This window comes from Quercus lobata, chromosome 4 (genome assembly GCF_001633185.2).
Source record: "Quercus lobata isolate SW786 chromosome 4, ValleyOak3.0 Primary Assembly, whole genome shotgun sequence".
Lineage (NCBI taxonomy): Eukaryota > Viridiplantae > Streptophyta > Magnoliopsida > Fagales > Fagaceae > Quercus > Quercus lobata.
In genome coordinates, this window is record NC_044907.1 from 9922204 (window position 1) to 10066382 (window position 144179).

General features: G+C 35.0%; 9 protein-coding genes and 1 long non-coding RNA gene across 38 annotated transcripts; 6 read left to right on the forward strand and 4 right to left on the reverse strand.

Annotated features, from left to right (window-relative positions):
• The first annotated feature begins 6903 nt into the window (after positions 1-6903).
• Positions 6904-8001, forward strand: LOC115984559 (putative F-box protein At3g25750). The gene has a single exon (XM_031107589.1). The coding sequence runs from the start codon at positions 6904-6906 to the stop codon at positions 7999-8001; it is 1098 nt and encodes a 365-aa protein (XP_030963449.1).
• Positions 8002-16136: 8135 nt separating this feature from the next.
• LOC115987585 (F-box protein At2g17690) lies at positions 16137-17039 on the forward strand. The gene has a single exon (XM_031111166.1). It carries the CDS (start codon positions 16390-16392, stop codon positions 16993-16995), a length of 606 nt encoding a protein of 201 aa, XP_030967026.1. The 5' UTR covers positions 16137-16389; the 3' UTR covers positions 16996-17039.
• Positions 17040-19636: 2597 nt separating this feature from the next.
• On the reverse strand, positions 19637-31012 carry LOC115983370 (putative disease resistance RPP13-like protein 1). Of its 28 annotated transcripts, none has more exons than XM_031106020.1 (16): positions 27447-31012; positions 27278-27313; positions 26849-26997; positions 25617-26105; positions 24713-25160; positions 24555-24614; positions 24268-24451; positions 24015-24138; positions 23310-23423; positions 23063-23158; positions 22414-22566; positions 22276-22337; positions 22020-22128; positions 21488-21624; positions 20810-20902; positions 19646-20384 (listed from the first exon to the last, which is right to left on the reverse strand). In XM_031106020.1, exon 1 carries the CDS (start codon positions 30834-30836, stop codon positions 28347-28349), a length of 2490 nt encoding a protein of 829 aa, XP_030961880.1. In that variant the 5' UTR covers positions 30837-31012; the 3' UTR covers positions 19646-20384; positions 20810-20902; positions 21488-21624; positions 22020-22128; positions 22276-22337; positions 22414-22566; positions 23063-23158; positions 23310-23423; positions 24015-24138; positions 24268-24451; positions 24555-24614; positions 24713-25160; positions 25617-26105; positions 26849-26997; positions 27278-27313; positions 27447-28346. The 28 variants fall into 28 exon arrangements, with proteins under 28 accessions (XP_030961895.1, XP_030961894.1, XP_030961896.1 ...); XM_031106015.1 differs by having other exon boundaries at positions 22020-22143; XM_031106019.1 differs by lacking the exon at positions 22276-22337 and adding an exon at positions 22674-22718 and having other exon boundaries at positions 22020-22143.
• Positions 27477-28343, reverse strand: LOC115984560 (probable disease resistance protein RPP1). The gene has a single exon (XM_031107590.1). The coding sequence runs from the start codon at positions 28341-28343 to the stop codon at positions 27477-27479; it is 867 nt and encodes a 288-aa protein (XP_030963450.1).
• A 34966-nt stretch (positions 31013-65978) lies between the features above and the next one.
• Positions 65979-70337, forward strand: LOC115984184. Of its 2 annotated transcripts, XR_004090420.1 has the most exons (4): positions 65979-66174; positions 68252-68394; positions 68823-68936; positions 69684-70337. It is a non-coding gene; the product is annotated as an uncharacterized LOC115984184 (long non-coding RNA). The 2 variants fall into 2 exon arrangements; XR_004090421.1 differs by lacking the exon at positions 68823-68936.
• An 18386-nt stretch (positions 70338-88723) lies between these two features.
• LOC115988079 lies at positions 88724-91709 on the forward strand. The gene is made up of 3 exons (XM_031111719.1): positions 88724-88895; positions 88990-89042; positions 91286-91709. Exons 1-3 carry the CDS (start codon positions 88805-88807, stop codon positions 91406-91408), a joined length of 267 nt encoding a protein of 88 aa, XP_030967579.1. The 5' UTR covers positions 88724-88804; the 3' UTR covers positions 91409-91709.
• Positions 91710-101621: 9912 nt separating this feature from the next.
• LOC115984562 lies at positions 101622-102122 on the forward strand. Its single transcript, XM_031107591.1, has one exon. The coding sequence runs from the start codon at positions 101622-101624 to the stop codon at positions 102120-102122; it is 501 nt and encodes a 166-aa protein (XP_030963451.1).
• A 1112-nt stretch (positions 102123-103234) lies between these two features.
• On the forward strand, positions 103235-106993 carry LOC115985402 (protein PNS1). Its single transcript, XM_031108344.1, has 5 exons — positions 103235-103464; positions 103576-103896; positions 104401-105315; positions 106041-106274; positions 106416-106993. Exons 1-5 carry the CDS (start codon positions 103447-103449, stop codon positions 106593-106595), a joined length of 1668 nt encoding a protein of 555 aa, XP_030964204.1. The 5' UTR covers positions 103235-103446; the 3' UTR covers positions 106596-106993.
• A 19268-nt stretch (positions 106994-126261) lies between these two features.
• On the reverse strand, positions 126262-127268 carry LOC115985404 (N-terminal acetyltransferase A complex catalytic subunit NAA10). Its single transcript, XM_031108346.1, has one exon. It carries the CDS (start codon positions 127053-127055, stop codon positions 126471-126473), a length of 585 nt encoding a protein of 194 aa, XP_030964206.1. The 5' UTR covers positions 127056-127268; the 3' UTR covers positions 126262-126470.
• A 3397-nt stretch (positions 127269-130665) lies between these two features.
• On the reverse strand, positions 130666-132407 carry LOC115985403 (putative F-box protein At5g55150). Its single transcript, XM_031108345.1, has 2 exons — positions 132220-132407; positions 130666-131907 (listed from the first exon to the last, which is right to left on the reverse strand). Exon 2 carries the CDS (start codon positions 131879-131881, stop codon positions 130742-130744), a length of 1140 nt encoding a protein of 379 aa, XP_030964205.1. The 5' UTR covers positions 131882-131907; positions 132220-132407; the 3' UTR covers positions 130666-130741.
• Positions 132408-144179: the final 11772 nt, after the last annotated feature.

The following is a 144179-nucleotide window of genomic DNA, read 5'->3' on the forward strand; positions in this document are numbered from 1 at the left end:
TAATGTTTTTAATTCTTTAACTAACCTGAATCTATAATGTCTTTATTATCCAATTGTTATTAAAAAAAAACCTAATTAGATGTCGCAATTATATATTATTCAATCCAATTTGGTTAAACCCTAACCGGATTGGAAAAATCTAATTTTCACAATAATCCAAATTATAACAAAATGAAAGATCATGTGTACTGTCTACTAATCATTACTTTCTTGAAGATGTAAAAATCAAAATAGTGCATAAAGGACTTTTGTTAACTTTTTCCCTCTTAAAATAAACCTTCTCCTAGTCCTAGCCGAACGCTGAATCTTTTATTAAAAAAAACTTTAACAAAGATGAATAAGGATTCCTCATAATAAGCGCCTCTCTCTCTCTCTAGCTAAATTTCATATATATATATATATGAAAAAAATATCTGCATATTCAGCAAGAGATAGTTTCAGCTTCCCATGTAGCGTAATTCAATTGATGTGTCTTCCTCATCAATCAACTTTTGTATTTCAGCTGACCTTCTAAGTGAACAATGATAGGAAATAGTAATCATCATATACTTGAATAATAAAAGTTATGTGCAATGTGAATAGTATCAATGTAAATTTACATAGTTACTATAACAACTTTGCAAATTTACATTTTTTTTAACTTGAATAATGTGGGTGATTTTGGAGATTGAACGTGCAAAATTGAAACATTTTTCTATTTTGTATTGATTAATGCAAATGCTCTAGAGAGTAGAATAGGAGGGAAAAAAAAAAAACAGATTATGGCTCTCTCTCTTTCTCACCGCAGTCAACACTCAACACAGGACCTGACCCAATGACAGCCCATATAACTGGTCTCAACCTTTGACCTAACCCAGTTAAAAAAACCTTAATCAGGCCCAATTGTTCCAATCCATTCAAACTACCAAACTCCAGTAACTGAAAAACCAAGCCTAGACCCGCACGGTCAGCCCACTTTACATTTATACATTGGTTTTTCTATCGTTGTTTGCAATGTGTAAAGGTTTTATGGTCCCCTAGGGGTATCTTACAGTCAACTGAACCTTATTTGCATATGCACCCAAACACACATTTAGTTGTAAAATAATTTCTCAATTCTATTTACACCCGAAACAAATGCACCCTTAGTGGGCCGCACTTAGCAAGTCAAGTAGGCAAAAAAAAATTTCTCAATGAACTGTTGTAATATCTGAAGTGCCTTATTGATGATTGCTTGATTGAGATTTGTTAATGTGACAAAGTAAAGGTGGTGGTGATGGTAACACAAACAACATTGGTGACCCCTCTCTCTCTCTCTTAAATCCAAGAAATACCCATGTTTTTTTAAAGGGCAAATGAGAATTAGAAAGCCAATCAAACTAGAGGCTCATTTCTATGAATAAAGTTGAACAACATCAAAAAGAAGGTTCCATTTCATGCGAACTATATTAAAGCTTTGTGTGCACAATATATTGACAGTGAGATTTCAACCCAGAGGTATGTACATGATTTTAACGAACTCAAGGATTTATGGTGCTCAAGTTTTATATTGATTGTGTACAAATTCTCACTTATTTAATAAATATGTTGTGTCTACTGAGAGAGTCTAACCATAGAATAAATCGTAAAATACTTAATTTGACTATTGCTTGATTGGGAGACACGATTGATAATATTCAGTAGCATATAATAATAACTTATATGTGTAATATTAATCATCTAGCTCAGCTCTATAGGACTGCAACATTGTCTTCTACGTAATAGAATACAGGCTATCAAAATGAGCGGAGCTTCATCTTTGACGAGCATGGGGCTAAACGGTTTGGGCCTAGAAAAACTTGACCTAAAGGTCTAAAGTTATAATGGGCTGGCGATCTGCCCAATTTTTTTCACACTCTCTAGTAGTCTACTGGCACTTCATTTATATGTAGAGGCATTTCTTCCAAAGAAATTGTTCTAACTTTTTGAGATGAAGCAAATTGAAGATGTATACATTGCAGTTGTTTCAACGGAAACGTTTATATTTGAAATAAATATTATTTAAGAAATAAAATATTGATAACCTAATTAATTTATTATATCTAAAATAAAATTCAATTGACCAATAAAAATACAATGTCCTTTCAAAATAAAAATAAAAATTTCTTTGTGATTCCCATGTTAGAAATATTTGATGGAACGAATAGTGAAAGAAGCAAGAATAAACATTATAATAGCTCCTTAAAGTATTAAGAATTTTGCCACTGAATAATTTGAAAACGGTGGGTCATGACTAATTGGGGAGAGTTTGTGCGCAATCTAGCGTCTTCTTGGCAAGGTGGGTTTTCTGGCAGCTGCCAAAGGTGTATGGGTTCTATGGGAAACTTACTTTATGGTTTTAATTTTCTAAAACAAAGAGTGATTTTGTGTATTACAGTTTAATCTTTTATGTGCAATTATATGAAAAAATTTGACATGACACGGTATTATTGGATGGTGTTAACATATGCTTTTACACAAAGTCCATATTGAATTTAATCTCTTGAAAGAAAAAAACTATTCCATCATATATGAAGCAAGTGAAGCAAGCTTAACAAGTTTTCTCATGATGATATATGCTTAAAAGGAGAGATATTACCATTTTACAAGTAGGTAAAGCTTGATAGTAGCTTATGACACTTTTGCTTCAAATAGATAAGATAAGACTATTATAGTAAAATTTTTTTTTTTTTTGGCTGAATAGACTATTATAGTAATTGCGCAGTGGCATGTATATACTTAACATGAAATGAAGACAAGAAAAATATTCTTGATTTTTTTGCTTGCAAAATCTGTTGAATTGCTTTGTCATTTCTATGTTCTTAATGGTTCAGAACATCCATATAATTGCTTAGCCTCCTTTTGGTCAAATGAGCAATGAAAAACTTGACAAATAAAAAAAAAATTCAGTGACATCTAAGACCTTGGATAATTTTTTGTTCTATACAGCCATGCGACATTTATGGAAATGAAGATTACCATAGCAAACACTAAATTAAAGACAATGTGTTGAAAATGGAAACACATTATCATCAAATATTTCTAGGAGTTTAACTCTAACTTGCTGGTTTTTTGAAAGATAAATGAAATCAAAGAATTTGAAGCCCAAAATATGTCTTTCCTCACTTTATGAGTTCATTAGAGATTGGCTCAAAAATGTCGAGCAGACCATAAAATGTGCAATAGAGAAGAACATAGAAAAACAATATGGAAGAGAAAAGAGAAAAGAGAAAATGAAAGCTTATACCATCAGAAAATTTCATATATTTTACATAAGCATTCTACCAGATTTATAAAATCAACAATAAAATTTTCTTTTAAAGATCATATAATAGTGGTGAAGGTTATTTCCATTGAAATACAATAAGGTGAAGCAAAATAAATAAGAATATTTATGCCATTTAGGGGTGAGAAAATTGGACTCGACCCGCGAATCCAATATGACACGGCATGAAATTAGCAGGTTATGGGTTGAGGCTTAATGGGTTAGTATCATATTCGGGTTGACAAGATTGACCCATTTAATAAATGGGTTGGGTTATTGTCCATCACATGAAACCTATTTAACCTGTCTGACCTGTTTAATTAAATGATATTTTACCAATATACCCTTCAAACCCTTAGTTGTTGTTTATTTTGTTTGACATATTATGATTGATTATTTGTGATATTGAAATATGATTTAGTTTTGAATAATTATTTGTGATGCAGCCACTCATTAGTTTTACATTTTATATTTAAAAATATGTATTTGTTTGGTTTTTCATAATCCATATCAATTTGGTTAATAATAATAATAATTTTTTTTTTTTGGATAAAATATGATAATTAAGTCAACTTGACTAGCCCGTTTAATAAATGAGTCTTGTTAAGGTTGAGAAATCTTGACCCGTTTAATAAATATGTCGGGTTAGTGTTGACCCATATAGCCAGACACTCATGAGTCTACACGACATGAACCCGACACGCAAACACGAATTGCCACCCCTAATGCCATTCCAACTTCCTATACTACTTGTAATATTTATTCCTATTACATTGTAATAATTATTATAGTGTACCAAACGTGCCCTAAGGGTATTTGAACTTGTCAAAATTGGACATAAAGATAGAGGGTCTTGTTAATGGGAAAAAAATTTAAGTACTCTTGAAGCATAGTGAAATTTAATAAGTAAACCCCACCATAAATTTAATAAGTGAACCCTACCATAAATATGAGAAGAGGAAACAATATTTACCAAATTCCGAGAGTACCTAAGAACTACTCCTCTTAAAAATGGTATATATTTATTATTGTCAAAATAATAGCCATGATATTTCTCAAAAAAGAAATTTGATAGCCATGATAATTTTTAATTGCACAAGGTAAAATTTTAAAATAACTGAAAATTTTTGGGTCGTCTCCAAATCCTATTTTTGCAATTGAAATGAATAAATAATTTAAAGAAAAGATTAACAAAAAAATTTGGATGAAGATAGTATCTAATTAAAAAAAAAAAAACCTGCATTAAGTATGGAGGCTGGGCCGTCCCCCTTGGTGAAGTTGTAGTAGCGCCAACCGTTGCAGCTCTATTAAGAGACCCAGACCCAATGTCAATTAGCGCTGTATTAGTTTGATATATCCTATGAAAATTAGTTTGTCCTTCAGTTGTGACATGGGGTTCATGTTCCCTACTTTTTGAGTTGAGATAATCTTATGCAATAGCTCTTGCTGAAATTAAAAGCGGTAAAAAAAACAATTTTTAGTCTCAATCTTTGAATAAAATAAATAAATAAATAAATAATGAAAATTAAAAAGTGAAAATTGTAAAATAAAAAAATTGTGAGTAAACTAAAGATGGTCCTACAAAATTCCTACTTTTTAACTAGATCCTACAAAATCTAACAAGTTATTTACACACAAAAAAAGAACTTAAATGTGAATACGTGTACTCCTACGTCTCTACCTAACCTAACAAAGAAAAACAAGAATCCTTATTCTTTTTTTTTTTCTTTTCTTTTTTTAGAATCCAAGAATCCTTATTCTACTAGAACAAGGTATATAGTAATGTCAGTATATAATATGGGCTATAGTCCTAGACTGAGTCAATAGTGTTTTGAACAAAACTCTAATTCTCTTAATAATTCTCTCTCTCTCTCTCAACAAATTATTTTTCTTCCAAGGTCTGCCTCCAAACCAAACAAAGTCCTACGTAAGTTTCTGTTTCTTCCCTCAGAAAATTACTTTTCTTTTTCTTTTGTTAATGTTGGTTAGTGAGTACTTATGTTAATATTCTTCAAATTGCTTTTATTTTTTTCAATAAAAATTAAATCTTCTTTTCTATTTAAGGTATATATATTATGTGTAAGGTAGCCACAACTCTTACTCTTAAGCACATGCGTAAATCACGAAGGTTTTGAAACTAGGAATTCTCTGTACAACTTTAATTCTTGTATGGTTTATTATTTAGTATATTACATTTTGCCACTAACGCTCTGTTTGTTTCGCTGGAAAACCTTCTGTAAAGATAGTTTTTCACATTTTCCAGTGTTTGGTAACACAAAAAAAACCTAGTCAATGGAAAACTATCTTTAGTCAATGAAAAACTCTAATAAATATAAGACTTAATTTCTATAAGCTGTTTTCCAAATTTTTTTTTTGGAAAACAATCTTTCTCTCATGTGTTGCATCTCCTATAAATATTATCTTCTTCTATAGCCATGGGAAACATAATTTTTTGGCGCCTTCTCTCTCTCATGGTAAGTTTTTTCACTTTTTCTCTCTTCTCTTTGCTTTTTCTCTCCTCACACCCTCACCGTCACTAACTCTGGTCTCTCCTCTTCCCATAGATCTCGCTCTTTAACTGTCTATCTTATCTCTTTTCTCCATGTTTCTCTTCCCCTCTGTAACACAATTCTCTGATTAGATTTTTCTTTACTTCACTAATCAATCAATAGCTCCGACTTGCAAAGGAGAACAAATTTTCAGCTGTAATTATTTCATTCCTCTCTACCAAAATCCCAATTCTTTGCTTTGAATTTCAAGCTCGATTTTCTTTTTTCTAAGAAGTTTTCAATTTGATAGATTACAGGCAGAAGTTACTTCTTTTTCGTACATAAAGGGCAAAAAAATAAAATAAAATAAAATAAATAGAAGAAGAAGAAGAAAGAATGAAAGAAGTAAAAGATGAAAATTTTAAACATAGTACCTATATTACTCTAAATTGCTTTTACATGGGACAATCTTTACCGTGGACTAATAATATTGTTATATAATGAATGATAATTGTTTAGGAGAATTGCATTTGTTGGCAAATACATTTTTTGTTGGCAGATACTATGTAGTGATGATATATTATGCAGTACATTATGTAAATACATAATTTAGAGTAATATTGAAGACTTGTGGTTGACCATAGTAGACAAAAGGTTGATATGTGTGTGTGTGCATGTGTACGTACGTTACTGTCTATATATATGAGGAAGATGAGTGGTAGAGATCATGAAATTTGACAACTAATTAATTTTGATTATATCTATTGTCAAAATTTTAGATTAATTAATATGAAAACCAAATTCATTCTTGGTTTTTTATTTATAATGATTATATTAGTTAGTTTACATAATATACATGTTTTAAATTATACAAGAAATATTTTTAAAAAATTGCATACCAAACACCAGAGAACATTCTTAAGCGCATTTTCAAAGTCGTTACCAAACACTGGAAAATAAGACAGTTTTCTAGAAAATGCTCTTTGGAAAATGAACTATTTTCCAGAAAATGTTAATGTTGAAACAAACAGAGCGTAATAATTTAAAAAAAAAAAAAATTTTGCTATGATTTACTAAAATTTTAGAGTGACAAATTCTAAAACCTTGTTTGTTTATTTATTATTGTTTTTGAGTCTCTTACAACATAACATCATGTCTAAGTCATGGCAGACTGTCTATTCAATGGAAAATACTCCGTTATCTCCTACGTGCCCTTGGCTTCTCCTTGCAGAAGAAAAGGAACAAAAAAGTCATACACGCGTCTTTTACAACTTATTTGACGATGAATTTTACAACTTCAAGTTGGCTGAGCTTGCTGGAAAAAAATGTATTGGAACATCTTTTGGATGGTTGCTCAGTGTAGGCACCGATTTCCAGATGAATCTCTTTCATCCATTGTCTAAACACCAGTTAAGTCTTCCGCCTCATCCATATGTTTGGGAAGGTTATAATCGCAATTTTGAACTCAATCCTATAGATTACAATGATATCTTTCTTTACAAGTGTGTTTTATCAAGGAATCCGTGGAACTCAGTAACTCATGAATATGATCGTGATTGCATAATCATGATTATCCATACTAATTATAAAACATTGGCCTTCACTAAACCGGGATATAAGGCTTGGATTGATATAAAATGTGATTCTCGAAATTTTTATGACATTACATTCTACAAGGACAAATTTTATGCCGTAAACAATCATGGCGACGTTTTTGTTTGTCACATTGAAGATGATATTGCATTCGCTGAACGTATTGCAATCTACAAGGAAACTGAGGATTATATCCATAAGTATCTTGTTGAATCATCGGGGGATCTTTTGTTGGTTTCACGCATACAAGGCGGCACTCATTATCAGGACAATGAATTCATTAATGATGACTCTGAAGATGAAGATGAGTCTATAGATGAAAATCCTTATGTGACACTTGGGTTCACAGTTCTAAAATTAGAATGTTCTACTGAAGTGAAAAACAAGAATGAATACGAGTGGGTGAATGTTGACAGCTTGGGTGATCAAGCATTGTTTGTGGGTGGCAATTCATCAGTTTCTTTGTCTGCATCAAGCTTTAATGGATGCAAAGCTAATTGTATCTATTTTATAGATGACAATTTTGACTTCTTTCTTGCTACCTTAAATGGTGGAGGGTATGGCATGGGTGCATTTAGCATGGAAGATGGAAACATTAAGCAGCATTACCGAGGGGAATCGCCCTCTTACTTTGCTCCTCCAGTCTGGTACATTTAACTTCCACATATGCACTACATATGTTGATTTAAATAATTGAAGCTAGTGAATGTGTGTAAAAGACTCGCCTTTGTTTTTCAGTCTCTTATTAATTGGTCTATTGAATAATACTGTTTTTTCTTTTTAATATTTAATTGCTATAATTTATAAGTTTTCTACGTTCATTTGTTTTCATGATATATATGATGCCACACTTATGTTTTTCACTGATATTGACGTAGAAGGCATTAGTCCTTAATTTTATTCACTACCTTACTCTAGGACTTAAATTGTGCATATTCCGGATGTCAAATGCATATGAAAGGCTTTTGATGTTATACAGAGAGACAACCAAATAAGTGAACGGTGAAAATAAAAATATCATGTGATTAGTAAAAATTAACATTATCAATTATTCAAAAAAAAAAATGTAGATGATCAAAAGAAACAAACTTTCAGTAATACATAACTAAAAAGACAAGTAAATAGCTGTGATGTGGGGAACAAAGTAACCATTTAATAGTTTGGAAAAATATATCTTCCTTGAGTAGTAAAAAGGTATGGATAAAAGGAAAGTAGTGTAGACTTCTAAAATTCTACCAGTAGCTTTCCTTTGTAAAATCATAACCATTGATCACCTCGGCCAATTAGATATTGAAGACCTATAATTACTAATCAGGTATCTTAATTTGATAAGTGCACCTTCAATTGACATAAAAAGATTAAGAACATCAAAACCCCTGATTTGGCTTAAGTCCTTAATTAAATGTTTATAATTATTTGATTAAGCCCAAATCTATAATGTCTTTACCCAATTGGTGTTAAAAAAAAAAACGAATTAGATGTCCTAATTATACATTATTCCATCCAATTTAGTTAAACCCTAACCAGATTGGGAAAACCTAATTTTCACAATAATCCAATTACTAAAAAAAACACCTATTTTATTGAATCACCTTGCTCTAGCCAAATTCTAGTTAAATTAAGAGTTTAAATCTTTAGTTGGTACCCTTAATTACATTTGTCAATAAAATTTAATAAATTGATAGCCAAAATACAAAAACCCCACTTTAGGCATAAAACCTAATCATAATATGCAAGATCTTTAATAATATGTCATCGAACCTTTTTTTTTTTTTTTTAATCAATGGGAGGTTGAAATGTTCAATTTGGGTTCCCAATTTCATGCTTTATTTGTTAATTGAGGGAAATTATAAATAGAATATAGAAATCCCAAAATCATGCCTTCAACCTATCCCTAAATTTAAGCTTTATGTAATTCTATCCAAATCAAAATGAAAGAATAGGCTTGATTATTTATTGGTGAGTGTTTGATTGAATGAAATATGCAAAGGATCCAAATTGGGTAAAAATAATAATAATAAATAAATAAATAATCTTTTTAGGTTTTTCGAAATTAATAAGCAGGAGAGCAAGGGAAGTCTAGGTTAAAGGCAAGGGAGGCCAACCAAACCACGCAAGTTGTCAATTTTGTTCTAAGAAGACCTCATTTTCATAGTATTTTGATTGTTAAATAATTTTTTCTAGTAAAAATTCACTTTTGTTTTTGTTGACTCTTCGACAATGACACTCTTAAGTGGTAGAAAGGATTTTAGAATTGCTTACAAGCAAGTAGGATTATGAGTTTATATATCTGTTAGGATATGCCTAGGGTTAGGTAGGGGAATATAATCAATATATTAAGAGATATAATTATATTACAATTGGAAATCTAAACTTAAAATTATTTATAACTTGTCTCACCCTCCCTTAAAAGTTACCATGACTTTTGAGTGGAATTGTGGTGTGTCTTTGTGTTAGAACAATTTTCCCTCTCCCTTGTGTGTGTTTGTTTTTCCAAAAAAAAAAAACTTAAAATTATTTATTTTGTTCTAGATCTTTTTTTATGTGTATATTAGCAAGTATCCAACTTTTATTCAAGTACAATTCTCTGTGGTAAAATTTTAAAATAACCCAAAAAAAGGTTTGAACTCAAATCCTAATTTTGTAATTAAAATTAATAAATACTCTAATGAAAGGGTTAACAAAAAATTTTAATGAAACTCATATTTAATTAGGAAAAAAAAAATAGGAATTGCATGAAGGATTGGTGTAGGCCCAAGCTTTGTAGCAATGTCAATGCTGGTGATCTTGCAACCACGTTTAATGTTGGGCTTAGAGCATCCACAACAGTGGAGCTAAAAATTTAGCAATTTAGCTCCATCAAAGTTACTTTATCTATTTTACCTACACATATACTGCAGCAATTGATCTATTTTAGCTTTGAACACAATAAAATAATATAAACATCACAATAAAATAATATATCTACTATAATAAAATAATCTACCTCACTACAATAAAAACTTCACAACACGATCCACCAACACGGCCAACCAAGAACAACTGCCCACAACCACCCAACAACAACCATTGCCAACCAAAAACAACTGCCCACAACCACCCAACAACAACTAGCAAGCCAAGAATAACCACCCACAACCACTGCCAAAAACTACCACACAAATCACCACCATCAGCATAATTCCCAAGCCACCACCACCATCAGAAACCCAACCCACTCCACTGCCCATCAAAACCCATTGCAAAACACACTGAAATCCACCGAAACCCATTGTGAAACAAACTGAAACCCACTACAAAACCCAACCCAACCCACCGATACCCATTGCCAAACCCACCGATACCCAACCCACAAACCCAAAATCAAATCACAAACTCAAACCCACTTTGAAATCAAACACAAATCCAAACTAAAATCCCTTATTTTGGCGAAACCTAAAGAAACCCACGAAATCTAACAACAACCACGAAATCCAACCACGAAATCCGTAGCGCTCTTAAGTTCGATGAAGGTGGTGCCAGTGGAGCTTAGATCAACGATGAAGCTTAGGTCAGCAATGGAGCTTGGATCAGCAATGAGATGGGGGACTAGGCTTGTTGGCATTGGGTGAGCAGTGAGATGGAGGACTGGGCGAGATGGGTCGGCAGCATAGGATGGCAACGTTGGCGATGACGATGAAGATCGATGATGAAGATCGGTGATGATGAAGATCCAAAATAGATCGATGAAGCAGAGAGTAGATAAGGGAGAGAAAAAAAAATGAGAAGGAAAGAGGAAGAAAGAAGAGAAGTCGGAGAGAGAGAGAGAGAAAAAGAAAGAAAGAGAAAATATTTTTTTAATGGAAGAGGAGAGAGAAATTCAATAAAATTATATTTATTTTAGCACTCATGAACAGTGCACATCTATTTAAAGATGTGCACTGTAGCAATGGAGCTAAAAATTATAGATTTACCTCCACTACTGTGAGTATGATTTTGGGGTTTGAGGAGCTAAAATATAGCAATATAACAATATAGCACCACTGCTGTGAGTGCTCTTAGTTTGTTAAATTTTAGAAAAATTATTAATAAAGTTTAGCTATAAAATTGGTTGTAGTTTTAGATTACAACTTTACTCAATATCTTTTATCGGAGGTGAATTTTGACAATTCTACCATTGAATTACATCTTCTTCTTATATCCTTCATACTTGCAAAATTTCAAAAAATTTAAAGATCAATAGTTAAATTGCAAGTTTTGTAATTTAAATTTCTGCATAAAATATAAACCTATAGATCATATAATAAATAATATTTAATAGATACAAAATTTGAGATGTTTTAAGAGCATAAAGAACATTCAATTCAACAGTTAAATTTTCGAAATATGTAATAATATTTATTTTATTAAGTGAGATTGTAGCCTTAAGCTACAATCAATTTTGTAACTAAACTTGATCCAAAAATTATTATGTACTTTTGGTAGCTTATATAATCTAATCTATATCTATGTATATGTTTATAGTCAAAATTGAAAGAAAATCTAATTTAAATTCTAAATTGGATAGCAAATTTTGCACCAAATGTCCTATTTAAAATTTTGTACATACATTAACACCTAACAAGAAAGTAAGAAAACCACAATAATCATGCTCATTCACCTAAGCAAGATCATTTAACCTGGGCACTACAAAATCCCATTCATTGTTTGTATAAACGTAAAGCATACAACCTTTAAGGAACATTTGGTATCATTAATAAAAAAATAATAAAAAATAAAAACCTTCTTACACCTTCACCCCTTAAAACTAACAAAATTTCGCCCTGGCATAGATCTTCACATTTTGCTTTCGTCTATCTCTCAAATGCATAATCTTTGCTTAACAAAACAAAGCGCATACTCTCAAGAAAAGGTGAGAAAGAGTTTTCCTTTCTTTTTGTGAAAATTTTGTTCTTGAATTTTATATTTATGTATTAGTTTTTCTATGATTACCGTTGCATTTATTTCTGGTCATATTGATAAGCGCTTAGAAAACTTGTGTTAGTAATCAGTTTGATTATTACTATCCGTAAATTTGTCATGAAAATTGATATCTGGTGTGTTATCTACTGTTGTTGCAGCTATAATTGGTGTTTTTGTTTGATATTTTAACTTATGAGCTAATATGTGCTATGCCTGCTACATTGTTTTATGAATTAAAGCAAAGAAATTTGATTTCATGCTTTTTTACAATGTATAGAGATCTGTGATTTCCACTAACCAAGCAAAAGGGTATGTTTTTTTTCTCAACATGTTTAATTATGTTTTTAATTTAGATTGTATATGTTTAAAAGAAACAAACTTTCTTGAAAGAGAGGCCAAACCTTCAGTAATACATACTCCACTAAAAAGACAAGTATAAATAACAGTAATGTAGGGAACAAAGTAATCGTTTAACAGTTAGGGAAAATATATCTTCCTTAAGTAGTAAAAAAGTATAGGTAAAGGGAATTGTAGTGTAGACTTCTAAAGTTCTAATTCTACCGGAAGCTTTCCTTTGTAAAATCATAACCATTGATCACCTCATCCAATTAGATATTGAAGGCCTATAAATTACAAATTAGGTATCTTAATTTGATAAGTGCACCTTCAATTGACATAAACAGATTAAGAATGTCAAAAATCCCAAATTTTGCATGAGTCCTAACTTTAATAATTCTTTGATTATCCCCAAATTTATAATGTTTTTACCCAGTTGATGTTTCATTTTTTATTTTTTTATTATAAAAAAAACCAAATTAGATGTCCTAATTATACATTATTCCATCCAATTTGGTTAAACCCTAACCGAATTGAAAAAAACCTAATTTTCACAACTCCAATTATTAAACCCCCCCCCCCCCTTCTTTTATTGAATCAATTTACTCTTGTCAATTTCTAACCAAATTAGGAGTTTAAATCTTTGGTTGGTACCCTTAATTACATTTGTGAGCAATAAATTTTAATAATTGATAGTCAAAATAAAGAATTCCTGATTTAGGTATAAAACCTAATCCTAATATGCAAGATCTTAATAAGATGTCAAGGAGCCATTTTTATTTATTTATTTTTGGGTAGTTCAAACGTTCAATTTGGGTCCTTAATTTCTTGATTTATTTGCTAATTGAGGGAAATTATATGCCTCAAACCTATCCCAAAATTTAGGGTTTGTATAATTCCATCCAAAGCAAAAGGAAAAAATAGGCTTGCTTATCTACGGGTGAGCGTTTGATTACATGAAATATGCAAAGGATCCAAACTATGTTTTTTAAATTAAGGAAAAAAAAAAAGAAAAAACCTTTTGATTTCTATTAAGGTTTTTCGCAATTAATACAAGTGATGGCAAACTAAACCATGCAAGTTATTGTTGATTTTTTTTTTTTTTTTTTTTGTGTGAGAAAACCGACCCAAAGGCCAGCGATTATTTCATAAAATAAAGAGAGAAAACATTACAAAGTGTCACGAGTGACTAAGGGAGCTATGTCAGCAGGTAAGGAGTCTGTCCAAACCTGTAGCTCATTGCCAGATACAGCTTTCCTGGCTAAGAAATGGGCAACTATATTGCCAATACGTTTTACATGAGAGAAATTACAAAATTGAAAACCTGCAGCTAGCGTGAGGACATCTTGAATTTCCTGACCATATTCCGATTCAAAACCTCTCGAGCAACAATAGAGTTGATAATCACCTCCGCATCACCTTCAACTGAGCAATCAACACAACCCTGCTCTTGTGCAAATAAAAGAGCCCTCCTACATGCCATAGCTTCAACAACTGCAGGGGATGAGGGAAGGTGCACCCGTTCTGTCATGGCACCCACCACACCACCCGAGCCGTCCTGAATGACAATCCCAAGTCCAGCAGAACCTTTTGAATTGAAGGTAGCTCCGTCAAAATTAACCTTGACTCGGGGATGGATGGGAGGAATCCATCGTATGGCTCTGTCAATCACCCTTGGGCAGACTCGTTTCGGATCCTGGGCTTCTAGGAAATCTTGAAGGAAAAGCCTCGCTTGTTGCCTTATATTCCTTATCTCGATAGCTGCCTCACCCAATCTCACTGAGTTCCGTCTACTCCAGATCATCCAGAAAATTATAGCAAGGAGATTAACGTCAAGGCAGTGTCTATTGTCCAAGACCATCATCCACAAATCAGCAAAAGAGCTAACATTGTACCTGAGCAGCTTTTTCAATACCCCATCAGGTTCCCATAACACAAACAGAGATGAGCACTTCCAGAGAGCGTGCACAGTATCTTCACTTTCAGACTTACAGCTCCAGCATCGAACACAGCTAACCACATTCCTCCTCCCCAAATTACAAAGGGTTGGCAGAGCATTATGAGTAGCTCTCCAAATCATGTGTTTGACTATATGAGGAACCTGGAGGTTCCAAATGCCATTCCAAATAGCTTGAATTTTCCCTTGAGTTGAACAACCTGGCATGGATTTCCTATCAGCATTGTACAGCAGCTTATAAGCACTTCTAGTTGAGTACACACCTTTAGCACTAGGTAACCACACCTCTTGTTGATTTTAATTAGTGATAAATTGTTACTAGTTTTAATTTAAATATAACATTTATTTAAGATTTAGTTAGTAGCAGTTTAATATTTAAAATTTGTTGTGAAAATATTGTAATAGCATTTCTCAATTTTAATTTCTTATTCTTCATTTAATTTTTCCCTTATCTCTTTATTTTTTAATTTTATTTTTTATCCAATACGTTTCTTCTTCTTTTTGTCTCCTCAATTTTAATTTCTTTTTTTTTTTTTTTTTTTTCCCTTATCTCTTTGTTCTTTATTTTATTTTATTTTTCATCCAATATGTTTCTTCTTTTCTTAATTTTTTTTCCCCTCTTTCTCTCTCGCTCTCACTCTCACACACACGCGGACACACAGACTCTGTTTTTGAGGGTTTTGAAATAAGCCCTAGTGCCGCGCTTTCTCTCTCTCTCTCAATAGTCGCTCGCTCTCTTCATCAATCAGCAAAAGGGTCTGCCCTCCAAACCAAAACAAAGTCCTAGATAAGTTTATGTGTTTTTCCATCAGCAAATTGCTTTTCTTTTCTCTGTTTTGTTGATTTTGGTTGGTGGGTACTTTACCTATACAATATTCTTCAAATTGCTTTTTATTTTTCTCTTTGGATCATATCAATGTTTATGTGCTAGTTGGTTTTTTTTTTTTTTTTTGGTTGTTCTCTGCCAGAGAAGTTGCTCTGTTTTTATAAGTGTGTGTAGACTTGGTATGAAATTAGTCAAATTACTAAATACAAACATGATTTATTATTTAGCATATTACATGTTGCCGTTTGGCACTAATAATAATATTATTTATGATCATTTTTTTTTTTTTGTGATGGCGCACTGAAATTTTAAATTGACTTGTTTTTTCAGTCTCACACCATAAGTATCATGTCTGAGTGGGCTGATCTTCCAGATCTCATTCTCTCTGAAATAACGCGTTGCATATCTGTCTATGATGATTTTGTCATCTTTGCTGCCGTCTGCAAGTCATGGCGACGTGTCTATTCAATGGAAAAGCCTCCATTATCTCCTAGGTGCCCTTGGCTTCTGCTTGCAGAAGAAAAGGAACAAAGAAATCATACACGTGTATTTTTCAATGTATTCGACAGTAAAGTTTACAACTTCAAGTTGCCTGAATTTGCTGGAAGAATATGCATTGGAACATCTTTTGGATGGTTTCTCAGTGTAGGCATTGATTTCCAGATGAATCTCTTTCATCCATTGTCTAAACACCAATTAAGTCTTCCCCCTCATCCATATGTTTGGGACCGTTATTGCAATTTTGAACTCATTCCTTTAGATTACCACGATGTCTTTCTTTACAAGTGTGTTTTGTCAAGGAATCCATGTAACTCTGTAACTCATGTATATGATCGTGATTGCATAATCATGGTTATCTATACTAATTTTAAAACATTGGCCTTCACTAGACCGGGATATAAAGATTGGATTGATATAAAATGTGATTCTCGATGTTTTTATGACATTGCACTCTACAAGGGAAAATTTTATGCTGTAAACAATCATGGTAACGTTTTTGTTTGTCACATTGATGGTGATATTGTGTTCACGGAATGTATTACATTCTGTTGAATCATCAGGAGATCTTTTGTTGGTTTCACGCATAAGAGTAGGTCCTCTTTATGATACCGATAATGACTTTGAAGATGATAATGAGGATGTGAACTTTCATGAAGATGAATCCGAAGAAGAAGAAGAAGATGATGATGATCAAGATCAAGACCAATTTAGAGAACTAGGACAAGAATGCATGTTTGAAATTCCATATGTGACAACTGGGTTCAAAATTTTAAAATTACAATGTTCAGCTGAAGTGAAAAGCAAAACTGAATATGAGTGGGTGAATGTTGACAGCTTGGGTGATCAAGCATTGTTTTTGGGTGGCAATTCGTCAGTGTCTTTGTCTGCATCAAGCTTCAATGGATGCAAAGCTAATTGTATCTATTTTACCGATGACAATTTTGACTACTCTACAGCATCCTTAAATGGTTTAGCCTACGATATGGGTGTATTTAGCATGGAAGATGGAACAAGTAAGCAGCATTACAAAGGCAAATACCTCTCTTCCTTTAACTTACATATGACATATGCACTGCATATGTTGATTTAAATAATTGAAGCTAGTGAATGTGTGTAAAAGACCTGCCTTTGTAATCGGTCTTTGATTAATTGGTTTATTGAATAATAATACAGTTTTTTTTTGGTTTTTAATATTTAATTGCTATAATTTATTAGTTTTTTTTTTTCCCATGATATGATGCCATACTTATGTTTTTCACTTATATGATGAACAATGGAACCTATTTTCCTTATTTTTGTCTATTTTTTGTCTATTGATGAAGAAGGCATTGGTCCTTAATTTTATTCATTAACTCACTCTACGACATAGAGTGTGCATATTCCAAATGTCAAGAGAAAAGCTTTTGATGTTATATAGAGACAACAAAATAAGTGTGGTGAAAATAAAAATATCATTTGATTAGTAAAAAGTAGCATTATCAATTATTTGCCAAGAGCTTTATAGTTGAATTGACACTTTCCCATACACAAAGTGCTTGGGGTCTAGGAGGGAAAGGGTTCTAGTTGCGGGATTAATAGTATATTGTAACTATTTAAAAAAAAAGCATTATTGATTATATAAAAAATAAAAAAAATAAAAAAAAAATGTAGATGAACAAAAGAAACAAACTTTCTTGAAAGAGAAGTCAAGCCTTTAATAATACATACTCCACTAAAATGCCGAGTAAATAAACGTGATGTAGGGAACAAAGTAATTGTTTAAATGTTTGGAAAAATATATCTTCCTTGAGTAAAAAAGTATGGGTATTTGGATTTAGGGGTAAAATCTAAACACCCCCAAATTTCAGGGGTAAAATTTTAACGCTCCTCAACTTTGGGAGTATAGTTTGCAATTTAGTCTTTAAAAATATATATATATCTTCCTTAAGTAATAAAAAAGTATGGGTATAGGGAAAGTAGTGTAGACTTCTAAATTCTACCAGTAGCTTTCCTTTGTAAAATCATAAGCATTGAATTGATCACCTCGCCCAATTAGATATTGAAGACCTATAATTACTAATTAGGTAGCTTAATTTGATAAGTGCACCTTCAATTGACATACAAAGATTAAGAACATCAAAACCCCCAAATTTAGCTTTAATGTTTATAACTCTTTGATTAACCCCACATATATAATGTCTTTACCCAATTGGTGTTTTTTTTTAAAAAAAAAACCTAATTAGATGTCCTAATAATACATCATTCCATCCAATTTGGTTAAACCCTAACTGGATTGGAAAAACCTAATTTTCACAATAATCCAATTATTGAAAAAAAAAAAAAAACCATCTTTTATTGAATTACCTCACTCTGGTCAAATTCTAGCCAAATTAGGAGTTTAAATCTTTAGTTGCGATCCTTAATTACATTTGTGAGCGATAAAATTTAATAAATTGATAGCCAAAATACAAAATCCCATATTTTGGCATAAAACCTAATCCTAATATGCAAGATCTTTAATTATAAGCCAATGAGCCTTTTTAAATAATTTTTTTAATCAATGGTGGTTCAAATGTTCAATTTGGGTTCTCAAGTTCATGCTTTATTTGTTAATTGAGGGAAATTATAAATAGAATATAGAAATCCCAAAAATATGCCCTAAACCTATCCCTAAATTTAGGGTTTGTATAATTCCATCCAAAGCAAAAGGAAAAAAATTTGGCTTGATTATTTATCAATGAGTGTGTGATTACATGAAATATGCAAATGATCCAAACTGGGTATAAAAAATAAAAATAAAAAACCATTTTAGATCTCTAGCAAGGTTTGTAGATGATCAAAAGAAACAAACTTTCTTGAAAGGGAGATCAAGGCTTCAGTAATACATACTCCACTAAAAAGACAAGGAAAAAGTTGTGATGTAGGGAACAATTTAATCATTTAATAGTTTGGAAAAATATATCTTCCTTAATTAGTAAAAATGTATGGGTATAGAGAAAGTAGTGTAGACTTCTAAATTCTACCCGTAGCTTTCCTTAGTAAATTCATAAGCATTGATCACCTCGTCCAAGTAGATATTGAAGACCTATAATTAATAAATAGGTAGCTTAATTTGGTAAGTGCACCTTCAATTGATATAAAAAAATTAAGAACATCAAAAGCCCCAAACTGGGCCTAAGTCCTAACTTTAATGATTATAATTCTTTGATTGACCCCAAATCTATAATGTCTTTACCCAATTGTGGTGTTTGAAAAATAATAATAATAATAATTAGACATCCCAATTATACATTATTCCATCCAATTTGGCTATATCCTTACCGGATTGGAAAAACCTAATTTTCACAATACTCTAATTACTATAAAAAAATAAAAAAATAAAAGTTCCCCTTTTTAGCTAAATTTCATATATATATATATATATATATATATATATATATAAATAACCAGAGTTTGTATTGAAAAAACCCTTGCATATTCGGCAAGAGATAATTTCAGGTTCCCAAGTGGCATAATTCAATCAGTGTCTCTTCCTCATCAATCAAAGTCAACAATGATAGGAAACCACGACAAAAGTTTTCATTACCTGATCCCGGAATTCAGCTAATGTGACCATATCGACAATAATGTAATAAATCAATGTAATGCAAGGTAATCAGCACACTTTACTTACAGCAGTCAAGCACAAAGGAGTTTAAATTTTGAATTGAAATTGAGTAGATACAACTAAATAGTTGAGGCGAAAATTAATGTGCTTTCACTGTCTAGAAATTTTTTGAAAATAATGATGATGGTCTTACTAAATATTCCAATAGTGAATTACAGTACCAATTAAAGTGGTAGCTCTTAAAGTTATAATTTCAAGCACAATGTCTGATGGAGTCCAAATAATTTTTAGGCCAAGATTATTTGATGGCTGAGACAAAATTTCAAAGAACAAATTTCAACACACTAGTCAAATTGGTTGCTAGTCAACTGCATCCTTAACTATATTTTGTAAACTGGTAATCTTGCTTCTTTTTAGACGAGCCAAAAAACAGCTTAAAGAAACCTCAATAGAACATATGATGTATAAGATAAAAGTCACATTACAAAGAGGACTAGGCTATAGCAAAGAAGAGGAAGATGTAGAATTGGCAAGCCGACGAGCATTAGTGAGCATTCAACCATGGACTTGACAAAACCATAGCTTAAAAATCGCAAATGCAGCAAAGCAATGTCTTCTTTAACAGCTTGTCTCTCCCACTTCCACAACAAAGGCTGCAAACCTCAGAGGCCACTGATAACTACAAATGCAGTGCACGCCTTTCATAAGTACATAGGATAAGGTTTCCAAATTGCTTGACAAAGTCTACACCTCAACGGCAACTCTTTATTTTGGTACTAACTTCCACTTGCTATGCCCAACAATCTACAAATCATATCCAATTGCAATCACAAAGGAGGTTCTCATTACAATGATACCCAACCATTGCTTCTTGATGAATCATGATCATGTGCCTGCAATAGTAAAGAGCTTGAGAAGCATGACAACCTTCCCTTCAAACGTGTCCCACATTCCAGCATTTTAAAATAGCATACAAAGTGGCTATAATAGCAAGAATAGCAGAAGAAAAAGGGATCATTGTCCGTAGAGATAAAACTTTAGATCGATAACTGGTTAGCCTCCATCAGGTCGAACTACCTATGAAAAACTTGCCTAAAAGTTTACAACAAAAATTCAGTGACAACTATGAGTCTTGGTTTTCTGTAGTATACTACTTTCTTATATTTATGGGAAAGAAGGTACTACAGCACACACTAAACTAAAGAAAGAAAACTTTGAAAATGAAAAAAATAATAGAATTCAACAAAAAATTCTGTAAGTTATCTCTAAGTTGATGGCGTTTCGAAAGATGAACAAGGTCAAAGAAAGGGGCACTGACCTTTTTATCTACATAAACACAGGTGGAAAAGTTGATTTCAGTTTCTGCTCTCCCAGGCCAGAATGCCTCCTTTCATCTCGCTCTTTATGTCCTCTGGAGATTGTGCCATGATGCCAACCAGTCCATAAAGTGGCCAGTGGAGAGGAACATCGAAAAATGAAACAGAAGAAATGGAAAAAGAAAAAAATTAAACAGTCAGCAAATAAGATATGCCTTGAGTATTCAAAAAGAGCTACCATCAACAATGAATTTTTACTTCTAAAGTTCATATAATAGCATGGAAGGTTCTTTCCACTGAAATATAATCAGGTGAATCATCAGCCATACCAAAATTAACTTAAATTTAAATCAAACAAGAAATATGGAGAAATTTTTCCATCTGTGTCTAAAACTCAAATCTGTCATATGATTAGTATTTGTTTCTGAAACTCTGCATATTCAGGTTCTTGAGTGTTGTTTTTCAATTTTATACATTGCTTTGGGAAACTAGGCCTTACTAAATGCATTTTTGTCTCATTTAATAGCTACAGAAAGCCTCCTTTTAGTATATGTTTACTAAATGGAGTTATTAAGCAGGTTATATTGATGGTAGTATGGTGGGAACATGTCTTCTGTGCCTGAAGAATTAACCAAGTAACGAAGGATTATAAATACAAATAAGTGATAGTAGTAAACAACCTGAAGTGGAATCAGCTACACATAGAGGGCAGGTACAAATTGAGAAGAATATTTGTGAATTACGGTCCAACCTCCCTTCTCCTTCTGGCCCTCCTTTCATATTTCCATTGTGAAATCCCAGAAAGTGGTCATGAGCTCTGAGAGGGAAAACACACACACACACACAATCAAAATTATACACTTATCACAAAGAGCATAACTCAATCAATGTGTCTTCCTTATTGATCAAGTTTAAAATTTATTATAAAAAGAAAAAACTTTAGTTCAAATACAAACTACAACCGCTATTGATGAGATAAAAAAGGAGAGATCCCCATGCCAAGGGACTTTCATTTACAACTTTCCATTAGCATACCACACCGGGAATCAACCAGTCATCTAATTTTAAAAAGTTCAGGATAATTGGCAAAAGTCAAGGAAGTGATTGATGGAGCAAAGAATTCATTCTCTATTGGAAAGCCTCCATATGTGACATCATTATCAGCAATTAAAGCAGCTAGCATTCCATTTCCAGAATATGAGCAAGTCTCACCTAAAATTATGAGTTGAAACAAATGGGGACTCCTAGGCTCAATAGGCAACTTATAAGCTTGTCCCTGTTGTTTGACAAGAAATGTAGTTTGCTCTCCACTTCCAAAAGTCTGAACATGTATCAGCTAAAATGAAAGAAATTTTGTAATTATAAATGCCCATAGTTCACAAAAGAAAGAAAATTATTATTTTTGAGAGCAAACGAAAGCAATGTGAAAAATGAGATTAAGAAGCATCAATCATCAAAAAACCAAGACCTCAGAATCCATTACGTCATAAAACAAGTGTTCTGCTTCCTTGTTCAGTATACAACAGCTATCTAAAAATATTAAGAAAAAACATCAGCATAAGTTAAGGAATGGTGGGGCTACAGTGCTTTGGAACAAATGAAATACCTGCCCATCTGTAACGCAGGTGACAATGCTTGAATATCCTTGCAAAGCATGATCTTTGGTTGAAATGACATTCTGCTCAGGCATCTTATTAAAAAGCTATCCTGTCATTTTGTGCGTTTCCACTAATCATCGTCTTACACTTTGATATGTAATCTGCAATCAATCAAATTCCAAGATAAAATGTCTCCTCTAGGCATTTCATCAAACAGCTACATGTCTTTAGGTATAAGAGGTTCACACAATTCAAATAATTCACAAACCATAAGAGATGTTGATGAGCTAAAAATTCAATGCCATAAGTTCAACTTTTAAGACGGAAAAAAGGAGAAGGAAAAAAATGAGTGTACATGACAAAATCCAAAATTTTACATACCTCCAAGTTTTGAAATTCAAGAAAAGCTTTTAGGAGTTCAGAAGCTAGCCTCTACTACCCCACAGCAAGAATTAGCTAATAAGAGGTTAAGGTTCAAAATTTAAAAGTCACATTGTCTAAATACACAGATGGAGGAAAAAAGAGGATTTTGTTCTTTCATTTTGGGTATGTTGTCGGATTTAGCAATCTACATCAACAAATTCTTTAACTGCAATATTGTGATAGCAAATAACGGTGGATTTAGCAATCTATTACAAGGGAGTTTACAATACGTACAACTAAGGTGGAGGGAATCCACAAAAAAATATAGAGAGCATTTATTGCCTTATGATGCTTTTGCTTCCAGATGTCTCTTATTGGAATTGCAGATGCCTGTGGACAAATTCAAGATCAAATCATTTAGCAAGGAAGTGGAAGCACTGTACTATTTACCAAGACCAAAAAGAAACAGGCAGAGCAAGCAGACAAAAGTATTTATATACTTAAACATGAAAAGAAGATAAAGAAAAATATTTGTAATTACCAGACTTGCAAACAGAGTTCAAATAGTTTGCTGCTTCCATGTTTTCAATAGTTTAGCACATATACAATTAACAGGTTGGCCTCCTTTAAATCGTACAACCAATGAAAAACTTTCCTGAAAGTTTTAAATGAAAAATTTAGTGACGACTATCATCTTGCTTTAGTAAAATTTACAGAAATCCAGATCAAACAAATAGAAATATGAAGCTAAAGTTTCTCAATTCTATCTGACACTTGTATCTATCATATAGTTATTCTTTGGGACAACTCTGAACATTCACCATGATATAAATTCAGGTTTTTTGTTTTTGTTTTTTTCAATATTATATCTCATGTTAGGAATGTACCCTTACTAATAGGCTGCCTTGTTTCATTCAAAAAATGCAGAAAAGTCCCTCCTAATAACGTAGTTTTACTCGATGGAACTAATAAATAAGTTAAAATTGATGGCTTAGGTAGTGTAGTGGAAGGGTATAATCTGTGCCTGAAAATTCATCAATATCAATCATAAGTGAAAAAAAAAGATGATACTATTTTATAACCTGAACATGGTAAGCCTGCAAACTGAGAGGAAAATTAAACCCTTTATCCCATGGAGAGAAATTCAATTTGTGTGTCTTCCTCATTGACCAAACTTTTATATTCCAGTTAGCCTTCTGAGTTAACAATGATGAGAAGCTATGACAAAAGTTTTTATTATTATTACTAGATCCCCAAATTCAGCTAATGTTACCATCTCAGCTAGAATCCAACAAATCAATGTACTGCTGGGTAATGACCAATTAGCCCGTTATGAATGCAACCATCCACCATCAAAGAGTAGTTGAAAACTTGAAATGAATTCGAGTTAGACACACAAATCAAAGGCTGAAATTTCTGTGCTAACACAATCAAGAAAATTTTAGAAGGGAAAGAAAATATATTGATGGTCTAACTATATAGCTAATTACCATGCTCACCATAGTGGTTGATCGAAAAGCTGTGATTTCAAGCACAATGTGTAATGCGGTCTGAACAATTTTTTAAGCCAAGATTGTTTGATTACTGAGCCTGAAAGTAAAGTTTCAAAAACAAATCTTCCAACACATTTGTCAAACTGGTTGCACGTCAACCGCATCCCTTACTATATAGTGTAAACTGGTACTTTTGATTAGGCAAAAAACAAAACATAAGTTAGATACAAAGGAGACAGGACACAAACACAACAAAAGGTTTGATACAGACAGGACCAAAATAGAGCCCCTACCTACCAGCAGAGGACCAAAAGATATTCATATAGTAGTTTGATGTCATCTTTGCATAGTGCCTGAATTGACAAAGAATTTTGGGATCAATACCATTAGAGCCGACACTTCTTATACTGGTTAATAGACTTTAAAGGTCACCAATATCACCTGCACTCACCCTGTCCTGAATTTGTCTGTTTTCAAAAAGGTTCTCAAGCTATTTGCCAGTTGAGAGCACAAAAAAACTTAGAATTCCCATACGTTTCAAAGCCAAAGAGCTTGTCTCAAAAGGAGGAGGAAGGCAGTGAATTTGGAATTTTTGTCCCAGCTAACACATCCAGCAGTAATAACATTACTCATTTCTTTCATTGCAAAACAAGCATGAACCTTTCCAACTTCATCTCTTATCACATCCTGCATAACCAGGAGTTGCCATCCCTGTCTGCCTCTAACATACCACGTCCAAAGTACTCCCCTCAACTTGATAACTTGGTCCTACTTTAACATGTAAGCCTCCCTACAACGCTGCTTCATTTTCTTAATATAATCGAGCATTGTCACAGCATTGACCTCACTCACTGCCTTTGGTGGTAGCTTTGTTTCTGAAAGCCTAAATCACCCACAGCCTGTAGCAGAAAAAGAGTAATTTATTATGTTGAATTGACAATTCTAATTTTTTTTCCCTTTTTAAGTAATTTTCATTAGCAAATGAACTAGTTCTGCTCCCAAGCCAATTACCCACAGAGTAAGGCTTCATATGGCTCTTTATAGCTACAGTTCATCACAGATGTGAAACACACAAAGGACCATAATTTATTTCACTAAGGTATATTTAAAATAGTCCCCCCAATGAAAACTACAGATGAAATTCCTTTTAAGTATATAAAACCTTTGACCAAAAATTAGAAGAAATGCTTGACAGTTTCATTGCCTCTTAAGGTATATTTGAAATAGTCCCCCCAATGAAAACTACAAATAAAATTCCTTTTCAGTAGATACAACTTTTGAGCAAAAATTAGAAAAGAAATGCTTGAAGGTTTCATTGCCTCTTAAAACTATACCTAATTTCTTATGTCCACTACCTTGAATATGCATCACACATGGGTGGTACCGATTGTGTAAATATGTTTTATACAATTATTGTTGCTGGTCCTCTAGGTGACGAGCATTAGTGGGAATTTGCCAATAGCTTGATGAAACCAGGGCTTAGAAGATTAGAAACACAGCACAACAATATGTTAACAGTCAATATGTTAACAGCATGTATCTCACAACTTCATGTTTTCAATCCACAACAATGGCTGTAAACCCCAGACATACTCGTAAGTACAAGTGCAGCTGCTGCACCTTTTGCAAGTACATAGGATAAGGCTTCACAAATTGTCTGACAAAGCTTGGACCTCACCTGCTCCAAACCCACCACTTCCACCAAAGATCAACACTTGCCATGCCTGACCATCACCAAATTGTATCCTACAGTAGGTTTATAGCTTCTTAGAGATTGATTCCCAGCCTTTTCTTCTTGAAAGATCAAGACCATATGGTCACATTCCTGAATTTACAAAGAGTGGCTGCAATAACAAGAATAACATGTGAAAAAAAAAAAGGCAAGCATCTGTGTAGGATCTCTCCATCCAAACTGAGACCCAATTATTAATGGAATTTGATTCAATAAATTCAACTCTGATAGTGAGATCTGATCCAAACTAAAAGGCTCTAGCATTTCTAATTAAATGGTGAAGATCAACATAACTTATTGGAATAGTCAAGTTCATTTATTTCATTCTAATCAGTTCACATTATAATGAACCTATGACATTTTATTTCACCCCAAAAGTGCTTTGGAACCAATGAAATACTTTGACACCATGTGGCAGTTATGATACCTACTTTCTTGGCTACCACATGTTCTTTTTCCATGTAGTAGTCCTTTTTTCTTTTCTTTTCTTTTTTCACGAAATTTTATCTTACCTATAAAAGAAAGGTTGGCATGGGGAAGCCAAGAGAAGTTACAGTAATACTTATCCTTGAAAATGTAATTATTGTTTATTTATGGACTTGGCCAAGAGAACTGTGTATTATAAGATGAAGATAGGACTATTAAAAAAAAAAAAGTCTGATTTATTGGAGGCTGTAATGGTATCAGGACAAGAGGGCTCTTTGAACTAACAGTAACTGTTGATTAAAAAAATATTTAGTTCTTCTTTTGTCCTGATTGGATGGTTTGTCAAATTCAATATTTTCTAATACTGGGAACTTCCTGAAAAGTTATTTTACAAATGACCTGGATTAGTTTTGGTTAATGTAGAAATACCTGCCATCTGTAGCAACAGGTGAGAATGATTTGATCATCTGTGCAAGGCATAATCTTTAATAGCTGCTCAGGCATCATATTGATAAAAAGCCATCCTGCCATTATGTGCGTATCTCCACTGATCATTGTTCCTCAACATGATATGTAACCTGCAATTATCACAATACATGGTACAATAATCATCCTGTCATTATGTGCAAATGGGGTCCTTAGTATTATTAGTACTATTTTTAAATGTTCTCAAATTCCACAATACAATATCTATTTCAGGCATTTCATCGAATAGCTAAATGACTCTAGGAATAAAGGGTTCATATGATTTAAATAACTTACAAGTATAAGAGACGTACGAAAAATTCAAGGTGCCAGAAGTTCAATTGTTAAAAGAAGTAAAAAAAATTGAACATATACGAACCAAAATTTACATACCTTCTCCAAGTTTTGAAGCTAGACTCTACTGCAACACTGCAAGAATTAGCTTGGGTTAGGGTTTGAATTTTTAAAATTATATTGTTTAAATACACAAACAGAGAGGATTTTATTGTATAATAGTAAAAATTCTTGAACTGAAATATTATGAAACGAAATAACGTTGTACCTGGAAGGAAGATCTCTCTGTTTTGCAAAATTATTTTTGCTGCTCCACGAAATCAATTTCAACCGAAGGGATATTGGCAATCTTTGACCACATTATCCCTTTGTCTTTCTCGCAGTTTTGTTTCAGCACAGGACATCTATAAATGTCAAGTCGCTGAAGCGAGGGAGGAAAACACTTCTCTGAGAGGGACGCGAGTTTAGGGCACTTACGGACAGAAATATGTTCAAGTGCAGAGAGGTTTTGAAAGAACTTCCAGGAGAGGAATTCCAAATTTGGAAAGTTAAAAAACCCCAGGATAGTGAGAGATGTAGGCAACATCAACATCGCCTTCCCATCTTCCTCTTCTGGAAACGAATCCATAATTCCAAACGCAATAAAGAGAGATGTAAGCGACGTGAGTCTGTGCAGTCCAAACTCAAATATTTGCTTACAGAGATTCGCCCCTGTCACCCCAAGCTCTCTAAGGTTGGTGTGGAAACCCTCTTCCGGAAAGGATATGCATTTTAGGGATGGACAATTAGAAATAAGACTATCACGCTCTTGTAAATAGATCTTTTTGAGGTGACAGAGTTCGTGTAGTCCTCTCGGTAAGCGCCTAAGCTTTTCACAATTACAAATTAGAAGATCTTCAAGTAACGTGTCCTTGTGTAACTCGTCTACTATTAACTCCAGCTCTGGACAATCTTGTACAGAAAGGGCTTTAAGGGTGGTAGGTAAGATGTCTTTTGATGATAAAGATGTTAGATTTGGGCAACCAGCAATATCAAGGCGTTTAAGCATGGCAGATAGGTCGACTATTGTTGATACGCATTTTAGGGATGGACAATTAGAAATTTCCAAGTGCTCAAGAAGAGATGCATTGTTGTTACCAATGCAGCTAGGATTCTCCTCATTCATCAATCAAGAAGAAGTTGAAGAAGCCCCTCCCTCATCTATCACAAATTCCAAGGACTCCAAAGCACTACAGTCATTGATTGTTAGTTTCCTTAAAGTAGACTTCAACTTGATGTTTACGGGAATTTGGCATGATCTGATTTCAATTTCTGGTGCTTCAAGGGACATATGCCCATCTTCACATAAAGATTTCAGCTCCTCACAATTTTTTATTATTAGCTTTTCTATCTTCACAGATCCATGCACATTAACCTCTTTACACCCCACAATTTCTAATACTTGAATCACTGAATGGCTTGGAATTGAAACAACCAATTGCTTACATGCACGAATGGAAAGTTTTTCCAATGACGGGAGATGATAGGAAAATTTTCCTAATTTGGGGCATATAGAGATAGAAAGCTCACGCAAACAAGGAAATTCTTCGCCCTCTCCGCAAGGAATCCAATCTTGACATTCATTCATATCCTCAAAGCAAAGTGTTTGTAAGCTCTTTAATTTTGCTATTCCCGTTGGCATCTCTCTAATTGAATTTGCATTTGAAATATTGAGATGCTGAAGATTAACCAAATTTTCAATTTTTTCTGGTAATTTTGTGAGAGAGTTACAACCTTTCAACATCAATGTTTGTAGGTTGTACAAAGAACTTGTTGATTCTGGTAGAGTTGCAATCTTAGTATAAGAAAGGTTGAGGTATCTTAGATGTTTCAAATCACCAATTGAACTTGGTAGCTCCAAGATATCATTTCCACTTAAAGATAATACCCTTAAGCATCTTAATTGTGGAAACGAACAATATTTAACATCAAAATTTGTTAAGCCATATCGGTTATATAATGGTAGCGACAGGAAGGTCCTTAAATGCACATCTTCATCAAACATTTGGATGCAATCATTTGAATGCTTAATATAAGAAAAATGACGCACCTTTGTAGAAATCTCAGATTGCTTACTACCACCCAATTGAACCTCCAACCTGTAGCACAAGTCTCCCGCTGCCCATTGAGCTAAATCATGCATGAGGTCATGCATGACAAAGAGTGATTTATCATAGCTTGATTGTTGAAAAAATGATCTCTTGTGTAGATCACGAAAATACTCTCCACCAAGATCTTCCATTGGCTTCTTTCTTTTTGTTTCTTGAACCAAACCTTCTGCCACCCACAACAAGACTAGCTCTTTCTCCTCAAATATATTGTCCTTTGGGAATAGGGAACAATAAGCAAAGCACCTCTTTAAATGAGAAGGGAGATAGTTGTAGCTCAATTTAAGACAGGAAAAAATAATGCTTTTATCTTCAGGAATATCCCAGATCTTGCTATTTAACACATCTTCCCACTCACAAGGATCGTGTTTACTGCGTAAAAGGCCGCCAAGTGCTTTTGCTGCCAAAGGTGCTCCCTTGCACCTATCTACAATTTCTTGACCATATTTTTTAAGTTCTGGATACTCACTAAAATCTGTTGCATCTAACGCGTGGTGGGTAAATACACGTAAACAAGCATCACGTGACAACTCTTTCAACTTGTACGGTGGACTAGTTCCCATTATTGATGAAACATCATCATTCCGAGTTGTGACAACAATCTTACTTCCTTGAGCCCCAAATTCGAAAGGCTTGCATAGTTCAGTCCACAATTCATAATTTTCATTCCAAACGTCATCCAAGATGAGCAAGAACTTCTTCCCTGATAATGTATTCTTCAGTTCGCCTTGAAGTGAATTTAAAGTACTATTATCTTCCCAAGATTTAGAAGTAAAAGAGTGTAGAATTTCTCTTGTCAAACGTAGATTGTCAAAATCTTCAGACACGCAAACCCATGCTTTCAACTCAAAATGACGGCTCACTTCATCGTCTTTGTAGACTAGCTGGGCAAGAGTCGTCTTCCCCAGCCCACCCATACCAACTATGGGAATCACAGAGAGTTGAGCATCACTTGATTCGAGCAACAACTTGACAATCTCCTTTTTATCTTCGTCTCTGCCATAAGTACGACTTTCATTCACCAGAGAAGTTGAGGGCGGCCTTGATGTTTTTGTTATAGTCCTTCTCCCAGTGTTTTCTCTCAACTCCAGATCTTTCTTCTCTTCCACTATTTCCTTCAGTCTTCTATCAATACCTTCAATCTTGGACCGCATCAGCTTAACAAAATCTCGATTCGAACCAACATAACCATCGAGTACCTTTTGCATCTTGCTTTTGGGTTCTGGGTTCAGCTCACGTCGTAGAGCTTCAGTAGCAAACTCGTCCAAGATGTCGTCCACATCATAAGCCAAGCCTTCCAGCTCATCCAGCCAGAACTTCACCGACGTGCTTGTCACCCGCTTCTCTTCTGCGTCATCCAGAACTGCCCGAATTTTCAGCAACATTCTCTTCCACTTCTTGAGATCAGCATCAAAATTCTCTTTCCGAAAGGTCTTCAACAAACCATCACTTAACTTGCCAAACAGCGCGTCAATGACAGCGGACAAAGCAGCCTCTCCAATAAACGACATGGTTCGCTTGTGGAAATGAGGGAAATATGGAAAATGAAATAACCAGAGAGACACCACAGAAAATTGAGTAGGGAATGAAGAGAGTTACTCTGTTCTGTGAAAGCTCAAGAAAACAATGAAAGTATTTCGGGGTTTTTCTCTTTTCTTCTTCTTTTGCTGTTACAGTTAATGCTCTGGCCGTATGATTTTATTTCACGCGGTTTCAAAAAAGTTACTGAAATGACATAAAGTCACAAATGGTACGAAGATATACCCAACAAAACACGCCAAGATTAACTGCTTAATTGGAATTTAATGTGTATTATTTTTTTTATTCAAATTCAAATTTTAGAATACTGAAGTAAAAGCTGATCACAAATTTTCCAATTAAACCCGTTTTTTTAACTATGAGGTCCCACAACGACCGGACATCCTTATTGCAATAGTCATCTTATAAATATAAATGTTTGTAAAATATGAAAAAAATATTGCAATAATCATCTTATAAATATAAATGTTTGTAAAATATGAAAAAAATGAAAGTTGAAATTCAAATTTTGAAAAAAAAAATTTATATATATATATATATATATATACTTAGATTAAATTATAGTAAAATTTATAGAATGTATTTAAAAAGATCAATGAGTCTAAAAAAAAAACTAAAAATGAAAAAAAAGAAACAAAACAAAAAATCTACTAATTTTTTTCAGACCAAATACCCTCTAATGTCGGTTGGAAGTTTCGAACATAATTTACATCGCGGTTTCAAAAGTCAGGTTGAAAGAAATGACATATTTTTACGAAGAAATTATACAAAAAGTGAGAAAGATACAAAACGAAAGTTACGAAACACGCCAAGATTGACAGCTTTTGGTTGCTTTATTCATTGGTGCCCTGCTCAAGATTTTTCCTTCCATTTCAATCAGTGAATAATGAATATACAGAATCTTAACAGCTATTTACCATAAATCTTTTTCTTTTTCTTTTTTTTTCTATACATAAAAGAGCGAATCATAAATGCGACAGTTTTCTATTGTTCATTGGCTTCTTCTTTTTTCGGCAATATTGCCTGTTGAACTCTTTTTTTTTTTTTTTTTAATATACATATAAGCTGTTTTTTTTTGAGAATCATATACATATAAGCTGTTAGTTACCTTGTTTAGATCAAAATAAAATAATATTATATTGGAACCAACTACAACTAAAAATAAAAGTATTATGAAAAAAAAGTTACATTTACAATATTTTTCACAATATTTTCATAATAAACTATATGTGATAAATTGTTACTAATTTTTATTTAAACTTGTCAATGAAATTATTTTTTTTTGCCTACCAATAATAACCTTCTACTTATGATTTTTTTGTGAAAATGTTATAGATATAACATTTATTTTGTGAAAATGTTAAGACATTTTGTTGTTGTCATAATATTTTCACAACTATTGAAGTGTCAATTCTTTATCAGTCAAAATAAAATATAACAAAATTATATATAAATGTATTATGAAAATGTTGTACCATTATGTTGAGTTTCTATAATTTTTTTTTTTATTTAGTCAACTTTGTTAAGTCAAAATTACTGTTTCACATATAATTTTCTTGGATTGAGTTTTTGCATTTTTTATTATATTTTTATTTTCACATACCATTTTAAGTAAAAACACATAGTTTTACACCCAAAAATAAATAATAAATAAAAACTTATGGTAAAAACATTTTTCATCCTTTATGTTTGGGGTAGTTCACAATTTCTCCTTACACTTTAAAATCAAGCAATTTTTCACTTAATATTTTGGAAAAGAGCAAATATGTCATATTGTTATTCTCTCAGTTAAACCGTAATTAAAGCTTATAATTCTTAAAATATTTTATTGTGTAATGTCTAAAATACTACCACTAAATTTTAACATCCCAAAAATTTTCTTCACCCAAGATGTTTTATTTATTGTGTAATGTCTAAAATTTTCATTGTATAATTCTTAAAATACGCATTTTGAGTTTTAGATAGTAGTAATGTTTAAAAAATTGGAATCTTTCACCCAAGATGTTTTATCTATTGCCTAGAGAACATTGATTCTTTAGGTTTAAATCTTTGAAACTTATAATTTATCTAATGGAAAATTCGATGACACATGCCTTTTATTATCTTTTTTTTTTTTTAGAAATGATATGTCTACAATATTTCTACAACATTTTTACAACAAATCCTAAGTGGCAAGTTGTTACTAGTTGTTATTGTTGGGGTAAAAAAGTAATCTTAGCGTTAGTTTGAAATTTGAACCAATAACAACTATCAACCTGTGATTTGTTGTAAAAATGTTGTAGACGTAGCATCTTTTTTTTTTCTTTTTCTTTTCTTGCTTAAAATGGGTGTTCATTAAAAACTTAGTAAGCTAAACATTGCACCTAAACTCATATAGATAAAGATGAAAGTACTAATGTCAAAATTTTCATTGTGTATGGTTGAAGGCATTTGATGAAAAGTTTCAATTTTAGCATATGACATCATTCATTACAAAAATTTAAATATTGTGACAATATCTTAGTAAAACCGAGTTTCTTATTATTGGAAGATAATGATATTTGTTATCATTCTTAATTTTTTTTTTTTTTTTGAGTGGATATTGTCTTTAGCAAATAAGTACTAAGAAACCTATAATAAAATAGATATTCATATGTTAAATAGCTACCCTAACTTTATGTGTGATCAAAATTTTTATACTAATGAGATTAATTTTGTATGACATACATTTTTTATGTATATAATTTCATACTTCTTCAAATAGAAATTTTATCTTAATTTTCTCACCCTCTTCTAAAGTGTCATATAAAATCAAGATTCAATTTCACCAATTTAATGGGATCCGCTTTCATAGAATTGATGAGGCTCGTATGGGAATATTAATTATCCAAGATAAGGAAGGGAAAATGATTGCCTTAACAAGCTTGATAATAGTGATGCCACCAACCATGCATTGATAAGCCATGGCTGCAAGAATGATAGTGCACTGTGTAAGGGACATGGTCATAAGGGAAGCAGTACTTGAAGGAGATTTAGCCACTGTCATCAAAGCTGGGACACATAGTCAAAGTCTTGAAGATAGGGTGTAAATGAACAAAATTGTTTATGTTAAATTAAACTCAAGCCTAAATTTAGACTCGACTTTAAATGCAATTTGTAGTCATGTTAAATTAATTAATATTTCGTGAATAAGCTCAAGCTTATTCAATAAGCAAATGAACCGAATTTAAACATACTTGTTTGGTGATAAGCTCTAACTTGGTTCATGCTCAAAATAAAATTAAATAATAAACAAATTTAAACTCTAAATATTTGGTTTCGCTTGGCTTGTTTACAACCCTATTAAAATATACATAAATTGATGTAAAGGCTCTAGACAAACACAACTTGGTCTTGGTACACGTTAAAAGAAAGAAAAAAAAATAGCAAGGCACATGCACTAGCAAGTTTAGCTAAAGATTTATAGAGGGGATGAAAACATGTATTGCTTCATTACTTGCACTAGTAGAGCATATTATGGCTTCTAATTTAGCCATGGTTTGAGAAATAAAATATCTACATTGATTCTTTCTTTTTCTGTATTTTTAAAGTGCTCTAATTTTATATCATTTTTTTAATATAATTTAAACCACTTCTTGATCAATTAAAACTACTTTAATCTCATTTAAAAGTGTTTTGAATCCATTTAAACCCTACAATCCATTTAAAATTATCTAAATTTTCACATCAAAATTTGATATTAACTCAAAGATAACTGTGGGGCCCGGCCCAGAAATAATGGGCTATTCCAAATTCAAGCCCGTCCGAGGAGCGTCCTGTCCGAAGGGAAACCACGTATGAAGCATTACTCAATCCCAATAAACGCCAAGGAAACCTGTCCGAGGAGTAACTCCTCCTCGGACCTCACGAAGCCCATACGAGGATCTCTTCCCAGCCACTTCAGTTCATCCTCCCAACATATAAAATGAATAAAATCCAAAATATCCCATGGAGAGCTACCACCACATTAATTGCGCCCCAACCACCCTCTTGGCCGCATTAATGAGGAAATGACCCCTGAACAGTACCGCCTTGGCCTCTGCAACTCACATGGGGAGAGATGAAGGCGTCTGATGGGACAGCCACTCAAGTAGGTGCTTAGATAGTCAACAAGTGTAGGGTTGAGATGAGAGAAGGGAACTATATAATGTAATGGAGTCCCTTAGAGAAGGGGACGAAAAATTCTGTATGAGGAACTAAAGAAATAAACTTATACGTGAGAGATCCATTTTCGTGTCTTTATTTTCTGCAACCATATTGCCCATGCATCAAACTAAATAGACTCGCTGAGGCCAAGTTCTTTGACCCATCCTCTACAAATATCTATTGTGGGTTGCGCTTTGGGCCAGGGCCTGATCAATCGAATTTGGACCAGGAAAATTGTGCAACTACAATAACCTTCAATGAATTTTTTTCTAAAAATGCAACAGTTCATTTTCAATATATTTTCATAATGAGTTTAAAATTTACAAACATTATTTTATTTCATAAAAAATAAAACCATTGTATCATAATAAAAAGAAGTCACGTTATAAAGTAAAAAATTAAATATATAAAAATAGGCTAACCATCTACCATCTTATTTTTTAAAATTAAAATGTATGTCAAAAGTATTGTGGCTCAATTAATTGGTGTCTCCTCATATTTCCAAGATATATAAGGTCAAAATTTCACCTCTCCAATATAACTATCAAATTATCAAAAAATAAAAAATTTATGAAGTAATCAAGAGTCATAATATACCAAATATTATGCTTGTATGTTTTTTCGAAGTTGAAAAAAAAAAAAACAAAAAACAAAACCAAACATGCTTCCAATTCAATTTTTTTTTTTTTTTTGTAGGTAATAATGATATTGTATGTTTTTTCGAAGTTGAAAAAAAAAAAAAACAAAACCAAACATGCTTCCAATTCAATTTTTTTTTTTTTTTTTTGTAGGTAATAATGATATTTTATTTTTAAAAAAATACAAAGAAAGAATATGAGGTGCTCATAATTTTTTTTTTTTAAAAAAAAGAATAAAAAAAATCTAAGGTGTATATTGGTTGACGTATACCATATGATTCTAGACATAATTACAGTCAATATTTTTTAAAACAAATTATGTAATGTATTATAAACCCGGTTTAAAATACTAATATTATTATTTTTGTATGTGTTCTAATAAGTATTATTGTTTATTAAAAAAAAAAGTTCTTAATAAAATCAAAGAGCAATCTATTTGGATCCCAAGACATCCAATGAAATAATATCCCTACAAAATGCTAAATTAAACATTTAATAGGAATGACTCTCTATAGTGAAACAACAAGGGCCGTTCGGTAAGAGATTTCTATTAATGTTATTTAAGTTTTGTGAAAATATGTGTAGGTAAAAAAATGTGTAAAAATACATGTTGTGGTATTTAAAAAACTTTTTTTTTAATATAAACATCATTGCCAAACGAGACCAAGTATGCAATTAGTTAAAAGCCCGCTATAATATAAACTAAATAAATGAAGTAACGAGAGAGACACCACAGAAAGTTGATGGCTTGTTTGGAAGTTAAAAAAAGGAGGGGGAGTAGAGTAGAGGGAGTGAGGGAGAGTAATTTAATTACCTTGTTTGAAAGTTTTTTAAGGAAGAAGGGAGAGGGGTTTGGAGGGGTTTCAAATACCTTTAACCCCTCATTTTTAATTCCCCCAAATTGGAGAGATTTGGAGGAAGAGTAGAGTAGATAAATTATTAACTAAATGAATTCCCTAATTTACCCTTTTTAAATTAACAAAATTACGAACTTATTCTATAAATAATCTTTCCTGAGAAAATTTAAGGTAAATGAAAAAAAAAAAAAATGAAACAATTTTCCATTTAGTTTTTTTTTTTTTTTTTTTTTTTTTTTAATTTTCCTTGAGCTTTCTCTACAAACAAACAGGATTTAGAAACGAACCTGGTTTGGTTTAGGAGGAGTTTTGTTGCGGCGGAGGATCTCGACGAGTGGGACCACGAAAAACGAAACAATTTTCCATTTAGTTTTTTTTTTTTTTTTTTTTTTAATTTTCCTTGAGCTTTCTTGGCAAACAAACAGGATTTAGAAACGAACCTGGTTTGGTTTAGGAGGGGTTTTGTTGCAGTGGAGGATCTTGACGAGTGGGACCACAAAGGCTAGGGTTTTACTAGAGCCGGTGGTGGCGTCGACGGCAACGTCTTTGTAGCTACAGAGTAAGGGGATTGTGGCAGCTTGGACCAACGTGTAGAACTCGAAGCCGGCTTGGGTTAGGGCTTCAAGAACCGGTTCGGAGAGTGAGGTTAAGATCGGAGAAGCACGTTTTGGTTAGTGCGTTGCTCTGGTTGGGGGAGACGGAATCCATGGATTCCGAGAGCTAATGTCGTTTCTATGAAATTCTGTTTTTTTTTTTTTTTTTTCCTCTACTTGTGCTCGTGTTTGGTTGCTTAGAAAATGTGGAAAAGAAATGAGAATTTGGATTTCAGTTGGAGTTTGAAAAAACCTACTAAATTAGGCACTGTTTAGTTTTTATTAATACTGTTATGAACACTTTGTTTTCAAAACAGTTGGATTTTGACTGATAATGATTTGATTTTACGAGATTAGGAAGCTAATCTGTATCAAGCTTTTTTTTTTTTTTTTTTTTTTGGGTATGATATGTAATAATAGAATTTTTAGATACGCGTTTGTATGTATGAACTGCACTAGTTGTTGAAAATCGTGGTTTCGTGTTTATATTCTAAGATTTGGATGAATTATAATCAGGTTCAAGACTTTATAAAACTGATAAATTAATCATAGACTAATGTTGTAAGTCCATTTTCAAATAGAGGTAAATTTGTCTATTTAAATCATTTCCTCTCTTCTCCATCCTAATTTTTAAAATATCTAAATAAGAGGAATGGCTAATTACTCCATTCCCCCTTACTAATTTTAAAACATCCAAATAAGGTAGAGGATAACCATTATCCTCTACTCTCCTCCCCACTACTCCCTTCTCCTCTACTCCCCTCTAAACTTCTAAACAGACCATGAGTTGAGACTTGGGACTGAAAAGAGTGGATTAGGATTCGGTACAATACTTCAATCATTTATAAATTTTTTTTACCTTTCACATTTTTAATTTTTACTTTTTACTTTTTTTAACTTTTTTGAATTAATAGTTAAAATTAAAATTTTTTTTTTTACGATTATTAATCTTAATTATTTATAAAAATTGCATAAGATATAACACCCTAAATGTTGCAACTGATCTCTGTCCGAAAAGAGTTACTCTGTTCTGTGAAAAGTTCAAGAAAACCGACGTGTTTCGTTTTTTCTTTTTTTTTTTCTTCTTTTGTTGTCACGTTACTTCACGCGGTGTCAAAAGTCAAGATTGACAGCTTTAATTGGTTGCTTTTTTTCCACATCATATGGAATCCAGCGCTCTGCTCATGACCAATAGAATGCAGCCAAAGGAACTCAAATGATTAATGTCGGTAGGAAGTTTCGAGCATAATTTGCATCAGTGGATATACGGATTTTTTTTTTTTTTTTTTTTGCTAATAGGATATACGGAACCTTAGTTCTTAAAAGCTATTTACCATAAATCTATTATATAATTCCATTGGATTCTAATTAGTAATTACAATATACCCTTGTGTAAAGTGGCATCTAAAATAAAGATTCAATTATTCAAATTCTTCAATTTAATGGGTCCTCTTTCGTGGAACTAATGAGGCTGGTATTGGAATAATTATCCGAGATAATAAAATGAAGAAAAAAATGGTTACCTTGACAAGCCTGCCATAACCATGATATCAAATTATTATTTGTAGTTTATTAACAATATAAACAATTTATTCGTAGTAAAAATTTATAAATTTGTGAATGATTAAACAATTTTTAATCATGGTTTTATTATATATTGAAAAATAATAGGTCAATTAAATAGGTCGTGAACAAGCTCGAGCTTGTTCAATAAGCAAGTGAACCAAACTTGAATATATAATCTTGTTTAGTGATAAAATACTAACTTGGATTATATTCAAAATAAAATTAAATAATGAAAAAATTTGAACTTTAAAAATTTAACTTAGCTCGGCTCGACTAATCATATTATATATAATAAAAGTTGGGCTTAGACGTTGTGGTTGCGCCACGTGGCTTCACCATATTGCAGAAATTTTATTAAATTTTTAGATTTTTAAAGAATTAAAAAGAAATAGTATACTATTAAGACTCTAATTCATTCTTATCATTAAAAAAAATTAGATTAACATTATTTTTTTATTTGTTAGGATATATTTCTTAAATTAAGCGATAATATTTAACATGCAAAAATTTAATTTGGATAATATATATCATCTAATTAACATTATTTTTTTATTTGTTAGGATATATTTATTAAATTAAGGGATAATATTTAACATACAAAAATTTAATTTAGATAATATTTATCATTTAAATTTTCAAAATTTTAATTCTACTCTAATTAAAAGTCTATTTTAAAAAATTTCTAAATTTAAATCTCATCCCACGTTTTTGTTTTTTCTATTTTCCTCAAGTTGATTATTAATGGATAAGTAAAATCCAAATTCTTTAAGAGGTAATTAATATAAATCTATCTCATAAAATAGTATATATCTTCATTAATTTGATAATCTTTATCTATGCCAAAAAAACAGTATATATCTCCATTAATTTGATAATTTTTATGTTGATGACATTTAAAAAAAAAAAAAAAACTATTAGAAGTCTGAGAAATTCGCTTTTTCTAGGGTATTATTTCTATTCGATTTGGATGTTTCTATTAATAATGTCGCTCACATTCTGTTCTATTTATAAAGCTTTTGTTACTCACATTACGTCGATTTATTGTAATTTTACTCAGAATATACTTCTTTTAATCTCTTCCTTTTACTTCAAAATCTGCCTAGCAATTAGCAATTTTGTTTATAGTGCTCTTAATTCATCATATTTGAGAAAATTTGCTCGCTTTAATGGTGTAATCGCTGGGATGATCATGAAAGTAATTAATTTGTTGAACCACAGTGGTTGAGATTTTTTTTTTTCTTTTACCGATTCATTTGATAGTATAGTTTTTCTTTTTATTAAATTTGTCATTTTTGCAGGTTGTCTTTCATCATCTAAATGTTTAACTAGATATCAATTTTTGCATCATTTATATATAAAAAATATATATATATATATATATATATATATATCAACCACGTTCTCTTTCTCTCTTTTTTATTTATTTATTTTTTATTAGTGTTACATTGATTCTTCATCTCAAAGATGAGGCTTTCATTGCTACTATGGACAGGTACGTATCTCATGCAAGCATATATGAACTTAAATTGTCTTTCAATGTTTTGAATGCTTTATTATTTTGCTACGTGTGATTAGGCTCAAAAGTATATGCTTCATTATTTTTCTAGATCATTTAAATACGCTAAAACTAAGTTAATAGGATTTATTTTATATAATTTATCAAACAAAATGAAATAAATTTTGTCAAGTATGATTTATTCATGTTGTTCCCTTTTTACTTTTTATTTGTATTTTGAATATCAGCATTTATTTATGTAAATTGTGCATAGAATTGTGTACCCTTTTGCAACATTAATTAATATTTTTTTTGCTAATTATTAGTATAATTTTCTTCATTAATCTTTTTATATTTTTGGTTTTAAATTGCAAATATTTGGTCCATCATTATAAAATAGGTTTTTTTTTTTTTTTCCTTGCAATTATGGAACTTATTTGACTAAAGTAGTAAAATCAAAGTGGAAATGATAGCTTTGTATAGAAAAAAATTTATTTTAAAGCCTGGTATTAAATGGTCATAGACTCATATGCGATTTTGCAATCTATAAGGTTCAATTTTTTTTTTTTTAAAACTCGGTTTAATTTGTTTCTTGATTTTGTTTTATAGGTTTGTCATAAAAGATTCCAAACATCCTAAGAAAGGTGTGTAATCTATATGTAGAGCTCTGCAATTTTTTTTTTTTTTTTCATTTACGCGTAGTGTCTCTCTTACAATTCAAACTATTTATTTTCTTTTTGTTTCTCAAATAAATTTTGTATTATATGAATTTATGTATAAAATTGTGCAACGTACACGAAGCAAAAATTATGATAGGTTCTATAGTTAGAACAAATTAAAGGTTATTATTCTTCGAATAGTTTTATCTCTTAAAAGTGGCCAATTTTTATAATACTAAGTCTAAAGATTTTAATAAAGAACAGTGACGAAGAAGAATAAGGATAGTCTAAAAACATAGTGTACAAATAAGTATTCAAAGGTTTTCCAAAGGAAAAAAAAATACTTCTAACATTTTTTAATCATTGATATTATTTTTAAAAATACTTCAAGTCAGTAACAAATTAGTACTTATTTTGTTATAATAATTATTAAAATATATGATTATTTATACATATATTTTATAAGATTTTTCATAAAACCGTGCAACGCACGGGCATATAACTAGTTTATAATAAAAGTTGCACAAATTGATGTTAAGGCTAGATATAAAACTTGATATACATTAAAAGAAGAGATAATAGCACAGGATATGTACAGATGTACTGGTAAGATTAGCTAAAGATTTATAAAGGGGATGAAAACATGGAATGCTTCATTACCTGCTCTAGCAGAGTGTATTATGGCTTCTTGATTTAGCCATGGTTTGAGTAATAATATATCTTCATTGATTCTTCTAAAATAATAAAAAATAATCTAATTTTATGTCATTTTTTTAATAATTTAAACCACTTCTTTGTCAATTGAAATTACTTTAAGCCCATTTAAAAGTGTTTTTAATCCATTAAAACCCTACAATTCATTTAAACTTTTCATAAGAGGTTCAAATTTCACCTCCTCAATATAACTATCAAATTATTGAAAAAAACAAATGAAAATTTATGAAGTAAACAAAAGTTATAATCTACCAAATATTATGCTTGTATGGTTTTTCCGAAGTTAAAGGGAAAAGAAAAATGCGGCCATGTCAAATTTTTTATTATTATTATATTTATATAATAATGACATCTTATCATAAAAATCCAAAGAAAGAATATATGGAGTTGGCTGGATGACGTATACGACAAATTTTATTTAGACGAATTACATAGCCAAGTTCTCAATAAAATCTAAGAGCGAAGTAGGTCTATTTGGATCCCAATACATCCAATGAAATAATAGCCTAACAAAAGTAGGTAGATTTCAAAATATTATTTTTTTTGCAAAATATTCTAAAATATTCTAGCATCATATACCTTTCCTTGTCCTAAGAGCATCCACATCCGGATCTCAAATCCTATCTTATTTTACCATCCCAAAAAACTACTTTATTACTTATACCATACCATTTTTCAATATACCCAACATCCCAACTTTTATTTTCCTATCCTACTCATTAAAATAATATTTTTACACAATAAAATAATATATCCTTAATCCCAAATAAAAACAAAAACCCAATACCCAAATAACCTCTGCAACCAACTGCTGCTACCACCACCACGAAGAACATATCCAAACTATTCGTTTTCTTGAAACCCCAGAAACACCAGCCACAAACTCATGGCCATCCAAACCCAGAAACCCATAGATTAACAAAATTAAAATCAAAATCAAACCCATAGATTAACCCAAAACTCCAAACCCGCCGATCCTCAGCCCCAGAGCCACCACAACCCACCACGACCCGCCACGATCCACACCGATTCAAAAAAATCGGACTCCATTTCCAAATCAATCGAGCCAACACACACACACACACAAACGATTCACAAACACCGAAACAAACCCAGCAAACAAACCCATCGGAAAAAGGTGGAGACCCACCCTCTGCCCAAACAAACCCAGCAAACACCGAAACCCACCATCAAACCCATCGGAACAAATCCCCCAACCCATCGAAAAAATTCACAACCACCGGACCTAAATCCAACCACCCAACGCCAACCCAAACACCACCCAAACGCCACCCAAATCCGACCCAAACCCAGCAAACCCATAGCAACTCAACCAACCAAACGCCGGCCACCAAACCCAGAAACCAGCCACCATGTCAACACCACCAAACGCCGGTCTCTATGCCGAGCTCCACATCGGTCTCCACGCCGATCTCCACCGCGCTGACTTCCAACCACCACGCCCATCGCAGCCGCGCCACCAGCCTCACCACCACGCCAATCTATAAATCCGATCAGGCGTGAGCTCCGATCTGGCTTGGTGATTTGGCGTGAGCTCCAAGAGAGAAGCTTCAAAATGGCGAGAGAGAGAGGGGATGAGAAACAGAGAAGGAAGAGAGAGAAAAGAAAGAGAAAAAATGAGAGAGGAGAGAGAAATTACCGGGTTTTAAAACGGTTTGAGAGTATTAAAAAATTATTTTTTTTATACCATTCAGCTACAGTACCATCTTACATTTGAGATGGTACTGTAGCTAAATCCCAAATTTGGCATTGGCATATTGCATATAGCCTTCCCATTGTTGAGTAGCTTTGGGGCTTAAATGTCAAATGTTTCTAACATTTGGCATATACAAGTCCCACTGCTGATGCTCTAAGCATGCTCCAGATAATTTCAAAAGCTAGATAAAGTTTCGTACCTCAATTATTGCCATAAGCTAGATAGTGAACAACAAGTATGCAATTAGTTGTTATGTGAAAGTTCAAGAACTCTAGTTAAGTGTTTCTTACTGTTTTGATTTCTTCTTTTGCTTTCTCAAATGGTGGTCTGGCTGTGTATTCTTTGCGATTGCAAAGATGATATTAAGAATAAAGTTACACAAAGAATATTGAAGGGTGCCAAGCTCCACGGCTTTATTGATAGAAAGAAATCATATAAATAAGAGTATTCACATTATAGTTTTCTTAAATATTTAGCTAAACTAATTTAAAAAACTCTATTTTTACTAGTTTAGCTATCTATTATATTCACATACATAAATCAAGCTCAATACTTTATCAACATTAAAATTTAATGTAATAAGAATAGAGGCTCATTATATGTAGAGGTGAATCTATCCTTTTTAAAAACTTTAGTTAATTTAATAAAACTGATGCATGTTTGTTTAAGTTGATTTTAGATAAATTTTTGTTAAAATATTAAATTGGTGAGGCTAAATGAGAACCCTTTTACCAAAAAAGTAAAAGTCCAAGAGCCAAATTCAGGACATGTTTGATTGCCAAGAAAATACATATCGAAATGATAAGATTTTAAGTTGTCCTATTGAATTTCTTAGAGACTAAACAAGAACTAAATACACTCCAATATAAAAATTAAAAAAACATTAGCACAATGCTTCCAAGTCCATTACGAATAAGAAAACTAAACCCCCAGATGCATCTGCTTGATTGGGAAACACAATTGATAATATCCAGTAGCATCCAATAATAACTTTGATGCGTAATAGTAATATAAAAATAAACTAATAATGCTACCAAATCAACTAGTTTTTTTAGTGCTGAGACTTGCTAAAAACTAAAAATGAAAACAAAATATACAATTTTTTTTTAAAAAATCTAAACCAAACAACCCCTAAGATTTGCACGATCTAAATCAATTTTACTTCACGTGGTTTCAAAAGTCAGGTTCCAAAAGTTAACAGAAATGAAAGCTTGACTGCTTTATTAAAGCTCACAAATAGTAGGAAGAATTGATACAAAGTGAGAAAAGATACAAAACGAAACACGCCAAGATTGACTGCATAATTGGTTTTGCTTTATTCATTGGGTGGGGCTCTGCTCATGACTTTTGCTTCCATTTCATATGGAATCCAGCCAAAGGAACTCAAATGATTAATGTCGGTAGGAAGTTTCGAACATAATTTATATCAGTGGATGTTAGGAAGTTTCAATTGGATTCTAATTGCAATATACTTTCGTGTAAAGTGACATCTAAAATAAAGATTCAAATGCTCCAATTTAATGGGACTCTCTTTCGTGTAACTGATGAGACTGGTCTTGGAATAATTATCCGAGATAATAAAAGGAAGTAAAAACGATTGCCTTGACAAGCCAGATAGTAGCAATACCACCTACCATTATATCAAATTATTATTTATAGTTTATTGGCAATATAAATAATTAATTCGTAATAAAAAATTTATAAACTTGTGAATGTTAAAACAAATTTTAGTTATGGTTTTTACTATGTATGGGAAAAGAATAAGTTACTTAAATAAGTTGTAAATAAGCTCAATCTTATTAATAAGCAAATAAACCAAACTTGAGCATATAATCTTATTTTGTGATAAGCTCTAATTCGGATTATGTTTGAAATAAAATTAAATAATGAAAAAAAAATTGAACTTTAATGGCTCATTTAGTACATGTGTTTAAATATATATTTTCGATTTTTAAACAACATTATACGTATTTCTACACACTTTTTCACCCACATATATTTTCAAAAAATACAAACAATATTACTAGAATAACATTATCAAACGGCCCTAAATATTCGGCTTAGCTCAACACGACTTGCTTATAATAGAAGTTGCACAAGCTGACAGTGAGGCTCTAGACAAATACAGCTTGGTATACATTAAAAGAAGAGAAAATATCATAACGCATATGCAGAGGTACTAGCAAGATTAGCTAAAGATTTTTAGAGGGAATGGAAACTTGGATTGCTTCATTAGTTGCTCTAGTAGAGCGGATTATGGCTTCTGATTTTGCCATGGTTTGAGTAATAATATATCTTCATAAAATCGTTTTAATAATAATAAAAAGTGATCTAATTTTATGTCACTTTTTTTTTTTTTTTTTTTAATTTAAACCACTTCTTTGTCAATAAAACTACTTTAAGCTTATTTAAAAGTGTTTTCAATCAATTTAAACCCTACAATTCATTTAAATTTATCTAAATTTTCTCAACAAAATTTATTATTAACTCAAATATAACTGTGGGGACCGGCCCAGAATAACAAGTTAGCTGGGCCTTGGGCCCGTCCGAGGACCATTCTGTCCGAGGAGACGTCGCGGCCCATAATCCATTCCCAAGCCAACTGGGGCGAAGAAAACACGTCCAAGGAGTAACTCCTCCTCGGACATTCCAAAGTCCAGGTCAATGATGCATCTCAGTTATTGTAGCCCCCACTCCAAACACGTAAAAAGAAACAAGGCTCAAAATATCCCAACAAAGGCTGTCACCACCACATTAAATGCACCATAACTACTCTCCTGGCCGCATTAATGAAGAGAAGACCCCTGAACAGTATTACCTTGGTCACTGCAACTCACAAAGAACTGGTAAGGGCGTCTGATGGGACAGGTGCTCAAGTGGGGGTTTGGATGATCAACAAGTGTAGGGCCCATATGATAAAAGAGGGCCTATATAATATGTAAGAGTCCCTCAAAAGAAAGGGACGAAAAAAGAGGGGAGAGAAGAGAGAAAAGTAAGGATTCATTGTATGAATGCATGGCCATGAATAAAATTTCCACTTTCACATCCATTTTCTTGATTCACGTTTCTACATCTGCTAAGAACATGCAACGAACCGTCTAAGTCAACTGGAACCGAGTTCTTCAGCCCATACTCTACAAAATTCATTGTGTGGGACTTCTTGGGCTAGGGCCTGACCGTCCAGGACCGGGTTAACCAAAATCATGTCCCTACAATTGGCGCCATCTGTGGGAAGAACTAAGGTATCAGCTAGCACAACGGTCGAGCATGGCAGAACTAGGTCCACTCTAGGAGAATCCTCACTAGGCTAACTCTCAACAGACACAACCCATTGAGTCCCAGAGGCAAAATAACCCTGCTAACCCAAGCGGCAGAGGGAATCGTGAGGGAAGCGTGCATACTATCCAGACGAGCCAGAGTCACACCCAGATAGGTAGTCACGTATCCTAGAGGCGAAATAGTCATCAGGCCATGCAGCGAGAGATAGATGACCTGAAGAGGAAATTACGACGTGTGCAGCGAAAACGATCTCCCTCTAGCTCAAGTGAGTCCTCTAATGGGAAGGATGCGAGTTACCGACGGAGGTCAAGGACCCCCCCAAGTGAAACATTTTCTTACGAAAGGGAACCACGCCCTATACGGAAGTATGAGAGCCCATCCAACAAGGGTTCGGGAAATGATGCTATGAAGAGGGCGCTAGACCAAATTTCAAGGTCACCCTTCATGTATAGAATCGAAGGGGCTAAGCTGTCTCGACGCTTCAACCAACCAGCGTTCGCCATCTATAATGGCCGAGCAGACTCGGTAGAGCACGTGAGTCAGTTTAACCAAAAAATGGCTATCTACTCGCAAAATGAAGCCCTGATGTGCAAAGTCTTCCTATCCAGCTTGGGACCAATGGCGATGAGGTGGTTCAATAGCCTGAAGACAAATTCCATGAGCTCGTACAAGCAGCTCACTCAGGCTTTCTGCTCTCACTTTATTACAAATACCAGAGTCCCTCGACCCCTCAGTTCGCTATTGTCCTTATCCATGCACGAGGGAGAAACCCTGAAAGCATATTCGGACAGATATTGGGAGGTATATAACGAATTAGATGACAACCATGATGATGTTGCTATCAGCACATTCAAAAGCGGTCTCCCCACCGAGTATGGCTTAAGGAAATCTCTCACTGGTAAACCAGTTGCCAACGTTCATCAGTTGATGGATAGGATTGACAAGTACAAAAGGGTGGAGGAAGATCAGCTGCAAGGAAGGGGAAAGGAGAAGATCATTCCCCCTAAAGCAAATGATTTTAGGTCGGAATGATATAACCATAACCAGCCGAGGAGAGATTTTTCGCAATAGGCTGGACAGAGTAACATGCAAACGGTGAATGCCGTGTTCAGGGAGCCAGTACAGCAGGTGCTGGAGAAAGTAAGGAACGAGCCCTACTTCAGATGGCCGGGAAAGATGGCTGGGGACCCTTCCAAACGTAACCAGAACCTATACTGCCACTATCATCAGGACCATGGGCATACCACTGAGGATTGCAGGAATCTATGGAATCACCTAGATCAGTTGGTTCGAGGAGGGAAGCTACGTCATCTTCTGCACCCCTCGAGTGGCCATCCCGGTCAAGCAATGCAAGAGTCTCGAAAGGATGTGTCATTAAGACCCCCCACCGGAACGATACATGTTATCCTTGCCGCACCATGAAGAACTGGACCACCCCCTTCCAGGGTACTGGCTGTTAGTCGGCTCCCCTCCGAGGACAGGCAAAAGGAACCTAAAAGGTCTAAAAAGGGAAGCTCTTTGATACTAGGATTCTCGGACGAGGATAAGAGAGGAACTATCCAACCTCACGACGATGCCTTAGTGGTTACGTTAAGAATCGGAGGCTTCGATGTGAAAAGGGTGTTAGTAGATTTAGGAAGTGCAGTAGAGATAATGTACCCTGATCTATACAAGGGGCTGAACCTGAAGCCGAAGGATTTGACAGCTTATGACTACCCCCTTATCAGCTTCGAAGGGAGGACTGTTACGCCAAAGGGGCAGATCAGACTACCCATACAGACTGGATCAGAGGTGGTGGAGGTAAATTTTATCGTGGTTAATGCATACTCACCCTACACAGCGATAGTTGCCAGGCCATGGATCTACGCCCTGGAAGCCGTATCCTCCACACTTCACCAAAAAGTAAAATACCCATCCAGAGGTCAAGTAGAAGAGATTTGTGGAGATCAGGCCATGGCCAGGCAGTGTATGGTGGCCGCCATCTTACGTCTGTCCCATGCCGAGTCCTCGGCCCCAGGGAACTTATAGCAACCAGCCGCCTCGACAGGGCAAGACAATGAGCTAGTCGAGGAGATAAGGTGTGAAAGTTTAGAGAAATTCACTGTCAACAACAACCCGGAGAAATTTTTCCAGGTCGGCTCCGAGTTGCCTTCTCAAGAAAAAGAGGAACTGGTCGGATTTCTCAGAAGAAATGTCGATGTGTTTGCATGGGACGCTTACGACGCCCCGGGAGTTGATCCTAGCCTTATTTGTCACCACCTGAACGTTAACCCGTCTTCCACTCCGAAGAAGCAACCACCCCGACGCCCCTCAAAGGAACATGCTAGTGCCGTAAGAGACGAAGTTGCAAAACTGAAAAGAGCAGGGGCTATTAAAGAGGTCTTTTACCCCGAATGGTTGGCAAACACGGTGGTGGTAAGGATGAAAACAAGGAAGTGGAGAGTCTGCGTGGACTTCACGGACCTAAACAAGGCGTGCCCGAAGAACCCATTTCCCTTACCTCGAATTGACCGATTGGTGGATGCAACCGTGGGCCACCCTCGAATGAGTTTCCTGGACGCCTTCCAGGGCTATCATCAGATACCCCTCGCGTTAGAAGATCAGGAGAAGACGGCTTTCATGACACCCATCGGAAATTATCACTATAAGGTGATGCCGTTCAGACTAAAGAACGCAGGGTCAACCTACCAAAGGATGATGACCAAGATGTTCGAGCCACAGCAGGGCAAAATCATTGAGGTTTACATAGACGATATGGTTGTAAAAAGTAAAATGGTGTCCGAGCACGTGAAAGACCTTGAGATCATCTTTGCTATCTTAAGGGAGCACAAGTTGCGACTCAATGCTTCCAAATGTTCATTCGGGGTTGGGTCCGGGAAATTCTTAGGGTATATGGTAACCCACAGGGGAATAGAAGTAAGCCCCGATCAGATCAAAGCAATTAACAGCCTACAGGCTCCTCGGAATCCGAAAGAAGTGCAGAAGCTCACTGGCATGATCGCAGCATTAAACAGGTTCATATCACAATCAGCGGATCGATGTCAACCTTTCTACCTCTTGATAAATAAGTGGAAAGGGTTTGAATGGTCAGAGGATTGTGTTCGGGCCTTCCAGCAACTTAAGGAATACCTGTCACGACCACCCATCATGTCCAACCCTGAGGCAAGTGAGATACTGTTTGCATACGTCGCTGTAGCTCCCCATGCTGTAAGCCTGATACTGATACGGGATGATAATGGGGTGCAGCGACCGGTTTACTATGTGAGCAAATCATTACATGAGGCCGAGGTGTGATACCTACCTTTGGAAAAAGCAATTCTGGCGATAGTACATGCCACACGGAAGCTCCCTCACTACTTTCAGGCGCATACGGTCATCGTTCTAACCCAGCTTCACCTTCGAGCGGTGCTTCGAAGCGCCGACTACACAGGAAGGATCGCCATGTGGAGTGCGCTTTTGGGGGCCTTTGATATTAAATATATGCCCAAATCCTCCCTCAAAGGTCAGGTCCTCGCAGACCTGGTCGCGGAGTTTGCTGAGCCCTCTGTAGAAACAATAACCGAGAAGAAAGACATGGATGGAAAATCGGTTGGTACAATTTCAGCAGGGGGGACCTTGCATTGGAAGGTCTACGTGGATGGCGATGCCAACCAGAGAGGATCTGGAGTTGGGATAGTTTTAATATCGCCGGACGGTGCTGCCATTGAAAAATCACTAAGACTCGGGTTCTCGGCTACAAACAACGAGGCCGAGTACGAAGCCTTACTTCAGGGGATGACGATGGTTCAAATATTGGGTGGAAGGGTAATAGAAGCATTCTCGGACTCTAAATTGGTCGTCGGCCAAGTGATGGGTGAGTTGGAAGCTAGAGATGCTAGGATGCAAGAGTATCTAGGACAAGTCAAACGCCTACAGTCGAGTTTTGAATCCTTCAATCTGACACACGTTTCCAGGAGCGTAAATACCCATGCAGACTCACTGGCCACTCTCGCCATGTCCTCGGCGCATAATCTGCCGCGAATGATCCTTGTCGAAGATCTAGTCCAAGCAAGTCCCATTAGAAGAGACCCGGCCCAGGTCCATCAGATCAGAAAGAATCCCAGCTAGATGGATCCCATAAAAAACTTCCTCCAAAATGACATCCTATCAGAGGGAAAATTGGAGGCCGAGAAGATACGGAGGAATGCTCCTAGGTTCTGGCTATCGGAGGACCACAAACTGTATCGGCGCTCCTACTCTGGGCCATACCTACTCTGCATACATCCAGAAGAATCCGAGTCTTTACTTGAAGAGTTACACGAGGGGATTTGTGGAAGTCACACCGGAGAGAGGTCGCTAGCACACAGGGCACTCACCCAAGGATACTGGTGGCCGAACATGCAAAGAGAGGCTCAAGAATACGCTAAGAAGTGTGATCAGTGCCAGAGATTCACCCCAAATATCCACTAGCCCGGAGGGGTCCTCAACCCCCTCTCCAGCCCCTGGCCGTTCGCACAATGGGGTCTTGATATTGTCGGTCCTTTCCCCAAAGCTGCGGGGAACAAGCGATACATAATAGTTGGAACCGATTACTTCACCAAATGGGTGGAGGCTGAACCTTTGGCCAACATTAGGGACGTGGATGCCCAGAAATTCATCTGGAAAAACATCATTACCCGCTTCGGAACTCCACACACACTCATTTCGGACAACGGTATCCAATTCGACAGCAAGAACTTTAGGGAGTATTGCCGCGAGTTTGGGATCATTAACCGATACTCCACTCCCGCCTACCCCCAAGGAAATGGGTAGGTCGAGGCCGTGAACAAGGTCATAGTGAATGGACTGAAGAAAAGACTGGATGAGGCAAAGGGGAGATGGGTAGAAGAGCTCCCACACGTCTTATGGACCTATCGGACAACGCCGCGACGGTCAACCGGTGAAACCCCCTTTTTGATGACTTATGGGGCTGAGGCCGTGCTCCCAATCGAGAACAACTTTCCCACACTGAGGTCTAACTCATTTACCCCAAATAGTAACGACGAGTTATTGGGAAGAAGTCTAGACTTAGCCGAGGAAAGAAGGGAAAAAGCAACGATCCATATGGCCTATTATCATCAGAAGCTGAGACAAGGATATGATGCCAATGTTAAACTGCGATCTTTAGGTCCGGGTGATCTCGTGATGAGAAAGATTCTCAGCAGCGCAAAAAACCCCTCTTGGGGCAAGCTAGGGCCCAATTGGGAAGGACCGTATCGCATCACATCCGTGGCCGGGATAGGCACTTATTATCTAGAAGATTTGGATGAAAAAACTGTACCTCGACCATGGAATGTAAATAACCTAAGAAGATACTATTATTAATGAAAATGGCTTTGCCCATGTTTTGTTTCGTGATTATCCTGTGCCCACTAGTCTATTTCCAACTGTTCAAAGTTTTAAACAGAACCTAAGTCCTGCATGGCTCCTCGGACCACAGACTTAGGGGAAATTATCACTTATGACAACTGTTCAAAGTTTTAAACAGAACCTAAGTCCTACATGGCTCCTCGGACCACAGACTTAGGGGAAATTATTACTTATGCAATTTATTCAAGTTTTAAACAGAACCTAAGTCCTGCATGGCTCCTCGGACACACAGACTTAGGGGAAATTATCACTTATGGCAATTTATTCAAGTTTTAAACAGAACCTAAGTCCTGCATGGCTCCTCGGACCACAGACTTAGGGGGAATTATCACTTATGGCAACTGTTTAAAGTTTTAAACCGAACCTAAGTCCTGTATGGCTCCTTGGACCATAGACTTAGGGGAAATTATTACTTATGCAATTTATTCAAGTTTTAAACAGAACCTAAGTCCTGCATTGCTCCTCGGACACATAGACTTAGGGGAAATTATCACTTATGGCAATTTATTCAAGTTTTAAACAGAACCTAAGTCCTGCATGGCTCCTCGGACCACAGACTTAGGGGAAATTATCACTTATGGCAACTATTCAAAGTTTTAAACAGAACCTAAGTCCTGCATGGCTCCTCGGACTACAGACTTAGGGGAAATTATTGCTTAAGGGAAATCATTTCAAGGTGCGCGCGCAGTCTAGCATCATTGCAACCCTTATTCAAATTCGCTGCACGACATCCTTTTTTCTCGACCGTTTATATTTATTTATATCATTGCAAACGTTAAATAAAGGGATGGTACCAGCATACATCCATAGAAAACAAAGAGAACATTCTATATTAATATTCCGAGGTCAATACAAAGAGAGGTCCTTACAAAAGAATACAAAAAACAGGACGACTCTCATTCAAAAAAAAAAAAAGAGGGAAGTACAAAAATTAAAAGCCTAAAAGCTAAGCCTTAGCAGGAGGATCTTTCTTCTGCTCTGATTGCAGAGGAGGAGCCTCGGAGCTAGAGTACATGGCAGGATCCTTCGCTTTATCAAACACAGGGATGGCATCAGGCACCACCAAGTCCTGCTCAGAAGCTGCTTGGGCGCCATCAGGGTTCTCTCGGATCTCTTGAGGATAGAAGACATTCTCAGGCAGTCTCAGCGCTGAATCCGCAGGAATTCCTGCAGCATCAAGGGCGTGAGCCCATGAGATGCTGCAGTAGTCCCTGCACACCTCGGGGATTTCCTCGGATAGCCTGGCCTCCGTTTCTTGAATCCCGAGCTGATGAGAAGCTTTCTTTTCAGCCTCTGCAACCTCCCGGATCAGCTGAGCCTCTTCTTTAACCCGCCGTATCTCGTCTTCAGCTTTCTGCAGAGCGGCCTTAAGTACATTCTGCTTCTCAATAGCAAGACTGGTTTCAGTTACGTACAATTTCTGGCGCTAATCCTCTGCTTGGGTTTCAGCACTCTTTAGGCCAGCCTTCGCGCTCTTGCGCTGTTTCTCTGACTCTTTGAACTTCTCCGTCAGTTCAAAAATTTCTTGCTAGAGGGACCCCACGGTCTTCTCCACCTCAGTCCGAGATTGAACCTCAGCTTCAGCCAAGCTGCGGTTGCTGCGGCAGAACTCCTCAGCCACAAACACCTGCTGGGTGATCTGCCAACAAAACAAAACCGAAGTTAGGATAGAATGCAACAATGTTGATGGCTTAATAAAAGGGTGCAAGAATGGCTTACCATCGTAAGGTCCCTCTTAAGGGACAGAAAAAGCTCGGGCTGGAAGAACCGCCTGTAGGCCTCCATATCCCGAGGAAGGAGCACTGGCTGCTCCAGGGCCTCAGCTATGTAACCCGCTCTGCCCCTGTTGTACTCTCGAACCGAGGCAGTGTAGGGGATAGCAACCCCGTCTAGCTCCATCTTCGGACTCCATGCGCGGGGATTAACGCGCACCTCAGCTCGATTCTCCTCATCTCGGCTCTCCGTGGAGTTAGCCCTTTTACTCCTCTGTCCCCGAGTGGCTTTCTGCTGCTTGGCCGGGCGGGGGGCCACTTCACCTTCCTCAGGAACGTCAACCGGCCTTTTCTTTTTTAGGTCAGGGTTAACCTTGAGGCCAGGGTCGGAAGGAACCTGAGGGGCGGTTGGGGGAGGGTCCTGGGCTTGTGACTTAGCAGGCGCCTTTGAAGACTGACCCTTTCCTCGGCTGGACATTAGTTCTCGTAAAGATTTTCCCTTGCCAGCCATATTGCCTACTTCCTCGTTTGAAGAGTCATCCGAGCAAGTTATAATGACTGGAGCGCCAACCACGGAGTTTCGATCCTGCTCTCCTTCAGGGTCCAAGAGCTCAACTACGAGGGCTTTGTCAACCTCCTCTTTAAAATAAAACTCGTTTATTTCCTCCTCAAGGGAAAGACGAGATGATTTGGCCTCTTCCTCGGCTGGCACGGCGACTTCAAGGTCGTTTGGAGGCGGTTGCATGACCGGTGGAGGATCCTGAACTCCAGGTAGCACGACTGGCTTAAGATCTACTCGGGCCAGAAACTTAGGCTTGGACACGTCGATCCTAGCCAACCGGGGGCTACCAGCTCTAATGGCGTGGCCAATGGCTTGGAAAGCACGGGTTAGTGGTCGATAGCCCAAAACCAAATGACACACACGCAGCTGCCCGTCCTTGTGGACGTAAATTTCTGACCTTAAAAGATAATTTAGGGCCGGAACGTTCACGTGGCTCAGCCTGGGAGCAACCAAAGCTCTATCTGCAATACAGCCGAGAAGGAAATTAGAATTAAACTACAAAATTTGTGACAAGCAAAAAAGATAGTAAGTCTGAGGAGCTAAGCCCCTTCCCTAAAAGGATCGGGCCTAAAGGCGCCGCACCTGGAATTCCTGCCCGAGTTGGACAATGAAGACCATCGCTCCATTCTCCTGAGGCAATGAGGAAGTCATCCTTCATAGTCTTATTGGATATGGGGAGACAGGAGATTAGCCTAACCACCTCGGATTGAGATTTAAGGTAATATCCTCCATTCTCGACCTAGTGGCACTCGTACATGTGTACCACATCATGCCAGGTCAGACCCAGACCCATTCGCTCGTTCAAGACATCTATGCAGCCTAATACCCTGAACATGTTTGGAGCGCACTGGTGTGGTGTCAACCTATGGTGGAACAAGTAGTCCCGAGTAATCCTACGCATGGGAAGTGTCATTCCCCCTTGTATAAAGGCAACCATGGGAATGACCACTTCACCCACGTCTCTATCTAACAGTACTCCTTCTGGGGGACAGTACCGCAGAACCACCCCCTGCGGGATATGGTATTTTGCCCTAAAAGCCTCCATGGCAGCCGGAGTGTCTACTAGGTTTTTGAATCTACCCATCTAAGCTGAACTGGAGGAATGGAAATAAAGATCGAGGAGAAAAGTAAAATCTGAGGAGAAAATCGAAGCGACGAAGTGAACGGAACTTACAGATATCTTCACAAATGACCGGTGAGGTGATCGAAAATCTCTTCTAGGAAGGGCGCTTTGCAGAAACGATTGTGGAGATTTGAAGAACGGAGGTGCTCAAGGATTTCTGGGAGTTGGAGTTCTCTGGAGCTCTCTGTTCTAATGTGCGAATAAAAAAGAAAAAATGAGCCTCTCAGGCGCTTTATATAGCAGGAGGGAGAGATAAAAAATCCCTCCCGCTCACAAATTCAAGGAGCAATGCTGGCCGTCAGATCCACATCTCGCCGTTGGATGAAGGAGACATAAAGCTGTCTGGAGTAAATGGCCGCGCCTCGTAAATTGTGGCGCGTCAAAAGTAACCGCCCACGCGTGCGGACCAAGATTTCATCCGTTCCATCCTTTATAAATGTCAAAAACCCTGCTTTTCTCCTTGGAGGGAGATGAAAACCGGAGTTTTGAGGGGCTATTGTGGGGACCGGCCCAGAATAACAAGTTGGGTGGGCCTTGGGCCCGTTCGAGGACCATTTTGTCCGAGGAGACGTCGCAGCCCATAATCCCTTCCCAAGCCAACTAGGGCGAAGAAAACACGTCCGAGGAGTAACTCCTCGTCGGACATTCCAAAGTCCAGGTCCATGATGTATCCCAGTTATTGTAGCCCCCACTCCAAACACGTAAAAAGAAACAAGACTCAAAATATCCCAGCAAAGGTTGTCACCACCACATTAAATGCACCACATTAAATGCACCACAACTACTCTCCTGACCGCATTAATGAAGAGAAGACCCCTGAATAGTGTTACCTTGGTCACTGCAACTCACAAAGAACTGGTAAGGGCGTCTGATGGGATAGGTACTCAAGTGGGGGTTTGGATGATCAACAAGTGTAGGGCCCAGATGATAAAAGAGGGCCTATATAATATGTAAGAGTCCCTTAGAAGAAGGGGACGAAAAAAGAGGGGAGAGAAGAGAGAAAAGCAAGGATTCATTGTATGAATGCATGGCCATGAATAAAACTTCCACTTTCACATCCATTTTCTTGATTCACGTTTCTACATCTGCTAAGAACATGCAACGAACCGTCTAAGTCAACTGGAACCGAGTTCTTCAGTCTATACTCTACAAAATTCATTGTGTGGGACTTCTTGGGCCAGAGCCTGACCGTCCAGGACCGGGTTAACCAAAATCATGTCCCTACAATAACCTTCAATGAAATTTCTTTTACTATATTCTAAAAATTTGACAGTTCATTTTGAATATATATTTTCATAATATGTTTAAAATGTAAATAAATTAAATAAATTCATTGTATTTCATAAAAAATAAAAAGAAAATTCAATTAAGTATATAAAAATAGGCTAATCATTTGCCTTCTTATTTTTTAAAACTACAATTTAAGCTAAAAATCTTAAGGCTCACTTGGTTGGCGCCTCCTCATGTTTCCAAAATATACAAGGTTCAAATTTTAGCTCTCCAATATAACTATCAAATTATTGAAGGAAAAGAAAAAACAAAAATTTAAGAAGTAATCAAGAGCCAAGTTCTCAATAAAATCAAAGATCGAAGGTGGTCTACTTGGATCCCAATACATCCAATGAAAAATATCCCAACAATTATAAAACGCTAAATTAAACATTCAGGAACGACATTCTATACTCTATTTCTAAAATATATTTTTTTGCAAAATATTTCTAAAATATTCTAGCATCCTTGCATCATATACCTTTCACTGTCCTAAGCATGCTCCAGTTAATTTCAAAAGCTAGAAATATAAATTTCCACACCTCAATTGCCACTAGCTAGATACTGAAGCAAACAAGTATGCGATTAGTTAAAAGCTAGTTGTTATGTGAAAGTTCAAGAACTCTAGTTAAGTGTTTCTTTATTGTTTTGATTACTTCTTTTGCTTTCTCAAATGGTGGTCTGGCTGTGTGTTCTTCGTGGTTGCAAAGATGATATTAAGAATAAAGTTACATAAAGAATGAAGGGTGCCAAGCTCCTCGGCTTTCTTTCTCAAAAAAAAAAAAAAAAAAGAAAGAAAGAAAGAAAGAAAGAAGAAGCTCCTCGGCTTTATTGATCGAAAGGAATTGTATAAATAAGAGCATTCACGTCAATTTTCTCAAATATTTAGTTAAATTAATCCAAAAAATTATATTTTTGTTAATTTAACTATCTGTTATTTTCATTCACATGTATCAGCCTTAATATTTTATCAACATTGAAATTTAATGTAGTGAGGATAGAGGTTCAATACATGTAGGGTTGAAACTATCCTCTTTAAAAACTTTAGTTAATTTAGTGAAACTGATACACACTTATTTTGATTGAACTTAGATAAATTTTTACAAAAATATTAAATTGATGAAACTAATGTGAATGCAAAGATAACAAAAGTGCAAAACAAAGCTCCCTTTAAAAATCAGAATGATTGCTTTATTGGTAGCTTTATTAGTGCTCAACACTTTGGAAAGCAACCATAAATAATAACATGGTGGTAGATTAATTGGTTTGCTTTATTCATTGGGTGGAACTCTGCTCAAGACTTTTGCTTCCATTTCATATGGAATCCACCGCTCTACCAAAGAAATTCAAATGATCAATGTCGGTACTCGGTAGGAAGTTTCGAGCATAATTTGCATCAGTGGATGTTAGGAAGTTTCAATTAATTGGACTCTAATTAAAATATACTCTCGTGTAAAGTGGCATCTAAAATGAAGATTCAAATGCTCCAATTTAATTAATGGTGCCTCTTACGTGGAATTGATGAGGCTAGTCTTAGAATAATTAACCGAGATAATATATAAAAGGAAGAAAAAATGGTTGCCTTGACAAGCTAGATAATAGTAATGTAACCAACCCTAATATCAAATTATTATTTTTAGTTTATTGACAATATAAACAATCTATTCGTACTAAAATTTATAGATTTGTGAATGATTAAACAATTTTTAATCATGGTTTTACTATTTATATTAAAAAAATAATAAGTTAATTAAACAAGTTGTGAAAAAGCTTGAGTTTGTTTAATAAGCAAGTGGACCAAACTTGAATATATATAATCTTGTTTTGTGATAAAGTTCTAGCTTGGCTCATGTTCAAAATAAAATTAAATAATGAACAAATTTGAACTTTAAATATTTGGCTTGATTCGACTCGTTTACAACCCTAATAGAAGATCACAAGTTAGCTTTAAAGCTCTAAACAGATATAGCTTGGTACACATTAAAAGAAGAAGAAATAGTAAGGCACACCGCACATGCACTAGCAAGATTAACTAAAGATTTATAGAGGGGATGAAAACATGGGCTGCTAGCTGCTCTAGTAAAGCGTATTATGGCTTCATTTAGCCATGGTTTGAGTAATAAAATATCTATATTGACTCTTTAAAAAAAAAAAAAAAGTGCTCAAATTTTATGTCCTTTTTTATTAAAAAAATTAAACCACTTTTTGGTCAATTAAAACTACTTTAAGCTCATTTAGAAGTGTCTCCAATCCATTTAAAATTAACTAAATTTCCTCAACAAAATTTATTATTAAGGCTTCGTTTGGGAGTTTATAAAGGAATGTAATGGAATTATTATAATAGAGTGGAAATGAATAGTGTAAGGACTCAATTTATAACGACCCTAAAATGATGTTGGGTTCGTATGGTAAAAGGCCCAAACAATATAATTTGTAGAGCGTGGGTTTGAAAGGTTAGGGCTTGGTCACCGGACGGTAGTTAATCAGGGTTTCCATAGCGATTTGCACAAGGATGAACCTGACGTGTTTAATAGTAATCTATTCCGATACGTCATGAGAGACTCCGGTCCTTCGACCTCGTCCAAGAAGCTTCATGTCCTTATTATTCTCCTTTTTTTTAGGACTCCATGGTCTGGAAGCCCCCCTTTTGGTGCATAAGTCTTCACATTATATAGCCCTTCTCGGTTGATCCTGACCCTCCACCTGTTGATCAGGCAGGTACCTATTCAAATACATGTCCCATCAGCCGCCTCCCCTGCTTTTTGTTAGTTGCAATGACTGAAGCCACACTGTTCAGGAGTTTTTTCCCATTAATACGGCCAGGACGTTTGTGGGCATATTCAGTGCGGATGTGACATATTTACCTTGAACCACCCCCACTCCGTACCCCCATGTGGGTCCCATTCTACTCGCCTCTTCTTCTGGGGGCATTTTGGAGGCAACCTTCGACAAGATGTCACTTTTCCCTTTGAAGTCTTGGGATGCCAAGGACAGGGTCATACTCAGCTGCGTCTCTAGGCTATTTGGTCTTTCACCACTTGTCCTTGGCAACTACTCTCCTCTGCATGGGCCCTAGGCCTTAGTGGAAAGTGGGCCGGATCATAAGTTCTCTAGCCCCACAATAGCCCCTCAAAATCCTGCTGTTCGGATCCTCGGCCGGATAAGAGGGTTTTGATGACATCATGCCTTTGTCAAAACTTGTCAATCCTTGTCACCTATCGATTCCCGAGACTCTTCGTCTGCCCGAGACAGGGATAGTGCCCTAGCGGGTTTAAAGGGCGCCCAAATGCAAGCCGAGGAACAGACAAAGCGCCTACTCGCTACCAAGGAGCAGCTGCAGATAGCTAAGGAGCAGATCAGTGACTTGAAGAAGAAACTGATCATGGCAGATAACGCTAAGGGCGTGGCGGAGTATGCCCGAGACGAAGCCGTGAGGGCCAAGCAGGAGGCTGAGTTTGCCAGAAACGAGGCCGAAGCTACTAGGGACAAGGCCGAGGAGGAGGGTTATGAGACGGGGGTGGCTGAAACCCAGGCCTCCCTTAAAGCTCAAATTCCTGCAATATGCAGACTATACTGCTCCAGGTTTGGGAAGAGGCCTTAAAACGAGCTGGGGTGGGTGCTTCGTCTGACTTGTGGAAGGCGGAGAGCATATTTTACCCTCCAGCCATCCGCGAGACTGCCTCCTCCAACTCCGAGGCTATGTGCGATCCACAGGAGGCCAATGCTGTTCAGTCAGAAGTTGCTCTGGTCATCGTCCCCTCCGGGGAGTCGACTGATAGAGGAGAGCCTCTTGATGCGACAGAAGCACCTAGAGGTCTGAATCCCGAGATGCCCAAGGAAGGTGCTGAGCCGACGGTCAGTGCTCAGATTCCTGGTGTCGAGGAGCCAGCCATCCTTGCCCAGCCCCTGCAGGCAATTCCCCTCGTTGAGGTCCCCAAGAGCACCGACACTGATCCTGCTCAGCCTTCCCCAGAAGGGGCTGTCCTCCAGAGCGTCGAAGCTAGTCCTGATCTGCCTTCCCAGGATGTGGTCGACACAAAATTGAAGAAGTAGAAGCCCCGGCCAGCCTCCGTATTTGTTTTTAGTTTAATTATTACCTAGTTTCCCTTTTATTTTGAAAACTTTATAGTTTGCTTGTAGTTGAACCTGTTGAACACATATATGAAATTCTTTTCTTCTTCTTTCCTTTGGATTACACGTTAGTTGCCCTCGTCGATACTTACCATTGTTACGGACCTTATGATTTTTGAACTAGTTATCTTAATATGTATGAATGGTTGTGCATATGATATATTTAGGATCATGTTTCGGAATGCTAGCTCACCTGCACCCATAAGGCATTGAACTCATGTTTGAACCTACTTCAGTGGAGATATAGGCATCATCCGAGATGTCATATGTGTTGTTAGGACCAACTTGGTATCCAGATTTCCTTTAAGTAGTTGGTTTCCTCATAGGTTTGAGTCCGAGGACCATACAATACCTTGGTTCTGACCAAAACTTAGATATTTCTTTAAGTAGTTGGTTTCCTCATAGGTTTGAGTCCGAGGACCATGCAATACCTTGGTTCTGTCCAAAACTTAGATATTTCTTTAAGTAGTTGGTTTCCCCATAGGTTTGAGTCCGAGGACCATGCAATACCTTGGTTCTGTCCAAAACTTAGCTTTTTAAGTAGTCGGTTTCCCTATAGGTTTGAGTCCGAGGACCGTGCAATACCTTGGTTCTGTCAAAAACTTAGCTTTTTAAGTAGTCGATTTCCCCATAGGTTTGAGTCCGAGGACCATACAATACCTTGGTTCTGTCCAAAACTTAGCTTTTTAAGTAGTCGGTTTCCCCATAAGTTTGAGTCCGAGGACCATACAATACCTTGGTTCTGTCCAAAACTTAGCTTTTTAAGTAGTTGGTTTCCCCATAGGTTTGAGTCCGAGGACCATACAATACCTTGGTTCTGTCCAAAACTTAGCTTTTTAAATAGTTGGGGGGATTAGCCCCTCGGCCAAAGTGTGGGACATTGGTTTGGGGGGATTAGCCCCTCGGCCAAGCCCCTAGAACCATCCGCGCTACTGACGCTTCGAAGCATAGCCCTTAATGGAAAAGCGTAGCCCCTAATGAAACTTTATGTTAGGGCACTACAACGGGCTGTTGGAAGTGATGGGGGGACTTTCTCGACCCACCGCCTGTGCCAACACACAAGCCTCCCCACAGACGGTGTCAATTGTAAGGACTCAATTTGTAACGACTCCAAAATGATGTTGGGTTCGTATGGTAAAATGCCCAAACAATATAATTTGTAGAGCGTGGGTTTGAAAGGCTAGGCCTTAATCACCAGACGGTTGTTAATTAGGGTTTCCATAGCGATTTGCACAAGGATGAACCTGACTTGTTTAATAGTAATCTATTCTGGTACGTCATGAGAGACTCCGGTCCTTCGACCACGTCCAAGGAGCTTCATGTCCTTATTATTCTCCTTTTTTTTTAGGACTCCATGGTCTGGAAGCCCCCCTTTTGGTGCATAAGTCTTCACATTATATAGCCCTTCTCGGTTGATCCTGACCCTCCACCTGTTGATCAGGCAGGTACCTATTCAAATACATGTCCCATCAGCCGCCTCCCCTGCTTTTTGTTAGTTGCAATGACCGAAGCCACACTGTTCAGGAGTCTTTTCCCATTAATACGGCCAGGACATTTGTGGACGCATTCAGTGCGGAGGTGACGTATTTACCTTGAACCACCTCCACTTCGTACCCCCATGTGGGTCCCATTCTACTCACCTCTTCTTCTAGGAGCATTTTGGAGGCAACCTTCGACGAGATGTCACTCTTCCCTTTGAAGTCTTGGGATGCCGAGGACAGGGTCATCCTCGGCTGCGTCTCTAGGCTATTTGGTCTTTCATCACTTGTCCTCGGCAACTACTCTCCTCGGCACGGGCCCTAGGCCCTAGTGGAAAGTGGGTCGGGTCATAAGTTCTCTGGACCCACAAATAGAATGGAATGTATTGAATGTATTTTTTTTTTTTTTTTTTTTTTTGAGAATCATGTATTGAATGTATTTAAGCAAGGGAAATGAATGGAAAATAAATTAATGAAATTAAATTAAATAACATTTTTTGGGAGTAACATTGAAGGAAATGAATTGAATTATTTTATGATAATATTACTATTAGAGGCACAATAAACACCAAAAAATCTCTCACATGAGATGTTCCAAAAATAAAAAAATTTGGCATTGATAAACAGTACCGTATAGACACAAATGCTATAAAAAAATTATTCTAGTTTTTTTTATCTCCTCCCACCTACTTTTCACTCTTCTCTCGCATTTGCTTTTTCTCAATCAAACTTTCTTCCTCTCTTCTTCTCACTCTCACCCAACATCTCCTCTCTTCCTCTCTCACTCACACTCTCAGCCTTACCACGCCTCCACCTTGCCACGCCAGCCACTTAGCCACACCACGCCACAAGAGTTTCAAATGGTTCAAGATGACACATTAATTTTGTGATTCCAAAAGAGTTTGATGTGGTGGAATGCAAGGTTTTTTTTTTTTTTTTTTTTTTTTCCCCCTAGGGTGGTTTCAAACTTAAAGCAAATGTTACCAGTCAATCTTCTAATCCTTCAACACTTTAAAACTTGAGTTCAAGTTTTCTCCAACTAAAGCTTATGAAATTTCGCCTTAATAAAAATGAGTGATAAGGTTCAAACCAAGGGTTAGGTGAGAAAATAATTATTTTAGATTTACAGGGAGGTTTGCTTAAAATCTAAAGACTGATCAGCATGGAAGGCTAGGTTAAATTCAAGGAAGGCCAACCAAACTAGGCAAGTTCTTGATATTGTTCTAAAAAGGATTCATTTTCATGGTATATTCATTTTCATTTTCATGGTAACCAAACTAGTGGTACTCTTTCTCATTGGTTCATGCCTTATAAGGTAGAATGAGGGAAGTCATCCTTCCAATGTGGGACAAAAAGAATTCAAGACCAAACTAGTGGTACTCTTTCTCGTTGGTTTATGCCTTATAAGGTAGAAGGAGGGAAGTCATCCTTCCAATGTGGGACAAAAAGAATTCAAGGCAAGGCAATCAAGCCACAAAGCCAAAGCCAAAGCCAAAGCCAAGAATTCTTAAGTACCTACAACAATTTTTTTTTTCTAATTTTATCCAAAAAAATAACCAACCTAGTGGTACTCTTTCTCATTTGTTCATGCCTTATAAGGTAGAAGGAAGGAAGTCATCCTTCCAATGTGGGACAAAAAGAATTCAAGGCAAAGGCAAGACAAGGCAATCAAGCCACAAAGCCAAAGCCAAAGTCAAGAATTCTTAAGTACCTACAACAATTTTTTTTTCTAATTTTATCCAAAAATTTTTTTGGTAAATCTGTGTAAACAATAATTATCTAAAAAGAAGTCACGTGTGAAGAGAAAGATTTTGCTATTGAATACATTTTTTTTTTTTTTACGTGTAGTATTTTTTTTTTCTTTTTACACAAAGTAATATAATTTAATTTTTTTTAAAAAATGAATAGATGAAGATTGTCGTTTGTTGTTGTTGTTGTTGTTGTTGTTGTTGTTTTTTTTTTTTTTTTTTTTTTACGTGTACTGTGTTTTTTTTACAAGTAATAATATAATTTAAATAAAAAAATGATTAGATAAAGAGTTTGAGTTGTGATCAAATTAAAATTTTTTATCAACTTATAAATTATAATAATATAAGAATTAGATGAAGAGTTTGGATTGTAATCAAATTAAGATTTTTATGAATTTAGAAATTATAGGAAAAGAAGATAAGTACAAAAAAAAATTATATTTATTTTTTTAAAATTCTAAAAAAATTTCTGCAATTTAGTGCAGCCACTTGGCGCAACCACGACTTCTAAACTCAACTTTTATTATATAGTATATGATATAATTATATCAGTATGTTACATTTGGAAATCTAAACCTAAAAATATATTTATTTTATTTTAGATTTTTTTGATAGTGATATCTAATCTAATCTAATCTAATACTATATATAATAGCAGAAGCCTTTAACCATGTGCTGACACGTATGTAAAAATATCTATCTGAAAAACTGACACGTATAAAGTTAAAACTTAAAAAAATCTAGACGGTGTGTTTGGAGTGCCTCATCTTCAGACAGTAACCCGCTTATTTTAAAAAAAAAAAAAAAAACGCACGTATAGAGTTTAAGAAAGTACTGACACGTTAGGAAAAAATGCCACTTAAAATGCTGCCACGTTTACAATTTTTCCAAATACTGTACGGTGCGATAAGTTATATTCTTTCACAATTTTAACCCCGTTTGATAGTTTGTTAGTATATAAAACAAAACAAAAAAACCGGTTAAAATACAATTAGCCTTGCGATATAGAGATAGAGAAGGAAAAAGGAAAAATGAAAAAAAGATTGCTACGCGGAGATGAGAAGGAGACAGAGTTCGTACAGCCGGCCGGCTATCACCATCATTTTCCCACCACCGTCCGTCCCGTGTCAGACTTAGACCACCGGAACCGGCACCGATAACCTAAAGGTGCACGCAGGATTTGAGATACGGACATAGAGAGACATGAAAAACTGACACGTATAAAGTTAAAACTTAAAAAAATCTAGACGGTGTGTTTGGAGTGCCTCATCTTCAGACAGTAACCCGCTTATTTTAAAAAAAAAAAAAAAAACGCACGTATAGAGTTTAAGAAAGTACTGACACGTTAGGAAAAAATGCCACTTAAAATGCTGCCACGTTTACAATTTTTCCAAATACTGTACGGTGCGATAAGTTATATTCTTTCACAATTTTAACCCCGTTTGATAGTTTGTTAGTATATAAAACAAAACAAAAAAACCGGTTAAAATACAATTAGCCTTGCGATATAGAGATAGAGAAGGAAAAAGGAAAAATGAAAAAAAGATTGCTACGCGGAGATGAGAAGGAGACAGAGTTCGTACAGCCGGCCGGCTATCACCATCATTTTCCCACCACCGTCCGTCCCGTGTCAGACTTAGACCACCGGAACCGGCACCGATAACCTAAAGGTGCACGCAGGATTTGAGATACGGACATAGAGAGACATGAAAAACTGACACGTATAAAGTTAAAACTTAAAAAAATCTAGACGGTGTGTTTGGAGTGCCTCATCTTCAGACAGTAACCCGCTTATTTAAAAAAAAAAAAAAACGCACGTATAGAGTTTAAGAAAGTACTGACACGTTAGGAAAAAATGTCACTTAAAATGCTGCCACGTTTACAATTTTTCAAAATACTGTACGGTGCGATAAGTTATATTCTTTCACAATTTTAACCCCGTTTGATAGTTTGTCAGTATATAAAACAAAACAAAAAAACCGGTTAAAATACAATTAGCCTTGCGATATAGAGACAGAGAAGGAAAAAGGAAAAATGAAAAAAAGATTGCTACACGGAGATGAGAAGGAGACAGAGTTCGTACAGCCGGCCGGCTATCACCATCATTTTCCCACCACCGTCCGTCCCGTGTCAGACTTAGACCACCGGAACCGGCACCGATAACCTAAAGGTGCACGCAGGATTTGAGATACGGACATAGAGAGAGAACCACCACTGGTAAGTTTTTTTTTTTTTTTTTTTGGTTCTTTCTTATTAGATCTGGGTATGAAATATGAATTGGTTTTGAGAAATTTGGTTGGATTGATTTGTATTTAGGTATTTGGGTTTCATTAGGTTTTGATTTGATTTAGTTTCTCAGAATACTAAAAACTTTTGGGAGTATTTGGATTCAATTAATTTTGTGTTTGATTTTGGTTTAGTTTTAGCGTATTTACAATTGGCTTTGGATAATCAAGGTTTAGAGGCCAAAAGTCCGAGAACGGTAGAGAGAGAGTCGGTTAGTCACAGAGTTCAGAGAGATCGACGGATTGGATTTTTTTTTGGAAGAAGAGGAAGAATAATAATTAGACTGTTAAGTTAATGCACCATGGATGGAGAAAGGGGCACCACCACAAGTTCTGTCATCACCGTAAGCCTCCACCCACTATCAGACTACCGGAGTCGCTTCCTGTAAAGTTTTGCTTTAAACTAAAAAATTAAGGGTTTTTGGTTTTTATTTGGAGAATCAATTGGGGGTTAATTATGATTTAGATTAGTATTTTGGGTAAGGTTTGGTTTTGATTAAGGGATTTTGGTTAGAAGAAGTTTTGTTTTTAGGGTATTTGGCTTGGCTCAATGTTTTGGGTATTTAGAATCGATTTTGACTATTTGGGTTGCTTTGATTTTGAGTTCACATAAAATGAAGATTTGCTTTGTTACTCAAAGAACAAACCTTTGAGTAACCAAAACTACACTAAAGTTTTATTTTAAATTTTAAAGCTTTTGAATTTGTTGTTTCTGAATGGTCCCTTTTTTAAAGCCATTGGAACTATGCAGATTAATCTTGAACCACTGTAAGTATTGTTAAGAATGTACCTTCATTTGAAATTGAAATTGAAAAGAGAGAAATAAATTAGAGAAGAAGATAACTATTTGAAGTGGTAATTCTGGATCTAACTCTATCCAAGTTGCATTGGCAAGTGTATCTGCTGTATAGATATAGTTGTATTCCTATCTTATTGTAGAGAAACTTAGTACAAATTATATTTACTATGATTGATTGCACCAGTTTCATTTAACAGCTCCTTATGGTGATTGTTAGGAAACATTATCTAGGACATTAGGTGAACTTCCCTGTTCATTATATGCATGTACATTTTAAAAGCGAAAGGCTACACCAGGTTTGGGAATCTTAATACACCGTTAAGACCAATGTAAAATAAAGCAGAAGGGGTACCTTGACCGTTAGTTTTCACACCAACGCCAACCTTAGACTGCCAGAACCATAGGCAAACACACCATTAGATCTTCGAAACCTCCACCAGGAAAGTTTTTTATTTTTACCCTTTTTAGATTTGGGTTAAAATATGACTTAGTTTTGGACATATTGATGGATTTGTATAGGTTTAGGTATTTGTGTTAGATTCAGTTTTGTTCTGGATTTTGGTCTTCTTGGTTGGTACTGTTATGGTTTCATGGTGAGATTTGATAATTTGGGCAAATCTTAATTCTCAAATGATGGCCTTATTGGAATTTTGTATTTTGATATGATACTATGATGTGGGAATTCTATTTTGAATGACAATGAGCTTAATAATCTCATATTGAATTCGTTATATCATTTTTTATTTTATTTTATAGGCTGAGCTGGTAGCTATTCTTTGATGATAACTTGATATTATCCTACCAACTGATGTGAATGCTTAGGGTGTGTATGTGTGTATGTATCTATATCTATCACACACACATTGAATCCCTATTTTTACTAGAAATTAAAAGTTACTGTTTGTCTCATGTATGCAACACTATTCATTCTAAATAAAGAGTTTAGATTTATAAAGAATATGATTATTATACATAAAAAGGGAATTTTATAAGGCACCATTGCATCATTGTTTTGCCCTATATATATGAATAACTATGACAGGGTGTTGCACTAATAAATGATAATCTTAGTTGGCCCTCACCATTCTTTTACTATATATACATATGTTCTTCTGTTTTTGTTTTTTTTGTTTTTTTTTTTTTTTCCCAGTTGGTTGATGAGGAAGGGGATGAAATCTTGATTTTGATCTGAATTTGGTTTATTGTCCAGATGATGGCACTTACACTATGAAAAAAGTTATGATTCAGAATACTAAACAATTGGAGTTGGTAAGGGAGGAGATCCGTGTTTCCTCATTGTTCAGTCATCCCAATCTGTTTCCACTTCTTGGTCATGCTATCATTTCTGTTAAGGTAATCAGTCAAAGTGGTTATTCCTATCTAATTTACAATTGTTATTCATATATTTTTCTTAATATAAAACTTGACACTTACAGAATTGTTACATGACTGTTGCTTTGGTTGGACTACTTTAGTATAAAATTGATGGTATCAAACCATAGTTTTGGCTTTGACTTTGGTCACTAAGCCACAAGAAGTTGAAACATTCCATTTAAACACAAGGAAATGTGGTAAACACATTGGCAGTTATTATTGTTGGGGTTGCAATGTTGCGTACCTTGAAGTTCAAGAGCATGAAGTCTTGCCATGTGTGCAACTTAGCTGTCATTTCTCCTTCTGCTTGGTATTCTTCATAAAATGGTTGTTCTTTCTTCTTACGTTCCAATTTTCTTTCCCATTAATACCTCTCTCTCTCTCTCTCTCTCTCTCGCCCCTTACAGATAATCACTACTAAAGAAGAAAGAAAACAAGAACTTGACGGCTAAATTAGAGACTATCACAGATACAAAAGAAGCAATCTTCAAAGGCCATGCCTGACTTGCTTTAAATTGAAGGTCAATGATTCTTCTTTCAAATTCGAACGTGTCACCATATTTATGCAATTGTTTTATCCCTTCATTTGCATATTTCATTTGGAAGATCAGCTTTATAAAAAGAAAAAATGGTTGCAGGTCACGTGTTTAATGGAATTCTCTTAGACGTGATTTGTAATCCTTTGACTCATTTTTTTTTCTCATCTCAGATTCATTCCCACTCCGTCTCTTACTATCTCTCTCCTTCCCAGATCTGATTTTTATCTTCTAATTCAAAATAAGTTGAATATCTGCAGTGTTCTATATACATTCTTTTGGTATTTTGATTATATGTTATTGACTTATTGTTGCATGCCATATGTTAATTGAAAATTTCTTTTTGATGTGATATGTGAAATTTCATATTTTATATGGGCCGTGTTCTTCCCATTTTGTGACACTGTTTAAGGTTGATTTCCTTGAAAATTATTTTTTGGTTGGAACAAAGATTATGGTGGTTCAATTCAACTTATATCAAAGTCTTTTGACAAAATGGGTAAAAGGGATTTGGCTAATTAGTGAAAGGAATTTTTACACATTAAATTAGCCAAACAACTCATATCTTTGGTATGCGTTTATCACTTTACATGTTTAAGAGGTTCAATGCAAAATTAATGCAGAATTGCAAGGGTTAATTACAATGGATTGGTTGATTTGATATTTTTTCTCTACATATTTTTCCAATCAATATATTCTCTTCGTCAAACTTTTTTGTCATTAAACTTGCAGGAAAATTTTAGAAGGGAAAGAAGAAGAGGTGGTGGAGGAACTTTTTGTGATAGTGTGGATGTGCAATTAAAGAAATTAATGGCTTTTCAAATAACAGTACAAATTGTCTGGTGTGATGGCCAAAGAGGCTATATGTTTTGCTGCAAGAGATGTCCTTCAAGATAAACTTTGATGGAGCAATGTTTAAAGAACGAAGCACATTTGGAGTAGGAGTCTTTATACGAGATGATAATTGGTAGCTCATTGCCGCATTGAGTTACAAAGGGAAAGCAATTATGGATCTGGAGGAGGCAGAACTAGCAGCAGTTGGCCAAGCTATTAATTTTGCAATTGGAATAGGTGCAAGAGATATCATCTTAGAGGGCGATTTAGCAAGTTTTTGCAATTGGAATAGGTGCAAGAGATATCATCTTAGAGGGTGATTTAGCAAGTTTTTTTTGACAAGCTGTGATCTGAGGAATAAGATAATTCATGCTGGGAGCTGTGGTGGAGGAAGCAATATTAAGAACGAATCTGTTCAAACCATGGAAGGTAAAGCAGTTCTAGGTGAGAGGCGAATCAGCATGCGTATTTATTGGTGTGACTTGCTTATTGATTAGCTAAACACTGATGTAATGAATATGAATAGTATTTAATGCAAGTTATCTTTGATTAGTTTAAGGGAAAAAAAAAAAAAAAGACCAATACCCCAACATACTATCTCTCTCTAAAATGCTTCCAAAGAAGAAAAGTTTCAGTTGCTCCATATACTCCATGGTGGTTTTGATATGAGTATGATTCTATGTTTTCCACTTTGTATTTCATTTGTTTTGACTCTTTCTTTTTTTAAATATTATTATTGTTACCTTTTCATTGATTTATTTTCTTTTATCCTCTATGGGCAGATGCACTTCCAGTGTGGACCCTTATGATCACTATTACATTTGTAGAAGTTTTTATGTAGATATCAATTTCCAATCATTAGATTCAATCCGTATGTTGAAGAACCCTAAGCATGTAATAATTCTAATAAATTTATTGCAAAAATAGGTAGGAGGATGATTTCTAATTTACTGTCTAAAACACTGGTTCATTAACACTTCTAATACATGTTGCATTGAGTGATTTATTTTGAAAAGTTACTAATTTTCTCAAAATTTGCTATAACCTCAGTGATTTTTTCCCCTAGGGGATGTTAAAAATAAACAAATATGGGGTTTTTGGATGTCACCCTTGATGTACTCATAAAACATGATTCTGATTAATAAGTTCTTTTTTTCGGAGTTTTAATCAAAGTAAATTCTGAAATTACCTATTTGTGTCTTTCTTTTTGGCGTTTTTTCAAGTTACATTGACACTTGGTTTTTTTAAACTGAACAGAATGACTGGGATTCAAAGTTTTGAAGTCCTATAAACTATGACTTTTTTCGGTATGCATATCAATATTTGATAGCATAAGAGCATTGATAGGCTTAATCAATGAAGCAGGAACCTATGTTGCAACTCAAAATTTGTGCCATGTATCTTTCTTTTTATATTTATATATTTATTTTTCTATAGAAGTATTTTTCTATCTTGGAAGAACATTTTCTTTATTAAGCCTTCACAGGTGCCATTTTAGTTTTAGTAAACTTAACAATTTAAAATATGATTATTAGGTTCATATTCTTTTGTATATTAATCTGAACAAATTATATTTACTCTATTTTTAATAACATGTAATATAATTGAAACTAATTCCTCAAGCATTAAATCACATACGGAGTATTATGCATAGTTGTAAAGATAATTTATTACAAAATAGTTTAAAAAAAATTTACATCGTACCCGTGCATTGCACGGGAACATCAGCTAGTATTGATAATTATTCAAGTAGAGACAAAGAAGTTCATTTTGCACAACTTTCACCAAAGTGCAACTCTCTATAGTAAAAATTTAAAATATTCAAAATAATTGGGTTGAACTCAAATCCAATTTTTGGAAATGAAATTAATATATACTTCAAAGAAAAGGTTAAAAAAGAATTTGGATGAAGCTTGTATTTAAATAGCAAAAAAAAAAAAAAAAAAAAAAGCATGAAGGATGGAGGTTGGCTGTCCCCATTGGTGAAGTTGGAGTAGGCCTTTTTTTTTCTCACGTAGGTCCCCCTCGTGATGAAACTCCTCTCTATTCACCGAATAGAGTCCTTTTCCCAATAGGTGGAAACCTCTTTTATTCTCTGTATCCAAACCCGTCTGCTCCCTCCCATTTACTCATTCCCATAGCCCTCCCACCACTCAAACCTTTAGCTGCCATGGATGACCTTGCAAACCAATGAGCTTGACTGTCACTTAAAGCAAAAGAAAACAACACCATTGACCTTCCACCCGCAGTAGAAAATAACAATCGTGTCCTCGTCGCAAAACTCTTCACTAAATGGAAAGTCAACCTGGAGGCACTCAAACGGATCTTGAGGAGTATGTGGCGGTCTATGAAGAACTTTGAAGTCCGGGATCTAGGTTCCAACACGGTGCTTATTATTTTCGACAATGACGCCGACCCACAGAAGATAATAGTGCAGGGATTGTGGACGTTTGACAAGTACTTGATCGTTCTGTACAAACTAGTGGGTGAGGAGTCGGTGGACGACGCCACTTTTGATTATGCTTCCTTTTGGGTTCAGATCCATAACCTTCCACTCCGACAGATGAACAAGGTGATTGCTGAAGCTATTGGCAGGACTCTAGGCACCATTGAGCAAGTTGACGTCTCTACTACAGGGGAGTGCCCAGGTCGCTACCTACGAGTCCGTGTCCAAATAAACATTACCCAGCCCCTCTATCGAGGTAGGATGGTAAACTCCGGGGAGGTCGAACGATAATGGGTGGCATTTCAATACGAAAAGCTACCAATCTTTTGTTACTGGTGCGGCATTCTAAACCATGAAGAAAAACACTGTACACTCTGGACTGACAGTGGCGGTACTTTGAATACTGAACATCAGCAGTACGGAGCATGGCTACGTGCTCCCTTGAATAACCTCCAACAACCCCAACTAGCAAGCAAGACAACCACGCCAAAGCCCAGCCAACCTCGTGCTCCACCACGCCCCCCTCGTCCAATGCCATCGACGCACACGACTGGCGCGTCCACAACAGCGGCCACTACGGACCCAGTACGGCAGTCCAACCATCCTGATTCATCACCTCCCACAATTTCGAAAATAGCCATGCAGAAGGCGCCGACAAATATGGAGATCCTGTTAGACTCGAATCTCTTCCATGCACATATTGCGGAAATTGATAACGCAATAAATAACTTTCCTTTAACGCCACAATCAACCGTTACCCAAAAGGAAGGTTTAAAATCGGTGGACCCACCTGAGAGAAATCCTTCCAACCTGCGACAAGCTGTCTCCCCAAATCCCGGATTACATGATACTCACCTTGTTGATGCTCCTATAAAGCACGTGCTGGACATTAAGAGCATGACTGGGTTGAAAAGGCTAATGGACCCAATATAAGGAACTTGGAAAAGGCTTGGGCCTTCCAAAAATAAAACTACGGACCAGGAAGTTTTTTTACCATGTGTTGGGCCAAAGCGTAAGCTAGAGGAAGTGTGTAAGTCAGATAACATAACTCTGGAAAAGAAACAGAAGCTAACTGAAGAAGACAGTATGATGGCACGAACTATAACAGACAATATGGAATCGGTGATGGTTGCTTGGAAGCATTGCCAGGTCCAATGAGTGTCCTAAGCTGGAATTGTCGGGGGCTTGGGAACCCCCGAATAGTTAATGCTCTCAAAAGAGCATGAAAAAAGGAAGCTCCCATTTGTGTCTTCTTAATGGAGACGAAACTCTCTACAGATCAACAAAATGCCAAAAAACAACATTGGGACTATAATCAAGGACTAGTAGTCTCTAGTGATGGGCAGAGTGGTGGCTTGGCTCTTCTGTGGAAACCAGGAACTCAGGTACACGTAAAAATATTTTCCCGTTAGTTTATTGATGCTCATATGTTGTGTACCACAAGACATTGTTAGAGATTCACAGGCTTTTATGGACACCCTGATACCAGTAAACGGGATGAGACTTGGGCACTTCTTCAATCCCTTGGGCGATCCAATCATCTTCCATGGCTCTGTGTGGGGGATTTCAACGAGATCACAAGTCAACCTAAGAAAGTGGGGGGGGGGGGGGGGTGTTTAAGACCAGCTAGGCAAATGGATCGCTTTCGAAGCACTATCCATGTGTGTAACTTCATCGACCTAGGATACCATGGCTCACCCTTCACTTGGTCTCGCAACCACCCTATTGAAGGCAGAATTTACATACGCCTGGATAGGGCCTTTGCAAACAATGCATGGAAGTCGCTTTTCCCAGGATCGACAGTCCACCACATTCCCATGTCATTATTTGACCATTCAATGCTCTCCATCCACATGCAACAACCCGGTCCCCATTGGAGACCTCGCACTCGACCTTTATTTCGCTTTGAGGCCATGTGGCTCCAGGACCCACAGTGCGAAGAAGTAGTCCAAGAGGCATGGAGTGAAGGACTTTATAAAACTGAGGAGTCACTATCATAAACTGTCATGCAAGTTGTCGTGATCGCCTGTTAGCGTGGAATAAAAATGAGTACGACCATGTTGGGAAGCAAATTAAGAAACTTGAACGTAAACTTCAGATTTTGGAAAACCATCCCATCCAAAACAGTGTCGAGATCCATGAGGTACGGACTGCCTTAAACCGATGGCTTAACGCTGAAAATACCATGTGGCACCAACGTTCGAGGAATTTGTGGATTACGGATAGTGACCGAAACACTACTTTCTTCCATCAAAAAGCTTCAAACCGTAAGGAAAGAAACTCCATCCTAGGCATTTGTGACTCGGTGGGACAATGGCAGGAGGATAACCACACCACTGAGACCATCATCTTGGAGTATTTTGAAAATATTTTCCGCTCAAATGGACATTCAGATACTTCAGTGCTCATTGATGTGGTCCAACCAATAGTTACAGAAGAGATGAACACTTTTCTGACTCGAACGTTCACGGTAGATGAAGTCCATAAAGCCCTTAAGCAGATGCATCCCAAAAAATCTCCCGACCCTGATGGTATGCCTTCCTTCTTTTATCAGCATTCTTGGTCTCTTACAAGTGAGTGTGTCACCAAAATTTTTCTTGATTTTCTAAACCATGGTATTGTACCTCCAAATTTCAATGAAACACACATTGTCCTCATACCCAAGGTCAAAAATCCCACAAAAATAACCCAGTATAGGCCCATAAGTCTATGTAATGTACTTTCCAGACTCACATCCAAAGTTATTGCCAATAGACTAAAAAATTAGGGGTGTGCAGAAAACCCACCGACCCGCCAAACCCGACCCAACCCAACCCGACCCACTGGGTTGGGTCGGTTTTTAGGGCTTGGTGGGTTGGGTTGGGTTACAAAAAAAATTTTATGGCGGGTCGGGTTGGGTTTGGGTCATAAAATTACAAACCCGCCAAGCCCAACCCGACCCACCCATATTTAATATATATTTAAAATATATTTTACATTTAATAATTTTTTTAAATCAATTGTAGGGCACTTTTATATATATATATATATATATATGGGACAATTGCACTTTTAGTCCCTACATTTTGACGTTTTTCCATTTTAGTCCCTACATTTTATTTTTTCTACTTTTAGTCCCTAAAACCAATTTACGCTTTCCGTTTTAGTCCTTGAAACACTGTTCTGTCACCAAATTAACGGAAAGACTGACGGATTAATAAGATATTATTAAAAAAATTATTTAACATTTTTTATATGCCAAAATTAAAAAAAAAAATTAATTACTCAATTTTAATTTAGAACAAAAAACAAAAAAAAAAATTATTTTCTTTCAAACAAAAATTTTACTTTTTTTTAATTAAAATGATTTTTTTTTTTATTCCAATCTTCTTCTTCTTTTTTTGTTCAGAAGAACATTCAACACTTGATCACAACAACACAAACGAAAAAAAAGAAAAGAAACAGAGACCAAACACAAACACAGACCCAAAGTTCTTCGTGTTCTTCCCAGATTAAACCCAGCAACCGAGAACACAAATCCAAGTTCTTCGTGTTCTTCCCAGATCAAACCCAGCAACCCAGAAAAATAATCAATATTTTCTTTTCTTTTATTGATTTTCTTAGCAAATAATCAAACCCATGAACCCAGAAAAATCATCAACAACCCAAAACTAGAAAAATCAAACCCATGAACCCAGAAAAATCATCAACAACCCAAAACTAGAAAAATCAAACTTCACGTTCTCACAGTCTAACCCACTGATTAGTCAACAAACCCTCGCCCACAAAGTCACCAAACCCATTACCACCATTGTTGATCAAAAAAGAGAGAGGGGGAGGGATTTGGGTTTAGAGAGAGAAAAAAAGTCGGAGATTGACAAAGAAAGAAGCAAAAGAACGATACAAACACAAACAAGCAAAAGTCAAAGATTGCATGCTGTGCCCATGTTGCTAATCTCCTTTGCCTCTTCTTCTTCTTTTTTCTTAGGCCGATCTCCTCTTCTAATTCTTCTGGGCTGATCTTCTTCCCTCTTCTTTTTCTCAGCCGTGGTTTGGGATATTTTTCAACCAACCCAATCTGAGAGCAAGTCGTCTAAGATCGAGAGAGATAGAGACTAAGAGAGATAAATGCCACACAAACACAAAATAATTTGGGTTTTTTAGCACTATAAATATGCTTCTCTGGCTGATGTTGTTTGGGATATTTATTAATTTATTTTTGTTTTGATTTTAATTTTTTGGTTTATCTTAAAAGAAAGAAGAAAATGAAATAGATACAAACACAAACACAAAAAATGTTAATTTATTAATTTTTTTTTAATTTTGGCATATAAAAAATGTTAAATAATTTTTTTAATAATATCTTATTAATCCGTCAGTCTTTCCGTTAATTTGGTGACAGAACAGTGTTTCAAGGACTAAAACGAAAAGCGTAAATTGGTTTTAGGGACTAAAAGTGGAAAAAATAAAATGTAGGGACTAAAATGGAAAAACGTCAAAATGTAGGGACTAAAAGTGCAATTGTCCCTATATATATATATATATTATATTTAATAATTTAAAAAAAAAAAAAAGCAGTAGAGCAGCATTTCCTCAGTTCCTCCTACTAATACTAATTTAATATATATATATATATAATATTATATAATTAATAAATTTTTTTAAATAGCCAGTTCTTCCTATCCTATATAAAAACCAATTAGTTCACACAAATCCTAATAAATTACTATTGTTGTTTAGTCACTAGTGTTGTTTGCCTTTAAGGAGTTACATTGATACTAATCTTTAGGTTTTTTTAATATATTAATATATATATATATATATATATGTATGTATATTTTTTCTACTCAATTTAATAATAATAAAAAAAAAATTTGTCAAACCCATGGGTTCAACCCGACCCATGTGGGTTGGGTTGGGTTGGGTTGGACTTATATGACAGGTTGGGTTGGGTTGAATTATTTTTGACCCACCATGGTGGGTTGGGTCAAAAAATCCCCTCAACCCGACCCATGCACACCCCTATAAAAAAGTTTCTGCCACGTATTATTAGTGAAAACTAGAGTGCCTTCATGTCTGATCGCCTCATCACTAATAATGTCATTATTGCTTTTGAAACTATGCATTATCTCAGCAAAAAAACTAATGGTAAGATTGGTGAGATGGCCTTAAAACTTGATATGAGTAAGGCTTTTGATCGTGTTGAATGGAATTGCCTAGGAAGAATTATGGAAAAAATGGTCTTCAATGACAAATGGGTTAATCTTATGATGCAATGCATTACCACTGTTACTTACTCTGTCAGAATTAATGGAAAACCCCGGGGTCACATAACCCCTTCTAGGGGCTTGCGACAAGGGGATGCCATCTCCCCTTTCTTGTTTCTTTTTTGTGCAGAGGGTCTATCAACACTTCTAAATCAGGCCACATCAACTGGAATTCTTAGAGTTGTATTGGCTTGTCCCCATGGCCCATGGATCTCCCATTTATTCTTTGCAGATGACAGTATCATTTTTTGTCAAGCCACTCCGGAACAATGCAGCCATCTTGAGAATCTTTTGACAATATATAAACAGGCTTCGAGCCAACTGCTAAATAAAGAAAAGACAGCACTCTTCTTTAGCAGGAACACTCCACAGGACATGCATGAAGAAATCAAGAACCGTTTTTGGGCAGAAGTTATTCACCAACATGAGACTTATTTGGGTCTACCTTCTTTGGTGGGGAGATCTAAACAGAACACATTCAGGGCTTTGAAGGAGAAGCTTGATAACAAGCTATCGGGATGGAAAGAGAAATTACTTTCTCAAGCAAGCAAAGAAGTATTTATCAAGGCAGTTGCACAAGCCATACCAACCTACACTATGAGTGTCTTTAAGCTTCCTGACTCTCTTTGTGATGACATGACTGGGATGATACGCAGATTTTGATGGGGCCGGAAAGATGGTCAAAACAAAATGGCATGACTTAGCTGGGAAAAATGTGTGCTCCGAAGGATAAAGGTGGGCTAGGTTTCCGGGACCTAAAAGCGTTTAATTTAGCTCTCCTAGCCAAACAAGGGTGGCGCTTGCAAAATAATCCCCACTCCTTGGTCCACAGGGTCTTAAAAGCTCGGTATTTTCCTAACACATATTTTCTGCATGCTGAGTTGGGCACGAAGCCATCATATGCATGGAGGAGCATCCTCTCGGCCCAACCAGTCCTAAAGGTAGGTTACCATTGGCAGGTGGGAGATGGTGAAAATATAGGCATTTGGAGGGATCGTTGGCTACCGCGACCTTCAACCTTCAGGGTGTTATCTCCACCAGCCTTTCTTCCAGACGACACCAAGGTGAGCTCTTTAATTGACTCAAATAGTGGGGAGTGGAATGAAAGTCTAATTAGCCAAATTTTTTCTCCGGAAGACACCGCATCTATTCTTGGTATTCCACTAAGTGAACACAAGCCAAGGGACCGTATAATATGGGCATATACTCCAAAAGGAAAGTTCACGGTGAACAGTGCATACAAAGTGGCCATATCCATGACTCAAGGAAACTCGGCTGCGGCAGCCTCCCATGGTGAGCTTCAAACCCGTTTTTGGAGGCAGGTTTGGAATCTCCACATTCCGAATAAGATAAAGCTTTTCACCTGGAGGGCGTGCAAAAATATCCTCCCTACAAAAGCAAATCTCTACCACCGACATGTCTTGGATAACTCCACCTGTGATGCATGCAATCTCGACCCAGAAACTACTGGACACCTGTTCTGGGACTGCCACCTAGCTAAAGAAGTCTGGACCTTAGCTGATTTGCCTTTTGATAAAAACAGGATTAGATACAGAGATTTCATGGACTTCTTGTGGGACCTGCTCTTCAATCAGCACGTCGGCATCGAGATTATTGAGCTCACCGTCACGACGGCATGGTGCATTTGGTTTGATCGGAACAAAACTCGGCTTGGAGCCGCCCGCTAGTCACCCCGTGACATCCTGGTACACGCTCGAGCTATCCTTGGAGAGTACCAGCTTGCTCACCAATGGCCCTCCAAGTTCAAAGAACATGCTGACATTCGGTGGACCCCACCTTATTTTCCATGGTATAAGACAAACGTGGATGCTGCTGTCTTTCCAAGTCTTGGCATGATAGGGGTCGGGTTATTATTCGAGATCATGGAGGTTCCGTGGTGGCTGCCAAGCCTGCCATGAGTAAACGCATGCCGCTCCCTTTAGGTCTTTTGGAAGCCGAAGCAAAGGCTTTGGATGAAGCTATTATGTTTGCTAGAGACATTGGAGTACAGGATGTCATTTTTGAATCTGATTCCATGCCATGCACTTGCGGACCCCACCAATGCTCCAATATCTATCTCTACTATAGTGGCAGGGAGTCAGGGACAAGTGTTAGGTTGCATGAGTTTAGGACCTTTGACATTTCGCGTGTGAAAAGGCAAGCCAATAAGTCCGCACATGCTCTTGCAGCATATGCAAAAGACATCGACTCTCTTGTAACTTGGGTGGAAGATTGTCCACCGTTCATTGTTTCTTTAGTGATTCAAGATGCTATGTTTTATTCCTATTTTTCAAATAAAGTTCACGCATTTCCCATCAAAAAAAAAAAAAAGTTGGAGTAGGCCTTAAGCTTTGCAGGTTCATTGAGAGACCCAAACCCAAATGTCAATGCTGGGTGGTCATGCGACTACGTTTAATGCTGGGCTTTGTATCTGAAAAAAAAATCCTAACAAAAATAGGGATCCTTCTTTACAACTAGGCCTGAAGCCTGTACAGAAGCTAGGACATGACTGTCTTTTTTTTTTGATATGGGCCTAGCCTGTACACAAGTTGGAGGAAGTTGTTCTTTACAAATACATAATATGGACCTAGATTCTGTCTTTCTTTTTCCTAGGTAACTAGAAATTAATAGTTGGAGTGTGTATATATATTGACATTGGTTGGAGTGTTTTTTTTTTATTTGATAAGTTGGTTTGAGTATCAAATAGCTAGGGAGCTGACTTCATTACTATTATTTAAAAAGAAAAGAAAAAAAAGACTAACAAATTAGGCGGTAAGTTTTTAATTTTATTTGTTTATTTATTGGAGAATCGATAAATCTTAATCAATCGGTCAACTACTACACATTTATAATAGCCGAGCAGCCAAACGGTCCAAATCCACAATTATTAACTTTAGTTCTAGCTAATTGTGGTGCTTTGCTCTTTTAAATAATATAGGAAACCTTCTTCTAAAAAATAATAATAATAATAATAATCTAGGAAACCTAAGGCCCGTCATAGGGCCTTTTTAACATTCCATTAAAAGAGTTACGACACTTACCTCAAAAACGAAAGAAAAAAAATATAAAATATTATAATAAAAAAAAAAAGAGTTATGACACTATTTCTTTCATTGATTTAATAAAATGTCTTAATAAAAAGTCATGATTTTTAATTATGGATTTTCTTGCAATTGATATAAATCTTTGTATAATTTTTACTTTCTCTTTTCCTTTCTTTCTTCCAAACAATAGAAAAGGGTTTGTGAGTTGTGACAACTTAGAGATGCATTTTTTTTATTAATAAATACGATTCATCTTGTTATACAAAAGGCTTTTTTTTTTTTGGTAGGTTGAGATTAAAAAAAAAAAAAAATGAATAGCTAATTATAGTTCCTAGACAGAACCACTGAAACTAAAAAATAGATTAAATATATAAAAAGGAGGTATGATTTAGTACTAATTTATGGAACTTGAAATTCACTAAGGGGAAATTATTGTGTACTCACGGAATACCATAAATGCGTATTCTCTCCTTTCACATGAATGGTGGGTCCCACTAATTAAATTCATGGTGAGATCCATCATTCATGTGAGAGGGGGAACTACCCATTTATGGTAATCGGGAAGTACTTAATAATTTTCTCTACTCTCTACGAGTCTACATATGGTTACTTTATTTACTTTCTAAAGTGACCAGACCAACTCTAATTTAGGAGGTTTTTTTTTTTTTTTTGGGGGAATGATTTTGACTAAATGAATATGATGAGTTTAATAAATTTTTGGTACATATTTGAGCTTACATACGCCAAATGTTTAAATTTTACAGTTGGACTATTGTTATTTGGGCTTCCTTTTTTTTTTTTTTTAAGAAGGCCCAAGATGTTAGGGGGGCCAAATTAATTTATTTTTTAGGTCAAATTCTAAAATAGGCATTCACATTCTATTAAGGAGACTTTTGAAAAGCGGGAAAGGGGGCAATTGTGTCTCCATATACACATATATTTAGATTAGAGTAAAGTTGCATTCTTATAAAAAGAAAAAGAAAAAGAAAAAATAATTAAGTGAAAAAAAATGAGATCCCCATACACAACAAATCAAATGATAAATAAAAGAGAAATGTTAAGTCCACAACTTTTTCATAACAAATCATAGGTGGTAATTTGTTATTGATTTTAATTTGAATCCACAACATAAATTAATTTTTTGCTTACCAATAACAACTTACTACCTATGATTTGTTGTGAAAGTGTTATGAAAATGTTGTGGACATACCATTTCTCTAAAAAAAATAGTGTGTGGAGTAATTCTTAGATACTCTTGAAACATGGAGAATGGTGCTCCCTCTGCTCACATTCCTCGTGGGGTCCATTTATTAAATTCATGATGGAGTCCACTATGAATGTGAGAAGAAGAAACATCATTTATCTGTGCTTCAGGAGTACCTAAGAATTTTTCGCATATATGAAGGCTCCAAAAGATTAGTATACATGCGAGTAATGAACCAATAACTCCTGCATAGAGAATATGGGAAGTGCCAACAACACACATATCTGTCATTACACATCACTATAACACCTCCCATAATCACATAAAGTGATAGTAACAGAAAGTTTATGGTCGCACGAATCTAAAATGAACCAATCCAAAAGGAGAAGGTAAGTCATTCTTGAGTGAACAATTGCTGTACTAAAAGAAATTAATCTAACTTGAGCATTAAAAGACCAGTTGTAGAACACATGTATCTAGACTCTCACTTCCCTATCTTTCTTTGTGGGCTTATATCCATGAGTTTGGACTTGAATAATTAAACATGATGCCCAAATTTCATATACAAAGGACCCCTAATCATGGTTCCAAACTTCCAATTACCATGCAAAAAAACACACATTAATCACAAAAACACAAACAAGAGCTCAAACAATAGTCTACAAAAAAAAAAAAAAACAAAAAAAAAAAAAAGACAAGATAATAGAGTGCAAAATATATCCATGTAATCAATCTATCAAATCCATAAAGACAAGATGATAGAATGCAAAATATATCCAGTGTAATCAACCTCTTAAATCCAAAATGACAAGATAATAGAGTGCAAAATATATCCAAGGTAATCAATCTCTCAAATCCCAAAAAGACAAGATAATAGAGTGCAAAATATATCCAGTGTAATCAATCTCTCAAATCCAAGTCCAGCTCTAGTTGCAAAAAAAAAAAAAAAAAAAAAAAAAAAAAAAAAAAAAAACCTTAGAAATTGCTTTTCATGTAATTTCAAAGGCTATTTAAACACAAAAGAAAATACAAATTTCATTAACAATGTTATCACAATTTTAGCAATTTCCTTTTCGAAATTTTTAGAACATACCATCTTGAATGAGAAAAAGGAGGATTCAAAAATACAATATATGTATGGGGAAATGGACTTTGGACTAAGGTATGATCTGCAAGTGAAGTTAAACAAAAAAAAATTAATAAATAAACTAACAACAACGATAACAACAAAGCCTTTATCTCAAAATGTAGGGTTAATTATGGATTCTTAACAAATTAGATTGGGTCGGCCAATGGATTTTTTTTTTTCTTTTCTCTATTCTATCTATCTGAAGTTATGCTCTTTGTTGCTTCCCTAATTACGTGTCCTTTTTTTATTACTTCTAATAATGTTATTTTTCGCCTTAATTCTACTCTTTCTTATCTATCCATTACTTGCTTTTCTTTGAACATGACCTAACTAGCTCAAATGAATCTCCCTCATATTTTTCTACTATGATAAATAAAGTCTCAAAATTACATTTAAAAGAAAGAAGAAGAAGAAGAAAGTGGACATGATAATAATATAGTACAAAAAATTCACTTAGGAGTATCCCTTAAACATTGAGCGAAATCAGTGACAAAACCCACATAAAAGCATATATTAGTTGTGAAAGGGGGCGATCATGAAAAATGTTATGAAATATTTTGTGTATTGTTCCTTTTTTTTTTTAGTGCTACATTCACAAGATTTTCATAGCAAATCCTACGCATGAAGTTGTTACTCTTTCTAATTTGAACTCACCTCTAAAATTACTCTTTTTACCTACCAATAATAGCGAGTAATAACCCGCTACTTAGAATTTGTTGTGAAAAATGTTTTGGACGTAACATCTCTCTCTTTTTCTTGTTTTTCATTTTATAAAAAAATATTATTTTATTTATTGACTAATATTTTGGCTTAATTAATACAATTACAATGAAAAATATATAACTTTATTTGTTAAAATTTGGGTTTTTTCTCCCAATCAATTGACTTATTTGCCTATACTATGGAGAAAAACAACGTCATAAAACACAAATACCTAGAAAAGTATGGACTAACCCTAACTAGTACATACCACAAAATGATTGCAACTCATCAGTATGAGTAGTATTGTAGGACATGTCACCTAACAAGAAAAGCAAAAAAAATAATGAGAAGAAGGAAGAAAGAATAGAAAGAACGTGAAAAAGAAATCTCCAATCGTCAATGTTAGAGTCGCTTGATGAGTCGAACTTAACTAGTGTGTCTACCAATCCACCACAGAAAAAGGCACATAAGTTTATCACCTTTGGAGTATGTGCCGCAGATTCAGCACCTTCGAGAAGCTTCACAGCTCTTCTTTGTGTGGTGCTCCACGACGTGTAGCTCCAACTTGCTCGCTCACTCGCTTGAAAGCAGTTCTGCATGTGTTGCAAGGCAAGATTGTGAGCCGTCATTGCCCTCTATTTCTTCAAGTTCGTATGGCAAACGTGATGGCAGAAATGATTTTTCCACTTCTTATCTTAGTTTCTCTTGTCCCGCTTCTTCACCATTATCGCTCATCTCTCATGTTTCTCTACTCTCGTGTGTTTTTCGTTTGTGTCTCTCTCTTTTATCTCTCTACCCAGATACACAAAGGGTGTGTTTAGCTTCCTAATATATCTAAACTTTTTCCTCTTTGATTTGCACAATTATTGCAACTCCTCTGTCTCATAGATGGCAATCTTGAACCACTCTCGCCCTTTGCCTTTGCAGCGTTTTTTAGCATTAGACAATTAGTAATACGAAGTTCTAGAAGCGAAGGAAGGAGGCCCGTCTTTGGAAGGAATGCAAGTTTAGGACAATCCTCGATTGAGAGAGATTCAAGAGAAGAGAGGTTTTGAAAGCCCTCTGAGGATACGAACTGTGTAGTTTGAAATTTTCTAGTAACAAAGCTAAACTGTGTGGTTGTGACAGTAAGTGAGAAAAGGCCCATCAATATTTTAATTTATTTCCAACAGTGATAAGTTCACTATACTACAAGTATAGGCTCATCGACAATTGATGTTACCCTAACAATTAACAAATCACACCAACAACAACAAATGGTAAAATAGAAACCAATTAATAAATAAAACTATACTACAAGTATAGGCTCATTGGGACGAAGTTTGACATGCAAGAAAAGCACAACAAAGAACAAGAAAAGATAAGAAAATAAGAGTAAATTACATGTTGTAAAATAGAAACCAATTAATAAAGAAAACTATACTACAAGTATAGGCTCATTAGGATGAAGATTGATGTGCAAGAAAAGATTAAAAAAGAAGAAGAAAAGAACAAGAAACAAAAAAAAAGTAAATTACCCATTGGACCTAGAAATCTCCTTGCATTCTCTAAAGTAGTTGAGTGTATTACTTTTGGTCTGGCAGCAAAAGAGAATTTTTTTATATATTTTTGCTTTTCACAGAATATACTTTACTGTATTTAAGAACATACAATAGTCACCTCTAGTTTTATAGTTTGCATCACTAACTTGTTTTCATTTTACACTTATACCTAGGTTTTGACATACGATTAAATATAAAGGAAATAAATAACCCAATGAATTACTTGGACCTCCAAAACCAATGTGCCATAGATATGACAAAAAATGATGCCGCCATCACCGATGCGATCACGGAGGCCGGCAAATGTGCCGCAGACAATGCACTCTCTCCCAGTGCTATCCTATTGGTGTGAACGTTGGCTAGGACCAGAAGGTGGAGATACAGAACCCACAATTCACCGTGTTCAACTTATGTACACTCTGATTGTGACCCCCCATTGATGTAACGCTACTAAAAAATAGCTGACAACAATGGCAGTAGCTGAAGTCTCTCCGCAGTGGTAACGGATCGCGACAGCTTCTCTTGGTTTGCCCATTCTCTCTTGGTGTATTTCTCTCGCTCACTCGGCCTTGCTCGCTCTCGTGTCTCTTGCTCTTTTCTGTGTGAGTGTATGGGGAATGAATTCATAAGAGTTCAGAGTGTTTTTGTTTCTTTAAATGGAAAAAAATGGCACCACCTAAAGTTCATAGTAATTACGGTAATTAAAGTAAAAATGGCGAATAGTTTTGGTAATTTTTTTGAAAAGTAAATTAAAAATTGGTATTCATTAAACTAATTATTTAATTAAACTAACTAGTATTTAATTAACTAAGGGTCTGTTTGGATACAACTTATTTTGCTGAAAATATTGTAGCAAAATAATTTTTAAATATGTGAATAGTGCCGTGTGACCTATTTTTAATGAAAAAGTTGCTGAAAAGTGAAGTTTGTGGGTCTCGTGAACAGTGCATGGGACCCACTAATGTGCACTGTACATTGAAGAAAAGTCAACAACTGGGGCTAAAAAAAAAAAAAAAAGAGGAGAAAACACGCAAACTGAAAACGCAGACGTGAATAAGCTAAATCCAAACTGGGTTTAAGTATAATTAAGTGTAATTAAGCTTCCGAGTTGGCACACAGCTCAGCTCAAGGCTTTTAAGTATAAGGAGGTGACCACTACATACCCTTGGTGCGATGGTCACTTCACAAGTATAAGTATTAAGTGCTTGTAAAGTATGAGGGATAAGGATTAGGGTTCAAGTCTCCAGGAGGGAGTTTCACCCACATATACACTTAGATTAGACTGGAGTAGAATTTCTATCTTATATATTAAAAAAAAAAAGTATAAGGAGGTGAGCTGCTCATTCAACTCCTAAACTTTGAAATGCTGCGTTTGGTACGGTGAGTTGTTTATTTTATTTTTTATTTTTTTTAATTTTATGACTAAGTGTGACCTTTTTATCTTGGTCTTTTAACATTTGGTCCAATTTGCTGTTTTCAAAGCACATTTCATATGCCTACAACGCATTTTGCTTCTTTGAGCACACTCCAAGGGGTAGCACATTAGCTGGAGACCATGCCTTGTCATGTGGAGGTCACAATTTTGGAGCTCACTTTACCCCTCTCCTAAGGGCCAAAATGAAATAAATAGTATATTATTTTTAACATGTGAGTCCCAGCGGTTTAATTTGGGTGTATTGCTAAATAACAAGAAAGAGTCTCAAACTGCTTCTTTGTGCATTATCATCATTGATGGAGAAGGTAAAAAAAAAAATCATCCTTAAGAACAATGACGAGTCTTACACTAGTCAATAAGCTAAGATTGATTAATTTCCTGAATTACCCCTAATTTCATTCTTTTTTGCTAAGGTCATATTTTCTATGTATTGGCTTATCTATTGACAAAACACACTTTACTTGTATTTGGGTAAATCTAAGTTGGGTTTAATGTATCAACAAGTGTGTGAAGTTTACTTTACAAATGGTATCATTAAAGACAAGAAGACTGATCAAAGAAACAAGTGAAAAAAAGTTGTTTCATTAAAGCTTGACATTAGTTGCTATCAAGGTTTAATGAAAGAGCTCAACACAAACTCGATCTATTGAGACTTACGAATTTAGAATTCTTAGATATGAATTTTGGCCCATGATGATTTGAATGATTAGGGTTTCTCTCTCTACAACCCTAGTCGTATGGATAACATTTCCTATCTTTGAAATTCTATTTTGATTTCTTTTATTCAAATGGATGCAATTTAATCCTTGAAAATTTGAAAAAGTATTAATTTTTGTATTTCTGAAAATTGCATGCGTAGTAGACGATGTATTGATGTAGCATATTTGTAAAGCTAATTAATGTGATCTGGAAAAAAATTCATAGAAAATATATGGAAGGATGAAATTGTTACACTTTGAATAAAGGACCAGAGTTTAACTTTTTAAATATCCTGGACAAAAAATAGAGTTTAGGCCAAAATTTTGAAATAAAAAGTATATATCATCATTTTCTTTAGGAGGGGTTGAACTCTTCGATTATACCATTCTCGCATATATTGTATCCAATTAAATGAAATAAATGAAAAATTGAAACTGTCATATTTCAAAAATATTTGAACTCATAGTAATTTAGGCACTTAATAAATTTGGTTTCAATTTTTCTCTAAACTTGTTTGGAAGAAATTTCATCCAATTTATGACGATTAAATGAGTTTTCATGTATATTTTTAATTACATAAATTAGTTTAAATGACAACTCATGTGGTTAACATTACATTTTTTTTTTTAATAGAAGACACATGTTTATAGTTATTTATGGGTGTAAATTTTGAGTGGCCACATAATAAATTAGAAGAATTTCCTGCAACTTGATTTTTTTTTTTAGAAACTTTATCCATAAATTTAATAACCAACTCTTGTAGAAAGTGCAATTGGTAAAATCTTTAATTGTTGAATAAAAGATTTAGGGTTCAATCTCCGTCTACACCAAAAACTAAAGATAAAGAGCTATCTCCCTATACCAAAAGCGGACATCATAAGTTAAAACTCTCTCTCTCTCTCTCTCTCTCTCTCTCTCTCTCTCTCTCTCTATATATATATATATATATATATATATATTCTACTTTCATCCCCAAAATTTAAAAACTTTTATTTTTTGTCCTTAAAATTTTAAAGTATCACCCATTTCATCCACTTTCGTAAATTTTTTTTTTTTTAATATTTTATACCATGTGTCTAAAGTCTAATATTCATCCACCATCACTTTGACTGCAAGAGGGGAATATGATTAAGTGAAACCCTTTAAGCAGTATTTTAGGGAAGAAAACAAAATGATATATTTTATATTTTTTTGTTTGTTTGCTCCTTTGAAATATTATTCAAGTTTTATTTTTGTTTTTTAAAAATTAACAAGTGTGGATGGAAAAAAAAATGAAATTAAGAATATCTTAATTCATAAATAAAAATAAAAATTTTAAAATTTGAGAAAAAAAAAGAAAGACCAATAAAAATTTTTACATCAAGTTTGGTTTGGGCCTAAGTGTGTTCACCTAAGTTTTTTTTATTGCTTCTAATAGGCCGTACAGCGCCTGGTTTGGGCCTAGTGTGTTCACCTCAGTTTCTATTGCCTCCAATGGCCGTACAGTGCCTCCACTGCCACACAAAAGCAAATAACAAAACCCTTGCAGAGTAAACCTAGAGGGAGAGAAAGAACAAAGAGGCTAAGAACAAAGATGACCCAGAAAGCAAATCTATTCAAAGGTCAACAGAAGAAGAAATCTGTTCCTCCCAACCGCCATGGCAAACCTTCTGTCACCCGCAAAGGTAACTATCTAGCTTTACGTGTCTGTGTATTTGTTTATGGAAAAGTCCGGTACTTGACAGTATGTGTATTTTTTTTTTTTTTTGGTTTGTGCAGGGAAGAGATTTGTGAAGCCAGCCAAAGTTACCAAGGAGATGGATGTTGATCGTGTATGTCCCATTTTCTATTCTCTTTCCAAATACTATTTTTATTTTTTCACAAATTTTTAGGGGTTTATATATGTTAGGTATGTTGTGGTTTAGATTAATGGGTTATGTGATGTGAAAGTGCAAATGGGGTCAGCTTAATTTTGTAGTTATTGATGATTATGAAGTGGGTCTGAGTAAATCAGCCATTAGCATCTAATATTTATGATGTTGCAGTAACAAATTTGAATTTTTATGAGTGAATTTACAAAACGTTTATGTAGTCGATCAACTCTAGCCTAGTGAAGTTCTTTGGTGGAAGTTAGCTTGTAATTCATTGTAAAACAATGGTAAAAGGTCATGACTTGACATTGTTTAAATGATGTTATTAAAGTTTTGTTGGTGAGGAAACTGAAGGATGAATTTGTATGCATACAAATTTGGACCCTTTCTAATTGCAGTAGACCATAAGGTGCACAAGATATTATATTGCAGTAGACCTTGCCACTCAAGAGATGTGTTTCAAGTAGGGAGGATGTTTAATGAATGGATTAAGTTTGGTGCTTTTCTCTTTTGAAAGGTGGTGAGGATCCTAGGATGGTCTTTGTGTTCTCATCTTGTTACAAGAAGTGCTGAAATGTGATTAGTTAAGATCTCATGGTAATGATGGCAGAGTTATATTTTGAAGTAGCATCTATAAGAAATTCTGATTTTCTCTTTATCTTTTGGTCATTAAGAAGATACAAGCAGCAGTAGTGGGGTTTTTTTTTTAGGGTATTATCTAGGATGTTCTGGCACCTCCTAGCGTCCATGGTTCGACTCTCTCCACCCCTACTATATACGTATCAAGAAAAAGGGTTCCGGGGCGTCTGAAAAGAGTTCCTTCCCCTGTTGATATCAGACAACTGATGTGCTCATCCCTAGTTGGCAGATTCCCTATTTTGCTTGGTATAGTGAATATATAGGATTAGCCTCCCCCCCTCATTTCCTCCTCCTCACATTGGTTTTTGGGGCGTGCTATGTGCATGGCTACCATAGAGAAGTGACATTAATTGGAATTTCTTGATATTTTGGATTTTTAGATGCTATGGAGGTTTGTTGCTTTTCTTTTTCATTTCTGCAAGCATGGTGACAAGTGTGTCTTCTCTAACTTTCGGTGGGTTTGAGGTGATTCTTCTATGAAAGAATGAAAGATATCTGTTATCATTGTGTAGAAGATACTCTCATTTTGATGAATCTCAGAGCACATCCAACAATCTTTAGATGCTTTTCACTTCTGTTAGGCTTTTTGCACTTCTTCGGTTCAGCATTTTTTTTAATCCTTGCGAATTTTTTGGTGATAGAATCATGCTGTTCCTTTCTTGTCTTACATCATTCTTTTCTATTTCTGATTTTTTTTTTTGGTATAAATTATCCTGTTGTTTTAATCTTTGTGAAAGACTAGAGCCATCTTCCATTTAATCCTTTTTAGTGATTCATAATAATCATCAGCATGTTGGTTAAGTTGTCAACTTGTCATCTACTTACTTGAAAAGCGGACTTTGAAGCTAGTTATTCAGTTCAATTCTAGAACTCTTTTAGAAGAGTGTAAAATTAGGATCTTTCATTGTAATTCCTGTGCGCTTAGGCACTTAGGTATTCATGCCCCTCATGTCTTCACATAATAGACTTTCTAACTGTTTATTGTTGTAATATGTTTTTACTTTTGTTATGTAGAATTTTGTTAATAAATATATCATAACTCTGGATGCATTTATATTAAAATGCTCGAAAAATCTAAATCCACTGTGAATTTTATATACCTTCTTTTCCGTTTCTAAGTTGCAAGATGATTATTGGTGGAGCTTTCATTTAATAGGCGTTTTGAAAATTGTAGGCTTTCACCTTATTCATTGGTGTCAACTGGTAGCAACCTTTTGGCTTTCAACTTATTCTTTCAGGCTTTGTTTTGGTGACAATACAACAGCATTTCGTTCGTCCATTTTGTAAAAACATAGTTGCTTCTATGGGTATTGATGTCATGTTCTGTGATTGGCTACTATACTCTAGTGTAGCGAGAAGCCTTGTTATCATTGTTGTAACCCTATGTTAAATAACACTAGGTGGGTAATAAATAAGTGTGCCAAAAAAAAAAAAAAAAAACTATAATTACTAAAGGAAGCCAAATTTGTATCTGCCTGCATTGGAGACTCTAGAATATGTTGTTTTTCTTTCTTTATTTGTTCACATCAATGATGGTATTTTCCTCTGTAACTTGATTATACCAGGAGCTGAGCAAGTTCATTAATTATTGCAATGAAGTGAAAGCAGCCACTGCTGCTAACAGGGAAGGTGGCCAACTAAGTATTGTCAAACCACCACAAGAGTCGATCAGTGGTGAGAAGAAATAGATGATGATGAGAGCACAGAAAGTATGGATGTAAAAACTAAGGAGTAATAGATTTTGGAAATAGTCATTTTTCGTGTTGCCGTTGATGTTTTCTGTGTTACGAGAGGAAATGAGGTTAACTGCTTATGTTGCAAATTCATCTTATCTTTCTTGTTCCTTTGTTTCATTTTGCAGGTTGGTAATATGTTCTTAGCTTGTTTAATTTCATTGACTACTTCATAGGTTTTACAGATTTTGGTGCCAATGAATATTTAACGTAATTGAATTTATGAGGAAATCTAAACAGCTTACATGATTGATCAGTCGCAAATGTACTATCAAATTGCCATTTGGGACATCCAATTTGTTGATTGAATTAAAAGTGGAACATTATTTCTTGCTGTCAACCAGACCGTATTGGTCTAAAGGCCTTTGACACATCCAGAAGCCTTCTGTTGGCTCTACATCTCAAAAATATTGAAGCCAAAATCCCTTTCTTCTTATTTTCCAAAAAAATAAAATCCATTTCCTCTTGAATTCTATGTTATTATGTCTTGAATTCTTGATGGTAGAACATAATATTTAATATGAAAATTTTATAAGATTAGTTAGAAAAAAACAATCAAGAAAAAAATATCTTGAGCCCATAATTCATTTTTTTACTCTTCTTTCGCGGATAAACTGATAAAGCTCCACCATGGGAAATATCTGAAGGAAAATGATCCTTCTGACCCCCATTTTCCTGTTTTATAGTCTACTGTAATTTATGTAAGACTCCTATATAGGTTAATTCAATTGTACAAGGAGTAAAATCGAGAAGAAGAAGAAAGAGGGGGAAAAAAACCAAATAGTGGAGCTCGGAGATGGATGGACTGATGGAGTTACAGAACACTTCATATAAAATCCGGTCTGGTGTGTATCAATTAGCATAACTCATAAAGTTTTTTGTTATCTAATAATAGATCTGGGGTTTGAATTTGTCTGCACCAAAAACCAATTGTTTCTTCGCAGGATGATAAGAGCAGTTATCATGAAATAAACATCATAGATTGAAATTCTATTTATCTATTAAAAGTATCACAACACAATTTATCAATATTAGGATTGTAAAAGAGCCAAGTCTTGTTGAGTATTAAAAGTTTAGAATTATATGTTCAAGCTTGGTCATTCTACTTGTTGAAGAAGCTTGAGCTACATGATTAAATGATTCTCTTTTCATATAAAGTTCACTCAATGACTAAATTTTTCTACCCATTTACAAGTCTATACTAATAAGTAATAAGTAAATTATAACTAAAATCATATTATTTGAGTTAATTAGGTAGAATGATTTTTATTTGTAAACTTACAAAATTAGATTCACTAACCTTGTATTTGCTAATAATAATGTTTAAATTTTACGATGAAATAGATTATTTATATTATCAAAAAAATTATAATTAATAATTTGATATTTTATTAACTTGTTTACAAATATATACAATTCAAAACATGCACACATTCATTTCAAAACAAATAATTGAGTGTTGAACCTAGGATAGTATGGATAAGTTGTGGAGATCCAACTCCTCTGTCAGCTTCAGGACTGGTTGTTCTCCTGCCATCGTAAATGAAGAAGATCACATTGTTGAAGAACATGAGATCCCCGATTTTCGGAAATGGAATATTCCTAAAGTTGATACTAAATCTGTTTACAAGACTAGTTTTGTTGAAACTACTTTCTATCCCATTTACAAAGTGAGAATTGTTGAACAAACATTTTCTATTTCCAGAGTTCATGAAAAATGTTACTTGTTTTCTAAAAGAAATATTAATGAGTTCATTACTAAAAAACTCAGTTATTTGCATATTGGTATGGTTCAAGTTGCTATTAAACCACTCATCCGAAAGGGTATTAATGCTTCTATTCTCATGTTTTTACTTGATGCTAGATTTAAAAATTTTAAAGATAGCATTCTTGGTATGATTACTGCTTCTTTGTATGATGGCCCTGTTTATTTTAACTGTTAAATCCTTTAATAGCATCTTGAATAATTTGTGGGAGTTGGTTGGCCTGAATAATTTGTGGGAGTTGGTTGGCTTGATAATGGCTTGTTAATTTTATGGACCTGATAAAGCCATGTTCAAACATTTGGGAAAGCTAGTTAGGGTCTCCGTCATCATCATCATTTGAATTATTAGCAACATATGAACCATCATCATAACGGACGGTGATAAACACACCGAATATGGGATTGTATATCTGATGGCAAGTTGGCAAAAGCATTTCTTATCATAGATTGGGTCTTAAGACTCAATCTAGCATAATCAGTGCCCAATATAGTCATTTTATCATTTGAATGGATATCCTCTTTGCCAAAGAGTTGACTAATTTAGGGATCATTTGTAATATTTGGATAGTTAACATGGCTCCTAAAAGCCTCATTTTCTGAAACAAGAATATTTCCGGGAACAAGGTTTGAAACAAGGTCATTTTCCGAAGTAAGGATTTTTTCTGAAACAAGGTTAGCATAGTGGCTTATATAAGCTTCATTCTGAGCAGTAAGATTAACAAGGTGGATTTCGAGAGCTTGGAGGGTTTTCTCAAACAGGGAACGGTGGTTTCTAGTAAAAGCAGCGTAGAGATTATTAAGAATAAATTTTATGGAATCTGGTAATTCACTATAGACTCCATTATGAAATTGTAAGGATCTGGATAAGATTTCTTATGAAACAATTATCATATCACCACTGGAATATGTCATCTTAGCTGGGACATATCCCTGAAGGGATGTTGATCCGTTAGATTTTATCCCAGAAGATGCGCCTTCATGCATTTCAAAAGGTTGTCCCGCTGGAAGTCTTTTGTTTTAAGAATAGTCCTATGTAGGAGCTTTTACCTTGTTTTTCTTTTCCATAATAATCCACTTACTAGTGGTATAAATATGAATATTATTATTATTATTATTATTATTATCCCACTTATTAGTGGTATTTATCCACACATCATTGTTCGATTCCTGCAAATAATCATTGATAATGTTAGGATAATTGATAATATTTAACATTTTGGTACAACAGATATTACCTCTAAAATCATCTGTGAAATAATGACAAGGAAAGTCTTCGTCATAAAACAGAATATGAATTGGTATTTTCTTACGCCAAAAAGCATTAAAAGCATCAGAGCAAACATCATCAATATATATATATATAGCTTTAGATATTCTTTGAATTGAAACATATTATTCTAATGGATAAGGGAGTGTTTGGTACATGTTTTCAAATAACAATTTTCAGTTTTTAAACAACATTACACATATTTTCATACATTTTTTTACTCACACGTATTTTCACACATGTTTTCAAACAACAATTTTCAGTTTTTAAATGTATGTACCAAACATCCCTAATATTCTGAAAAAATTAAATGTAAAATTTTTGTACAACTTTCAGTTTTTGTAAATTCAAAGAGTCCTTCTAATGCCACACAAAAAAGACACGGAAAAAGCCACAACTCGCCACATGGGCAAGTTGTGGCTTTTTTTATGGCACAGGACTTTTTTGAATTCAAAAAAAAAATAATAATAATAATAAAAAAGGGGGCTAGAAGTAAGAAGTTTAAAGACTATTTAATCCCAAAGTCCAAACACAGAATTGTAGTCCACATATTCTACCATGAGAATACCCTTTTCATATCATTTTTTTTTTTGAACAAAAAAAAAAGTGATCATTAACCCGACCTACTCAAATCTCCTATCATATCATTTCTTTGAATCTAAAATCAAATTAATTTTTTATTATTATATTAGAATATGTATAATATATCAATCAAAGAGAGATACATGAAGACAAAATTGAGGTGGATCCAAGTCATCTGATCTGACGTTTCAGGCCCACCTATCTCATGCTATACTTTCTCCATGTCTTGCCTTATCAATTAATTATCATAATTGTCTGATGTCATATATATATATAGAGAACTAGGATTTATTGGCTATGAAGTATGAATTATTTCTAAATAATATTTTTGTTCATCTAGAGAAAGAGAAGTTATACATAATTCAAAAAATATTGCTAGATACTCATCAGTTCTATGTAATTAGAACTTAGGAGCATTCATAATAAAGATGCTAAAATAAGTAATAACTCAAAAATTATTTTAGCACCTTAGTCCATAAAAATCAAGCCACACCAAAGTTGTCACATTTAAAATTTTTTAAGTTTCAATTACTGTTTAGGATAGACTTGTAAATTTTTAAATGGAAGCTTTCCAATCCAAATAGTATAGGTCGGAAGTGGCAAACAACTCTTCGGTTAGTTCTGTCTTAATGTACTCCTTACACTTTGCTCTGCGTATGTGTGTGTGCGTGTGTTAAGACATACTATACTTGGGAGAATGTTAATTGTGATTCTCATCCTTTGCAGATTGCTTTTTGGAATTTGATCTGGATAGGTAGGTAGATTGGCATGTGTTGATGTATGTTGCTAAAATTAGGTTTTGGTGAAGTGGAATTTAAGTCTAGGTGAAATGGGGTTTTGTTGAATTGGTGAGATTGCTGAATTTCAATATGGATGTTTTATGAGTTACTGGCAATAACAAGTGAAGATTATAAATTGAGATGTAAAATAAATAATGCTATTCATAAAATAAAATAAAAAATTACATTCAATGAATTGAAATGTAAAATTTGTTATTTGTTATAGTGTTTATGCAAATATACACAAGCATTGTAATAACATGAAAAATTTTTTATTCCTCTTTTTTACACTGTCTCCCTTCTTGTCTTACTCTCTCTAGTCTCTCACTCTCACAAATATAGTATTAAAGTAAAAATATTTTAATGTGATGTATTATAAATAAAATTGGGATAGTGTATTGTAAAAGTAGTTATAAAAAATAGATAAAATAATTTTTTGAAAAGATAAAATATAATCTTTTTAAGCGGATGTATATATTATGGATACATTTTTGGAGTCAACCATATATTTTATTAATAGTATTCCTTGGTTGAAAAGCAAAATTAGAGTTGTGCTCTCGGGCCTTAGGCACGTAGTAGCAGTTGGGAGTCCCACAGGTGCTTGTGGGAGTTAAGTGGTCTTCCTCCTTCGGGTGGTGAGACCAGGGTGGTGGGGTTGTGTAATAATGGCGGAAGAGCTTGAGGCACTATGGCAGAAGTTAAGGGTCACTGAAGAGGAAGAAGAAAGTGTAAATCTTGGAAGGGACTGTACTAAGGTAGCTAAAGAAATAGGGAAGAATTGCTTAGTGATGAAGGTCCTTTCACGTAGAGGGATTATGTTAGACGCCCTAAGGAAGAATTTTAGGATGTTATGGAAGCCGAACAAAAGTATGAGGATCTCGGTGATTGAGGATGAGTTGTTCTTGGTTGAATTTGACGATGACCGGGACAAGAGGCGGGTACTCGAGATGAGTCTGTGGCATTATGAAAAACAACTAGTTTTACTCCAGGAGTTCGATGGAGAAAGAGACCCAAAGGATATTGTTCTCCGGTGGTCTCCTTTTTGGGTACAAATATATAATCTACCACTGAAACACAGAACGAAGGAAACGGGGATGGCCATTGGTGCAAGTCTGGGAGAAGTGTTGGAGGTGGACGTGGCGGACTCCGGGGTTCAGTGGGGAAAATGCCTCCGGGTTCGAGTCCGACTTGATGCATCATGCAAGTTGAAAAGGGGAAAGAAGATACACGGTGATGAGGGGGTGGACTGGTGGGTACGCTTCAAATATGAGCGCCTACCAAATTTTTGCTATCGCTGCGGACTTTTGGAGCATGACTTGAAGGACTGCACGCAGAAAGCAGAGTCAGATAAAAATGGAGAAATGGGGGAGCTTCAATACGGTGCGTGGATGAGAGGGGAACCGGTGAGGAGTTCTGGGTGGGATTCAACGTACCCGAAAAGGAATGGCGGGATGGGTACACGTGGGAGTACACCGGACGGAAAAAACCAGATGTTGAAGGCGCAGACTTCGAGGACTGAAGAGGTGGAGACTAACAAAGAAGCGCCTGCGGTGCCTTTCCTCGGGGAAAAAGAGTTGGGAAGCTCGTCACAGACTCCAGAGGACAGAGATAGGCGCAGCGAGGCTTATCATGAAAAAGGTTTGGTCAGCTCCATTGATGAAATCCCAAAGGAAAGCCATACTATTATGGTGAAAGAAAGCATGGATGTATCGGCTCTTAATACCAAGGCTGATGAACGTGGGCTAGGAGTGATGGAGACTAATCAAGGTGAGTGTCCAAAGTTTACCTTTGAGGCCGTGCAGAAAGATAATGCAGTGGGGAACCAAATGGGCTTGGAATTAATAACTGAAAAGGAAGGCCCAATAGCTATGTTGTATGATATGGAGTTAGGATGGGTTGCTGAGGCTTTGGGCCCATCTAGTGGGCACTGGAAGAGGAAAGCCCGTGAGAGTAAGTCCAAAGGTAAGGAAAAGGAACTAAGCCCAGTGCAGAAAAAAAGAAATGCCTCTATCTCCCTAATAGAGCCAGACCAGAACAAGTTAGATACGAAGAAAAGAAGAGTGGAGGTGCAGAAGAAAGATGAGGGGGTGGAAATGCCTACAACGGATGGCGGTGAGGCGGAGGCTGCGCGGCAGCTCCGCCGAGCCCAATGAGCCTCCTAGCATGGAACTGCCGGGGCTTAGGGTCAGCTCCGGCGGTGCGATCGCTCACCGATATGGTGAAAGATACCGACCCGGTTTTGGTGTTTTTGTCGGAGACCAAGGCAACTCAGAATAGGATGAAAGGGATTCAGAGGAAGCTTAATCTAACCCAAGGCATTTCAGTTCCAAGCGATGGCCGGAGTGGGGGTTTGGCGATGCTGTGGAAGGAAGGGGCGAACGTTCACTTCAAAAGCTGTTCGAATGGGCACATCGATGTGGTGGTCAGTGAGGGAGACGGAGCACAACTTTGGAGAGCCACGGGGTTTTACGGACACCCCGACGCAGGTATGAGATTTTCCTCTTGGAAATTGCTTGAATCTCTTAAACGGCAATGTGATATGCCGTGGGTAGTTTTTGGGGACTTTAATGAAATCATGCAATCTGATGAGAAATTGGGTTGGTTAGAGAGGGATGCAAGACAGATGGAGATGTTTAGAGAATGTTTATCTGGTTGTGGCCTTTTTGATTTGGGTTTTGTGGGGCAAAATTTTACTTGGTGTAATGGTAGGTTGGGAGAGCAGCGTACTTTGGTTAGGTTGGACAGGATTGTGGCAAATGAGAAATGGTTGAATATGTTTCCTGAGGCAAAAGTTTTTCATAAGGCAATGGCTGCTTCGGATCATTGTTTGCTTAATTTGTCTTTGAGAAATCGAATGCAGAGAAGGGGAAGTAGGAAACGGTTTATGTTTGAGGCTATGTGGACTAGGGAGGAGGGTTGTAGGGAGGTAATTGAAACGGCTTGGGATCCTTTGAATGCTAACCCGGATGTGCAGATTAGGGATAGGATTAAAAGTTGTCAAGCTCACTTGCAGAATTGGAATCGGAGGGTGTTCGGCAATGTGAATAAGAATCTGAAGCAGAAGCAAAGTCGCTTACAGCATCTGGAGGCCTTAAACTTACTGCATGAGTCAGCTGAAGAAATTCAAGGCTTAAAAAAGGAGATAAATGAGATGATGATCCGGGAAGAAATGATGTGGAATCAGAGGTCAAGGGCGTTATGGGTTAAGTGTGGGGATCAAAACACAAAATTTTTTCATGCAACGGCTAGTAATAGACGACGGAAAAATAGAATTGACGGCCTGTACGACCAGGGAGGTAGATGGAGTGAGGATTGTGAAGAGGTGGAAGGTATAATCCTGAATTACTTCAAAGACATATACAGTACAAGCTTCCCAGTTGATTTCAGGGCTAGCATCGGGGCTGTAGACAGAAAGGTTTCAGATACAATGAATGAAGATTTGTTATCGGATTTCAAAGTAGAGGAGATTCAGCAGGCCTTAAAGCAGATGCATCCCACCAAGTCTCCGGGTCCGGATGGTATGTCTTCTATATTCTTCCAAAAATATTGGGATATTGTTGGTCCTCATGTGGTTGATTGTGTTCTTAATATCCTTAGAACAGGGGTTTTTCCTAATGGTTTAAATGACACTTATATTTGCTTAATCCCAAAAGTAATCTGCCCCCAAAAGATGACAGAATTTCGACCCATAAGTCTTTGTAATGTTATATATAAACTTGTGTCAAAAGTTTTAGCTAACAGGTTGAAGACTGTTCTTCCGGATGTTATTTGTGATGCTCAAAGCGCCTTTGTTCCGAGAAGGCAGATCACAGATAACGTTTTGGTAGCCTTCGAAGTTATGCATTGTATAAATCAGAAGAGAAAAGGGAAAAAGGGTTTGATGGCAATAAAACTCGACATGAGTAAGGCGTATGATCGAGTAGAATGGGCTTATTTGGAGGCAATGATGTGCAAATTGGGATTCCATCAGAGGTGGATAGACTTGATGATGATGTGTGTGACCACAGTTTCGTACTCTGTACTTATAAATGGTGAGCCAAAGGGGAGGATTGTTCCAACCCGTGGGCTTAGGCAAGGGGATCCGATTTCTCCGTATCTTTTCCTTTTGTGTGTGGAGGGTCTCTCGGCTATGCTTAGAAAGGTAGATTATGGGGAAATTCCTAGAGGTATAGCGGTGTGTAGGCAAGCTCCCTTGGTCTCCCATTTACTTTTTGCTGATGATTGTATTGTGTTTGGCGAAGCCTCAAAGGAGGAAGGGCTTAGACTTTTAAAAATTCTAGAGGTGTATGAAAGGGAGTCGGAGCAAAAGCTAAATAGAGAGAAGACTTCTCTCTTTTTCAGCAAAAATACAAGTGAAGAGGTTAAAGAAGAGGTGAAAGATATGTTTGGGGCACAAATCATCCACCAACATGAACGTTACTTGGGTTTGCCCACTTTGGTGGGGAGAGGAAAGAAGAAAGCCTTTCACCGCATTTTAGACCAAGTGGGTCGAAAAATTGCGGGATGGAAGGGAAAGTTGTTGTCACCGGCTGGTCGGGAAATCCTTATTAAGGCCGTAGCCCAAGCCACCCCAATGTATACGATGAATTGCTTCAAACTCCCAGACTCTTTGTGCAATGAGTTGAACACGAAGATGAGAAACTTTTGGTGGGGTCAACGTGACAAGGAAAAGAAGATGGCTTGGTTAGCTTGGGAAAAGATGTGCACTCCGAAGTCGGAAGGTGGGATGGGTTTTAAGGACCTTAAAGCATTTAATTTAGCTTTGCTTGCAAAACAGGGTTGGAGGATTACCCAAGACTTAGATTCCTTAGCCCATCGAGTTCTTAAAGCTAAATACTTCCCGGATTCAAACTTTTTGGAGGCTCAATTGGGAAAAAACCCCTCTTACACTTGGAGGAGTTTGGTGGCTGCTAAGGGGGTCCTTCAACGTGGTTTGAGATGGAATATTGGAAATGGGAGGAAAGTGAAGATATGGACAGATAGATGGATCCCAAGTCCTAATTCGTTCATGGTTGTTAGCCCTCGGCCTCAAAATGATGAAAATAAGCTTGTGGCGACTCTTATTGACCATGACTTGGGAAGGTGGAAGACAAGTGTGGTGAAAAACAGTTTCTTACCGCATGAAGCAGAGACTATTCTGAGTATCCCAATCAGCCAAAATCTGCCTGATGATACTTTGGTTTGGGCATGGACCAAGAAAGGTATTTTTACGGTTAAAAGTGCATACCATGTAGCACACGGGTGGATAGTGGAAGAAAAGGGTTCTGGGGCAGGGGGTGAGGAATCAAATTTGAATAGGAAAAAGGAGTTTTGGAAGACTATTTGGGGATTAAAGTGCCCAAGTAAAGTCAAACACTTCCTATGGAGGGCCTGTAAGAATATCCTTCCTACCAATCACTGCCTTTGGCTCCGAAAGGTATCTAAAGAAGATGGGTGTGGGCTGTGTGGATTGGTTGAATCATCAGGCCATGCCTGTGGGATTGCTGGATGGCAGATGCAGTTTGGAAGGAGGCTAAGGTGTCTTTGCAAAGGGGCTGCCTTCCTCACCGGGACTTCATTGATGTGGTTTGGAAGTTTTGGGAAAATCGAAGGGATGGAGAACTAGAGCGACTGGCGTGTATAGCGTGGTGCATATGGAAGAATCGGAATGCAGCAAAGTTTGAAGGTAGATGTAAAGAAGCGAGAAGAATTGTGTTTGAAGCCAACTCTCTTGTGGAGGAATTTTGTCAGCTTGCGGTCCCAAAACAACCTGCCCAGCCGAGAATAGGAAGATGGATGCCACCGCAGGAAGAATGGTATAAGGTAAATGTGGATGGGGCGGTCTTTAAAGAGTTAGGCTGTTGTGGAATTGGGATAGTTATTAGAAATGAAAGGGGTGAGTTAATGGGTGCGATGAGTAGGAAATTGGGCATCCCGCTAGGAGCTTTGGAGGTGGAAGCAAAGGCCTTTGAAGAAGGTTTGCAATTTGCTGAGGACCTTGGACTGAAGCAAGTTGTGCTGGAAGGAGACGCGAAAGGTGTGACAGATGCGCTAATGGGTAGTAGCTCCCCCCCTATCTCTATTCAGATGATCATTGAAGGTATTAAGAGGCAGAAGTATAACGCCCTGGTGTGGAAAGTAAACCATGTAAGCAGAATATACGACATGGCTGCTCACTTATTAGCTAGAAATGCTCAGTTTGTTTCTGACAGTGTTGTTTGGGTTGAGGAAACCCCTCCTTTTATTGAACTTCAAGTTTCAAAAGATGTATTTGGCTTGGACTTTTGTCCAGTTTAATGAAAGTTTGTTGAAGTTTGAACATCAAAAAAAAAAAAAAAAAAAAAAAATAGTATTCCTTGGTTATATAAGAATTTCAAAAAGTTGTGGGCATGGCCTCCCCAACTCCGAGTCCCCTCCTACCTTGAGGTTATTAGTAGAAAAATAAATAAATAAATAAAAGTTTACATATCATTAAAAATAAGATAGATGTAATGTGAAACTCATATATTATAAGAAAGAGATCCATAATTTTTAATTTTTTTTTAATACAAGATAGAAATCTTATTTTAAAATAATCTAAAATGTATATATTTGTAAAGTTTCCTCTTAGAAATTTCAACCTTAACTTTTGCCTTTTAACTCACAAAAACTTTGTACTTTTGATGTGACTATTTGCGTGGTGCTCATATATAATTTCCAATCTAATACTAACCATAACATTGCACGACATAAATTTCGTCTAAAACACCATAACAGGAAACACCATAAAAGGAACCGGTTCTAAGACAATTTTCAACTTATGACAATAATGTATCAATAAAGAAGGTGTGGCAGTCACATAACGATAACGGTCTAGGTGGAGTTAATCTCTAGTTTGAAAGTTTAAATCACAAGTAACTGCACTTCTCTTCAAAAAAAAGAAAAAAGAAAAAAGAAAAAAAAGTAACTGCACTAATAATTAATAATAATACTAATAATGCAGAAAAAGATCTCAGCAAAAAATAATGCAGAAAAAGAAAAATAGTAATAGTGATTGTTTAAGTTTGTACTACTTTACTCTGAGTCTTTGACAGTGCCTTACACGACCTGTAACTGTAAAATATGAAAACAAGGAAAAAAAAATGCTGATAAAGCTTGAGGTATGTGACATGTGAATGTTTCTCCCTTTTCAGTTTTCAAGCAAAAGGTCAAGACCATATATAATTCTATATATCCCTATCTGATCCAATAGGTATTCACCAATCTTAGCCGTCCAAATCTGTCACTACAATGATCCTCAAAACTCTCAAAACACACCCAATTGACTCCTATTACCACGTGCTCAGAGCTTCACCCATTGGTGCGTGTGATGAACTTGCTGTATTAGGCACGTTTATATTTCATGATTCATCAACTCGTGTGGGTCTAAGTTCTAATCTAAAACTCTCACATATTCTTTTGCTGAGACAGAAATGATGTAAGATGTAAAAGCTCCTCGAGTGAAAACTAGATTATCTGACCAACAAAAAATATAGGCAGCTACATCATCAATATCATCGGCTACAGCACAAACAAAACACAAAGATTTCAACAACATTCTAGACAACACCACCGCTACTACCGTCAGCCTCAGCTGCCATTGATGGGTGCTGCAGAACCTGTAAAGATACTATCTTTTTATCCATTTATTCTTAATTTTTTTATATTTTTTTTTTAATGGGGTTTTTGCTTATTCATGTGCTAAGAGTTGTGTGTGTGTGTGGGGTGCTAGGTGGAGGAGAAGAAGAGTGATGGAGGTGAAGTGAAAGAAGAGAATGAGGAGAAAGAAGAGGAGGAAATGAAAGATGTGGAGAAAGGTGAGGTGGGTTTTCAAGAACGTGTGGTTGAGAGCAATAACCATGGAGAATTTCAGCTTTCAAGGATGCAGAGGCTGAATCCATCAAACCCTTTAAGGATTGTTATTAACAGTGCCACCAGAGTTCCAACTACCTCTCCATCTCAGCGTCCTTCTCAGCCTCCTCCTCCGCCGCCTGCTCATGCTCAGCCTCCTGCTCATGCTCAGCCTCGGTCTACACCAGCACCCACCCCACAAGTAAGTTAATTAAATAAAATTTTCTTTTTTCATAAGTTTACACAAAAGGTATATTTTTTGAATTTGGTAGCTTTGCAAGTTTCATTGCAAAAATTTGCAAAGGTGTTTCTAAAAAATACACAAATTTTGTTTTAAATCTTGTTTGTATTTTACTAGTCATAGCACATATTTATACATTTTTTTAAGTTTATTATCTGAATTTTACAAGTATTGTTTCATAGTCTGCAAAAGGAGAAATTTTTTTGAACCTTTTTCTAGTCTGTCATCTCAAAAGAACTTGTCTATTTTCTTATGGGTACAATTAGAAGTCAGTTTTCATAAGATTAAAAAATAATAGCATATATATTTTCTGTTCACAGGTGGCAAATTTGAATTTTTCTGGCTCTTTCTTACTATCTCTCATGTCAAGTTTCATGTAACTAAAGAATGCGTTGAAATCTATGCTTAATTTTCAAGTCAAGAATGTGATTTTTTTTTTTTTGGTTTCTCTCTCTTTTTGCACAGCCGCCATCAGTGACAACACTGAATTCAAGAGCTTATACAGACAGAATATCTCTGTTTCTGTTCCTTCTGCACATGGTTGCTGCTGTTGGGTTAGTTTGTTTTCTTATATTCAAGGGAATTCAAGGCCTAATACAAGCGTCAGATTCTATTAAAACGAAAGAGAAAAGGGTGTTGCAGTTTTATCTGCCACAAGTTGAAGCTGCATCTTTTTTGAGCATTACTCTTGCATTGGCATGGCAAAAGGCAGTCAGGGAATGGCCTCTATTTATGGTTCATTTCATACTATGGAGCTCTTTTGTAATGTCCCTATCTGCTGGAATTCTCCTTATTTGCTTCCAAAAACCTGCCACTGAAGGCATTGGAGTCTGTTTTATTGCCTTTGCAATTGGCAATGGATTGTATGCTTGTTGGGTCACAACGCGAATTAAGTTTTGTTGTAAGATCTTGATGAAAGCACTTGAACCTGTTTCAAAATTCCCTGGTTTGAGTCAACCTGTTTATTGGATGCTTGGGGCTGGATTCTTGTGGATGTCCCTATGGATTTTAGCTGTGATTGGAGCTTTGAATTTCTACTTTCCCCCATTGATCATTATTGCATTGGTTTTGAGCTTGCTTTGGACTGCTGAAGTAATGAGAAATGTTGCTAATCTAACAGTGAGTAGGGTAATTTCTCTGTATTATCTCAGGGGAATGCAATCTAATACTCAGTTCTGCTTCCAGAGGGCCATGACTCTGAATCTTGGTAGTGCTTGTCTAGGCTCTCTCTTTGTGCCTGCAATTGAGTCCCTGAGAATTGTTGCTCGGGGTTTGAATTTGCTTGAGGGAGAAGATGAGTTCATGTTTTCTTGTGCACATTGCTGTCTCAATATCATGGATTCCATCTTCAGATATGGAAATGGCTGGGCCTATGTGCAGGTATTGTCACTGAAAATCCTTTTATGCTACTGAATTTTCTTCACTCTAATGACATTACCCCTAGAAGACAATATGTGGTATAAGTACAGGAATGATTAATCAGAGACAACTACTAATGTGTCATAGATAGTTCACGGTAAAAATGGTTCTATTTGAAGGGGGAAAATAAATATGATTATGCTATGCAATTAAAATTTGTTGCTAATTGATCACTGGTTTAGAAGCTTTGGATGATTCACTGCTACTTATCTATAGCATTTAAATATGGATTATGATAAAGACTGAATTTTTTAGTTGCATCAATGTGGTGATTGAGATAAAAGTAACATTCCTTATTGTGCCAAAAAGCAGGAATTTCATTTTAAGTTGAACTTTAGTAGATGCCGCTTCTTTGTCAAAATAATTTAATTTGATTTAATTAGGAAATGTGTTTCTAGGGTCATTCTCAATTTTGTATAGTAGTCTTGAAGGTCTCTTAAGATTTTCATGATGCTTGTGTATTAATTTTAAAAGATCAGTGATATGCTTTTGTTTTTGCAAGTTATCATAGTCAATTCACAATATTTAATGTGATTATTTTACAAAGACGGAATTATTTACTGTGCCATCATTATCAGAAAGTCAATGCGGTCCATCTAAGTTTCACACGACTGCATTTTTAATCAATTGTTTAAGACTAATTTATTTTGAAATGTTACTTAGCTTTGTTTTAAACCATTTTCCAGATAGCTGTATATGGAAAAGGTTTTGTAAAGGCATCACAAGACACTTGGAAACTCTTTCAGCAGCAAGAAATGGAACGTATTGTCGATGCGGACATAACCAGTGCAATTTGCTTCCTAACAGGAGTCTGCAGCGGCTCCATCTGTGTCATAGTTGTGGCTGCTTGGACCGCCAGACTGTACCAAAATTTCACAGCCACCGTTTCACTCCTTGCATTCATCATTGGATACCTCATGGTTGGTAGCCTTATTTGACCAATCTCAATTTATTTGATTCTTTATCTATACATTCCCATCATGTCATCAACTTGTGTATTATTTAATCATTATTAGTCCTCTATTCAATTAACTTAATCAATTTTTATTACTATGCACCAGACCAGGATTGCCATGGCAGTACCACATGCCTGCGTGAGTAGCTATTATGCTTGCTATGCAGAGAATCCAGAAAACAGGCTGTTTGATTCAACAATAAAGGATCGTCTTGGCATGATTAAATCTGGCCGCGATGTGGTTGTGCCCACACCTAGAGTGCCCCGCCGGTTTAATGCAACATAGCCTAAGCTCAATTTCTCCTACAAGGTATGAAAATTATTTGAGCATCATTTTGGTCATACTATCAAGATGTACCATAATTTTGTTGCCCCCAATTGGGGTGTTAGACTTGACCAAACCCAACCGAGCTTGAGCTAAAATTTCTACAAACAATGGTTGAGGTGGAGGTCTTCATGACAATGATTTTGAATGTGAAAGTTCAACCATTATCAGATGTTTGGTCTTGGAAGGAGTGGGAGAGCCCACTAAGATTCCAATAAACAAGAAGCTATAAGACAAATTGTCTTTTGGTCATGTCCTTCGTATATATATTGGATATTCCATTGTAAAAAGTCCCACCATTATTTTATTACTCTTATCTTTCTTGGTTAAACCCATAATTGATTTATTTATTTGTTTAACTTTATCTAATCTTGTAATAATCTCCCTGAGTTGTGCACGAGACTTTCTACTTTATCTTTGTCGAGGATTTAAATATAGGATTGCCTTGATTAAAATAATGTTGAGAGCCTATTGTGCGTTTGGTTGGGTCACTAAGGTGGGTTAAAAAATGACTTGTGCAATGTGCATATTGAGTCTAAAATTGTAAAATGGACTGAATTGTGTGCCTATGTTTATTTTGGTTTTTCCTTTTCCCAAATAGGCAAAGTTGATCTATACATGGACAGTCATAGTTCAACTAGTAAAGTATTTTGCCGTCAAATAAGATATTTAGAGTTCGATCTCCGTCTAAAGAGCAATTATCAAGAGTGGAAGTCATAGGTTGAGACACTACCAAAAAAAAAAAAAAAAAACTTTGCTTAACTAGGTTGCTAGTTAGTAGTTATCCACGAAAGCTTAAAGTTAGTGATTCATCTACCAATAGGCAAAAGAAAATATAGAAATTTTATGCTTTAAGTGGAAGCAACTGTTACATGTAATTATTATCATAGAAATTTATATATACTTAAAAAAAAATTTCCTGTTTGAAATTCAGACAGAGAGTCAGTGCTAGTCTTCAATTTATTTAAGGCATACCTTCCGTTAAAATCATCAAAGCCATGTGGTCCTTCTTGCTTTTGCATTGGTACCGTACATTCACATGCCTATCCAATTTGTTTTTTCATTGAACAAGACAAAGTCTTTCACCTTCACAAGGTGGTTTTGCAAATACCACTATGTGAAGAAGATGGTGAAAATAAATAAATAATTTTTTATTTGATAAACATTACATGGTTTCTCATATGAAGTTCCCATTTTTCCCAATATGTTTAAATTACACATTAAAAAAAAAAAAATTTAATGCAAGGACCAACTTAAGGTGCAAGTGAAACCAGTCAAAAGGTACATTATTTATGACTCTCTATCTCTTCCTTTATAGCTCTCTTTTGCTTTAAAGGCCTTATGAAAAGGAGCTCAAATTTTTAAAAAAAGACTTTGATTAAATAGTAACAACAAGTGCTTCACTTTATGTGAAACACATGCTTAATGAAGAAGATAGTTTAACACTTCATTACTAGCCCTTCAATATAGTTCTATATAAAAAAGCTAATGAAGAAGCAAAGCTCTAGCTTCATATAGGTATGGTATGTGACTCACCATGCAAATCCCAAAACTTAACTCTTACTTAAAAATCAAATTTCAGAATCTCTTTTGTTGATATGATTCTCTTAAAATAATATATACATTGGCTTTTTAAAAGCTTTTTGTTTCCACTATTATTTTCACGTGCGTCACATTATACGTATGCAATTTATGAAGGTCGTATTGCATTTGTTTTTTTTGTACGAACCATACCTATATTTTACTGGAAAATCTTTTACCAAGGAAACCCCTTTCCATGGGCTAAAATACTGTTTGTTTATCTGTTACAAACGTCAATGTGGGGGAATATGTTATGTGTTTGAGACAAGATAGCCAACGAATTGGGCATTATACTTTAAAATTATTGATAATTCCAAGCATGACAGCAACATTTGGTATTGGCTATGGATTATATAATATTTTGTATGTGATGGGATTCATTATCTAGTGGGTTAAAGAATATATATATATATATATATATATATATATATTGAGAATCCTAAAAAACTTTCTTGACTTCTATAACCACGTGGTTGATACGTCGTTGTACTTGCCCTTGCATTGTTATTTGTTCCTTTTCTAGATTTGTATAGAGCCTCCTACCAACCAAATGACGGTATATGGATATGGCCCATATGGGAGGATATTAATAAATTGTGTTGGTTAAATGAAATATAGAAAGTTTAGGTACACAATCAAATTTTACAACATTTTTTTTTTTTTAACTTTTAAGAAAAAGAAAAGGAATAACACTTGTCTTGAGTTATGGATCATTATAAATATTATTTTATTTTGGCGTTATGTTGGATTAATACTATTTGTTGTGAAAATATTGTAAGATTTTGTTGTGTTTGTAAAAGAATTTAATATTAAGAGAATTTGAATTCTGATAGCTTGATTGTAATTCTTTAGGTTATTTTCAACATTGTATTTTTTTTTTTTTTTTTTTTGTAGTTTTCATAATAAAAATGCAATTTTTTTTGGGGTCAAATTCCTAGTTCTAAATGAACCATGTAAAATTTGGTGTTTTTGAGACATGGGTTGGTATTTTTTATTCTCTATTTTCCATTGTTCTCTTTCAAAAAAGATATAAAAGAATTCCATTTTTAGCATCTTGTTGATTCTAAGTTGGGTTTCATGTTTCCTAACACCTAATACCTTTATACAAAGAATTTTTTTTTTTTAAAAAAAGGCACTGAATTGTCCTAATTGAAAATAGTAACATAGTTGACATATTTGTTGCCTTCAGATTCGATTTACATCTTCAATTGACAATTCTTCGTATGTGAACATGTTGAAATGGGGAAGAAGTATATACCAATTTTTAGACCATTTATTTATACCATTCATGTTACATGCTTTTCTATTTGATACCATGCATGTTACATGCTTTTTTTGCTGTGTAAAACAAAGCGAAATGAAAATTTTCAACTATAGGGAAAATAATAACAATTTACAGGAATGACATAGATATTCTATTTACTACTTACTAGCCAATAAATATTCATATTGAAGAAAAGAATTACAATGTTTCATTCAGAATTCAGATATATATGGTTCACAATCCCTCAGTAATACAAAAAAATTCCAAGTCCAAAAATAAAAATAAACTCAAGTTATAAAAATTTGTTTATGCATTATTATTATTATTATTTTGCTAATTTGTTTATGCATTATTTGATGTTGGTCAACCTGGAAATTATATTGAACTTTGAGCAATAATTCTAGTTGCGTGTAGTGGCTGCTAAGATACCCCACTATCAAAAGGTTGGGGGCCCTATATATTATTTCTTGCTAAGATACCTCACTTTCAAAAGGTTGGGGGTCCTATTAATTCCTACAGTCATTAATGATTATGGTCGGGATGTTCGATATATATATATATATATATCTGGTCAACATATGGCTTTAAATATATATTAATTATTTATTTTAAGAATTTTTTTATGAAAAATTAAAAAAATTATAAAAAAATATAGTTATTTTTTTTTTTCATAAAAAGTTTCTTATAATAATTTATTAATATATATCCTAAAGACATATGTTAGTAAAATCATATATATATATATATATATATATATATATATTACACATTATGTGTAAAGTTGGATTTTGAGTAGGTTGGATTCAAGCAATATTGCTTAAGTTCTACTATAAATTAAGGGAGAGGAAGGGGGATTATTTTATTCTATCTTGCCCAATTGGAAATAGAACCACAATTTACAGAAATAATTTTGTTTGAAGTGAATTATTGGGTCAAGTATTAAAGATGGTATATGTTTACGTTCATCCAACTAGTAAAGTTTTTGTTGTAAAATAAAGGATTTAGGGTCTTCTATCTAACTTTAAAGATAGTAGAAGAACCATATTTTATTGTATTTATGAAATAAAAAGTTTTAAGATATTTAAACATTATTACACTGTTTCCAATTTTATTAAAAATCATATCCTTATCCACGAAACTCGTACGAAGTTTCCCCAACAGTGGGAGCTCAAATTCTGGGAAAATGGTCTCATTTGGCTTACAAGACCAAACAAAATTCTAGTCTAATATTCTTCGGCCAGTTCATTCAAACTTACAATATAGATTGGCCCAATATCTAGAAAATCAGTCGCACCAGCCATCAGGTTTAGTTTCCCAAGAAAACAAGCAAAACGCTTGTACTTTTCCAAGAGGTAGATGGTAAAAACAAATTCATAGGAAATGACTAATTACAATTTCTTTTCATGTGAAGAGTCAAAGTTAGAGAACAAAGGGTCCATAAAACTGAGTGACAAGTATTCCACCCAAATTTCCATTTTTCTTGACTGGATTGAAGTCATTTTTACATCGCATGATCGCCAATCAATCAAGGTTTGCTATCTTCTCCCAAAAAAAAAAAAAAAAAAAAAAAAAAAAAAAAAGTTTTTCTAAAAGCAATTCTCTACTTTTTGGCTGCTCTATTTAATTAGAATATGTTTGATAATGTTGTTTTAGTAACGTTGTTTGTATTTTTTGGAAATAAGTGTGAGTGAAAAAATGTGTGGAAATACGTATAATGTTGTTTAAAAATTGAAAATATGTATTTAAACACATGTACCAAACGAGCCCTTACAACATTCACATAAGTTCTTTTAAATTTTGTGTCTATTTTATACGAAAAGCCCTACTTTTTCTATTTTACACCTCTACTTTTACAAAACACCCACATCAGTTTATCTGTTCTACGCATTTATTCAATAAAATATTCATTATTTTACAATGTTTTATTATTCACTCCCTCATTGCCCCTCTCTCTCACAAACCCACAGCCACCATCACCACCATCATCACCACCTAGCCACCATCACCACCATCATCAGAAACCAAAAGCCATTAAATCAGAATCCGATCTCTAGACACGCCGATCAAAACTCCATCAGAACCCACCCGATCTCCACCCAAAATCAAAGAAAAATCAACATCAGATCAACCAACACCGATCAACCCACACAAAGAAAAATCAAGGCCGATCAAAACACCATTGTCTCTATGCCTCCACACATACCCAGATCAACCCACAACCCAAATCAACCCAGACCAAACAAACCCACACAAACCAAGACCAACCCACACCATAAACTTAGATTAAACCACCATCGAGACCTCCCCACGTCGCTGCCATCAATCATCGACCCAAACCCACACCGCCACCATCGAGACCACACCACGCGCCGATCTTGCCACGCTGTGAACTCCAGTAGCATGCTTTGAATGAGAGAGAAAGAGAGAGATGTGAGAAAGGGAGAGAGAACTGAGGATGAAAGGATGAAGTGGGTTTTTTGTGAGAGAAAGAGAGAGCGCACAGCGCCTGAGAGAGAGGGAGGTGAGAGTCAGGTCGAGAGGAGAGAGAAAAAACTATTAAAAAACTAAATACACATGCAACAGTGCCCATGTAAATTTACATGGGTACTGTAGCTAATTGATAATTTTATAAAAGTTTACACACTTTTAAGTGAATTGATGTGGAGTGTTTTTTGGTTCAAAATATGTAAAAGTGGTCAAAATGTGTATTTTACACATTTATAAAAGAGCTGATGTGAATGCTCTTAAAGATTGATTTCCATTTTCCGACAGAACTATTTCTCTTTCTCTAAGCACATGACTTCCTTGGCCCATACCAGTAAGCCAGTGAACCCACCATGTGGTGTAAAGCAAACATGCCCTGTTTAAAGACATACCATACTTTTCACCATCTACCTTGTAAAAGCATAAGCAAAATTGCTATTTTATCAACATACACCCCCAAAATGAGCTTTACCTAGATATGTATTGCTAAATTTTTTAGCAACGAGAAACAGTGAATTCTCATATATATATATACCAACTACTGTAGCCGTGTATATAAAATCAAATATATTATTTTATTAACAAATATCTCCTCTTTCTCTCTCTTCAATTATGACTATTGGAAACAAATAATAAAGAAAGAATGATGAAAGAGTAAATAAAGAATAAAAATAAAAATATTTAAATGATGGTAAAAAAATAGAGATTGAGATGTTGGGTTTATTGTAAAGAGAGTTGGTATAATAGACAAGATAATTTTTTTGATGATAAAATAGCAATTGCGGCGCAAACCCGGATGTGAATGCTCAAGGGCACCTCACAAAGCTCAAAGGTGGCCAAAAGTGTACGGGTGAAATTTAATCACTTTTCCGGTGTTGGTTTCATCAACTGAGATTGTGATAAGGATGACTACTTACACGCAAAATACAGTTCTATAATTCTATTCTATCAATCATTCATCATTTTATTACGTTAAGCAATTGCTCTCAAAAATCAAACCTATGTTATGTGTGCACGCCTCATAAAAGAAAAACAACATTTAAGAAGTGTGCAGGAGTTACAGCAAGACTAAAGCTTAATATCAGTCCAAATAGGGAGCGACCAACTACTGAAAAGTGGACTAAGAAATACCTATCAGAGGAAGTGACCAACTCGTCCAATATCAACCTTCATTGTAAACATAATCTCCTTACCTTACTCGCATAAAGCCTAAGATAGTTGGCCGTGGCATATCTTATCACGGCTTAAAATTTGTTTGTTTTTAGTAAATAAAAAGCCATAACATTTTTATATTGTCACTAATCAAGTAAAGAAAAAAAGCAAATGGTGTCATCAAGTGCAAGTCAAATATTTTGTCCGACTTCTACCACTATAACTTTTGTGCACAACTTTGATGTGATCTTTTTATATTGTACTCGTCACTTTTTCGTCACTACTCATGATTAACCGCATCAAAATTATGGCAAAATATGCATTACAAGAGTTGTGCCAACAGACTTTCTCTCGTGCAAACACCATCTCTGATTGATTGAACTCCAATCCTAACACATAAAACACTGTCCCAGATATCCACTTTCATTGTCCAAAAACAACCAAAAAAGCATTTTCCAATACCATAAGAAACCCAAGTCTTGTCCTTCTACAAATCCTTCTCCTTCCATTACTCACAGCCCATGTATCTACCTGCAACCGCTCGTGCGGCTCCAACACTCTCCAATACCCCATTTGGGTTCTCCTCAGGCTGCAATATAAGCCTAAGCTGCAACAACAGCAACATCTTCATAAGCGAATTCCCCGTCGTATTCATAGTGACTGAAAACATAATGATCACAGTCGAGGCCACGTGTAATCATCCTTTCCAAAACCTCCACCAACTCTACAACCCCAACTACGCACCCACTTTCCAAAACACGATCCTCTTAGAAAACTGCTCAACACCCCATATATCCTCGCATTCTCACGCCGCGCTCCAGTCCCGACCCAATAGCAGCACCAATTCCACCAGTTATAAGAATTTTATTAAATGGAATGAACATCGTGTTCATGATAGTGAACGCTATGGCCAAGAAACAAATACAAAAAGCTCGAGAGCAAAAGCTAGATTGTAAGAAATCATAAATGGAAATACATTTGTGTAAAACCCCAAATACGGCCCAAAGAAACAGAGTACCAAAAAGAAACATGGTGATTAATAAATTCAAGCCTACATATGGGCGAAGTGACAGTGGTCTACTCACTTATCATACACTCAGGTAAGATTTCCTTACAAGTAACTGGGTTTGTCAATCCAATTAAAATAAATTACCATGAAGGATTTGCCCCAAGGATAACATTATATATTGATCTAAAACCATCCTGCCAAATCAGGATAATCACTTTGATCTTGGTTTCTAGAACATTCCACACCAGCCCACCCCACCACCCCCACCATCGTTATCTTTAATTTTATCTCAGTATTCAATTCAATAATCAGACGTGGGTGGCAACATCAAACAACCAGATATTTGCATTGGAATGTTAATTAAAAAACATACTAATTAAATAGCAAACACTAATCAAGACAGACAACTAGAGTACAACATAGTGTCTATGCCACAAACACATCAGTATCAAAATTCATTTGACAAAAAAAAAAAAAAAAAAGGCTGTATATTCATTAATCAGGACCTAGTTTACCTCGGCCACCTTTATGCTCTTAACTATGGTTTAAGCTTCTAATGATTAAAAATCTAGGCTTTATTATCATCTCAACAGAGCAACGCCCAAAACTTTAAAATGGAGTTCCAAACTTCTCATTTTAAATTTTACTATCAATATCAATCACTATTTGAAAGCAATCAATAGGGTTGGCCACATGTTTACATAAAAAATGTTGGGAAATGCTAACGAATGCCTTTAGGCAATGGTGTACTGTAGGATTGAGATTTTAATTTTATTTTTCCAGATGACTTTATCAATGAATTAATTAGCAAGGTTTGTGCTTTAAATGCCCTTCATGTTATCATGTATCAAACCCAATTTTTTTTTCCCCTTAAATGAGGAGATGCCTCTTTAGTATCAAATTCATGGCAGCTGATTTGAAAAATTTGTTGAGGTGACCACTAGAAAATTTAATGTTGGAATTTGAATTTGAATAAGGCTTTTATCCAAGGCTTATTTATGTGATGAAGATTCCCTTCCCTATGTTTGAATGAATGGAGGAAGAGTAGAGAGAGAATGTGGTCCGAAAATAGTCAAAATACTAAAAATTTGATTGGTGTTAAGTATTAACCATACCATTGGTCTTTAACTTAGCTTAATTGGGTTCCATTTTAGTTCAACTAGTAAAATCTTTTGTCGTCACATAAGAGATCTGGAGTTCGATCTCTGTCTAAAGAGCAATTATCAAGAGTAGAAGCTGTAGGTTGAGACACTAAAAAAAAAAAAAAAATACTTCGCTTAACTAGGTTGCTAGTTAATCCACGAAAGGTTAAAATTAGTGATTCATCTACCAATAGGCAAAAAGAAAATATAGAAATTTTATGCTTTGGAAGCAACTGTTGGATGTAATTATTATCATAGAAATTAATATATATTTAAAAAAAAAAATTTCCTGTTTGAAATTCAGACAGAGAGTCAGTGCCAGTCTTCAATTTATTTAAAGCATACCTTCCGTTAAAATCATGAAAGCCATGTGGTCCTTCTTGCATTTGCATTGGTACCGTACATCCACATGCCTATCAAATTTGATTTTTCTTAGAACAAGACAGTTTTTCACCTTCACAAGGTAGTTTTGCAAATACCACTATGTGAAGAAGATGATAAACATTACATGCTACATGGTTTCCTTATATGAATTTCCCATTTTTGAAGATATGTTTAAATTACACATTAAAAAAAAAAAAAATTTAATGCAAGGACCAACTTAAGGTGCAAGTGAAACCAGTCAAAAGGTACATTATTTATGACTCTGTCTCTTCCTTTATAGCTTTCTTTTGCTTTAAAGGCCTTATGAAAAGGAGCTCAAAATTAAATTTGGAAAAAAGACCCTTTGATTAAATAGTAACACTATATAACACCACTTTCATTAGAAAGTAGCAAGTGCTTCACTTTATGTGAAACACATGCTTAATGAAGAAGATAGTTTAACACTTCATTACTCGCCATTCAATATAGTTCTATATAGAAAAGCTCATGAAGAAGCAAAGCTCTAGCTTCATGTAGCTAGGTATGGTATGTGACTCACCATGCAAATCCCAATTAAACTATATCCCAAAACTTAGCTCTTACTTAAAAACAAAATCTCAGAATCTCTTTTGTTGATATGATCCTTTTAAAATAATATATACATTGGCCTTTTAAAAGCTTTTTCTTTCCACTATTATTTTCATGTGTGTCACATTATACGTATGCAATTTATAAAGGTCGTATTGCATTTGTTTTTTTTTGTACGAACCATACTTATATTTTACTGGAAAATCTTTAACCAAGAAAACCACTTTCCATTGGCTAAAATACTGTTTGTATATCTGTTACAAACTTCAATGTGGGGGAATATGTTATATGTTTGAGACAAGATAGCCAACGAATTGGGCATTATACTTTAAAATTATTGATAATTCGAAGCATGACAGCAACATTTGGTATTGGCTATGGATTATAATATTCTGTATGTGATGGGATTCATTATCTAGTGGGTTAAAGAATATATATATATATATATATTTTGAGAATCCTAAAAAACTTTCTTGACTTCTATAACCACGTGGTTGATACGTCGTTGTACATGCCCTTGCATTGTTATTTATTCCTTTTCTAGATTTGTATAGAGCCTCCTACCAACCAAATGACGGTATATGGATATGGCCCATATGGGAGGATATTAATAAATTGTGTTGGTTAAATGAAATATAGAAAGTTTAGGTACACAATCAAATTTTACAACATTTTTTTTTTAACTTTTAAGAAAAAGAAAAGGAATAACACTTGTCTTGAGTTATGGGTCATTATAAATATTATTTTATTTTGGTGTTATGTTGGATTAATACTGTTTGTTGTGAAAACATTGTGAGATTTTGTTGTATTTGTAAAAGAATTTAATATTAAGAGAATCTGAATCCTGATAGTTTGATTGTAATTCTTTAGGTCATTTTCAACATTGTATTTATTTTTTTTTTTGTAGTTTTCATAATTAAAAAAGCAATTTTTTTGGGGGTCAAATTCCTAGTTCTAAATGAACCATGTAAAATTTGGTGTTTTTGAGACATGGGTTGGTATTTTTTATTCTCTATTTTCCATTGTTCTCTTTCAAAAAAGATATAAAAAAATTCCATTGTTAGCATCTTGTTGATTCTAAGTTAGGTTTCACGTTTTCTAACACCTAATACCTTTATACAAAGAAAAAAAAAAGATTAAAAAAAAGGCACTGAATTGTCCTAGTTGAAAATAGTAACATAGTTGACATAGTTGTTGCCTTCAGATTCGATTTACATCTTTAATTGACAATTCTTTGTATGTGAACATGTTGAAATGGGGAAGAAGTATATACCCATTTTTAGACCATTTATTTATACCATTCATGTTACATGCTTTTCTATTTGATACCATGCATGTTACATGCTTTTTTTGCAGTGTAAAACAAAGCGAAATGAAAATTTTCAACTATAGGGCCGGAAATAATAACAAGTTACAGGAATGACATAGATATTCTATTTACTACTTACTAGCCAATAAATATTTATATTGAAGAAAAGAATTACAATGTTTCATTCAGAATTCAGATATATATGGTTCACAATCCCTCAGTAATACAAAAAAATTCCAAGTCCAAAAATAAAAATAAACTCAAGTAATAAAAATTTGTTTATGCATTATTATTATTATTATTATTATTTTGCTAATTTGTTTGTGCATTATTTGATGCTGGTCAACCTGGAAATTATATTAAACTTTGAGCAATAATTCTAGTTGCGTGTAGTAGCTGCTAAGATACCCCACTTTGAAAAGGTTGGGGGCCCTATATATTATTTCTTGCTAAGATACCTCACTTTCAAAAGGGTGGGGCCGGGTCCTATTAATTCCTACATTCATTAATGATTATGGTCGGGATGTTCGATATATATATATATATATCTGGTTAACGTATGTTTTTAAAATATATATTAATTATTTATTTTAATAAATTTTTTATGAAAAATTAAAAAAGTTATAGAAAAATTTAGTCATTTTTTATTTTTTCCATAAAATCTTTCCTCTAAATAATTTACTAATAAATATCCTAAAAACATATGTTCATAAAATCATATACATATATTACACATTAGGTGTAAAATTGGATTCTGAGTAGGTTGGATTTAAGCAATATTGCTCAAGTTCTACTACAAATTAAGGGAGAGGAAGGGGAATTCTTATATTCTATCTCGCCCAATTGGAGATAGAACCACAATTTATAGAAATTATTTTGTTTGAAGTTAATAATTATTGGCTCATGTATAAAAGATGGTATATGTTTATATTTATTTAACTAGTAAAATTTTTATTGTCAAATAAAAGATTTAGAGTCTTCTATCTAAGTCTAAAGAGAGTAGAATAACTATATTTTATTGTATAGCTTATGAAAAAAGTTTTAAGATATTTAAACATCATAATACCAGTATTATTACATGTTTCCAATTTTGTTAAAAATCGTATCCTTACCCACGAAACTCGTATGAAGTTTCCCTAACAGTGTGAGCTCAAATTCTGAGAAAATGGTCTCATTTGGCTTACAAGCAAGGATGTCAATACCGTACTGGAGGCCGTACCGGTTTGGCTACCGGTACGATATATTTCGAATATCGGTCAATACCGGTGTACCGTTTCAGGTTTACCGCTATTTTTTATATTTATAAATATATATATATATATATGTATGTATGTATGTGTTTGTATATATATATATATATATATATATTATAATAAATATAAAAGTTTACCATAAAATATTTCCTCAATTCAAAACTAATTATTCATGGTTTTAAACTTTAGTATCAATTAAAAGGAAAAAAAATAAAAAAAAATAAAATAGAAAGCTTAAAAGTTACCATTGCATACTAAAAAAACAAATAATATTAATAAGTTAATGCAAATAAGTTACCATTCTTTCCTAACAAAAATTCAAAAATTACAAAACTTAAAAAAAAAAAAAAAAAAAATTCTGTACCGGCCGGTACGCCCGGTATTGCCCGGTATGGCCGGTACGGCCGGTATTTTTACCGGTACGAAACGTAGGGGTTAACCGTACCGGATCACCGGCCGGTACGGTATATTCCGACTGTACCGGCCGGTACGGTACGGTATCAACAACACTGCTTACAAGACCAAACAAAATTCTAGTCCAATATTCTTCGGCCAGTTCATTCAAACTTACAATAGATTGGTCCAATATCTAGAAAATCAGTCGCACCAGGTTTAGTTTCCCAAAAAAACAAGCAAAATGCATTCAGCCAAAAAAAAAAAAAAAAAAAGAAAAGAAAGAAAGAAAACAAGCAAAATGCTTGTACTTTTCCAAGAGGTAGATGGTAAAAACAAATTCATAGGAAATGACTAAAATTACAATTTCTTTTCATGTGAAGTGTCAAAGTTAGAGAACAAAGGGTCCATGAAACTGAGATGCAAGTATTCCACCCAAATTTCCATTTTTCTTGACTGGGTTGAAGTCATTATTACATCACATGATCCCAATCAATCAAGGTTTGCTATCTTCTCAAAAAAAAAAAAAAAAAAAAAAAAGGTTTTCTAAAAGCAATTCTCTACTTTTTGGCTGCTCTAGTTAATTAGAGATTGATTTCCATTTTCCTACTCAACCAGTTCTCTTTCTCTGTACACATGGCTTCCTTGGCCCATACCAGTAAGCCAGTGAACCCACCATGTGGTGTAAAGCAAACATGTCCTGTTTAAGGACATACCATACTTTTCACCTTCGACCTTGTAAAAGCATTAGCAAAATTGCTATTTTACCAACATAGATGCCTAAAATAAGCTTCATCCGAATATGTATTGTTAAATTTTTTAACAACGAAAAACAGTTAATTCTCATATATACCAACTATTGTAGTCGTGTATGTAACACCAAATATATTAATTTTATTAACAAATATCTCCTCTTTCTCTCTCTTTAATTATGACCAGGGACGGAACTAGGATTCGAGCATGAGGGGGGCCAAAGCTTTAAACATTTTTTTTTTATGAAAATAAAAACTAACATCTATTTCATATTCAACAAAATACTACATATAAAATAAGTTTTTCTTAAATATTTGATATTATAAAAATGTCAACAAAGTATAACATATAAAATAAGTGTTTCTTAAACATTTCAACACATTTATCAAAATGAAACTCGATGCTATTTCAGAGGAGATCCAAAAATATATATATTTAAGGGCAAATCTTAATTTTTCAAATTACATATGTATACCAGTTTTATTTATTTATTTAATTGAGGGTATTAGGACTAAAATTTAAAATTTCAACACACACACACACACACACACACACACACATATATATATACACTAGCTTTTTTTCTTTTTTGGGGGTGGGGGGGCAATGGGCCCCCGCCCTACCGTGGGTCCGTCCCTGATTATGACTATTGAAAACAAATAATAAAGAAAGAATGATAAGAGAGTAAATAAAGAATAAAAATAAAAATATTTAAATGAAATGGCAAAAGAATAGAGATTGAGATATTGAGGATATTGTAAAGTGGGTTGATATAATAAACAAAATAATTTTTTTGATGGTAAAATAGCAATTGCTGTGCAAACTCAGATGTGAATGCTCAAGTTCACCTCACAAAGCCCACAGGTAGCCAAAAGTGCAGTGAAATTTTATCACTTTTCCAGTGTTGGTTTCATCAACTGAGATTGTGATAAGGATGACTACTTACACGCAAAATACAGTTCTATAATTCTATTCTATCAATCATTCATCATTTTATTACGTTAAGTAATTGCTCTCAAAAATCAAACCTATGTTATGTGTGCACGCCTCATAAAAGAAAAACAACATTTAAGCAAAGAATGAGTGTGCAGGAGTTACAGCAAGACTAAGCTTAATAGCAGTCCAAATAGGGAGTGACCAACTAGTGAAAAAGTGGCCTAAGAAATACCTATCAGAGGAAGTGACCAACTCGCCCAATATCAACCTTCATTGTAAACATAATCTCCTTACCTTACTCGCATAAAGCCTAAGAGAGTTGGCCGTGGCATATCCTATCACGGCTTAAAATTTGCTTGTTTTTAGTAAATAAAAATTCATAACATTTTTATATTGTCACTAATCAAGTAAAGAAAAAATGCAAATAGTGTCATCAAGTGCAAGTCAAATTTTTTGTCCGACTTCTAACGTTATAACTTTTGTGCACAACTCTGATGTGATCTTTTGTGATTGTACTCATCACTACTTATAATTAACCACATCAAAATTATGGCAAAATTTGTATTACAAGAGTTGTACCAACAGACTCTCTTTCATGCAAAAATCGTCTCTAATTGACGACAACGCAGTATGTCTATCCCCCAGTCAAATTTGATTCTCTAGTTTCATTGGCTTCACAAAAACTACATTTACCATTTGTTAATGTAGGACGACCAATTAAACCAAATATATATATATATATATATATTTTTTTTTTCTTCAAAATAGTTGTTTACTTTTCTTTTCCCCCAAAATAGAATGAAGCAGCACAAATAATGATGGTTCCATATTTTTCCGTCTCTCGATCTTTCCAGTTTCCAGTCAAATCCTATTATAGACTGTTACAATCATTGGTTCAAAAACCATATAAACCTATTAACAACAATAATAATCTAGGATAAGGAACAACAATAACAACAATATAGATATATATAACGCAGAGACCTTGGATTGGTCGGTTGGAGAGCATGAGATTGTGTCATATGGTGCATTCTTTGAGATTATCTATATTTAAGCTTTTACTTCAATAAAGTCAGCATTTATATCAAAATATTAGTTCATTGATATATTAATTATTATAATTGTGCATTAATTATTTATTTTAAATGAATTTTTATAATTATTTTTATAAACTTTATATAAGAAATAATTTTTAATTGAAATAATAATAATAAATTTAGAATATGACATTATTGCTTATGTTTAGTTTCTTTAAAAACAATTGATACACAAGCCATAAAAATTAAATATTTATGAATTCATTAAAATGAATCTTAACCGTTTAAATTTCCTAACTCTTTTCAGCGGCATGTATAGTATTTATTCTATGTAATTAGATACTGATAGAATAAATGTTTATTTTGTTATATTAATTATTTTAAGCATAATGAAATTTTAATATTATTTTTCTAAGATTTATATGAGAAACAATTGATTTGAAATATGGTATTTCTGCTCAAATTTAGTTGTTTATGCAACAATTGAAACAATGTCCAACAAAAAGGAAAAAAAATTATAAAATTTTAACACACAATCAAGAATTAAAAAAAAAAAATTAAAGGATATTTGCATTTTATTTTTTGGCAGGCATAAAACATGCCTATCTATATTAGTCACTATGTCATGCAATTTCCAATTTATAAACACACACACACACACATACACATATATATAGTATGATCAAATCATTATACTACTGTTAATGTCTTTCTATTTTGTCTATAAAATAACTAAATATTACACATTCTTGCAAGAAAAATTATTGAATTTTTTTTTTAGATTGATAGTTAGGAATGGGGAATTCAAAAATTATTGAAAGATCATTAGTAAAAATTATTGAAAATTATCAATAGTTAAACTACAAGATCATTAGTAAATATTATTAAAAAAATTATTAAAATATTAAAGAAAACTAATAATAAGTTGCACCGTATGCACGGGCAGCTAGTTGAGTTAAAGGAAGCTTAACCCATTTCAACTTTACATACAGCCCTCCTCCCCCTGAACTATTACAACATCATCCTCATTTCAATTCTATATACAGCTCTCCTCCCCTTTGAACTATAACATGTCAACCAGTACAAGGATAGGATCCTTTTTTTTTTGTGTGGAAGTCCATACATTTCCAAGCTGATTCTTATACACATAACAATACAGCAAACATCATACAAAGATTTGGTTGTACCCATGTGGGATTATCACCATAGTGAACACAAAAAAGATGTAACAGAATCGAAGGGAGAGTGTGAGGAAGAAGAGAGATCAGAGTATTGAGATAATTTTATTAATCTTGTTTCAATGAGAATAATACACATGGCCTGCTATTTATACATAATTTACCTAACAGATATGCCTAAAATATCAATAACAAACTCCTGGAAATGTGGAAAATATCTAACAACCAACAGTAATTACTGCGCTTTTAACAACTTCAACCAATTGCTATTTGGAATGATACCGTTTCCTCCTTATAATTCTTTAAGTGAAACGGCGCGTTCTGTATCTTTGAAACAAATACAAAAAATTCAAAAGCAAAAGCTATCAGATTGTAAGAAATCATAAATAGAAATACATTACGTAAAACCCCAACTACGGCCCCAAAGAAACAGAGTACGAAGAAGAAACGTAGTGATTAATAAATTCAAGCCTACATTATGGATCATGTGACAGCGGCCGACTCACTTATCATCATACTCAGGTAAGATTTCCTTACAATCAACTAGGTTTGTCGATCCAATTAAAATAAATCATTACTACAAAGGATTAGCTCCAAGGATAATATAACTAAAACCATCTTGCCAAATCAGGATAATCACTTTGATCTTGGTTACTAGAACATTCCACATCAGCCCACCCCACCACCCCAACCATCATTATCTTTAATTTTATCTTAGTATTCAGTTCAGTAATATGTGGGTGGCAAGATCAAACAACCAGATGTTTGCATTGGCATGTTAATTTAAAAAACATACTAATTAAATAGCAAACACTAAACAAGACAGACAACTAGAGTACAACATAGTAACACTACTTTGCCACTAACATTTCAGTATCAAAATTCATTGACAAACAATAAAATTAGCTGTATATTCATTAATCAAGACCTAGTTTACCTCAGCCACCTTTATCCTCTTAATTCTGGTTTAAGCTTCTAAGATAAATAATCTAGGCTCTATTATCCTCTCAACAGAGTAACACCCAAAACTTTAAAATGGAGTTCCAAACTTCTCATTTTAAATTTTACTATCAATATCAATCACTATATGAAAGCAATCAATAGGATTGGCCACATGTTTATTGATCTTACATAAATCACACACACAGATAAACCCTACCAAAGCATGCTAGCAATGCAAGTGAAACATGAGATTATTGAACTAGACCATTCCAACCCAAGCTCCGCTTAACATTTAGGTTATTATTGATATATGTTTTGCTTCATCATTACACACATTGATGTTACCATTTCAGAAACTTGTTTCTTCATATGGGATATGATTCCTCTGGTTAAAAGATGTTACCTTAATAAACAAACCAAAATATAGCCCAAAAACCAATAGTTTGAGACAGAAATCCTCAATCTATCAACCAGATGAGGGCCAAACTATAACAAATAAAACTCTCACCAATGCACAACCGTGAGCTTAAATAATACAACCATCAAACATTTCAAAAATTCCATTTCTTAAACTACATAGGTAATAAAGTGCATTGACAATCCAAAAGCATCAACCACACTGGGGCATAGTAAAGAAGTAGAAATACTATCAGAGCTCCAAAAGATTGAACCTTGCCAATAGAAACCAATGCAATTGACAAAAAAGAAAAAGAAAAAGAAAATCCACATTCTATCAATCAAAACATATCCAATCTCTATCAAATGAAACACTCACCCATCCACACATGATTTAAAATAAAATTTTCATTCCTATGATAAATTTGTAAGACACAGATACAGAGCAAACACCATTCCATTGGCATGTATCTCTTCTCGCTAGGGAACAATAAAGTTTTAAGTAGAAATACAACTGACACAAAAGGCGCAACTGACATCAGATATCCATGTCCAACATAGTAAATTTAGTTCAGTGTAGAAGCAAGTAGATTCTAATTCAGCATCATTCCCCACAAAAGTCCCAATAAAAAAACCCAAAACCTTGCTGGGGAACAATAAAAATTAAGTAGAAATACTACTAAGCTTCTATATAGATGTATGTAACCTTAGCAAAGGAGCCTAATACAATAAACAAAAAATGAAAATAAAATTAGATATCCATGCCCATTATAGTGCATTTAGTTCAATTTAGAAACTAGCTAAAAACCAGTAAGCACAATTTCTCACAAACACAAACACACACAAACATAAGCACTAGCACAGGCACAAGGCAGAAGTACAGGCACAGGCACAGGCGCAAGGCAGAGGCAGAGCTCAGGCGCACGGCAGAAGCAGGCGCAGGCATTCACCCACACCCGCAGCTGCACACACGCCCACACACACCCCCACGCCTGAACATGCAAGCACCCGCACCCACCCCCACACATGCACCAGCACCGCATGGCCCACATCTGCACCCGCACAAGCACAAAAACACAATTTCTCTGAGGAACAATAAAATTTAAGTAGAAATACTACCAAACATCTAGAAAGATGTAACCTTGGCAATAGAACCCAATACAATTGACACAAAAAGTAAAATAACATGAGTTATCCATGACCGACATAGTTAATTTAGTTCAATGTGGAAACCATTAAGCATTTTTACCCATACAAACAAACCAACAAACAAGTTCTACAATCTCGCTAAGCAACAGTAAAGTTTAAGTAGAAATACTACCAAAGTTCTCAAAAGACACTTTTTTTTTTTTTTTTTTGGTCGAAAGCTAAAAAAAAACTTGACAAGATAACCCAATGGAATTGACATAAAAAAAAAAAAAAACAAATAACGTTACATATTCATGTCCATCATAGTAAAATTTACTTCAGTGAAGAAATTAGCAAATGCCTATCAATTATTATTCCTTACCAAAGCAACCCAATAAACAAACCGAAAAGACATAACCTTGGCAATTGAACCCAATACAATTGATAAAAAAAGTGCAAACATAAGATATTCATGCCTTTAGTTCAATGTATGACTAAATAAATAGTCATTCATTATTCCTAAACACCCCCCCCCCCCCCCACCCCAATAAAAAAAAAAAAAAACCCAAAAACAAGATATAATCTTGGCAACTGAATCCAATAATATTAACACAAAAATAGTGAAATAAAATTAGATATCAATGCTGAATTAAGTTCAATGAACAATTAACCATTATTCCTCACTAAAGCAACCACAATAAATAGGACCCAAAAAGATATAACCTTGGCAACTGAATTTAATACAATTGACACAAAAAAGTGCATATAACATTAGATATCCATGCCCATCATTGTAAATTAAGTTCAATGTATAATTAAACAAATACCCATTAACCATTATTCCTCACATAATGGAACCCAACAAAATACAACCAAAAAAAAAAAAAAAACCGAATAGCAGTACCACTTCACCTCAGTTCACCCTGGCCTACTTCTTCCCAGTCCCTTTTGGTTCCACCCTCTCCCCTGAACAACACCCACCTCCATGCTCATGATGATGGTGATGATGATGCCCATGTCCCCCATGCCCATGTCCATGTCCATGATACTGCTTCCCCTTCAATTGCTTCCTCATATCATAAGCATCCTCACCATCCGCATAGTACTTAGCCTCCACATCATGAATCTTATACCCCAAAGTCTCCGTGTACAAATTAAACGCAGCTCTATTACTCTTCCTCACGTGAAGCGACACATACTCGGCTCCAAACACTTGCTCCATGGCGTTCTGAGCTGCGCTCATGAGCTTGGTCGCCAGCCCGAGCTTGCGGTGAGTGCGCAACACCGCGAGCGACGTGATGTGGCCGTGGCACTCGGTGCTTTCCTCTTCCATTTTGGCTAGCACATAGCCCACGATCTTGCCGTTGTAGTCTTCGGCCACGTAGAGAAGCTGCGGCCATGAGAGGATGTGGTAGAGATAGTACTTCATCTGGTAATTCTCCGGGAGGCAGAAGAGATTGCAGGTCTGCATGGCTAAGAGATCGTCGATTGTGGCTTTGCGTATGCACACCATTGTTGAGTTGGTCTTTGATTTGGTTGATTTTTGTGGGGGATTTTGAATTTGGGGGTTTAGGGTTAGGGTTTTTTTTTCTGTGTGGTGGGAGTTTTTGATTTGGGGACTTTTGTGGAGAGAGAGAAGGAAGGGGAATGAGTGAAATGTAAAAGAGGTATTTGGATTCTAAATATTGGGATTTAGTTTTGGGCTTTCACGATAGATTGAGATGGGTTGTGCAATTTTGTGTTACAAAACCAAATTGCATCACACTCACACCCATGTATAAATATATACTTTTTATATTAATATTATATGAATATGAATATAGTCCTTTCATATTTAAAAATTTGTTGGGGGTACTCTTAATTAACCCAAAATAAAGAAAAAAAAATCAGAATATCATTTTTAAAATTGGTCTAAAATAAAAAGAAAAAATAAGTTTTGACAAGGTCAATCTAGCTCAAAATTTTGAAAAATGTTCCAATTAATCTAAAACCAATCAAACCGCACTGTGATACACCACATGTTACTAGAAAATTGAGATGTGGTGCGGTGAAGGTTTTGGCCAAATTGCATTGTGTAGTGCAGTGATAAAAACAAATCAAAACTACACAATGAACACCTTTAACGACAAGACTCATGGATTTCAAAAGATCTATGAGTCAAATTAACTACTTGCTTGATTTGATGTAATAAATTGGATTAATAATATTGTGTCCATCGACTAATTAATTGAACACCAAATAGCCCTTAGTTACTTAGTAGAGACCGGTAAACATACTGAGCATGTGTGGGTGCCTCACATCTTCCCACGACGTAATTTGACCCTCGAACTCATCCTTGGCGGAACGTAGACTATTTTTCTTATCCATTAAGTCAATCAAATAAAAATGATTTTTATATCTTGTTTAATTTTCCCTTAAAAAAAATACAAAATAAGTGGCAACTCCTTCACTTTTCAAAATCCATGATTTTCCAATAAAAATACTCTCAAATACAACATTTTTTCTATTAAAAAAAACCTTTCTAGAGGGATGACATGTGATAGTGTTCACGCTTGCAAATGCAATGGAGAGTCAAGTTAGATGGCGGATTAAGTTTTTTTAAAACAGTTAAAACCCAACGGTTGGATTGGGATTTATGGCTTGTTTGGATTGAGGGGGAAAGGAGGAGCAGTGGAGAGAAGTAAAGTAGAGTTGACTAAAAATAGACTATTTGACCAATTCTAATTTACTCTACTCTACTCTCCCTCCCTCTTCCTCAATCCAAACGGACTATTAGTTTTCATTTCCCTTTGGTCTCCATCTCATATCAAATTTGGGGCTCTTTTTTTTTATTTGCTACTCATTAATTCTCTCTCTCTCTCTCTCTCTCTCTCTCTCTCTCTCTCTCTCTCTCTCTCTCTCTCTCTCTCTCTCTCTCACATATCTAAAATTGAAAAATGAATCATACTTTTTTCATTGTGTGTGTAAACATACATAATGACGTGTATATATAGTTCAAAGGATTTAATGGAAGTACAACATCTTGAATTTATACAAAAATGGTAAAAAAAATATCTAAATTTTAGTATATAACACATGGCTAAAACAAAGGCAAAATTTGCCAAATAGCATGTTTTTAGAAAAAAATTTAGAAAAGTAGCACATGAATGAAATTAATTAGTTAAGTAGACTGTTTTTGGAACTCGAGTATATCAAACTCGAGTTTGGGCTAGAACTTAAGTTTACAAACTTGAGTTTCAAGCAGTATGCACCAATACTAATTGGAACTCGAGTTTGTCAAACTCAAGTTCCAACTCAAACTCAAGTTCCAAAAAAAGTCTATATATATAACTAATTAACTTCAGTCACATGCTATTTACCAAAAAAAATTTCTAAAATGGTACTACTTAGCAAATTTTACCCTAAAGCTAACCCACTTAATCTATTAGTATTAAGTTAAAATTAAACCGTCCAAACTTTCAACCAATCTGCTGGTTGTTATCTGTTAACTTGTTATTTTAAGTACATATTAAAGGTGTATATATATATATATATATATATATATAAAAGAGTATATATTAATGGAAAAAGAGGTTATAATATTGTGCTACGATTTTTGATTTCTTATAAAGTTTAAAGTCTTATCTCATTAGTGTATGCTATAGTACCGTTATTTTCATAAATGTCACATGACTCGTATAACAGTAGAGCACAAAAAGAATCATAGTCTTCACGGATTATTATATTAGTTCTAAACTTTCAAGCAAATTTTGCATTAAATATTCGGTCTAAAGGAGTCTAACCAGATATTTAGATGTGCTGAACCAATGAAAACATGGAAACAACAAATTAAAGCATGCATTTTAATTCATTTTGCAAGTTTGGTAATTACATTTTATAATTTTTTTTGTCTTCATTTCATGTTTTGTATATATGTATGCCATTGCCTTGCGTTTTTAGAAAAGTTGCTGTGTAGAATAGAAAAAATAAGTTTTTATACTAGGGTCCGTTTGGATAGAACTTATTTTGCTGAAACTGAAAACTGAAAATTGAAAATACTGTAACGAAATAATTTTTAAATGTATGAATGGTACTATGAGACCCATTTTTAATGAAAAAGTTGCTGAAAAGAGTAATTTGTGGGATCTGTGAACAGTGCACGAGAGCACTGTTCACAATTGACTTGTCAACCATTGGGGGCTGAACAAAAAAAAAAAAAAAAAAAAAGAGAAAACGCAACATTGAAAACACAGACTTGAGATAATCTCTATCCAAACACATACTAAAATAGACAGAAAATTTTAGACACCTCTTAATGCCATTAAGCTCTCTTTTCTATTTTGCGATTTCATAAACTCCATCAGTCCATTGTATACAATTTGAGAGAAACGTTCAAAGCACCAACGCAAACTTTCCTCACATGTAATATCCCTCCTTTTAATGGATGTATAATAATATTGCTGGTTGCTTCTTTCTCTAGCCTATCTATTAAATATTTTCCAGAATACCAATTCCCATTGGCATTCAGAAACTCACTCTAGGGGCTGCCTCCCTCACTTCTTGCCAGTTCTTGGATTACTTGTTTTTTTGAGAGACTTATGCTATAAATTAGAAGCAATGAATTGTTTGATTTTAAAAAGGAAAGCTGCTAGGGTTGAATTAGAAGTCTCCAATTCTTTTCTTTTACCCTTACACTTTTTTTACTACTAGATAGATATTCAAAACTTCTAAATTATTCATTTGTTTACTACGTCACAACTATTTAGTTTTGTATTTTTAGTAAAGTAAGCAATACTAAAGGCTTGACCTCCCTTTCACCAAAGTCAGTTTCTTTGAATTACCTAGCGATTTAAAAAAAAAAATAAAAAATCACCGTGGTCTCATAATAGCATCAAAAGCCTTTTTCATGTATTTGACATCCGGAATATGCACATTCTATGTCCTAGAGTAAGGTAGTGACTAAAATTGAGGACTAATGCGTTCTACATCAATAAACAAAAGTAAGGTTGATATGCTCGGTTGTTCATCATAGTGGTGAAAAATATAAGTGTGGCATCATATTATGAAAACAAATAAACAGGAGAACTTATAAATTATAGCAATTAATTTTAATAACAAAAACTGTATTATTCAATAAACCGATTAATAAGAGACCAAAGAACAACGATAGGTCTTTGCACACATTCACTAGCTTCAATTACTTAAACCTACAGACGTAAGTTAAATGTACCAGGTTGGAGTAGAATAGTAAGAGAGGGATTCGCCTTGGTAATGCTGTCCAGTTTTTCCATCTTCCATGTTAAATACACCCATGTCGTATCCCCCACCATTTGAGGTCGCTAAATAAAATTCAATATTGTCATCCGTAAAATAGATACAATTAGCTTTGCATCCATTGATGCTTGATGCAGACAAAGACACTGATGAATTGCAACCCAAAAACAATGCTTGATCACCCAAGTTGTCAACATTCACCCACTTGTATTCATTTTTGCCTTTCCCTTCAATAGAACATTCTAATTTTAGAATTGTGAACCCAGTTGTCATATAAGGTGTTTCATCCATATCATCCTCCGCATATAAATTACCTTTTAGTTTGCGTGAAACCAACAAAAGTTCTCCCAATGATTCAACAAGATACTTTTGCATATCAGCTCTAGTTCCCAATAGACGTGGCGTAACAGATTTAGTGAATGCATTATCATCATCAATGTGACAAATAAAAACTTCACCATGACAGTCTACGGCGTAAAAGTTTCCCTTGTAGAATGCAATGTCATCAAAACATCGAGAATGACTTTTTATGTCAATCCAAACTTTATATCCCGGTCTAGTGAAGGCCAGTGTCTTAATATTACAATAAATAACCATGATTATGCAATCACCCTCATATTCATGAGTTACTAAGTTCCACGGATTCCTTGACAAAACACACTTGTCAACAAAGATTATCTTGAAATCATCATCATGATGATCTAGATCCTCAAAATTTGGTTGGGGCGGAAGACTTAATAGGTGTTTAGACAATGAATGGAAGAGATTCATCTGAAAATCGGTGCCTACACTGAGCAACCATCCAAAAGACGTTCCAAAACATTTTTTTCGAACAAGCTCAGGCAATCTGAAGTTGTAGACTTTATTATCAAATAAGTTGACAAAGACACGTGTAGGGTTTCTTTGTTCATTATCTTCAGCAAGCATAAGCCAAGGGCACCTAGGAGATAATGGAAGGTTTTCCAATGAACAAACACTTTGCCATGACTTGCAAGTGGCACCAAACATGACAAAATCATCATAGAAAGATAGTCTGCGCATTATTTCAATGAGGATATCATGTGGAAGATCAGCCCACTCAGACATCTTAATGTATGGATATGGTGTTTTTGCTGTTAAAACATTGAAAAACAGTAGTGAACAAAGAAAATTTTAGAATTTTTCAATTTAAAATTACACATTGAAAAATTGATTACGAAGAATATTGTTATTAGTGACAACATGTAATACACTAAATAGTAAATCGTAATTTTTTTTTGAATATTATTATTTTTTTGCGTGTTTTTTGGATTAAACACATAAACATTGATATGTTGCAAAGAGAAAAAAAAAAAATTGAAAGAATATTGTAAAGTACCCACTAACCAAAATCAACAAAAACACAAAAGGAAAAGCAAATTGGTGATGGAAGAAACAGAACTCACAGAACTTTGTTGGGTTTAGAGGCAGAGCTTGGGTGGTTGACGAAAGCGAGCGACAGAGAGAGAGAGAGAGAGAGAGAGAGAGAGAGAGAGAGAGAGAGGCGCTTATTCGTCTTTGTTAGGGTAAGCGACTCAGTCTGGATCTCTCAGAAACAGAGTCTAGGCCCATTTTATATACTGCCATTATACCGTGTTCGGGTAGGACTAGGAGAAGGTTTATTTTTAGAGTTCGGCTAGGACTAGGAGAAGGTTCACCTATTCCAATTACCTCTTTTACATTACCTTTTTATTTGTAGTAATTGACTTCAGGCTCCTCTGTGTGACATTATTATAATAATAATATTCAAGCGGGTCTTAAATTGGCTAGTGGATCAGATCACGCACGCTTAACAATATTCACTCATTGAGTGCATTGCAATTTGCAAGATGGGGGCGTGATTGTTTCCATACCTCCCATTAATGGCACTTGACTTTGTGTGTTTCCCTGTGCTGATAGTACCACAAATTTTTTATTTTTATTTTTTGAAAACGAAGCAATTGTCATTCAATTATGCAGTGAAATACAATCCAAATACAGTGCTTCAAGAGCAGGTGGGGGTGAATCTTCTAGCCATATAATCTCAGAATCTAGTTGGGCTGCAAACCGGGCTAAAGAATGGTCCACGGCATTGGCCCCACGTTTGACACAGCTAACAGTCAGGCTTCTAAAACTAGTAGCTAAGGTGCGGATATCCTCATAGATAGGGGTGTTCACCAAACCGTATAAACTGCACAAACCATAAAAACTGCACCAAAATCACCCGCAAAATGACATAACCGCACCGTACCGCAAGTAATAGTGCATCGCACCACACCATACCACATTGTATGGTGCAATGCGGTTTGCGATTTTATAATAAGAAAACCGCATAAACTGCACTGCACCACACCCTCTTTATATATTAATATATTTAATTATTTTTAATATTAAATATATTATTAATAGTTTAATAACCTTAGTTTTCATAACTGTAGCATTATCACCTTCAAGTACGATCTCCCTAAACCCAACATCAACAGCAAATTTCTTTGGTTTCATGCTAACCAACACTGCACCCAGAAAATTTCCCACTCTTCATTAGATAACCTGAGTATCAAATTGTCAACCAGCTGTGAGAACTCCAACTGATCAGATATTCCCTTCTGCAGACGTCTCGTGCTTCCTACCCAAATGTCCTGAGCCACCCCACATTCCCACAACACATGAAGAACTGATTCAGGGGCTTGTTTACAGAGTTCACAACTGTCATTATCGATAATACCGCGACGAGCCAAGTTTTCTTTTGTTGGCAACGCATTCTGACAAGCTCTCCACCCAAAAACTTTTATTTTGTTAGGGATATTTGTTTTCCATAACCTTCTCCAGACCAAGTTACCCTATGCCGTCCTTGAGCCCTCTCCCAAACTGTTGTTCTATTTTAAGATCATCCTAGCCACATGATAGCTAGACTTCACAGAGTATTCTCCATCCTTTGTATGAAGCCAAATCATAACATCCACTAGCTGTCGACGACTCAATGGGATGCGCATGATGGCCTCAGCATCCTCTGTGTGAAATTTTGACTCAATAACCTCACGATCCCATGACTTAAACCTCCAATCAATGAGGTCAGCCACGCGCCACTCCCATTCTTCTTCCACTGGTGGGTGGAGTACCATGTTTGTGGGGTGATTCAAAATCCATTTGTCCTTAGTAACGCGTATAGAGGAGCCGTCTCCCACCCTCCAACAACATCCATTTTTGAAGATTGGCTAGGCCGCCATTAGACTTTTTCAAACATAGGAGCTGTTTGGGATATCTTTGGCCTCTAAGAAACTGCCTCTTGGAAAGTACCTCGCCTTGAAGCATCCATACAAAAGAGACCCTTGTTCTTAAATCAGTCTCCACCCTTACTTTGCCAACATTGCTGGATTAAAACTTCTCAGCTCTCTAAACCCCATACCTCCTTTCTTCTTAGGTTGAGACAATATATTCCAACTCTTCCAATGTATCTTCTTTTCATTCAAAATTTGACCCCACCAAAACCTTGCACACATCGCATTTAGTTCATCACACAGCTTTACCGGTTATTGGAAGACCCCCATCATGTATGTGGGAATTGATTGAGCTACTACTTTAATCAACACCTCCTTACCCACCTTTGAAAAAAACTTCCCTTTCCATCCTTGGATCTTTTTCCAAACCCGATCCTTCAAGAACGAAAAAGTTTGATATTTTGCCTGTCCAATCAATGTTGGTAGGCCCACGTATGATTCAAACCTTTCCACCTCCTTTACTCTCGAAGCAGCTTTAATACCCTCTCTTTGTGCCACCTCCGTATTGCTACTAAAATAAATAGATGATTTTTCAAAATTGATGCATTGCCCAGATGATGCTGCATACAATTGAAAAGTATCAGTAATGCATTGAACTTCCTCTTGGTTTGCCTGGCAAAACAGTAATGAGTCATCGGCAAATAGAAGGTGTGTAATTCTAGGAGCTCTCTTGCAAAGTGAAACTCCATGCAACCTTTCTTCCTCTTTTGCTCTTGTCAGTAAAGCTGTAAACCTTTCTACACAAAGTAGGAACAACTATGGCAATAGAGGGTCCCCTTTGTCGAAGTCTCCTAGTTGGAATTATATTGCCATATGCTTTATCGTTAATGCGGACCGAGAATGATGGTGTAGATACACAACTCATCACTCTCTCAATCTAGGCTTCCAGAAAGCCCAACTTGTACATAATTTTCTCTAGGAAAGCCCACTCTACTCGGTCATAGGCTTTGCTGATGTCTAGCTTCAAAGCAAGAGCTCCTTTTTTGTCTTTCTTCCTGCAATGCATACTTTGGAGAGTCTTATATGCAACAAGCACATTATCAGTAATGAGGCGACCTGGTACAAAGGCACTCTGAGTAGGAGAAATTAGATTAGGGAGGATCCTAGGATGGTCTTTGTGTTCTCATCTTGTTACAAGAAGTGCTGAGATGTGATTAGTTAAGATCTCATGGTAACGATGGCAGAGTTATTTTGAAGTAGCATCTATAAGAACTTCTGATTTTCTCTTTATCTTTTGGTCCTTAAGAAGATACAAGCAGCTGTAGTGGGGTTTTTTTTTGAAGGGTATTATCTAGGATGTTCTGGCACCTCCTAGTGTCCAAGGTTCGAATCCCCCCACCAGTACCCAAACTCATCGAACCCCGTGGAAAAAAAAAAAAAAAAAAACCCAGAAACTCGAACCTAGTTAAAGAAGAAAAAAAAAAAAAGAAGAAAGAAAGAATTGAAGACCGAAAATATTTTGTGATGAAGAACCAAAAAAAGAAAAAAAAGAAGAAGAAGGAAGAATGAATTGACAAGATTCTGGCGAAAAGGAAGAAAAAAGAAAAAGAAAAAGAAGAGAGAATGAACTGACCGAACCTAGGAGAAGAAAGGAAAAAAAAAGGGGTCAAAAGGTGCGGCTGACCTGACTAGTGGGTTCCTCCATGTATGTTTAATTACAAAAATGCTACTGAAAATAGAGTTATGGAAACTGAAAACAACTAAAATGTGTTTTCAGTTTCCATAACTCATAACTCAAAAATCAGAGAATTGAGTGATGGAAACAAAAAATTGGAAACAGAGTTATGTGTTGCCAAACGGACTTCTCAGCTATGGGTCCCACCATTTTTGAGTTATGAGTTATGAAAACAGAGTTATGGAAATTACTCATCCAAATAGCCTCTAACTTATTGCACATGAATCAGTGAATGATGCTTGGTAATGCGTCTCTGGTCGCTAGAAAGCTATAAATATGTGGAAGAATATTCTGTTCCAGACACAGTTCCTCTAGTTGACTTTAATTTTGCTGAGGACAAGGTAACATTAATAAATCAATGCTTTGAGTGTCTTTATTTATGTGAAACACTGAAACTTGACCTGGATGCTACCAGACTCCAACAAATTAGTTTGAGGCTTCATGTTCATGTGTTTAACATTTTTTTTATAAGTATGTTAATGTGTTTATCCTGAAGTAAGAATTTCAATTTGTTGATGTTTTCTATGACATTGCTTATTTTAAAAGGAGTGACAAGTAATGAATGCATCTTCATCTAAAGAATTCACAAATTTGCTACGGAAAATTTTACTACTAATCTCATGATGTAGCCTCTAAAGATTCCTCCAATATGCTATTAGAATTTGCAGAGTGGTTCTACCTTTCCCAGAGGATTAAGTAGCAGGCCTGAAGTTCAAAATCTTTATTTTCTGCCTCCTGTAAATTTATTTTTATGGGTACAAATGAGTGATAGGCCAATATTATTTGACATTTCATGTTGGTCTCAGAGGCTAATAAACTTTTTATTAAGTGATAGGGGTATTTTCGACAAAAGTAAGTTGCATTGAAAACAGAGGGCTAGGAAAGGACGACCTCCGTGAGACCGTCGGCTTCACAAGAAGGTTGACGGGTGACCATAAGGTCGAGGGGTTGGAAAAGCTGACAGGTCCTACGTGCCCATCAGCTTAAATTGTTTTGTTTTATTGAAAGGTTAAAGATAGATAATTTTAGGGATTTCTTTATGTTATCTAATTTCAAAATGTATTATTTATCTTTCTAGATTGTTGGTTTGGTTGGTACTCGTATATGCATACAGAGGCGAAATGGGAAAAGAAGTATATTTTCGTCAAATGAAGGCATGTTTGTGAAGGGTTTGAGGCATGCGGTATTGGGGAATTTTCTTGTTATCTTGATTTATGAATAGCTATAATTATTACGATGCAATCAGCACCCTACATGCATGGTATGGATGTCTATAATAATAGAGGGATGTCATGACAGAGGGAAGTAGAGATTCCAATGCCATGACATTTGTAAGTTCAAGCTATTTTGCACACAACCAAACGTCATCATAAGGGAATTTCAATTTCATATATGATTTCTTTCACCATGCAGTGATGCCTGTCTGAATATGTACTTAGTGGCTTTTGCTGAAGGCACCCTTAGAGATCCCACCTCAATGGATTATTACTGTGATGTCTTTTAAGTCTATGATTGCTACCCTTTCACAACTACTAATAGATGTTTTTATGTGGGTTTTGTCATTGATTTCGCTCAATGTTTAAGGGATGCTTCTATGTGAATTTTGTGTACTGTATTATTATCATGTCCACTTTCTTCTTCTTTCTTTCAAATGTAATTCTGTCACTTTATTTACCATTGTAGATAAATACGAGGGAGACTCACTTGAGCTAGTTTAGTCATGTTCAAAGAAAAAGAAGTAATGAATTGATAAGGAGGAGTAGGAAATTAAGGTGAAAAATAACATTAGTAGAAGTAATAAAATTGAGGACTAATGCGTTCTACGTCAATAAACAATAGTAAGGTTGATATGCTCGGTTGTGCATTGTATTGGTGAAAATTTCTGATCTTGTATTTTGTTTATTTATGCTTGTTAAGTGCTCCTTTAGATAGTGGTACCAATGTATTAGTCCACCATCTTCAAACAAGTTTGTAAGTCCCTAAGGGAATTCATCATTTAGAAAAATTGATAGTAGAAGTAACCTTTGCTATACACAGTGGAGGGAGGGGTGGCTTTGCAAAATGGAGGTTAAAAGAGAGAAGGGGGCAATGCTATCATGCTACTTTGAGGTAAGAATACCCATGAAGATTTAGTTAGAACCAAACCTACCATTTAGCTCATATAAGTGTGATTAAAAAATCTGAAATATAATCGGTACAAGAAGATATAATTGGACCGAAGTAATCTGAAATTGCCCAAATTGACCGAATGGACCAAATTGGACCTAGTAGACCTAAATGGACCAAATTGGCTGAATAGACCTAAGTGGACCGTATTGACCATATTGGACAGAATAGACCTAGGTGGATCGTATGGACCAAATTGGACTGAATAGATGAAAGTGGACTGAATGGACTGTATCGACCGGATTGGACTGAATTGGCCAACTTGGACCAAATTGACCTAGCTAGACCAAATTGGCCAAATTGGACCGAATAGACATTGGTGGACCGAATGGAGCAAACTGGACCGAATAAATTGAAGTGGACTGAATGGATTGTATGGATCGGCTTGGACCAAATGGACCAAAGATGATTAAATTGAACAATGAAGACTGAATTGACCGAACTAGACCGAATGTGACTGAATTGACAGAAGTAAACCAAATGGACCTAATTGAACTGAAATAGGCGAATTGGACCCAAATTGACCAATGTGGACTGAAGTAGACCAAATCGGACCAAATTGATGAAGTGGACAAAATGTCGATCTGCTATTAGCATAGCCAAGATTGTGTTTTGATATAAACTGAAATTCTTACTTCCAAAATAATCAAGTATTAACTCAAACAAAAATTAAAACAAAACTATAAGAGAGAAAAATATGCTACTTGTAATGAGAAACTAAAAAAATACAACATCAAAACTTATGAACCGAAAATAGAGTTTTAAAAATCACAATGATTCATCAATATAAAGAAGCGTTGTAAGAAAAAAAATGAAGAGAGAGAGAGAGAGAGAGAGAGAGAGAGAGAGAGAGAGAGAGAGAGAATAACCACGTTTCAAGAGAGAATGTGAGAGAATAATAACAAATTCATAGAAAATAATATGAAAAGAAAAAAAGAAAAAAGAAAAAGTATTGTAATAAATGCCAAATGGTCAAAGTCATATTATGTTATGTAATCAAATAACATTATATTCTTATATACTATTGTTATATATAATGCAACAGGAAAGATAAAAACTTAAAAACATAACTTAATCACATAAACTCAAAGTAGAGTTTAAAATAATACAAAAACTTATCAACCTAAAGTAGAGATGTAAGAAAAATAATAAAAAAATCCACCAAAAAATGAAAAAAAAGAATTAAGAGAGAGAAATAACCTTATGTGTGTGGGAAAATAATGTATAGAATGAAACTGAGAATTGTAAATTTATAGTAAGATATAGGAAGATATAGGAAGATAAAGGGATTGAGGAAAAGTGATATTAAGATAGATAGTAGTAGGGAGATGAAAAGATAAAAGGGAGTGAAAATTTTGGTGAAAGTATAACATTTAGTTGAGAAATTAATAAGAAAAAAAAAGTGTGAAAAAAAGAAGAAGAGAGAGAATGTTAAAAATGGGTGGATAATGTGGTTGCTAATGTGACTCAATTAAAGCGTAGCAACAATAAATTTCACATTTCAACTTATATATATATAGATTGGACCAAAGTAATCTGAAATGTACCAGATGGACCGAATAAACCTAAATTAACCGAATGGACCAAATTGTGAAGATAGACCTAAGTGGACTGTATGGACTGAATATACCTAACTAGACTGAATTGGCCAAATTGGACCAAATAGACCAACGTGTACTGTATGGACCGAATTCGACCGAATAGATCGAAGTGGCTGAATGGACCAAATATGACCGAATTGACCAAAGTAGACTTAATGGACTAAATTGGATTGAATGAACCGAAATGGATTAAATTAACTGAAGTAAACCGAATGAACTTAATTGAAGTAAAGTGGACTGAAGTAGACCATTCCGATCTAAAGTAGACTGAATCGGATCAAATTGATGAAGTGGACCGAATGCCGATCCGTTATTAGCATAGCCAAGATTGTGTTTTGGTTTAAATTCAAATTCTTACTTCCAAAATTAGCAAGTATTAACTCAAACAAAAATAAAACCAAAACTATAAGCAAGAAAATATGCTACTCGTAATGAGAAACTAGAAAACGACATTTTTTTTTTTTTTTTTTTTTTGTGGAAATGTTACAAAACTGCATTGCACCCATGTATAAATATACTCTTTATATTAATATTATATGAATATACATTTTTTTTTTTCGATAGAAAACCTTGTGTAAAGATAGTTTTTCATATTTTAAGCTTTAGAAAAAATTGGCCAAAGAAAAACTATCTTTAGTCAATAGAAAAAAGAATGAACTATTTTTAGAGATTTTTTTTCATTGATTTTTTTTTGGAAAACAATTCTATCACATAGCTAGCAATATAAAAGAAGTTAGAAGATTGTTTTTCGACTCATTTAAGGTTGCTACCAAACATAGGAAAATGAGATAGTTTTGTAGATTTTTATTTTTTTTATATAAAATGACTCATTTTCTAAAATATATTATCGTCAAAACAAATAGAGCTATAGTGCTTTCATATCTAAAAATTTGTTGGGGGTGATCTTAATTAACCCAAAATAAAGAAAAATCATAATAACATTTTTAAAATTGATCCAAAATAAAAGGAAAAAATTAGCTTTGGCAAGGTCCATCCAACCCAAAACTTTGGAAAATATCCCAATTAACCTAAAAACTGATCAAACCACACTATGATACACCACATGTGACTGAAAAATTGAGGTTTGGTGTGGTGAAGGTTTAAGCCAAATTGCACTATGCAGTGTAGTGATAAAAACATATCAAAATTGCACAATGAACAACCCTAACTAGTAGACTCTTATGGATTTAAAAGGATATATGAGTAAAATTAACTACTTGCTTAATTTGATGTAATAAATTTGGTTAACAATATTATGTCCATGTATAAGTGATGGTTAACTATTCACTGTTTGCCATGTCAGAGTTGTAATAAAAAAATTGTAGAATAATTTGTGGTCCTAAAACTACTCAAAACGGATTTTTGAATTGTTTACTAGCAAGTAGGATTACGAGTGAGGGAACATAATTATATTAGTATATTACATTTGAAAATCTGAACCTACAAATATTTATTTTATTTTTGGATTTTTTGATGTGTATAGTGGTAATTATCCAAGTAGAGACAAGGAAGTTCATTTTGTACAACTTTCACCGAAACACAACTCTCTATGGTAAAAATTTAAAATAACCAAATAAATTTGGTTGAACTCAAATCCTATTTTTGGAAATGAAATTAATAAATAGTTCAAAGAAAAGGTCAAAAAAGAATTTGGATGAAGCTTGTATTTAATTAGCAAAAAAAGAAAAGAAAAAAAAGCATGAAGGATGAAGGCTGGGTTGTCCCCGTTGGTGAAGTTGGAGTAGGCCTTAAGCTTTGCAAGTTCATTGAGAGGCCCAGACCCAAATGTCAATGCTGGGTAGTCATGCGAGTACATTTATTACTGGGCTTTGTATATGAAAATATCCTAACAAAAATGGGGATCCATCTTCTAGCAGAATACAAAAATCCTAATAAGGGCCTAGACTCTGTCTTTTTTATATGGGCCTAGCCTGGACACAAGTTGAAGGTAGTTGTTCTTTACAAAGATATAATATGGGCCTAGACTCTATCTCTTTTTTTTTTTTTTTCCTAGATGACTAGAAATTAATAGTTGGAGTGTGTATATATATTGACATTGGTTGGAGTATTTTTATTTATTTTTTATTTTATTTTTGATAAGTTGGTTGGAGTATCAAATAGCTAAGGAGCTGACTTCATTACTATTATTTAAAAAAAAAAAAAAAAAACTAACAAGTGATTTTAGGTGGTGAGTTTTTAATTTTACTTGTTTATTTATTGAAGAATCTATTAATCTTAATCAATTGGTCAACTATTACATGTGTAGTAGCCAAGCATCCAAACAGACCAAACCCACAATTATTAACTTTATTTCCAGCAAATTGTGGTGCTTTGCTCTTTTAAATAATATAGGAAACCGTCTTCTGAAAAAAAAAAAAAAAAAAAAAAAAAATCTAGGAAACCTAAGGCAGGTCACAAGGACTTTTTAACATTCCATTAAAAGAGTTATGACACTTTCCTCAAAAAAGAATAAAAGATAAAAGATTAAAAAAAAAAACGGTTATGACACTAAGATTTCTTTCATCGATTCAATAAAATGTCTTAATAAAAAATCGTGATTTTTAATTATGGATTTTCTTGCAATTGATATAAATCTTTGCATAATTTTTACCTTTTTTTTTTTCCTTTACTTTCTTTTGAACAATAATTTTCTTTCTTTTGTGAACTATGGGCATTCATAATTACAACATTTCTTTCATTTTAGCTGATACATGTTCAGACTTTTTAGAAGTGGAGAGCAAACTACATTTCTTGTCAAACATCAGGGACAAGCTTATAAGTTGTCGATTGAGCCTAGGTGTCCCCATATTTATTTCAGCTCATAATTTTAGGTGAGACTTGCTCATATTTTGGAAATGGAGTCCCCATATATTTCATCACAGACAACCTGAATATGTAGAGTCTCAGAAACAAACCCTAATCATATGACAGATTTGAGTTTTAGACAGAAATGGAAAAATTTCTCCATATTTCTTGTTTGATCTAAATTTAAGTTAACTTTGATATGGCTGATGATTCAACTGATTATGTTTTAGTGGAAAGAACCTTCCATGCTATTATATGAACTTTAGAAGTAAAAATTCATTGCTGATGGTAGCTCTTTTTGAATACTCAAGGCATATCATATTTGCTGACTGTTTTATTTATTTTTCTTTTTCCATTTCTTTTGTTTTATTTTTTGATGTTCCTCTCCATTGGCCACTTTATTGACTGCTTGGCATCATGGCACAATCTCCAGAGGACTTAAAGAGCGAGATGAAAGGAGGCATTCTAGTCTGGGAGAGCAGAAACTTAATCAACTTTTCCACCTGTGTTTATGATTAGAAAAAAGGTCAGTGCCTCTTTCTTTGACCTTGTTCATCTTATAGAAATTTTTGTTGAATTCTATTATTCTTTTTCATTTTAAAAGTTTTCTTTCTTTAGTTTAGTGTGTGCTTTAGTACCTTCTTTCCCATAAATATAACATGGCAGTATTCTACAAAAGACCAAGACTCATAGTTGTCACTGAATTTTTGTGGTATACTTTTAGGCAAGTTTTTCATAGGTAATTTGACCTGAAGGAGGCTAACCAGTTATCGACCTAAAGTTTTATCTCTACGGATGATGATCCTTTTCCTTCTGCTATTCTTGCTATTATAGCCACTCTGTGTGCTATTTTGAAATGCTGGAATGTGGGAAACGTTTGAAGGGAAGGTTGTCATGCTTCTCAAGCTCTCTACTATTGCAAGCACATGATCATGATTCGTCAAGAAGCAATGGTTGGGTATCATTGTAATGAGAACCTCCTTTGTGCAATTGGATATGATTTGTAGATTGTTGGGCACAGAAAGTGGAAGTTAGTACAAAAATAAAGAGTTGCCGTTGAGGTGTAGACTTGGTCAAGCAATTTGGAAACCTTATCCTCCTTATCCTATGTACTTATGAAAGTTGTGCATTGCACTTGTAGTTATCAGTAGCCTCTGAGGTTTGCAGCCTTTGTTGTGGAAGTGGGAGAGACAAGCTGTTAAAGAAGACATTGCTTTGCTGCGTTTGTGATTTTTAAGCTATGGTTTTGTCAAGTCCATAGTCGAATGCGCTCACTAATTCTCATCAGCTTGCCAATTCTACATCTTCCTCTTCTTTGCTATAGCCTAGTCTTCTTTGTAATGTGACTTTTATCTTATATATCATATGTTCTATCGAGGTTTTCTTAAGTTGTTTTTTGGCTCTTGTCTAAAAAGAAGCAAGATTACCTGTTTACAAAATATAGGCAACCAGTTTTGACTAATGTGTTGAAATTTGTCATTTGAAATTTTGTCTCAGCCATCAAATAATCTTGGCCTAAAAATTATTTCGACGCCATAAGACATTGTGCTTGAAATTATAACTTTAAGAGCTACCATTTTGATTGGTACTGTAATTGACTACTGGAATATGTAGTAAGACCATTATCATTATTTTCAAAAAATTTCTAGAAACTGAAAGCATAGAAATTTTAGCCTCAACTATGTAGTTTTATCTAACTCAATTTCAATTCAAAATTTAAACTCCTTTGTGCTTGACTGCTGTAAGTAATGTGTGCTAATTACCTAGCATTACATCGATTTATTGCATTTTTGCCGATATGGTCACATTAGCTAAATTTGGGGATCAAGAAATGAAAGCTTTTAACATGGTTTCCTGTTATT

What these genes read in the sequence shown, in the direction of transcription:
- LOC115984559 (XM_031107589.1), top strand. Translation starts at nt 6,904, where the DNA reads ATGTCTAAGTCATGGCAGACTGTCTATTCAATGGAAAATACTCCGTTA.
- LOC115987585 (XM_031111166.1), top strand. Translation starts at nt 16,390, where the DNA reads ATGGTAACGTTTTTGTTTGTCACATTGATGGTGATATTGTGTTCACGG.
- LOC115984560 (XM_031107590.1), bottom strand. Translation starts at nt 28,343, where the DNA reads ATGAATGAGGAGAATCCTAGCTGCATTGGTAACAACAATGCATCTCTT.
- LOC115983370 (XM_031106035.1), bottom strand. Translation starts at nt 30,836, where the DNA reads ATGTCGTTTATTGGAGAGGCTGCTTTGTCCGCTGTCATTGACGCGCTG.
- LOC115988079 (XM_031111719.1), top strand. Translation starts at nt 88,805, where the DNA reads ATGACCCAGAAAGCAAATCTATTCAAAGGTCAACAGAAGAAGAAATCT. An exon ending in ACCTTCTGTCACCCGCAAAG is followed by an intron (nt 88,896 to 88,989) that starts GTAACTATCTAG and finishes TGGTTTGTGCAG; the next exon opens with GGAAGAGATTTGTGAAGCCA. An exon ending in AGGAGATGGATGTTGATCGT is followed by an intron (nt 89,043 to 91,285) that starts GTATGTCCCATT and finishes TGATTATACCAG; the next exon opens with GAGCTGAGCAAGTTCATTAA.
- LOC115984562 (XM_031107591.1), top strand. Translation starts at nt 101,622, where the DNA reads ATGCCACCGCAGGAAGAATGGTATAAGGTAAATGTGGATGGGGCGGTC.
- LOC115985402 (XM_031108344.1), top strand. An exon ending in CACCAGCACCCACCCCACAA is followed by an intron (nt 103,897 to 104,400) that starts GTAAGTTAATTA and finishes CTTTTTGCACAG; the next exon opens with CCGCCATCAGTGACAACACT. An exon ending in TCATCATTGGATACCTCATG is followed by an intron (nt 106,275 to 106,415) that starts GTTGGTAGCCTT and finishes ACTATGCACCAG; the next exon opens with ACCAGGATTGCCATGGCAGT.
- LOC115985404 (XM_031108346.1), bottom strand. Translation starts at nt 127,055, where the DNA reads ATGGTGTGCATACGCAAAGCCACAATCGACGATCTCTTAGCCATGCAG.
- LOC115985403 (XM_031108345.1), bottom strand. Translation starts at nt 131,881, where the DNA reads ATGTCTGAGTGGGCTGATCTTCCACATGATATCCTCATTGAAATAATG.